Consider the following 144,179-nt stretch of genomic DNA (forward strand, 5'->3'; position numbering starts at 1 on the left):
AATAGCAAGCATATTGAGATTTCAAATGAAACGATTCGATCCAAAATCACAACGGTTGTGTGGCGTTTCTGGGAATGGAGTTAATAAATACTTTCAACAAGAACCCCGGCATACGAAGCACTTCGTACCGAGTGCCTCCCATTCGGAACCGGTATCTTACTAGCGTACTTTGCGCCAACGAACAACAAAACCCAACGCTTAGCTGGCGCTGGCTGCTATTGGGGAAAATGGGGCGCCATCCATTTGCTTTCCCAAACCCGGTAAAACGTGAGAACCTTCCTTGCTCCAATCACTCAGCAGTCGGGATATGGGATGGGGGGAGGTTTTTTGGTCTCTCGGTACCAGCTTGACCCGAACGGTCTTCCATCCTGACCCCCGGGGTGAGTTGGTGGGTGTTTGTGACATTTGCCGATCATGTGCTACCATCACCAAGCGGGGCAACGGTGGTGGTGGGCCGTTCTCTCCGGCCGTCTTAAGATCGACGCGGTTCCACCTTTTGCGACATCGAGTTGAGCACTCTTTGGTTATCGATCGTCCGGAAGCAGCGGATGTAGTTGCGGATTTCGTTCTCATTTTTCGGCGATGGTGGATCGAGCACTGCAAAAGCGAGACGGGAAAGGGGGGTAGGTCAAACTTGTGCGGGGTTGTGTGGGTGTGCCCAACACGGGCACACAACGGGCCCATGCTTACCAAGGTGGCGTGATCGGCAGAAGCGTACCGCACGCATCGTTTGGGCCATCATGTGCATCTTCTCGAAGTTCACCAACCCGTCCAGGCTGGTTTTGTTGCCCTCGTGGGCGAACGTCATGTCCTTGAGCAGCAGCGGCATAAAGGGAATGACTGGGGGTTGTAGCTTTCCCACCGACATGCTAAAAATAGATAAATAAATTAATATTAGTACCTAGAACCGAAGCCTTGCGAAGTGTAGTGTATCCGCAATGGAAAAAAAACCTTCAAACGATTTCATTTTAGTGTTCGTAACACGTTCTTCCTCTTTTTTTATAACGAATACTAAGAACTCATCCGACGGAACACAGCACCTTCGGTAAACCTATTTAACAATTCTCTCGCTGGTCCCCTTTTTCGGTGCGGTTTTGTTTTTCGTTTTCCCACCTAACAGTCTAACTGACGAGCGAGCCCTGCAGGGAAGTGTTTGATCCCCTTGAAGGGTGCAAAGAAATTGACTGGTCCAATCTAAGTCTGAAAAGTCAAACGGCGTGTCGGTGCGTCGGAGAAAATAACAAAAAAACACACACAAACTTTTGCCTAACGAACTTTTTCCAATTTTCAACCTCCAATATCGCGTTGGCGTATCGGTTCCAAACGCACCGATTGTAGCAAGGTGGGTTAGCCATATTGCTTTTATGCGATACCACCCCCCCCCCCCCCCCCCCCCTTCGGGGTTTTGTGTACGTTATCATAACCACCGGAAGTCAATCCATCGACAGTTTTTTTGTTTTGTTTTATTTTTCATCGCCATCGGAAGTTTCCTAACCTTACGTGATGGAGAGCTTTTGCTTTTGCTTGCTTGGAGAGAGAGAGAGAGGTGATGGAGAGCTTTTGCTGCCAAAAGTTCCACTCCTTCACAAGGCGGGGGGAGGTTTTGGTGATGGAGTGTGATGATTGTGATCAATTTTCTACCATTGGCGCAAAGGGTAGTAAGTTCCATCGGGTCTGCAGAAGGTTCCCGCTCGGTCACGTGCTGATGCTTCCGCACCACCGCGTGACGATGCTGTCACACGCCGGTCGTCGAGCTGCAAATCCCACCGGCGGAAGTGTTATTTAAACTTCTGATGAGACACCTTTTACGAGGTTTTCGTACGGGCAAGATTAAGCTATTATCACATGATCTGTGCCCGTGTTTGCATCCCGGTGTGGTCGTGTGCCGAGCACATTTCTCAGGTGGTGCTGTGGTTTGGTGATGTATGTGGGTACACACCGCAAGGAACGGACCGCTTCCCAGGGCAGGACAGACACGGAGCGGTGGATTTAATTTGATTTTCAATCTTTGCCTTTTAACTGGATTTGGGAAACGGACGACCGAAGCCTTACGATACGGAGAAGATGGTGCGGAAAGAGATTGGCGTGAAGTTCCAACGTCAAAAGGTGTGGGAAATCACTCCACATCCGCGAATCCTTGCTCTCAAAATGGATGCTTACCGAGCACGAGAAGATTCAAATATGTCTTCGCTGCTCGCCCTAATCCACACCCCAAGCTTGTGTGTGTGTGTGGAAAATGCTGCTCGATTTTCCAATCACCCCTTTAAGAATGGAGAAATGGCAGCACATACCCAGCGCCTCCTGTTGCCGGGGACACCGGAGACCGGTTCAATTCATCAACCTGACACCCAGCAGAATTCGTTTCGGTCACGGCAATAGAAAGGACGTTTGGAGGAGATTGATAGCGCGTGGGATGGCAGCCAAAAAAAGAAAGTCACGTAAACAACGAACGAATTGATTTTCACACGACACGAACACGCCCGTCTGTTCGGAAGTCATCCGGCTTGCTGTGCGCACACCGATGGTTGTGGAGCATCGTAGAAACCCACACCAGATTAGATCCATCAGCGAGTGTTGGATGGTTGCGGTATTCTCTTTGTGATGTCCATCTCGTACAGGGTGGCATCTTTATTGGAATTGAATTATTTGAAACCAAGACATTTTCAGAACACCGCACCCAACACTGCGCGGGACTTGAAAGCATCGCCGAATATCCGATCAGCAGTGTGTGGGCGGATTTCGGCAGTAGTTACCTGACGACGGCCATAAATCTTCCAACGACTCGGGTCACTTACCGATACGCACGATGGTTACGGCTCGGATCAATCAGTGCCTCGTACTCGGTGAACAGCTTCCGGAACTTGGACGGTAGTTTGTCCCACGTCATCGATAGCCGCGAGACGGCCGTGTTCGAGAGACCCATCACGATGGCAAAGAATGCGTTCAGGTTCTGGTACTCCTTGCAGCTGAAACGGAACGGAACCAGGCGGAAGGGGAGTGAGTACGGTTGGGGGAGCGGTTTGGAACTCTAACCGGCGCTACTTACAATGCCGCTAGTTTGATGAACTTTTTCACCAGTGACATCCGTTTGGTGAGATTCGTCGTTGATACAATCTCCGTCACTACCCAGTACTGGATCTCGTTGAATCGTCTGATAAAAACGTCCAAATTTGAGGTGATCTAGAAGAAAAGTGAAAAAAAAAAAAATTAGAAATGGGAAATTTCATTCCTTTCAAGGATTTGAATCCGAGTCAAAGAGTTAGAATGAAGATTTAACTCTTTAACTCAATCTTAAAGATTTCAGCCATTTTAAGTAAACGGCTAAGTAGAGAAGAGGAGGAAGATGAGGAGGAGGAGGAGGAGGAGGAGACGAAGGGGGGAGGGGGGTGGAGTGTTACCTTTGGAACCTAGGATTTAACCAGGATTTAAATCTTCACGACGAACTTCAACTCACTGTTGATATTGTAAGTTAACTCTTGTGTGAGTTAACTCGGGATTTAACTCTACACGACGACCTTCAACTCATTTGAATCGGTGCTAGTGGGTTATTCTGTTAAATCACTAGTTAACACATGAATGAAATCGTGAATTGAGGTACACTGTGAAGAGTTGAATCTTGATTCAACTCACACTAGAGTTAACTCATGATTCCAACCGTGAGTTGAAGGTCACCGTGAGGAGTTAAATTTCGAGTTAACTCACACAAGAGTTATCTTATGATTTCAACCCTGAGTTGAAAGTCGACTTGAAGAGTTATATCCTGAGTTAACTGACACCAGAGTCATCATATGATTTCAAACCTGAGTTGAAGGTAGCCGTGAAGAGTTAAATCTCGAGTTAACTCACACAAGAGTTAGCTTGTGATTTCAATCATAAGATGAAGGTCGCGGTTAAGATTTAAATCCCGAGACAAGAGTTGATTCACGATTTAAATCGTGAGTTGAAGGTCACCGTTAAAAGTCAAATCCCGAGTCAACTCAAACAAGAGTTAGCTTATGATTTCTATCATGAGATGAAGGTCCTGGTGAAGATTTAAATCCCGAGACAAGAGTTGATTCACGATTTAAATCGTGAGTTGAAGGTCACCGTTAAAAGTCAAATCCCGAGTCAACTCAAACAAGAGTTAGCTTATGATTTCTATCATGAGATGAAGGTCCTGGTGAAGAGTTAAATCCCGAGTTAACTCACAGAAGAGTTATCTTATGATTTCAGCCATGAGTTGAAAGTCGGCTTGAAGAATCGAATCTCGAGTTAACTCACACAAGAGTCATAATATGATTTCAAACATAAGTTGAAGGTCACCGTTAAAAGTTGAATTCCGAGTTAACTCACACTTGAGTTAATTCTCGATTTAAATCGTGAGATGAAGACCGCGGTGAAAAGTTAAATCTTAATTGTTTTGCAAGACTTAACTTTGTGAATGAATTAAATCGCAAAGGTTTATAAACATTCTACTTGAAAATTTTAGTAAACTCACTCCTTAGAAAGATTTAAATAATTAATTCCTTCTGAATCATTGTGAACATCACTAAATAAATTAATAAAGAAAAGTTGTTGCGACGGATGAAAGCTCCCTCAAGTTTAAGGTGACCACCTTAAAACCAATTTCCGCACGCCCTACGCCCGTCCAATTAGAGTAAGCAGAGAGAAATTGATGTGGGAGTCTCCTAAAACCCTAACCAGCGAATGTCACACTCTTCCGCCGTATCATCGCAAGCTCACCCACAGAACAAAGCGACGGTGGTCTTTGTCGAAGAACGGACGACCTACGAAAATATTTTCAATTTCAGCTTTCGGTGGCTTCCGCCTCCACACCAAAGAATTCGTGGAAGTTCTCCCTTTTTGTTCCCGAAGGGAAACATTCTTCCCTCGTGGTCCTTCCCCTGCAACGAGGTCAATAGGCGAGCCCAATTAAATACGGAACCCAACGCGGGAAAGCGAACGACGCTAGCGAAAAAGGAAAGCGCTTCAAATGCAGTACTTATTTCGATCCGATCCAATTTCTATTACGACGCCCAGCATAGCAGCTTTTGAGGGGCGAACGAAAAACGGGGGCAAAACACATTAGCGGGAAGAAAAGCTAAAAAGGTGCATGCCGGGCCGTTTTTCGCCACACGCGAATCGAAAAGCACAATAATGATTGTAATGAAGCTTTTATTGGCTTCGTTTGCTGAAAATGGGCGGCGAGGTATTTGATTTGATTTGTGGGTCGATTGGTTCATTGAACGGCCAGGTGAAGGTAAACAATGTCTGTGTTTGAGGCTTTGGGTGAGATTTTTTTTGTGCTCCTGCTGGAGATGGTCCGATTGGTCATTGAACTGTTTCTTGTCTAAATCGAAAAGGAAGATGCGATTCAATCCAAGACTTTCGGTGTGTTAAACCACATTCTTTAATAGAACACCCCACCATCGTCAACACAATTGGAAGTAGTTAAGCGATTAATGGTAATTATGCTTACTTTACAAACATCAACCGCATCAGTCAAATTCTTCACCAGCATTTTTCTTTACAGCTGCTTTAACCACAACCACGTCAAGGTTGTGGAGCCCCTGCAAATTTTTGGCACTACTTTAATGCGCGTTCTTAGACATTCGCTCTATAAACGTTCTTGGCAAACGTTAAATACAACCAGAAACATAAAAATAAATATTAAAAAAAAAAACCATTAAGCCACACTCTTGCACACTCTGGCACATTCTAACCCCGAGGCGGTTTGAGTTTTATCCACAATGAAGACTTCGCTGGAAGTCTTCCTGGAGATCTGTTTCTCTTCACGTGCCACGAGTGTGCAGCCTTCCACACCTGGTAAGCTTATCGCCCACTTCTCGTGGGGGGTTTTTTGTACCCCCCCCTTCCTTTCGTTGAGTGGAATTTCGAGAGTTAATATTAATGGTAAAGTTTTGTCGGTAAAGCGGCTTACTTTCACGCCTAGGCGCTGGTTTTTGTTGCTCCGAAGGATGGGGGGAAAATGAAGGAACGAAGGAATTTCCACACCTTTTCCACGTGTCGGGAAATTCGGTAAAAGCGTATGGGTTTGTCTTTGGTATCAGCGTTGTCTTTCCCGGTCGACGGTTGCGATGAAAAGATAAACAAATTTGCACCGAAGAGCAAACAATCAACTTGACAAAAAAAAAGGATTCCAAACATGGGCTCAAAGTCGTGAAGTTGCTGGTTCGTAGTTATTTTGTTTCGCTTTTCTCATTCTATATTAGCAAAAGAAAGTACAAATAGGATTTTTTAACTAATAAAGAAGTAGAAACTAGAGTTGTTTAATGGATCTTTTATTTAAAGAGAAGTTATTCAAATCAGTAGTCGGCTCGTAGAAGATTCATGAATCCTCGAACATTAATGAATCCCCAACATTGATAGCTCTTAAAAGATTCATGACTCTTCGAGATTCATAAATCACTCTTGAATCCTGATTTTATAATTTTTATTGTTTGTGCTTCTGAAATAGGTATTTTTGTACAGATGTACAGTTGTACAACTTTTATCGTGCAGAAAGGTTTGAACAAATATAATTTTAGAATTTGTTTGGTGAATATTAATTCTGGATAATTTAGTTCAACATTTTTAACAGTGCTTATATTTGTTTTATCTCTATAAAAAAACCTGTTTCAGTTTTGCTTCTGAAATAGGATTTTTTTAATAAAAATAGATAAAAATAAATCTTAAATTAATAAATTAACAGAACAAAAATAATCTTAAAATCGTGCTTCCGGAGAGATTCATGAATCTTTGAACCTTTCAGGAATCATGAATGAAGGATTAGAGGATTTATAAATCTTTAGAACAGAGATTTAGATTCAAATTCATTAATTCAATTCCAAGATAAATTCAGGTTCATGAATTTGAATCTGATTTTCCCAACACTAGGAGGGACATAATATTTCCGAGGGTGCGCCTGGTTGTTGAAGGAAGAGTAGTGTTTTCTTATTATAAAATTCATTAAATAGTGTCAATAAAATGTAAAATAAAAACTTTTTATGTAAAAAATCATGAAATCTTACTGAGGAACCTAGCTGAAGAAATCAATCCACAGATATATACAGACGTGGAGAAAACTCCCTTAGCGAGATAATGGAGTCGCTTGTCCGTGTACGATTTCATTCCTGTTGTGACTATGTATTTTGGGGCAGCCTTGTGGATTATTGGTTGCGGCGTTGGTCGTCACACGACAGGAGCGTTCCAAAATCCCATTCGGACCTATCCCCTCGTACGCCAGACTGACTATCCAGCTAGGAATAAATTAAGTCAAAGAAAGCCATAACTGGCAGGCCTAGATCTTTTGATGTTGTTATGCCCAAGGAGAAGAATAGAAGCAGTGTATAGAATGCTGATCCCTATGCTCACACCTGCGTTTCGATAAGGAAACTTTAAATTGTTTACAGAAGTTAAAGCTAATTTACTAACAAAAGCTCAACAATCCCGTCGAGTACGAGCGATCGCGATAACGCGCACGACATTCACGCCCGCAACCAGCAAGCTTTACACCAAAACCAACGGCGCGCACCAAATGCTCAAGGCGTGCGGCCGAGCTTTTTCTAAAATGGCGATCTGCCACCGTTCTCGGTCACGTTGCGCGATGAAACAAAACAACAAAAAAAAACGATGCACCACGTAGCGGGTTGCAGTGCCACACACACACACACACACACACACACACACACACACACACACGCGCTGCGCCTGTGACTCAGCGCAACTTTGCAGCCGAATATGGAAAGCGAAAATACGCGGGGGGGATGAGTTGGTGCGGTGGGGTCGGAGGTTGGAAATGCATCACACAGAACACGTTTCTGTGCTGCTCGGCACTTCCAGCATCGCATCTGCAGGCATCTCCAACTGCTCGCACTGCAATGGTGCGCAAACACGCACACAACGATGCAGAGTTGCACTGGTGCACTTTGTCAAGGTCAGCTTCATCCGCCCCCTCTACCCCTTCCTTCAGTGGGGGGTGGGGTGGGGGGTGAGTTTGTTGCAGTGTCACGGCACCGATGAGATGTTTAGTTGCACACACTGCCATCCCCCCCTTTCGCCGTTTGCCTCCCCCCCCCCCCCCCCTCCCCCTGCACAGTGTAGCAGGAAGGGGCAAGTTGTGGAGCTTTCACCCCTCCTTCACTGCACCCGGTTCTGCCTGCCCGATTGTATGGCCGACCAAGCACGTGTGTTGCTGGTGTTCGTGGTGCGTGGTGCGGCCGATTCTAATGCGTTGCGATGCAGCAAAGAGCACCGCGTATTAGACGCCCGTCAGTCGTCACGGTGGTGGTGGTGTTGGTAGTACACGGTGTAGTACACTGCGCTGGAGAAGCTATCACGCTGCTCCCGTCGGTTTTTAGAACGCGCACATTCTCGCTGTACACTCTCGCGTGTGCGACAACGGCCCTCCCCCCCCCACCCCCCTTCAGGGGGATGCATCATTAGCCCTCTCGCACACTCGCGCTCGGTCTCTCGCGGCCGTTCGCTAAACGATTAGGGAGATGCGATGATCGATGCGAATGTGGCTGAGTTAGTGTTTAGCGTTGGCTGTCGCGAATCACTTGCAGCATTGTGCACGGGCCCAGTTTGCGAGGAAGCAAACAGATCTTACGCTCCCGTGTGTACGGTGCGTGTGTTTTTGCGGCGGCCATACCCGGCCCCGGTGTACCTCGCGCAGTGTGGCGTTTTCCTTTCAGCTGGATGGAGCTGCCGGCATGTGTGAGTGAGCGCCGCTTTCGGGGAAGGCAGTTTGGCGTCGAAATTTTCGGTTAATCATAAGTGCACCGCGAAGGCGCCCGCCCCGTTAGTGGTGCAGGACCAAGGTCAAAGAAGCGCTCGCACGACGGGCTGCCCGTGTGCGCGTGTGTGTGTTAGTGAATGTGAATGCATTCTTGGCCCAACGGGGGGTTTGCGTTATCAGTTGGTACCAGGAAGCGCGGTGCAGCGGTTGAAGCGGACAACCAGCACAAACGCAGCCCATTGTGATCAATCGCGGCGGATACAAGGTTGGCCGACATATGGCCGACGGCACCCGAAGGGTGTCTTCTTCAACGGGCGCCATTTGCCGTTCGTCGTCGTCGTGGTCGAACGATAGGGCTACCACCCTACGCAAACTAGCACACTAGCTCCCAGTGTCTCATCTCGTTGCCAATTCAATTCTATTCTAACACACCATCGGGCGGCTGCAGGGCAAGAGAATCTTGTAGGAATAATTAGCCCCGTCTCACTGCATACCTCCCCCCCACCTCCCCATCCCCCTCCCAACCATTGGAAAAGGCACCAAGAAGGCATGCGAAGGTAAAAATGGCACGTGTCCCTACCTCCTCCCCGCCGGCACCCCGGCCGCCCACCCCCCCCCCACCGCCCCGGTGGCGCCCATTGTTGTGGGAAGCGCTTGAGGTTTAGAACCTTCCCACCCCTTCCCACCTTTTGTTTCCATCGATATGTGTGTGTGTGCACCCATTCGCCATCACAGCCGATCCGACCATGTGACTTTTCCCAAGATATCGGTTACTGGAGCTAAGGAACGGTTGGCGAAAATGAATCTGTTTGCGTTTGGCGGTAAACGGAGGGTTGGCCGGGCTGGCCTGTACCAAGTACAGCTCCATCGCTCGCATCACCCGATCGTGCGTGCTTCAAACGGGCACGGGGGGTGGCCGTTCTTGAGATGCACTATCAGATAAGAGGGGTTTTGTTTTTTGGGGGGGAGGGTGGGTCAGTGGTACAGTGTGCATCCCCCGGTCCCCCCCTGAGGGTGTACCCGATTGCATAAGTGCGCACGACGGTGCGCCTCACGGTCAAGACGCGTGGAGCCGTGTGTGGTTTAGAGTTTTGTTCTTGTTCTCGACATGATTCCCTTCGACCCATCATCCCACAACTCCCCGTGCTCTCAAGCACTCTCTGCCCGCGCGTGTGTGTGTGGTGCTCTTTCTGGTTTACCGATGATGGCGACTGCAACCAGCGACGACGCTGGCGATGACAGAACAGGCGAGCCCCGCGTGTGTGTTGTGCCGCAGCTTTTGCAAAGAACTATGTCAAGGCATTCTTTGGCCGCAAATGGTGAAGCCAAACGTGCGCGTACGTGCGAGTGAGTGAGCGGGAGCGTTCTTTGGTGTGCACACTCGATCGCAGCCGATCATTAGCGAGATAGTGCAGTGCAGTGCTGAAGAATACTAATGCACGATCGGGCTCCGGGCTAGCCGGATCTATCTTGTGCTGACCGTTCGGGGCGTAGAAGGAAAGCAAGCATTGGACGTTCTAAAAGAAGAAAGTGGCACATCCTTTACGCACGTGCCAAAACGGAAAACTAGATCGCATCGTTTCGAGTTGCAAGTAGCTCAGTGCGTTTAGGTGTTCGGCGAGTGTAGCGTTTTTTTCCTTTTCCTCTCCGCTCTAGCACATACAAGCATCGTGTGACATTTGCGCTTGGCCGACTACCAAACATGGATGTTGCACCGTCCATGGTGCAGCGGTCCGGCGATAAGCTGATAGTGCGGCGGGTGGTGAGCGGTGAGCAGGTCCACCTTAGCGAGCAGCAGCCCACCGTCGTCCAGCCGGACGACGGTGAGTCCACCGACCGGCAGCAGCTGCTCGACGGTTGGCGCCGGTTTTCCACCGATGCGTCCACCGCCCTCACCAGCTACGACGACCAGCTGACCGACGGCGAAGGCACCCAACCGGGCCCATCGATCAAGGCGGACGACGAGCGCGAACCGCCGCTGCCGCAGTGCAAGATCAAGCGCAACTACTCGTGCAGCCGGTGCACCTACTTCACGCAGAACCCGCGCAAATATCTAACCCACCTGCGCGACACGCACGGCGAGAAGATCGTGATCAATGAGTGCAAGCGGTGCCTGTACGCGTCCCGCCACTACCAGAAGCTGGTGCGGCACATGAAGATGGTGCACGGGTCCGTGGACGGCATTCGGAAGTCGGCGTTCGGGTCGAGCCGGCGGCGCGTGCAGAAAAGCTACGGCCAGGTACACCACGGCCAGGTGCTACCGGGCGGGCCATCGAAACTGTCGCGCGCGGAAGCGACCCAGCTGACCAACGCGTACGTGCAACAGCTGGTGGCGTCCGGGTTACCGAAGCTGCTGGAGGAGATCGAAAAATCTGCCGCCGGTGCATCGCTTGCAGGTGAGTGGCCACGGGAAAAGACTCTTACCGTAGGAGATCTCGGAGCGAGTATCTCGGTGTACATGGATATGCTTTCGTTACAGCAGCGACCTACTCTCGAGACAATCAAATGATCAAGGTGGAGATGGATCAGTTAAAGCAATCAATGCCATATTCCGCTGATGAGGTAAGATCCCGTCTGTCCTGCCATCGCTTAAGTGGCTATCTTCGCTGATGAGTGTCTTCTACCTCCCATTCCAGACCGTCCAAGAGGCTAGCGAACGCGACGGGATAGAGAGCAACCCGTCGGAAGATGCCATTCCAGTGTCCAAGAAACGATCCCGCCCAATTCCCAAACTGATCCCACTGAACATGTCCATATCCGGCACATCTTCCTCTGCGCCGCAAAAGTTTGTGAAACCGATACCGCTGTCCGCGCTGAGGGCGGAAACAAGCGACAGTGAACGGGCCGCGGACGAGTATCCGCTTAGCCTGACGAAGCACCAACCGCAGCAATCCATGACGGGCGCACACGACGACCTGGTGACCAAATGCATGTACTGCGAGCTGTCGTTTAAGCCGGTGGAAGCGCTCGCCAACCACATGAAGCTGGCGCACAGGGACGACCTGATAGCGTCCCTGCTGGCGAATACGTTCGAAGAGGCATCCGCGGACACGAAGCATGTCCCGCGCCTAACGGACGCCGAGCGTACGGCCAATGAGCTGTGGAAGCGACTGCTGGAGTGTAGTGCCGAAACCGTCCAGTCCAGCAAGTGCGCGGATAAGGAAGCGCGGCCCGGTTCCGTCTCCAACGACGAAACGGACGATGACAACCGGGAGGAACATCAGTCGCAGACGTACTGCGGTGTGGAGACGGCACCGGGCTATGGTGAGGTAACGAACCGACTACCAACCATCGAACCCGGCGGCGTCGGTGGTGGCGTCGGCGGTGCCGGACTGATGAAGAAAGTCTTCAAATGTCCGCACTGTTCGTTCTGGGCATCGACGGCGTCCCGGTTCCACGTGCACATTGTGGGCCACCTGAACAAAAAACCGTTCGAGTGTTCGCTGTGTGCGTATCGGTCGAACTGGCGCTGGGACATCACGAAGCACATACGCCTGAAGACGATACGGGATCCGAACCACAAAAATGCGGGCGTCCTGATGAACGACGAGACGGGCCGAAGGAACTACACCAAGTACAACAAATACATCGCACTCATGCAGATCACGGACAAGTAGCGAAGGGGTGGGGTTGCCGGGGGGGGGGGGGGAGGGGAATTGGAGCAGGACAGCTAAAGCGATTGATGGATGTTAATATAGGATCTCTTGCGTTTGAAGCCATATACGACGCTCTGGTGTAATCCTTTTATCTCCGTCCGCTTCCGGTGCGGGTCTTTGAAATAGTGTCCCTGGCACCGGTGATACGCGAGGCTAGAGAAATGGGGATGGAAGTCGTAACCAGCTTATTGCCTGGAAAGGATGGCAAAGACATACAACACCACTGCAGGCCGGCGTCCTGCAGCAGGATCGCTTTACGGACTTCTGGCAGCCAGAATATGGCTCGCGATACTTGGTCTGCGGGCAGGACTTGAACTGGAGGTTTGGCTGAATGTTTGTTTCTGGTAATATTATTCCAAATTTACATTATTGGAAGTAAGGGCTCCTTCCTGTTCTTAAGCACAAGAGGCAATATATTGCATTCCCACCAGTGTCAAGTCCAACCACGTCCAACATCGAAAAAGTCTAAAGCACTATGAAGGCGCTAGTCGATGAGCCGGTTCCCAGACATCATGCAATCAATTCTGCGAAACATTCTCAACGCGCTCGGATGAACATGAACCTTTACTTCGGACGGAACGGCTGTCCGTACTTTCCGGCGACCTCCCGCACTTGGTTTTGCTTGAACCGTGAAATTTGAATGTGATGTTTGAGTGACTTTTACAGTGGACCTGTCCGTGTTCCATCTGTTTTCTTCCGTATTTCCCACCTTCCTCCCTCTCCTACCCACCGATATCAAATCCGTCCCTTACAGAGCACATTCCGGTTGGGGACAGCCAGACGGATAGGTTGTTGGTTTTTTTTTGTTGTTGTTGCTCTTCTTCTGTTTAGTATGATTATTTTGGACATCGTACCCATCGTTTCGCATTACACCAATCGTTACCAGTAAAATGCGCTTTATTAGAGTAATCATTTTGAAGGTGCGCTGTCATCAGATACAGGCACCGGGGCATACGGTATTTAGATGGATAGCGACACGGACGAGCATGCAGACGTACACGTACACAACCACGTTTAATACTACCCTCTAATATGCACCGTTCGGCAATATGGTTGCGTACCCAACAGATCAGAACAGGTTGAGTAGGAGTACAATTATAAGACAGCTGGAGGCATTACCACAACTAAATAATAATTGTTCTAGGAAGGTTGGGAAGAATCTCATGCTTAATTTATACACGATTCGCTATGATAGTTTTAATCATGCTCTTTTTTTTAACATTATGGGTACAACACTAAAAATATAGACATAATTGAGGAGTTTAAACATTCGCCCGCCGTTTGTTCTTCAGAGAACATCCGAAAACAAGCTACAGCGCAGTAAACTAGATTTGTGTAGGAACATTGCATACATTTGGGCGGTGAGTGATCGACATTATTACTACGGAAACTACGGCAACTACCTGAGGTTACTATCAGCCACAACTCGGAGGTTAAGTCGGAGTTAACCTGAACAAAAGCTCGATGAGCAAAAGAATGTAGTTCTTAACACTCAACAAAGCCACGAAGAAAAAGGGATTGTATACATTCAGGCGCTGCGCACCACACCATGTAACCCAGCAGATTTACGGTGGGAAAAACACCCCAATGCCCAAAGAGCAAATAATAAATGAAATGGAAAAGGGTACCCCCGTGCTGTAAGTTATCGTCGTGTCGTGTCGCAACCATCAAGCAAAGTCCTTTAAAAGCACTAACTCCTGCGATAGCATCATCTTCACCTTCAATGGGCAGAATATAATTAGCAGTACAGCATTTGCTCTCCCAACCTAACCGCACAACAGGCAGCTTGAAACATTTCGTACGGCCATTTTCATTAGCGTAATAGGTTCGAAGACCATCCGTATTGCGCGGGGAGAGCTTTTCTTCACTCACCGTACCCGTGCCAAAGGTTATTACGGTTGGTGCACTTAAGCTGTGCAGTGTTGACTCACTAGTGCAGTTGGAAGAAAGAAAGAAAGAGCCGTTCTGAGTCGGTTTTTTTTTTCTCTCCAAACCATTTTCATTCAAAGGTGCTTCGGTGGCTCAAATTTCTCACTGCAAGCTGGTGGAAACTTTTCGAAGGGGGAGACTCTTTACATCAACTTTTACCGTAAGCAGTTTTTGCGTGTTGAGACTTTCCGAACTTCAATCGACAGTTCGCATATCGCATTCTTTGATTACCCCTTAATCCATCAGCGTCAGCTAGAGTGAATGCAATAAATCCAAAAGGTGTTGGAAGCGTCCGTGCGCTCCCCGTCCCACAAACAAAACCATGCAAATACTCGAACGTTCTGCTGTGGCACAGCAGAAAGCAAAGCAATAACTCACTTCCAAGTGCAATTCACGCCCGTCTGTCAGTGGCAGTGCGCTTACCGGTTGCACACGATGCAACCGGACCAAGAACCGTGCTTGTTCGGGTGCTTTTTTGCTGTTGTTGTTGTATGGTCTTCAGAAAAAAAGAAGACTCCTTCCTTACCGACAACTGTTTCCGGAAGGAGTAAAACGTATGTCTGTACATTTATTTGCAGCTTAACGCAAGCACAAACCAGCGCACGGAATGATTTCTTATCCGGATATCATTTTTCAAACCCCACTCTTTACAGCTGGGAAACTGGGTTAAGACGTCTCGTGTGCTCGGATGCATTTCAGCAAATGGAAAACAGCACCATTGAGGTGTGGAGATAAGATATTGGATGACGGGGAGTAAGAGAACTCCAGGGTGGAAGAACGTAGGAGTAGTCCACCAGGTAAGGTAGAAGGAATCAACTTACCTTATTGAAATGATGTCGTCCAAAGGTATGGTACAGCAGTTCGTACTCGTGCACAGCCCAGAAGAGATCCCAGTCGAACAGTGTCATATGATAGGCGACGTCCTTGGTTGATAATGCTTCAAAGTCTACGTCCGGTGCTTCGGTCGGTACCTCCTGCTCCGGTAGTGGGGTCTACCGACAGGGACAGCGAAACAAAAGGAACGATACCAGTTAGAAGTTTCTTAGGCATCAGAACCTTAGCAAAAAACACACTTACCAGCGCATCCAGATGGTCCTTGGGTGAGACGAAAATTCGTCCATTCAAGCTGAGTGCCGTCGGTACGCTGACATCGTTGTCCTTAAACACGACACGCTCGCCGCTCGATTTCACCTCGACCAGCAGCAAATCCTCCGGCAGTCGGGCGATCTGCAGCTTGTCGGCGGCACAGGCCTTAATTACCTCGGCCGTGGTGGCCATCGGGAAGCGCAGGGTACAGTACGTATGATCGGCGCAGTACACACGGAATATTACTGCAATGGGGAATGGGAATGTAGATGTTCGTGAAGAATCGGGGTTTTTTTTTTCGTTTCTCGGGTGGTGATTGATCATTTCCCCAACCAGCAAGGGAAAGTTACTCGCAAAAGGACGGGAAATGGGCAATCGAAGGGAAATAATTGCATACATATAGGCGCTAGCGGTAGGGAATGTCGGAATGAAGGTAAGAAAATTAATTACTATCGTCATCCGGGCGTATAACAGTCTTTGAGTGTGTGTTGCCACTGAACAGACAGATTGGCTGTCCGTTGGGTGGGAGCTTCCACTTCTGGGTCGCGTTCATCTGACGGTCCTCCTGGTATGGGCCAAGTGTTGCAGCAATCGATTTATCCATTTTAGCCAGCGCAAAAAAAAAAGGAGAAAAACGAGATCCAAACAACCAGAACGAGAGAGCAAACGGAGACGGTAAGGATGAAGATTTATTTTAAAGCGGCTGGCAACGTCGGTGACGGTACGGCGACACACTCACCTGATATCGGGATAATTGCGTTAGCACGTGATGTATGATACTCGCTTCCTCCTGCAGTGCCGGTTCCGCCTCCACGTCCGTAGCGAGCTCCTGCAAGTATCAAACGCAAAAACCGGCGAAGGTAAATCAGTGCCCCATCGTAATGATGAGAAAATAATGCAATTTCAGCCACCAGCCAGGACCGGGCGGGAGTTGATGGGGTCGGAAATTAGAAGAAAAACGGTACACCATGGGAGGTGCAAGCCGTCGTCAGCCGGACACGACCGGTGCCTCCGAGATGACAGCACTTCCGGACAATCCATCAGCGACTAACCGTCGGGCGTCGGGCAGAAGATGAGAATTGTTCGGAGCGCCTCGTGCAATGCTGATGTTTCATCCTTCGAGGAAGTTCTTTGCTTCCGGCACATTATTGGAGAGTGTGACATTTGTTGTTCCTCTGGTGTGCCCACAAAGTGAGCCGTGAAGAAGATGGCGGTAAGTGATTTGGAGCGTGTCATGTGTGGGTTTTGTTTTTTTTTTTTTTGGTTACGCCGACCACACAGCGTCTCGATGGGATAAGGTGTCAATCAATCAGGAAAATTATACTCTTCGTTAGCCGTGATTGCATCAATCGGTGAGGAATATATCATAAAATTGACCCAATAAATTTTCTTCGTGAAAATATCATCACATCATTGCGGTTATAAGCCTTTAAGCCAGGTGTGTCAAGCAGACAACGAAACGCCTGAAGTTATGCACTTCACGTCATTAAGTCTTTTTGCGCTTTTGGTAGTTGTATTTGCACATTTTTTTTTCTATTGCATTTAAGTGTTTTGAGATCAAATAGTTACAAAACAAAGAATTTTCACTTACCTCTATGAATTCCACTGCTAACGGGTCATCGAACACGGCATGCCGAACAGCTAGCACCCACCGTTGAATGAACTGCACCACGCGCCGTTTGCTGGTGAGGAAATATTCTTGATCCTCTTCACTAGCCTGCCGCAGGTCAATGTCCGCATCGGCATGGTAGTTGGCGGCCAGCTCGTCAATCAGCAACGGTGTCGGCATGAAGACGATGTGCGTCAACAAGAAATCATCCAGGAACGGATCATTCGGTCCCGCTTGACCACCGAGCCGGGTCTCGAGCAGGTGTTCGAGCATTTTCTGTGGCGTACCAGACATGACAGTGTATCTGGGGATGCCATGCGGAGGGGAAGAAGAGACAGTATAAAGAAAGGGCACATGAACATGGCGGAAATGACCGTTGTCTAAACTGTATTCGATTTGTTTCCATCTCCAGTCAAAATCCCACCAGTGACGCAATGGGATGCGTTACGAAGTAGTGGTAGTAAACAAATTTTCCTAATTAAACTTGTTCCAACCCAAAAAAAAAACGGAATGGGAAGTTTAAAATGAAACACCATACAAAAAAGCAAAAGGGCAGGCAAAAAAATAAAAGCAAGATAGCCAACAAGCTTCATCGCAAGGGTAGAAGCATTTCTTTTCGGCAGCAACCGGCAGACTTTAGTCGGGTTCTGTTTGGGCAGATATTCGACAAGAAGCTGAAGCTGCAAGATAAACCAGATTGTTGCCAAACGAGCTGTAGTTAAATGCGAGCGATGGAAGAAGCGACAGAGGTCGGTAAACCACTCCCCTGCTCTAAAAAAGCTTAATTAGCTAAATGTTTGCTTCATGCTATCTACCAGCTACGGTCAAGATGGAGGACTACTTGGTGAAAAGGATAATTAGTTCCCCAAGGATTGTGGGCATTTGTAGAACGTGGGACTTATCTTGAGCGGCTTTTTTTTCTTGTAGCTGCTGTTTTACATTAAAGGTTGGGGTTTATGTACATTTGTTTCGTTGCAGGATATTTTTTTCTCGCCAATGCAGTAAAGAAAAAGCAGATGGCTGGTCATAGGTAAGGTGTAAAGGAGTTCATTTGGAGGGTTGTAAATATTTGCTTAACAGTCACCGGATATGAGATTATTAGAAAAAAAAAAATTCCATTCTATTTAGATTTACAATGTTGCCCACTAATTGTATCGCTCGTTTAGTGTTTAAAAATATTAATTTCAGCTGTCAAAGTAGAATTATTATTAACGAATAATATAAAACACAACCGATACTATCTCGTAACAGACCGTTTTTGTGTTTTTGTGAGAATTTATAAACCTTTTTAGACTCAAATCTTAACCCAAGTCATGAAAACTTTTTAATAGCCTCATAGCAACGTTATTTTGTTATGCATATTGCATACTTCGTGGCGCTTTTTCACGTACTTTACCACCGAACGCCAGAAGCTATGCAATTAGCAATGCAAATCAACGGTGTTTTGATTTTATCAACAATTGGTTATCTTCTACTTAAGCTACAAGCTGATTACTAATTAATATCCCAAAAAAAAAAACATGTTAATCTACAATCGATGCCGGTACGAAATTAACCAATAAATATAAGCCATACTTGAATGCCGAGTATCCGCGCTGTTTGGCAACCCGTTCCAGTATTAGTACGTCCTTGCCATGTTCCTGTAGCCGTAGCGTGTTCGCTTCCACATCGCGTAGGATACGGTTGAAGTGTTCCTTGTCCACGCGCAGCAAAAGACAGTTGTTCTCCTTCAGCACGATCGTGGCCGCCCTGAGACGCGTGTATCATTATGCGGTAGTTTTGTGTGTGTGTGTGCACGCGCGTGTATTGGTTACCCCATAGAGAACAACAATAATTAAACCCAGTTAGGCGTGTGGTGCCGATTGTTAGGATCGCCAAAACGGGGGCGTCACAGTGGGATGAGTGTGTGCGAAATCCAATCCGAAAGGAAAAGCGGTAGAAAGATAAGAGATAAAGGTATTGCGTTAACATCATTAGCTCGGCACCGTTAGTGGCTATGCACGGGGTTAGGAGGAGCTATTTCTAGGGTGGAGCAGGGTGGAAAAACACGACACAAAGAAATAGACTTAGATGCTAATTTACGGCAATCAAGTTCCTCTCACCTGGGTGCGTCGTTGATGAGTGCCAGCTTTCCAAAGTCGTCTCCTTCCTTGAGCGTTGCAACCGTTCCCTTACCGTGGATAACTACGTCGACCGAACCTTTCAACAGGATGTACCACGATCGTCCTTCGTCACCTTGGTTGAACACTAAAGCACGGAACGGAGTAACGAAACGATAAGTCATACCAAAAGGCATCAAATTATCTTAGCCGAACGCTTTCCGAAACGAGCTGAGGAAATTGATCTCTATTATGAGAAGGATATTGTGGGATCCTGTTACCGTGCCGGTGGTCTCGAATTCTCCTCGGTAATTAAGTTAAGCCTCAATCCGAAGGACAATGTGGGGCTGCTAATGACACCATGTTTGCAAATGCTAAATGCCTCGCTAATGATGCGAACAGTCACGAATGAACCCCTAGGGTACAACTATCACTAATTTCACAGCTACAGAAAAACTTTCGCATATGAAGAAGATCCACCACATGTATGAAGCACTTTGACGGGAATTTGACGTGCTGTGTGTGAAGGCAGCAAGAATATCTCACTCGTCATCAGTACATTTCAACACCGAAGAAAGAAACCGTACCATTTCTAGCCGTGTGAGTGCGATCCTTGCGACGGTTGTGGTTGAATTTCAACGAAGCATGAAGGGAAATTTATGACATTCCGTGGTGTGGAATAATTTATAGTTTCATAAGTCCCGCAACAGTACCAAGAGCGGCAGATTGGTACATCCAAACCGTACGGCTTGAGCTCAAACGGAAAGGAAATGCCAACTGCCCGTGCAAAAGACACGGGAGGTGCGTAATAAATGCGACCCGAGGTTCTGGCGGGCTAGTCGGACTGCCGACGTACCGATCGGGGCACTGGTACGAATGCGTACACGTCGGGGGGTTTTAATTAATGGGGAATGTTTTCATGTGAACTATTAAATTTATTTACTTCCGCCGGACGTGCCGAGTAGTGCGATGTGTGACCGTTGCTGATGCACAATTTGATGCTTCTTTGAAAAGCTGCAACGATGTTTATTTCGACTAGTTAAGAATGTTCCAGTAGGTAATGTTTTTATGGTATTTCATTTGTAATCTTCAAAATAACATTTCCTTACACCAGACCAAATTATTAGCTGTCTACAGTTTAGCCTATTTACAAAAGTATTTGGTTCAATATATAGAAAACGCCTTAAAGTATGCAATCTGTAACCATAACGACGCTTTATTAGTAGGGATGGGAACAGTTTCGGAAAAAAGGAGCGGAACCGCTCCAACAGGTTCGAACCGTCGTTCCAATGAACGATAGTTGTTCCAAAGAGCGTTATTTGGAACGGAATCAGTAAGTACTTGAAGATCTGAAGACATTTTTTTAACCGTATGTCGTTCACTCCGGGTAAGGAGCGGAACCGTTCCTCCAGGTTCGTTCAGGTATTTCCCATCAGTATTTATTAAACCTTGCCTAGACAATTATGAAACAGCTCATAGCTTACGGATTTATTCCACGATATGGAAAGCATATGTACCAAAAATCCAACTTAAACGTGAAACTTCCAAGGCTACTGGACAGAACTCAACGTTTACCTCAAAAGATCTAAAAAAAACAGGTAGAATCAATAGAAGGGAAACTGCACAGTGTTGTGCACACGAGATGGCAACTTTGCTTAAAATATATGCGGATTCTACGTGACATAGTTGGCAATATATTTAAATAACCTCCAGAATTGTGAGACCTCCTCTATTTTCATAATTGGAATGTAAATTTCGCTTCTGATGCTATTATTCTTAAAGAAACCCAAAAACATTTTTAAAACGATACGCCTGAAATATCCTTTTTAACCCTTTTCTGAATGTAAAGTGTCTGTTAGTTTTACGATAAAGTCGATGATGATGGTTTTAGAATTCTAAGCCGAAGGGATATGGATCCTCCCTTTTTGATGCAAACATGGGCGCGCGAAGAGGAGTGGGACACACACACTCTCGCTCCCTTTCTCTTTACGGCCATTGCAAAAGTTTTAACAAGGTCGAACGCTAGAAAAAACAGCCAATGAATAATGATGAATGTCTCTCCTGTACATTCCTCTTAACCTTTCGATCCGATCTCCTGAACTGCGCTGCGACTGTTGCAAGAAGTCTCACAACTCGTCCCATCGGGATCGGGGGAGGGTTTTTTTTTTGCTACAAAACATTGCAACCGATTCTTGGTCTACCGGGGGCGGTTGGGCTTCTACCAAAGCCAAGTCAGTCTCCCGAGGGATGGAGCACTTCGGATGCGAGGCGCGTAGACATAATGATTGATGGATGTTCGTAGCCGAGAACCACCGTCACCGTGCAGAAGTAATATGTTGAAAAAGTGCCGTTTTACAGAACGGTGATATGGTGGTGGCAAAAGGCACCAGATGGTTTGGAGCACCTTTTGTCGTTGTGTTAAGTTGTACAGCACAAACAGTATGTTAATCATGATTGGCAATTATCTACGATGCTAGGATACCTTCCTCGCGTTTACGTTAACTAAACTCTTGAAAAATACAACCCCCGTTTGTCAATAGTATCGTCTCTATGAGTCACAGAGAGTCTAGCAAATTGCCATACAAACGAATACGCCACTCAATGAGGTGGAAAATTAAAATATCAATTCCAACCCCCGGTGTGTGGATGTGTCGCACCAAAGTCGTAAGGATCTGTACCGTGTTTGGGTTGTGGAACAAATGAACATGCGACAGTCGGTCCTGAGACAGTTGGGCGACTCGGGAACAATGTCATTAGTCGAGCACAAATACTATTTCAGCCGGAAAAGGTTTTGCTCCCCTTCGTGCTGTGGGTAAAGTTCTCCGAAAGGAGAGCGGCTTACGGAAGCATGCTAGTACTTACATACGGTGCCGGCATGTGCGTGTGCTTCGAAGACGATAATGGAGGCCAGCTCCCGCTTGATGGAGGTTGACAGGTGCGACAGGGCGGCGATATGTAGCAGCTCCTCGTAAACTAGCTCCAGCTCCTCCTGCGTTCGTTCGTGCGATCTGCGAAAAACGGGAAGACAGTCGGAAATAGTTTTGCAGCGCCGGAAGGTTGTGATTATGTGCAGTGAAACGTTTGAAAGAATGTGCAAACGGTTGGTTCATTTGCAAGTATAATACGCTTGTGCGGGATGAAGATCGCTCAGGTACTGCCAAAACATACTCTGTTTAATTCTCTAATGAAGGACGGTTACAATTAACAATTCAAAAGCAGCCCAGCTAACCTTCATCGTTCGCATCGTGTAACCCTTGGCTCGACCCACATCCCGGCACTTCCAACAAACTCATCTAAACGAATTCTCGGGGAAGGACGTTCTTGCCCAACATGCACTGTTTTAATCGTTCCGAGAACTTGACGCACTGTATAACCACCCCAAACATCAAGACCATCGCTTGATCCCGCATTTTAAGTCACCTCAAAGTGGGAGTTTTAATTTGCGTAAAATATTTGCACTATCGAAACGCTGTACACTACGCAAATGTTTATGCTGCTGGGCATTCGTCTGGTCACACGATCAAAGTGAGTGAGGAAGCTTTTTAGCAGGAGCGAATGCTGGCGGCCGTCACAAAGTTTGCAGCACAACTTCAACTTCTGCCAATTAGCGATTTGTGTAGAAAAGTTCGCAATCATACGAAGAGCAATTCATTAAATTTAATTGAGCATTTTGGTGTACGCGGATATGGCCAAGCATTCGGCAGTGAAAGTATGTTCCATGACAAGAGTGAGGGCAGCTCGAGAGTGATGAAATTTAATTGGCTTGATTGGTAATATTTACTTCACTTTCGAAGTACAAATCATGTAATGGATGTTTCTCATCAGAATTTTTAGAATAATAAAGTATAAAATAAAAAAAAAATATATTGATGACATTGAATCAAGAAAAGCGGATCCTGGTGTAATGATAAATATGCCTTCACATGACTTATTTGGAAAATATGCATTTACACCAAGAAATTTGAAATTGCATAATGTTAGGCGCAATGAAGTCAATTTACAAAAACCCATTTCCGAACAACATAAAGCGAATTTTATTACAAATTGCCTACCTTTAGGCGCTGTATAAATACAGTTTTGCCTTTTATATACTCCGTGTGCAATTAACATGACGAAACTATCTTTTCAAAAGAAGTCTTCTCTCGTTTAACTACATTCGTTTCTTCGAGGTAAACTCAAAATTATATCGACGAAATATTAAAGAAGATTATTTGCAAAAGATTTATCTTCCCAGGCAGGAATTCCGGCGCAGACGTAGTGTCTGACTCACGATCATAATTTACAGTCAGCAGAAAATGTATAATCGACAAGATGGTATAACTTTCGCAAAACGCAATGATGGAACATATTTTCAATGATGCATAAAACCGATACACCAGCTCACTGTCATGCCAGTCGCCCACCCTTTACGATGCTTTTATCCCGGGGAAGATAGTTTTTACAGCGCACCCTTCACTGGAGTAACATAATATAACATTCGATAAAGCTATCGGAGAGCAGTGCTGTTAAAAATACCACCAGCCTTCGTTGGCCATCCATCCCGCTGCTGTTCCGTTTCTCAAACGATAACCAACCAGCGCAAAAATTCAGTCTACAACATTTGCCATTTTACGCGCGTTTTTCCCACGCCTTCGTCATCGTTGGACGACAGGGCGAACGGGAAAATGTATTCTTCGGGAAGGGTTTACGGGTTCGAAACTAGTGGTCGAAAATTGAGTTATAAAAGAACGATGAAACGAACGGAAGTAGTTGCACCAGTGGTCGCAAAGTACGTGCTGTAATAAAATTGCCATCAACGGTACGATAAAGTAACACCGTGAAATTGTGACCGGGTAGCTTTACAGGCCAGAACCCATGCCTGTCTGATTGGGGAAAGCAAAGGGAGCTTCTTTATTTCGGCAAGAATAAGACACGGTTGAGTAGATAAATGTATAAATAATTGCAACCCGAAATATACCGTCTCGAACATCAAGTGCCCGAACGGTGCATTATAATTTCAGATGCAACAGTAAACATTCGACCACTGTTCGTTATGTGCACGCGACTGCACCCTCGGCGTAACGTGCCACCGACGGAATGTTAAAGCGTCCGAAAAATATGGTAAACATGGTTCGGGGTTATGGTGATGCAGGGAAACACATACAGCACGGTACTTACGGTTTTCTCAAAATCATACGGAGCGTTGCATCCGGGCCGCGATGCAGTAGCGCCGGAAGTGCCTCCCGGATGTGATCGTTCGCGTGGTTAACGTCGTCGGACGTTGGCGCACCGCCAGCCGTACCGTCCTCGTCCGACTTGAAGCGATACAGAAAGCACTTGTCTTTGAACGGTTGCTCTTTTGCCACTGTCGAAATGGAGAACGGAGTGTAAAGAAGAGAACGGAATGGTTAAAATAGACCGGACGTTCTTTGGGATCGCTACGGAGAACGGAAGGGTGCAACGACAAAAAAAAGAACGCCCCCATCCGCGTGGGTAAACGTGCAGCTTAACTCAACGGTGGAAGGAGAATGATAAAAATGCTGAAGTCACAGAATCCCGTCGAGGAATGCTTGAGCACGGCGCTTGCTGACATTGGCAGTTTGCACCAGCCCAGCAAGTGGATGTTGAGCAAAATCTTGCAATGGATACCGGGTATCGCTATCCTTTCCCGAGCGAGAATACCGGAAGATGCACAGTAATGACGATTTCATGAGCACTGTACATTTTTTCTGTTAGTCGTTTCGTTAAGCAGCACGGGGACAGTTTAACATAACCGCAAGGAAGCTTACCGTGGCACAGGACACCCTCCTCCAGTAGCGCCTGCCACATACCGGCTGCCTGCGTTCGCGTGTGCACGATCGGTGAGAGATTCAGCAACCATTCGACCAGCTCCGTGCCGGGCGCACATTTCCTTATGAATTTTCCACCCACCTGCAGGAGAGGTTCGCGCAAAAGAAAACAAAGGTGTAATAAGTAACGGGGATAACGAATTCGCGGTATGTTGTGCTGTTGCAAACATTACTATCACCGCATACGAGCGGTCTTTTGCGAGGTGTTTGTAGCATCAACGCGTGTTTGCGTGTTTGGATCATATCATGTACACACACAGCCCATGGCACTATAATAGATTGGACCCGTGGGATATGTTCGGGAATCATCCTATACGAGGGTGGTTCACGTATTATTTACCTTTCGGTCCTTTAAACAGCTTGTATTGTCTGACACTAGAAGAGTCCGGAGGGCCCAACCCATGCGGGACATTGCGGGGCTTGGTATCTGTAACGGAAAGGAAAATAAATGAGTGATGATTAATTAGCAAAATTAAGGACCGTGAAACATTGCAGGTTTAGAGGCGGAGAGAATTAAATACAACAATTTTCAGCTTGATTGCGCATCATATTCACTAGTTAACTCCTGAATGTATGCTATCCACAGCGCTTATTGCGTACTTTCGTAGCTTATTGTGGACTTTAAAGTGGAGTTTGACAACAAAACCACATAAAACATAGTAATAAACAATCTCTTTGCTAAAATTTCAGCCTTTTATTCTGTGTTCGGTAGTCCTAACTGTTAGAAACTAACACATTTTCAAAGAAGATTGCATACTTTTAGGCGTGAGAAGGTAAAAACGAGACAAAGCGATGTTATACTAAACGGTTTAGTTTATCATATTCAAACTATTTTCAAACGATTTTGCTACAAAAAACGATGAATAATTGTAATCATCCACGCATATCTTGCCTATGAATGTGATAACATGGAATATATTGCCAAAAAATCTAAATATGGTCTAGCGTGTAGAAATAACTGATACTATAGACTTTGAACCGTTGATATTCAATTCTATCGCCTTTTATTAACATTCTATCGCTTCCTAAGCAGACTCAGTGGAACAATTCAAACATTTTGCCAGATCAAAACGGTTAACACGCTTCTATAGCAAAAAGGAGACGCTATTCGGTAGCTGGAAAAAAAACATAGACAGAAAAGACACAACCACAACAATCAGTAAAACAATAACGTTTACACTTTGCTCCACCATACGATATGGGTTATCTGCCATTCTGTCGAAGCCATGAGGGAAAAAAATTTGCATATTTTAAAGGGCATGGACGGAAGCGGTGCGGTAAATGTATGTTTAAACAAGCGTAGAAACAAATGCACGAACGATAGAGATGAAAGGTAAGCAATCAAACCAGTGAAAATGAAGTGATCCAACGAAAGCAGAAACTTGGACACACATACACACACACACTCACGGACACGGACACACAGTTCAACCCCTCGGTCCTTCCTGTGACCACACTAGACGCGCTAAAAGGGGTTTTTCCTGCTTCCTGCTGGCATATCCGGACGATCGTTTCGCTTTTACGAGGCGGCCGTAAAAGGAACCGAAATGAACGTTAATTGTGTTTAATGTGGTGTGCAAAAGTTTTACCACCAAGTTTTTGTTTTATGGGACTGCCTTTGCCTTTTGTGGGTTTCATCGAGGGACACAGAGGGAGTGAGCGACAGAAAGGGTAGCCGTGTTTTGGGGCACCCGCTTTTTTTTTTTGATGAGTGAGTTTTCATTGGAACGAAGCCCATGATTTACTGTGTGATTTTGAAAACAATTTGTGGGTCCGGTATGGTATGTGGGATTTGGTTGGATTTGTTGGTCAAAACAGTGGTCAGATGAATACTTTCTGACAGTGTGGATGAATAAGGCGTACACGGGTTCGCCTTTAAAGTGAATCGGAATTTTAAAGCTTTAATTAACCTAAAACGTTAAAAGCTACGAAATTTAGCGCCTAAATGTATGCAATACGTAAAGGTACTACAGATTTCTTCTACCACGCAAACAATTTTGTTCCTTTTTTCCGATTTTGGCCGTCTTATCGTTGCTTCACACCATTTACATATCAGAATTGAATTATACTATCGCTAATGAGACGATAGCGTCAGTTTAGTTCACGCTTAAAGCTGACGTGTTGGTTTTAAACTTTTGCCTTTTGCCTAGGCAAAACGCGTCCACGCCACGGATAGTGACGTGAACGGGGAAGGATAATCTACGATCAAACCATGATTTGGTCTTTGTTACGGGGTTACGAGCCGCTTGTCGAAAAGGCGAAAGTTTGACCAAGCCCCAAGCGGTGCTGAGCGTGGTTGGTGGAACTTTTAGGCAACAAGTCAATGTTCCACCCTCACATGCACGCAACGCCATCAACCACCAAACCCCACGGATGCCGTGGTAGGTACGGATTGATAAAGGGGAAAACTTTCCCATCGATAAGTTCGGCAAAGTGCCGTTCGCGGAACAGGTTCGTTGACGGTGCTTTTGCGGTATTTAATGGAAAGCTTGAGCTGGGAAGAATTAATACACGCCGAATGCAAGTCTTCCGACAAAAGGGAGGAGCCGGCAGTGAAGTGGATTAATTGAAAATTCAATCACGCAGCTCGCGCGAAATGGAGTAAAAGTTGGTGCGAGCACGAAAGGTTATATTTTATCAATTCCTATTCACGTTATGATGCGAATATTTTCACCACGTTCAACCACGAGAGGGTTTTGTGGAGCGTTTTTCTTGGAACCCGTGCGCAGTGATTGTGTTTGCTGGGAGAAGACAAACTTTTGATCCGTTCACCCCTATTTCCGGTTGCATCCTTCGTTAGCTGCTTGACGGGACGCCATTCGGTATGGATTCTTTCCCCACATCTGATGTCCTACCGGTCTGGGGTAGTGGAAATGCAAATCTGAACGATTAAATATTGATCGACATCCATTAGGGGTCAGTTGCCAGTGAAGCAAACAGAAAAGCTCCCGTAGGCGAGCACAGCAGGAATGTGCAAAACGAGATTCCGGTTCATAATCACTGAGGAAGAAGGTTTATAAGGACCGCTCGTCGTCGTCGGCCATCAACCACTAGCCGTCGTGAGATGTGTGCTACCGATCTAACTAACTCAAACGACCTCCTCCAATTGGATCCGATCGGTTGTAAGGACGTTTTTTACCTTCCACTGCTCCAATCAGTTCATTCGATCGGAATCCTCCGGGAACGGGGAACTTGTGGTTGAAGTTTGAAACGCTTTCTCCGGAATGCTAGACGCAACATGTCACCGCAGGGAATAGAGAGCAAATAATAATACCGCACCGCACCGAGATGCTTGCAATAACATCGTCAGCAGTGCGTTTTTCATCCTTCATCGAGTACGTCAAAGGCGAACGATTAGACGAAACCATCCCATCAGTAGCACCTCGTAAAAAAGCTTCCACCCGATAGCAAAACTCGATCCTCCTCATGTTGGACTGCGGTCCATGTGATTTTATCATTTTAATTGGTTTTCGATTGCACCCAATTGATAACTGCATTCGGCAGAAGAATTCATCGATGTAGCGATGGCAAGAATGGACGGGGCCAGGAGCAAACCTGCATCGTTTATTTATACCACAGCGTACCGAACCCGATGTCGGGTGCAGAACATTATTTAGACGGCACGAACGAATGGACTAATTGGTTTGTACGGGTTTTATCTTACCGTACCAGTACACATGTATTTGGTTTTTTTGCGATAAAAGCATCATATGGGTTGTGGTTATTTTAAGATGCAACGATTACTCTTTTTCTGAGTAATATCGCCTAAAAGTATGCAATTCATGCACAAAAGAGATAAATAATGATTTTAGCTTAGTATATTCAAAGGTATCAGCCTGAAGTTATGCAATTCGTATAACATAACAATCTCTTTAGTATTTTCCTGTGTAAATCAAGAGCTGGAGGAGGTTTTTGGTACTTTGTCGGTTAGAATCTTTTTTGTCTGGTATGAATTTAATAATAAAACATGTAAACGTTCCTACTGAAACTAGGAATCATTTGAATGAATCTTTATCGATTTATGGACATTTTAGTTAGCTATAGGATCGATATCTGCAAAGCCAATTCCAACGAATCCCCCGCTTGGTAAAACACTCATTTCATAAACAATTAATACAGAGTGAGATTGAAATGAATCGACACGGTACAGTTTTATCGACCATTATACTGCTCTTTTAGTGCCATCTGTTGACGTTTACCATCGATCAAATGTACGTAAACGTAAAACCACAAACATAAACAACACTGTGCGGTTGCATTATACGTAGTGGCGTCGATGTTGGTGCTTAAGTACAGCAGCGTTTCTATTTAAACAACCGCAACAATACAAACTCCAAGCTAAAACAAATTTGTAAAAAAAATAATTAGAACCCTGCCAGTGGTTTCGCTTAATCACAAAGTGATAATTACGTGACACATTTCGTTCACCTCAATGATCAGTACGTGACCCTTCGCCAGCATAAATATACGCCCTCTGGTTCCCTTTATTGCCGAACGGTTTCTATTGTTACTCCCTAAAGCTCCACCTCCCCTATTCGCGACGAGGGAATTTCATTTCGTTGTAATATAGCGTCAAATTGCAAAATCAAACACGCACACACAGACGGGCAAAAAAAGTGGAACGTGAAATGGAGTGAGCCAAAACCACAAACCAACGGCAGGGACCGTGGTGGGATGGTTGCAAAATTGCAACCGTGGCTTAAATGGTATCCCGCCGGCGAATGGCCGCACGACGACGGGAGGTTTTCATCGTGACCGAAATGCTCCACCGCAGCGGAGAATGATGATCATGAGGACGATAATGGCGGTGGTGGAGATCGCTTTGCACACTACGACGAATACCGGCGACGACGACGTTGGCCGTCGGGCAAGGCAACCAATAAAACAATCCTGGCGATAACGGACGATGGAGCAATAATTAGCATTCGTATTATCCGCGTGCAATGGTTTCCTGGTTTTATTGCGTTAAGAGTCGTTACTGCGTGGTGTCTTCCGATGCTGGAGCTGCTGGTTGAAGTTTTGGTCAATGCCTAAGGCCTTCCTCGGAAAGCGTCGTCCGTTGGGGAATGTAAGATAAGGACAAAACACTCAACGAATACAAGGGGAATGGGAACAGAAGCAAATTTCAGAAGCTTTGTTAACATCCACTCACAGATACGCACCCCAGCAAGCCAAAATGATGAAGAATGATCCCAACCGGCCGGCTCGTGCTCTTTCGCTCTTTAAGCTTCGATCGGCTGAAGGATAACGGTCGAGACCGATTTGGGAAACTTTCAAAATCTGCAGTTGACAATGATTGCGGTTCGTCTGGTGGGGAGGCTTATCTACCGAGAGGTGTTTCCCCGTGAAGTAACGGGAATGATTTGATTTCCATCGATAAATGTAAAAAAAACTCCCAAGTATAAACCGAAATCTGAAGCCATGAGCTAGTGGTTGAATGTTATGCTTTTGCCTTCCCTGCAATGGTTGCTTCAATCTTTCCGGCAAAGGTGGATTCCTTAAACCGCGCACAATATCAGCGTAATCCGTGTAACCGAAATTTATGGCACCATTTGTGAAAGGGCAATGGATAATGTTCGTAACGCCTAAAACAGCCAACCAGCACGCACTTGGCCAGGTGTTACGGTAAATGTCGTTATCCGCGTGCCGACCTTCTTCACGCCGCGCCGGACAACATGGCAATCGATGGAGTTTATGTGAGTTTTGTGTGCCCATTTGCTGGATCGTTTAAATTCCCAGGCGAGCCATTGCGAGCATCGAAAAGATTAGGTTGCGTCTTAGTGGCCCCGGTTTTAGCAAGTGGCACGCTAATGCAAATGATGCGAACTTTTTCCGCGTGCTTCGCTGATAGTGGGTTATGTTTGTATGGATTGGATTACGGTAAGCTCCTTTAATGTTTGACAAGCTTAAAGGGCGGAAATGAGAATTAAATTTTGACTTTAAAAGAATTCTGGAAAACCTTGGAACCTTTCATTAGCTAGCGGAACGATCATAATGAATCTTTACGATAGCAGAAAAAATGGTATCATAAACATACATAACAATTACATGACTTACTACCCAAAATTGGATGTGTTGCTAGGCAAATTGCATACATCGAGGCTGATTAAAGAGTGAATACGCAAATCGCACGGCAGAGCGCCTAAAGCTATGCAATTATCATATAATTGTTATGAAATTATTTAGAAAAAAGTGGGGAAAATTTTATTTTAACTAAAATGCTTGTTTTATAAAGTTATACATTCTTAGATCCGCTTTATCTAACTTCCTGTAATTATATCGCACGAGCTGCTAAATAGCAAATCAGATGGTTCTACGCGTATGCTCACGGAAGCTTTATCCCCGTGGCATCGTGAATTCCATCGTTGACTAAAGACCCCATTAGTACCCAATCCGGACTCGCACACTGCAGTACCACATTGAGGTGCACTTCCGGAATCGAATGCAAGCTTTTATTTTGCATTCGCTGGTTGTTTGTTCTGTGCATTGCATTACTTTTTTTCCCACACGGTCTCAATCTAACCGTTGGACGGATGGTGAAAGAAAATCCCTAAATCCTGCCCGCGGCTAACAACTGTTGCGCTGTAGCGCAACGTGTTTTTTAATGGCCGTAAATCGGCACTTGGCTCACCGGGCGACCGGGACAGTATGGCACAGGGCAATGGATGGACATGGCCATCCATGGACGAACCCACGTACGAGCTTACCTCCGTAATTGGTGCGGCAGGATTTGGATGATCCGGGCTGAGCTGCTTTTTCGTTGGCGACGGTTGCTGCTGCACGCTCGTCTGGACCGTGCTGGTCGTCTGCATGCTCTGACCAAATCCTGTTTGTGGTGGTAAAATGGTAAAGAGAAGGAGAGAAAAGTTCCCAACGGATTAATAAACGTGTGCTCAACGCAACAGATCTTGCTTCAGGCGTAGCGATGTGATGGGTCAGGTTACGTCGTAGCAAACAGTAATTAAATGCAATCGAAAGTACACTGTCTTGATGAGCGTTTGAGAAATAATTTAGAATTATACAACTTTACAGAAATAAACAAATAGCATAATGTATTAAATTAACTAAACCAAATGTCACTTTTTTGTCACCGAAAAGTTTACATTACTGATTTGCTTTAACATCCGATTGGCACAAATAATCGTTCACTCCACACTCAACCAAAGCGCCCAATCATTATTATTCAATTCCCCGCCGGGGTCGAATCTCATCCACTTCGCATTCAATCTAACCACAAACATTGGTTTCAAATAGTTTGGGAAATGAGTTTTCTCTCGCCCAACGCCCTCGCTTAAAACAACGACTAATCCACCTTCATCCGACACAGTACACAGTGTTGGCGGCAGTGAATCTGCTGATAATCATTCCGTTCGCCGACAGCCGCTCCTAATGCAGCAGCAGCCGAAATTAGCTTCTGGTAAAACGTCATTAGTGTTCGGAAATGCAAACGCGGCTCACGGAAATCGAACGTACATAATTGCACAGATCGATCGGTTGTGAGTTGAGTCGATAATTAATTCTCCATTAGAGCGTGGTGACATTTTCAAAAGGTAACGTTCTTTTTTTTTCAACGGGGAAACACATTCTCATCGTTTAGTGTTAGCAAATAGAGAAAATTCATACTTAGCGCCTAAAGTTATGCATTCCACTTAACAAACTGTGTACTTACCATTTTTTAGCCTACAGTTCGTGATTATGTCGTTCATTAATTCTTTATTTTTCTGCAACGAATCAAAAGAAGAGCAAGAAAGTAGTAAATCAATACGGTTGTTTGAAAAAATTAATCCCATGTCGTGCGTGCATCAGCCGATAATAAAGAAACATGCTTCAACAGATTACGCCCACCGTGTACAAAGTGCAAATAATTATAAGGTATTTATATGTTGACCCATCGGCATCGGAACTTGTTTGCTGCGTAATTCGGTGTAGCCGGTCGCCCGTCACGATGCTGTGCACAGTAATGAAATATAACAACCCCCGCAATGCACATATGTATAATGATGAGCTTCAGGATCGTGTTCGTTATCGAACAAACACGGCCAGATATGCGCACCGTTTCCTTCCTGCCGTTACTGTCAATATGTATCGTGTAAGTTTTATTTTTAATAAATAAACCCATCCTGAGTGTAAATTGAATCCATCGCTCCAATTGCTTGCCGTTGCGCTGTTTCAATGAAGTGATAAATTGATGAGCTGGAGAAAAAAAGCAACGCAGGGAAATCCCCTGTCATCCGTTCGTCGAAATGGTTGTGGTGGCCCCGAAATAAACTCGCTCCCGAGCTGCATCTCGGTCCCACCGGTACAATGAGCTGATATGTCACATAATTCAATCACACTGCTGTTCCGAATCGAAAGCCCAACCGACACAGCTGTATCCCTTCTGGGGACGAGATTGATTGGAAGAAATTGTGAAAAATTGATACCGGTTCCTCCACATGTCAGCCTGGTAACCCTTTTCCATGTCGGGGGTTGAGGGTTCACCAGTAAGCAGATCGACATGCACATGATGATGTTGTACGGGCAGAGCGAACATGAGCTGTTACATGTGTAAACAAATCGGTCGGGACGGAAAGACATCCAATTGGCCGAACGATAAGCCGTGCCGGAACTGCCCCCGACGGGGGTTAGGAGAGCAAAACAGTACACTGAACTGCAATTACACCGTTCAAGTAAACTCATTCCGTACGGTCATAAATCCACTTCTAATTCGATCACCGATGTCAGTCGGCAGTGTCAGCCGGTTGGGAAAGCGATATAGGATGAGCGACAAACGGGGAGACTCTCATCATCAGCGGCAGCCCCACTGTTACAGACCACCGGCACAGCCACCCCAACAAATGTCAGCATCCCGGATCGGGCATGGCCATGAATAAATCAGCAAAAGTGCCATTCGATCCACCATAGCGCTGTGCAAATATTCCGCAAAAATAGAACACTTGACACGATGCGAAGCAGCGCTGGCTGGAGTGGAAAAACGAATGGAACACATCGCACCGGTTGCCACCGCCCGTATGTGCGGGGTCCGGTTGATCACACAGAAGAAAGTATGGAATCAATCTGATGAAAATATCATGCAGCACGAGCGTTGCGTTCCGCCCTTTTGTGTACGGCTTTCGCATGAAAAGATAAGTGATTTTATAGAAAAGACAGGACAAAGAAACTGATGAAACTACCAGCGTAGCACGTATAAATGATTGTGCGCTGTATTTTATATCACATTTCCACTGCTCAAAGCATTTACCTTTCAATGGTTCTAAGTGAAGGAGCGGCCAAACAGCATGCCGCTTTCCACTGCCAGCAGGAAAAGCAGATGCACAAACACCATTGCCATGTGAGAGCGTTCTTGCATCCAATCTAAGTGGAAAACCGGTCTCCACACCGGTGCAAGGGGATACGGCTCACCCGGTTGGATTACTTCCACACATGGAAAAGGCAGCGCTAACGGCAAGTGTCTTCGTGCCGCGCTGCCAGGAAGACTGTGCACGGATGGAGATAAATGCAAAACAAACCAAACCCGAAACCGAGTGCATGCTAAAGCGCCCGCGGGAAGAATAATCCATCATCAACTGTTTTTTGCCGGAGCTGTAATGAGAACCGAAGCAGTCGTGCTGAATACGTTAGGGAAGTTACTGCGTGTGTGTGTGTGTGTTTGCTGAAGTCTGTGCAAACATGAAATCAAGATCTGTTCGAGGATGTTACTTTGAAAACAATCGACAGTCGGCCGGTGGAGGGAGCGCTTTTTACCATTTGCTTTCCCAGCGGCTGAATGGGAGCTTTTCAGATGGAAAGCGCAAGAATGACACTTGGATTAGAATGAGGTAAAGCTAGCACGAAGCAGCGCCTTGCTGTACGGTTTGAATTCAAAGGAACTGTTTAGCATGTGGAAGCTGGAGCGTGCCGTTGGTATGCAATGCACCTGAAGTATTTCAATGGAGGTTTTGAGTGTATTATGGAAACTTTGGAAAAACAATTTCAACTGATGGCCATGGCTATACTTTGCCAATTGAATTTGTTTGTATTGTATTGCGTTTTCATGATTCTTTTTTCTATGTGTAAAATGTACAAACCTCAAATCAAAGACAATATTTACGTCTCTACGTATCACACACCCAGCACAGTACAGCGTCAGCAGCCTTCCGTTAATCGGCAACCCCAAAAACGATCGCTCACCCGCCGAGCACTAATATCCTGCTGTGCTAATCTCTGAACGTCACTGTTTCCATCGGTACCAGCGGTAGTGTGAAGCTATAAATAGCTATCCACTTGTCCATCCAACGTTTCCGAGCAGAATACGCCTTCAGTCATAGGGCTGCCAACGAAAGCCCACTGTTTCTAACCCAATACTGACCGCTGACTGTTCCTCGCATCCCCTGCATCGCCATGGTTGCTACTCCACCGTCGGACAGCGTACACACGGTAGAGTTTGCCTAGCCACAAAACTGCCTGCCACCAAACCGACGGTCAAAAGACCAGTACCATTTTGTGGGTTTTCTTTGCCGGTGACGTCAATTTGCGCCTGTTCCACCTGCATATGGTTCATCCGCAGACGAAACCACAAACAACGTGCGTCGTACCAAGCGAATGGGACTGGAGATGAAATGTAACGATGAACTCAGCGTCAAATTTAACCCCATGTTTGGCGGTCGGAAAATGGTGGAGATTTTTCATTCGGACAGAATTTGCACCAAACACCAGGCGTCTCCATTGTCTGGAAGGATTTGTCGGTGGGGTGGTTGAATAAAGGAAGGTACAAGGAAGGAAAAAAAAACCCGGCCACAGTGGAAAGTACCGAGCCAAATACTAAATATCATTTTTCAACTGAAATTAAAATCTATTACGTCATGAGCATTATTGTTGTGCTTTTCCCTTAATGTGGTGTTTTCATTGGGGCGTGTCTTGGAGCAAAGATTATTTCCCATTGCAGCTGCAATTTCCATTCCAGGAATGAGAGTATTTTAATTTTCGAAACATAAAACAGGAACCAGCGGAATCATCGGAATGTTTTGGGTTTTATGAACGTTTGTTGATGATTTGAAAACTGTTGAAAACATTTATTGCGAATTTAATATTAAATGGAAAGGAAATCGCTACCAGAGGCAATTCATAATGGTCGCGAGAATAGTAATAACAATTAAACACATACAACGGTAAACACACCAGCTTTGTAGACTGAACCTTCCAGGAAGAATGTTTCACTTGTGATCTCGTGAGGAAATTGTCTCGAGACAATCGCACCAAAACATCGCGCACATTCATTGATAACAATTCGAAAAGCAACTCGTAACTATGTTGTAACTATTAATAGCGACCTAACGATGGAATCGTACGTGAGTTCAGCTTCAATCAGCAGCTATTAATTGGCATTTATTTGCGCTTACTCTATACTATGGCAACGGCAACAAGATGGCAGCGCAATGACGTAGTGGCCAAACGTAAGCGATAGTACCATCAAAACCATGCTGCAGAACTCACCGGGCAACTACGCAATGCTAGACGGTTATTTTTAGCTGTTTCCTTTTATAACACTACACAGATGAATAAGGTTTCCGGGTGGTATTTTCGTTCGCAATGGTTTAATTTTAATATTTAAAATAAATTTTAACATCACAAAGACTATTTCGAGATGTGTAGCGAATGGTTCCGATCGCCTCTACAAGCGCAGCCATGTTTGGCATTAGGTAATTGCTTTCCCCGAAGATAAAACCCCTCGTGGGATGGCAGCCGCTCTTTAATGAAGATTTCACTCAGGTGAAAGTAAAACATAATTACTAGCACACGAAATCTGACACCAACGGTCTGTTATTAATAGCTCCAGAATGAAACAAACAAGAACCCCAACAAATAAACCTCCCCCCCCCCCACAGTAAGCTGGGGTGCTTTGTTTTTGGGGATGTTTCCCATCATTCGAAATGACCAACTAATTCCATTGCTGGACCATGATCCCCAGCATCCCAAAGGACGACCCTTCCCCCGTTGTAGTTCCTCACAACGCACTAATGATGGCGCACCGGAGCAACAAACGAAGCTGATAATACAATCGGTAAGCCCCCGTGCGGCCCCTTACAGACCTCCCCTCCCCACCACGAACTCACTTACCTCAAAAATCAGTCTGAAATCTTGCTGCTCCACTCGCAGCAGCTCGCAGGTTGTTTTCGTCACTACCGTACTGTCCCGGGGCAGATCGTGCAGGATGGACTCGCCGAAGGTGGCCCCAACGCCCAAATTACATAGTGTTACTGACAGCTGCAAATGAAACGGGAGAAAATAAGAGCGAACGAGAAATGAATTAGGTATCGATGTCGGCGCAAAGTATTTTCGGGTGGACGGACGCGTTCGACTACGGGGCGGAGGGACGATTAGCCCCATGGATGAAGGCATCATACGGAAAACATAGCGTTGAAACCAATTATTTCTGGAATCCCTGCCGTGTACAGATTTATGAGCCGTGTCTACATGGGAACAGAACAGACCTTCGAGAAGGTGCAACGATATCGTTTAGTGCTAGTGATTAAAGTATCATCTGCTTCGCTGAGCGAAACGGATGGGACGTTTGGTGCTGCTGTTGCCTTCTTGCAGTAAACTGTCGAAAACATTACATCAACACAATGTCTCAGGTTGCATGTATGCAATTATAGGACTCATCCTGGTTAGAAACAACAATCCGAACCGTTCACCAGGACAACAAAATCGTTGTTTAATATTGCCCTATTCGATATAAGGTATTTTGCAGTACCGATAGCATACTTTTAGGCGTGTTTGAAGAAGAAAAAAATTACGAGCAAAGTTATGCAATTTGCACTGCTAAGTGACCGTGTTTTATGCATTCATTAAACATTATTGCTTGCTCTTTAAGCGTAGGCATTTCTCCGGGGGTATGAAAAGTGTCTGAAATGCCGTTGTTGCACCGTCACGTCGTGGAAAGGATTATGGACGTGGCTGCATGTGACGCTTTTCCCAGTGTTTCATACTGATTCATTTTAACTTTGTCTTGCTGTTGAACGCCAGTGTAAGGCAAAATTATGGTTCACCCGGCAGCAAAAACCTGGTGCCTGTTTCAGAACCACCATACACACACACACACACACACACACAAACGCGGGTCGCTCATTTACTCGTTTGGAAAACCGGTCGGTGACATTCAACCCTAGTTTACTTTTCCCTTTTTATGGCGCTGTCGTCTCACGCCGGTCGGTCGGTTCTTCGGGTTGTGCGGCAAGACCAGAAGAACTGTAAATGTTTTGCATTCATTTTATGGAAAAGTTAGCTGCATCATTTAAGTGGATCGTTGTGGAGCGTGGCGCGAGTGCGGCTCTCGAAACCCTTTTTGGGCGGAAGTCCTATTAGGGTGCAAGTTTCGTTCTCCGTTCTCATTTTCACAACGGGTTGCACATACTTTTGGGTGCAGCAGGAGCGATGGCAATAATGAAGTGGGATGCATTTCCGCAGCAGGTAATAAAGTGTGGATAAACATTTTTTTGTGGCGTTAAACGGGAAGCAAAATGGGAGAACTAAAACATCTTTTATTCTTCTCTATCGTACTAAATATACGAAGCACTTAGCGAGCTACCTTATCAAGTTAGACATAATTCTTACTAGTTTTTTTTAAGCGCTGTCGAACATTCCTCAAGTTGATAACTGACTATTTTACAATAGTTTCATGAATTGTACCATGAAACCCTGTAAAATAACTATAAATATCTCTTTTGGATGTCAATTAAAAGCTAGCTCCTAATGATCTAGAATAGATCCCACCAGGTATTATTTTAACAATAATCAATTTCAGCTCACCAATCGCTTAATTAAACCCCTCAAGGTTCAATCAACTATAGAAAACAAACAAAGCAACGAAACTAATCCTATTTCAAACCAATTTTGTCCGTTGCATGTCCCGGTTGCTCCAACAAGAGATCAACAGTTTTACAACTCGCCAAAATTGTTTGTGATGTGCTTTTATACGGAGAAAACACAATTTATCTATCTCGTCCTTTCGGCTTCCATCACCAAATTCCCATCAAACGACTCAATCGAAAAACAACTAAATCGGTAACCATTGCCCCCTAAAAAAAAACAAACAGCACGAAGAGAGTGAAATTCACAAAGTAATTGTGCAACACAACCAAATCGACCGACGATCAATTGGATTCGGTTTACAGTTGCAGCTGTTTGTTTTTTGTCTTTCCCGGGTCTCCGTGTAAACGTCTGTCCGTTTGATCCTGGGCAAACTGGCAAAGAAAATGCAAAAACCACCCCTCCCCCTCCCCCCAGATGGGGAGCGAATAAAACAAAAACCCTGTTTCGAAATCGGATTGAAAATTTCCACAGGCAGAATGCACTTTTCACCACCGACCGGATCTACCGGCGGGTGGGTTCTTTATAAGGGGCAGGTCGGTAGGGACGAATGGCCGCAAATCAATTCGACTGAACTTGAACAAATCTATCGTTTCGCATTCGGCTTTAGCTCCGGTTCGCGCCGGTTCAACGATTCCCGGCCAAATCCCCGGATAAAATTGAATCCCAACCTACCCTGTTTGTGGCCGTTTCTTCGTCACGCTGGGCATTCCGTTTTTCGCTTTGACAGGCTCTTCAAACCTCGAATCAACTCGAAGTGCTTCCCGGTTCCCATTTCCCACCGCACTGCTCAGTGCCACCCTTTCACTCGCACCGCACCACCGCTTCGGTGCGGTTTTCCGGCACAATTTGTTTCACTCATCTGTAAAACAATTTCCATTTTCCCTCCCGGCAGACACTCTGCGGAAGGCATTTCCAACGTTCGGTGGCAGGTTGGATTTGCCGTGCCCTTTATGCCGTGGCGGATGGAGAAGTTTTACGTACGCAGGGTGGTGTAAACGACGAGAGGATGAGTGACGGCACCAAAATCAATCACATTTTGCCCTTGAAGCGTACCCGCACTGACTGAATTTGGGAAGTTACAATGGAGTAGATAGGGAGAAGCTAAACAAAAAATAGCGGGACGAGTTGTCGCTCGAAGCTCTTACGCTTCCCTTCTTTCTTGACGCTGCTAGTGAAGAGGAATTTACCTTATTACGGCGTCGCCGGTTCGATGTGACGCTGTACCGTCGGTGGCGCTTGAGCCACATCCTTAAGCCAAGGCTGCGTAATGTTGCGAGGCAGGATAAGAATTGATATTGTTTTCGATGCGTCTTCACTCGCAGGACACCTTTGGTACGTAGGTATTTTCAGATGTTTTCAACTCGCCTTTATCACGACCGTTTCAAACCCGTTGTTATTAAACTGTTTTTTGTCCTTTTTTGATAGGTTTGATGTCGTTTTAACGTCCACTTGTAAGGATTTATTCGTATTCATCTGGAAACGTTCGTATAATTGCTGGCGTAAATATGTGCCGTATTGTTCACGAAGGGTTCACTGTTGGCTGGTTTTGTATATGCACGCCTAAAGGTATGCAATTAATTTCAAAATACCCGTTAATAATAAGAGGTCTAAAGAGAACGACTAGGAGTCTCTAGATTCCTTGTAGAATGCCAAGCAACAAGTAACAATTGACTGTTTTAGATGAACAGTCGTAAATAAAATAATATTTGAATTAATTATTCAAAGAATTCATAAATATTCTTTTCGCAAATTATCACATTGCTCGAAGCTGTGAATTGGGTTGTCCCTAATGCATTTAAATCATTTTTTATAATAACTTTAAGTACATTTCCATGCATAATGGTATACTTGGGTGATTTTTCCAACGTGGCTCCCGGTGGGTTTTGTTATGTTAGCCACTTAAAAGCGAAAAAAGGTGCATCATGTTGTACCAATAAAAGAGCCAATAACTCTCGCCTCCCCCCCGAAATTGTGTCAACTTTGCTCCGGACAAACTACAACACCCTCATTATTACCTCGCGCCCAAAGAAATACCATATCGCCATTGTGGCTCTACTGTCAAGTATTCCCGTCGTTAGCCCCACACCGGCTGTTTGATAAACTTCACCAAAGCAGGCAGTCAGGCCGAGTCCCAGCTGGGCCCCGGGTAGTCGCAACACAGCAACACAAAAGGCCTTCACCGTATCAGATGGCGAGACAGAAAATCGATGCCGGGAGACTTCATCTCCCTGCGGTCGGTGCGCACACCACTGACAGCCGTATTCAGTGCACAACACATGCGAACACTCGTAAAAATATCGCACCATTGTCACGTACTTTTCGTGTTTTTTTCCCCCATCGTTTCCATCGCGTGTAACCACATTCGAGCTGAGAAAAAAAAAATGGGAAAAGAAAAGCCGAAAAAGAAAACACCCGGCAGCCTGTACGGAAGGAAACGATACGTTGAAGGCGATCAAAAATATCATCTTATCTGACAAAACGTGTGCACATATCGTATCGTGCAGGAATGCTTACAATAAGGACATTCCTGTTTCCCGCCTGCCGTGCTACCGGCGCGACTGTCGACCGATTGTTCGCCCGATCTCACTTGGCGGTTATTTTCGCGAAAGCATGTCGGTGAGAAGGTGTTCTGAGCTTATTTTTTATTCTAGAAAAAAAAACAACATTTCTACAATAGGTTGAATGTCAGTGGGAAAGGAACACTACATCACTTGTGATGTGTTCTCATCATTTTGAACACTCACGGAGAATATATCGCAAAAAAGGTCAATTCTTAAATTCTTTTAGTGGAATTTGTCAGCTGGGACTTTATTTGTGGAGGTATTGCTAGTTGTAACATAAATTATAATGTATTACTTAAAGATATCTTGCCGTTTTTTTATAATAAAAGAACGAGTGAATATTGTGAGTGTAAGCGCCTAAAAGTATGCAATATTTTGAAATTGCCACCCAAATCACTACTAAAACAAGTAAAAAATTAAACTCTTAATAGAAACTACGCAACCTGAACAACAATCAAGCTTCAGTATAATTGTACTGCTGGCAATTCGCCCCTGAATGTTCAGAAAGAACTATTTACCATTCCGCTATCAAGGAGAAGCAAATAAATAGATTAGTTCAATATCAACCAGAAAATGATCCGATACTAGACGTGCAGTACGGTAAATGATATAAACGACCGATAAACTCGATTGCGACTGCCGATGCGATGTGTTTGACAGGTTGGACAAGTTGTACGCAGTCGTGAAACGAAAGCAGCTCACTCCATGCTGAACGGCAAAAAAGTAACCGAACCCCTGTTCCGAAACCTTCCCTGCAGCCATTGAACTTGACAATTTTGACTCTCCCGACGTAGTTGTGTGCGGGGCAGTTTTCTCACAACTGCTCCCAGGAGCCCGACGGGATCATCAGGTACACGGATACGCCATCCTGTCCATCAACCTTGTCCGCTCGTTCGGGGCAGTTATCGTGAAAGGTGAAATTATCGTTAATGCAAAAGTTTCCGGTGCTTGCCGGGACGGGTCGGGAAGAAAAAACTGACAGCAGCACCGTAATGGAAAGCAACACAAAGCCAAGAAAACAATTCCCACGAACCCTCGGCCATACGATTGTCGATCGGTTCCAAAAACTTCCCGGCGAAGGCTAAGTTTCCGAGATCGGTTTCGATAACGATTTGGTACGTTGGGGTTTTTTTTTTTTTGGGGGCGCCTGCAAATATGCTCCCGCTTTTAGAAGATGCTTACTGCCGAACGATGAAACACAGCACTTCCAGCAAAGACGCAGAAGCGCTCATTTATGTACACCTCGCTTCAAAACGAGACGCAACGCTCAGCCACCGCTGGGATAATTTTCCACTCCATCGTTTCCGGAAGCAGTGTGTTTTCCGGGCTTTCTTTTCATGTGGATCGGCAAGGTGCAGGAAACAAAAATTTGCTCCAAAGTCGAGTTTTTCTGCTTCGGGGCTTTACTGTTCTCTGTACCGAGTCCTGTTCGGTGTGTGTGTTTTTTATTATTGTTCCTGCTACTGTTGCGTCCCGTCAGCATGCTTATCTTGTTCTATGTATCTCCTTTATTTTCTTATCATTCAACACACCGGGCCGCTCGTTAATCTTGCTGAAAGCCAACGACGCAACCTTCCGCTCCCCATCCGCCCATTGCCACAGGGGAGGTAAAGTTGTCAAAAGTTTAAATATTGTTTCCACTTTTTTTTTTCACTGCAATTTTGCCTCCACCGAAACAAGCAGCCAAGGTACGCTTTCTTTCTGTGCGTTTCTTTTCCTTCAACCGATAAAACGAAATTGGCAAATGGTTCAGCCTGCATTCGCGCAAACATCCTACCGTGGAGAAGCCATTTCTTGAAACTGTTCATGGGCACTTTATTTCGAAAGATACGGTCAGTGTACAAAGGCCAAGGTGAGGTTGTACCAGGTTTTGAGGTGAGTTATTTCGCGGCACTTGTTGATAGAATATGCATGGAAAGTCGTCGGTAAAAGGCGACAAGCGCTGGTGAGCGGTTGGCTGATGAAATAATGATTGAATGCTGCAAACACGTCTCATTAAGAGCATTTGAGCTGATCGCTGAATCGGTTCAATCGCGTTATAACTTTTCGAAAATTTATCAACTCACAGATAACAATCCGATAGAACGAGCAGACCAAGCAACTCCAAGCCAAATAATAAGAAATCCTAGAGCGTATCCCGTTGAGGTTATGTCCTATACTAATACTCCTTTTTAATACTTACTGTCTATTTCCTGGGAAATAATTTTAAATTCCCAGAATTCCCCGTATTACAGTAAAATGAAGTAGGAAGTGAACAAACCAAACAAACTAATAGAAATCCGTGTTCGAAAAAGGCTAGCCGTGCTGGCTGTGTTAATTTTTTGCCCTAAAACCAAAACGCCAGAAGGTATGCAATCATCATTACAAAACACCTGCATTACCTTTCATTGGAAAGATGTCCTAATGAGGACTTTTAAAAGAACGTTTATTTCTAATTTATATCATAAAATATTAACACCTGACAGAGACTGGCACCTGCGGATACATTCCAGCATTTTGCAACGCTCGTATACTCTAAAAAGTTCTTGCTAAACCCTTCCCATTGAAATATAAATCTCTTTACACTGATCAATGGAAACGGTCGTCTCGAATGTGCTTATCGCCCAGATATTCCCAATCTAACACGGTCAACCCACACGCAAGCGGAACAGCAATAGCGCTGCCAGTCGCAATTTTATGTCATTTTAATCTCGTCCTTACCGAGCAAGCAACACCATGCAAAAGCACCTACCGCACTGGAACTGGATCCTCCCTGGAGAGATACTCCAGGGAAGCTTACTCGGGACGTTCCACCGTTGCCGAAAGGGAAGAGAAGATCAAACACCTACCATGCCGATAGTATTACCGCATTGCAAAACAAACTCGAATGGATCGCCCGGCGCACGACCCACGACGAAGATGAAATGGATTAATTCCACCACCCCTCCCGCCGGGCACTTGGAAGGGACCGCTCGGGAGGGAATGGGGAGCAGAAAGCTGAAACGCACACGTTGTGGAAAGCTGGTGCTGGTGGAACCTTCTGATTAATTCACACTCGTTTCGTTCGGTTATGAAAGCGAGCAACGGGCGAAAGATGTACCAGCCCGGGATGAAGCAACAAGCGTGGCAAGAATTCTCCCGAGGTCAGTCCGGTTAGGACGGACGGACGGTGGGACACGGTCGCACAGCAGCTAGACGCAGCAAGGCATCAAGATTTTATCGCAAAATACGATGCCATCCATCCATTCAGATGGTGTTCAGCTTAAGGTGTACACTACTGGCACACACACACACCCCGGCACGGTAGCCCCAATAGCTGCCCGCCCAATACCGCCAGAAAAAAAGGGAGGCTGAAGTGGTGCGTCCACGCTGGCAGGGTGTCACTTAGTGCCAAATGGAACCATAAAACCTGCAGATCTACATAAAACGGCATTATGTCACCGTCATGCCGTCAAGAGGCGCGTCACGAGCTGGCATTATATTGATGGGCTTCACCGTACATCGGAAGGCATCCGTGGGACGGTCATTCGGGCGACTTTGAAGGATACTTTCACCGGGACTCCTAGATTACTGCCCTGCCCCATGGTCGTTGTGATTATTCAGTGAATTCAGTGTTTCGGCACTTCGGTTTGCTCTAGCTAAACGGGACGGAGTGTAAGGCGGACGGATAACAGTACGCAGTGCAACCAGGATTAAGGACCTCGCCGGTCGCTTTTAAAGATTCAATCAGCTGCAGTAATGCCACCCGACCGTGGTGAACTAGAAAGTTGATACTTCCTTCTACTGCTCATCAGCGGCAACCGGCATGAAAATGCTTCCACTGTGCAAGTCGATGGACTTCTGGTGCAAGGCAGTGCACACGTGCGAAGCCACAGAAGCTCCAGTGCGGATGTAAGGCTAGCGATGCACTTAGACGGTAACTTCAATCAGAATCAATCAAGCGCACAAGTGTAACGCTACCTAATAAGCATACACGGAAGCTAGCTATTGCTAGCGTTCGGGATGATCTTTTCTAGCTGGTTGAGAAAATACCTTCCAAGCCACCAATCGAGACGCTTCGCCGTCTGCCCGGTGTGAGCTGATTAACGGCATTTGCATTCCGGAACCTCTTTCTCGTGCTACGTGCTAAAAGCATCACATCGCAGCAGCACCAGTGAAGCGTTCAGCTTCAAATTATTATCTGCTGGTGTGGAGATAATTTTTCCTTTCAGTGTTGCTTTCTAATAAGCTCAATCAAACTTCACTCCACTGAGGATTTCTGCTGTGCTGTGAAAAAGTATTGAAGCTCCCTATCTCGAGCAACCGCATCAAATAATATCCTTGAACATCCTCGCCGTGTTCGTTTGAGAATTTATGTTGACTTCTTTCGCCCGCTTTTTTTTTCTATACCAAATCGAAAGACAAAATTGATGGTGCTTGTAATGTTCGCCCATCCATTACCTTTATGGGGGGAACTGTTTTTTTTTACGTTGCAGCTTTGTCTGCTCTCTTGTCCATTCGCCGAATAGACGGCGGCATGCAGGAAAACATTGAAGGAAAATTGAAACCCAAGAAACAAGGCAGCACTGCCCCCGGGGGGGAAGCTCACCTAGCTAGAAAAGTTAGTTCTCGCTCCCGAATAAACGGAGACACCCATCTGCAGACGATGGTGGATGGTGAGTCTGTGCTACGGTTTGTCCTCGGGACGAGGCTACTCCCACAGAGAATAAAGCCGCCTACAGCGTACAGATACCCGCTCTGTACCGACCGGAATGATAATGAAAATTGTGCACAAGTGTACCACGGGTCAACCTGTTGTGCGTACTGTACACACTGGGTTAGAGCTTGACAGTTTTACAGCATCCTTCCGACTGGTCTGGTTGGAAGGAATGGAGCTTGTGGTGGGACCCGTTCAGGGCATCCGGTGCGAATGGGGAAAGTTTTTACCCCATTTTCGTGAGTTATTAGTGGCTTAAAAGTTGCACACAACCAAAGCTCCCAGGACGTGGAGTTGGTATGAATTTCACATCCAGGTATGCTGCTAGACTAGTGTGTCTGGTTCAGAGAAACTCCTCGCCATGGAATTTTAATGTGAAATTTATCCATCTCTTGTAACTGAGAGGCACGAAGATAACTATCATGGCAATGAATGTTTTGGTGGCGCTAGATATTTTGCTCGTTTATTGCTTGTTTGTTTCATGTTCAACCATTTAAATACAGGTAGTTTAGTTTTTCGAAATATTTTCTTCAATTGTTTGTAATTGGAATATTTTTTTATGAATCGAAAACTTTCCGTGTAGAGATAAGCTCATAACTAAACATATAAGTTGCTAAAGGGCGAATACTAAACACATCTTCCATAATTTACTCAAAAACACCATAAAAAATGCCATAACAACAACATCAAACACAAAAAACACACGGCGTTTTTGCCTGTTGATCTGATGAAGAGACATTCGCGCACACGCACTCACGTTGTTGTCGAACACAGAATCTCACTTACGGCCAAATAAAACTCCCAGTGGAGTTAAAAACACACTCCGGGTGAAAAAATAGCCTCACAGCCTAGTTACAACACGCCGCTGGAACCTCAAATAATTAGCACCTTTCGTTATGTTGTGCCCAACACTTTTTCACCGCTACTCACACAAACACACACTCCGGATGGTAGACACCGGTACACACACGTGCGCCACAGATAAACGCCTCGCAAGATCAACCCCCCTCCCTTCATTGAAAGAGGGGATGACAACCCGTGCAAACAACGCAACGCTTCGTCGCAGTAACTTATGAGGCGCTGATTCAAGTGCGCGCTCGAGCTGAAGATGCCAGTGAATCGGACAGTGAAGGTAAAAAACAAAGTATGTGAACAATTACAACGCGCCTAGTACAGCCCGGGCTCAGAACAACCTCCCCCCACCCCTCCACCTCCTACCCCCCAAACAGTAGACCACTCGATGTCACCCGTGTGACAGGGGTGGCGTTGGGGCGCCTGACAGCTACGATTGCAATGAAAACAGGGGTTGATGGTGTTTGTTTGTTCGCCGTTGCTGGACAATTGGCCTTCACCTTCACCATCCATCTGCTGGGTGGTGCACGCACGCAGGGAACGCAACAAAACACAGAATCACAATCACACTTTGCACTGCAAACGAGAAATGATCGTGTCGTGCTGGAAACTTTCATTTTTCATTCGGTTTTTTTCTTCTTCTTTTTTTTCAGCGAACACGTACGGGGTGTGAAAATTCTGGCTCCATAACATGGGGTTTTTATTGGAAATCTAGTAGGCGACGTGACACTTTGTTAGGCACATCCACCTGTCAAACAGCCCGTAGTTGGCCCGTTTTCGGTGTTCTAATATCTGTCGCGGCGAGCAAAAAAAAAACAAAAGGTGTTCTATAAACGTTCGTTAAACGGACAGCCACTATTAGCGCGGTACCGATTTCCAACAACACCTGCACAAAAACGTTCCTTCTCCGGCGGACGATGCTGTTGCACCGTACAGATCGCATTTGACACTGACTAATAGGCGTGACGTGACAGCATTGCGTCGCGTTATCATTGCCACCTAAAGCGTGTCTACATCTCGTTTTTCTATCCATCCCTAACCCCCCCCCCCCACCCCCTTCACAAACACCTACAAACTCCGGCCGAGTACCGAGGACGGGCGCGTTATCACATACGCGCGATACGCTTTTTACTCGCGACCATAGCGAGAAGCTGAACGAAACTGTCGCCCAATTGGTTGCTCACGTTGGATCTCGTCCGAACGGATACGTTACGCGCCAGCGTGTGTTACGCCACGATAGTTTGGCACGTGATTTAAGCGTGTGATTTAATTAAACTACATGCTGGAACATCGTAGGTTTTAAAATTTATTTACAGCGAGAGAGAGCGAGAGAAGGAGAGAGCAAAACAATTTAATGTTACAAAGGCGAATTTAATCAGTTGCTCTGTTGTAACACACACGCTCTTGTAAATTATAGCAATATGTTTACACAATGCATTAATTACATCCAAACTAATTGGTACAATTTTGCTTAAAGTACAGTTTAATTATGTTTACCGAAAACATGTCACACCCGATGCCGTGGGTATGAATTATTAATTACATTACAGCAATGCAACAACATTAAACAGTTCTCCTTTGCAAATATTTGGACCACCATTGTACCCAAACAATGGCAACAAAAAAAACTGCAACAAAAAAGAAAACCGTCCATCGCACGTCAACGCCGTGTGTTTGCACGTATGCAAATCTCGATTGCGCGCCTTTAGCGGCCGGCGCACAGCGCTAAGCCGGGCCGAATGTGCGCACCGCTCCGAACCCGATTCGCGAAGGTTTTGGGGTGACAATTTGGGCGAGAATGGAATCGATTGTTATGCAAATATGCGGTGCATAAAGCGAACGGGTACGTTCGTGTGCGTATGCCCGCGAACGAGCAAGTAATTATAAATTATTCATTGCATTCGAGAGCGGAAATTACCGGCGCGTTACCAAGGCCAGGGCATTTCGCATCCGTGTTGGTGGTTGTGCGAAAAGGGCCGTACCCGTGGCACTGGTGGCCGTGGTGTGTATGGGAAATAGTTGAATAGTTTAATACACACAAGAGGAAAAAAAAATACTTTCAGAAGGTGTAAAGAAATTATTGTTGGAACCATTTTTTCCTCCTTTCAAACCGTCGTGACAATTGCACACTCAGATGAATAAAAAAGAACCCCGAATGACACATGATTTAGATGTCTCGTGCCGATTGTGGGATGAATTGTTTGCTAACGGACAATGTTACGAGATAAAATGACATCATTTACGCAAAGTATTCCGGCTTAATCGCTGTATGTGTCACGGGGCATCGCAAATGTACGGTGTGGATAAGTTTCATATATTCGGGAAAAATCCACAGCATCCCATAAAAGCAATCGTTCGGGCCTCGCATTAATCCCCATCATAATACCTTCATTATGCTGCCTATGAACAATGAATGTTTGTATTTTATATTTATATTTTTTTTTCTGGTCGTCTCTATTGACTGAAAACTTTTTGACACGAGCCGATAGAAGAAGCGGCTCTGTGAGCGTGACGCAAATGATACGAGCCCAACGGTGGGACAAAAATGGGAAGCGAAGAAGAGAAAACAAAGATACATCGTGAAACCCTACCCGCACAGCAGGCGAGAAAGGAAGCCTTAACATGTCTGGTGACTAAGCCACAGGTATGTAAGCAGATTATACGCCTGTACGCGAGCCAGCGTGGGAGAAATAATAACAATGCCCAAAACATGATCACAGGAAGGCGCTGTGGATTGCAAAAAAATCGAAGAGTCAACAGCTTTTTAAGCACCGATTGTGATTCAATTGATAGCTATAATTTTTTATATATTATTTCAATAAATACTGCCAGATGACTTAGAGACATCATAGTGTAAGAATTTAGTACTTAGTGCTATACCTTTACAGTACAGTAGACTTATGTCTTTAAATGTTGAGTCTTAATATTCATATGCAGAATATTAAGCACACTATTTTACGGATTTAGATTATCCTGCATAGCTCAAGGCAGTGGAGGGATCAATTTAAAATTTAATTTAAAAATTATTTACTATGAGCTGCTCACACCCGAAACTAGATCGAAACAATTAAAAAGGGTTCTAAACGAAGAATCACAGCAGAGCCTTACTTACTTACTCATAAGGCGCTACAACCGCTTCGCGTTCTTCACCTGCTGGAGGAGTCCTCCAAACCGCCTACGGTCGAGCACCTTCGTCTGTCAATCCATTATCCTGGCCTTTCTGGCATCTCAATTTGGGCCATTCCACGCCTCCTCTGTCCATGTGAACGACCTAAAAGGACTTTACCGGCTGGGTCGTCCGGTGTCATTCCCATGACATGACCAACCCACCGAAGCCTGGCGAATCAAATCTTGCTGTACGACAGTGAGTTCGTCGTGCAGTTCGTATAGCTCGTGATTGTAGCGGCTCCTCCATTGTCCTTCCGGACACAAAACGGTGCCAAAAATTCTTCATGAGCATCTTCCTCTCGTCAGTTTTGGACAAAGTCCCTGTCTCACAGGCGTATGTACTGGAACTCTATAAGTTCTATATAGTCCCAACTTCGTTCGTCGTGGCAGGTGTTTTGAAAATGAAAATAATGAAAATAATTTCCATTAAAACCGCTAGGTATCCATATCCAAGGGCATTCTGTTAAAATGAAAGACGACAGCAGAACTCTGTGCATAATTAGCTGCAAATCAGAGTAAAACTATCAGTTGTAAGAAAACGCCCGTACTCCTTTGAAATAGAGCTCAAACGGATAACTTTACATATGCCCCGATATGACGGAGATGAAGCGCTTCACATACTCTAGGGAGTAATTTAAAATTTGTCATCTGTCTAACACTGAGATTGACAAACCATTCGAAACGTTTCATCAGAATTTCAACTATCTCTAGAATCTACCCTGTGTCCAGTCTGTGCTATTCCAAACGCAACTCTGCATTCAGAAAATTCAACCAACTGCACCATTCGTACAACCAACATCCTACACTCGGAAAGCCACGGGACAGTGCGGATGATTCGGAGCAACTCCCAAAATATCATTACTACCTTCAAGTGCATTCATTATGAGTTTGCGTAGCTCTTCACGAACTTGACTTCTGCCGCAAATAAACGAACTCGCTGTGGATCGTCCGAACCAATGGCTGCGGGCATTACTACGGAAGGGCAACTCCACCGGCAGTTCGTTTCCTTTTTTTTTTCGTCCTGCTACGTCAGTAACATTCAGATGGAAACGTTTCACCAACCTTATCACACGAGCAAAGGCTTCCCAAATGCCAATTTCTCCTGCCTGGTAAGATTAGTTCCATTTGTGCATTTCTCTCTGTTCCTGCATGCGATAGTGCTGGGGGAACGAGTTCTAAAACTCATTCGCTAGCACTTTTGACTGCCCGTCAGCAAAAAGTCCTTTATTCACACAAAGCGCACATCCTCGATGCGCCAGCTCACACTGCCATAATGAGGTGTCGACGATGAGCCTTTTCTGTGTTTGAACGGCTTCGAACACCAAAGCCCCTGCAATTTGGCCTAGATTTGCTTGCTCGAGACTCCCGGTTCGAGATACAAATCGATTAACTTTTATTTGCTTCCATTTGCAGTGCCAGTCCGAGCGGGAAAGTTCATACCTATGGATGGACGGTGAAGGTGCAACTAGTAGCACACATGTTTGGCTCACCTAACCTTCGTTTGCGTGCTGGCAAAGCTTCGCTTGGCAAATATACGAGCCAACAGGTCATCAGCAGGATGTGTACATCGATGGGTTCATAAATACCGATGTCTATGCAGGACTAGCTTCTATGCTTGAATGGCTTTCAATAGAATCACCTTTCCTGTTCCTGTGATTAAGCATTCTGTCCCTCTGTCTTACTCTCTCTCTCTTTCGTACATACGTATTATTTGTCCGTTCCATTTGAAGCACTACCACAAAACGCATACACCATTTGTTGAATTGATAATAGAATGTCCGTGCGGCCCTGAAATGATGTGGCCGTCGTGCTCGTTCGCCCAACTATGCACCACGGTACACATCCTCACGGGGCTTACGGTAGGAAGAAGAATTTGCATTCGCCAGTTGGTTCGACTGGAACTTTATGCAAAGCGTTGCGTATACCTTTATATGGCGCCAGCACTCAAATGTCAACCAGGGCATGGCAATGCAGAATGTCCTTCTCGTGTTCGGACGTACGGTGGTAGTGGTAGGATCTAGAAATTCTACCCACTATGAGCGGGCTATCCTTGCTCTGACAAAGTGTGTGAAGCTATGATACCGTTCATGCACTGAAATGCTTTGTTCTGGATTCTGAGAAAATTTGGGGAAAACATGCTTGTTATTCTATTGCTTTTATTCTACATCTCTAGTCCAAGTTGTCTAAATAGGAATTCTCATTGTTTAAACTCAATATTACTAAAAAGGCTTATACAAAGAATGGATCGGTGAGATGAAACTTATGTCAAACTGATTGCTAATGGTCATATATCGATCATATTTGGCCATCTCAACAGTAGCGGAAACAATAAATTACTTTCCAATAAAAACCCCAACGAGCGGCGTAATACGTTGCATACCCTCAGGCGTTTGAAAATAGTAATGGGTCGGAATATTTCAACACTTCAACCTCTGTCTAAGCGGCAAAGGTTATACAACCGCTTATGACAGGACGTAAGACAGATTTCGGATACAGGTATCTGCCACACTAATCGCAATAAAAAAGGTTTCCAATAAAACAGCAAATCAATATGCCGGGTCAATAATCATAGAAGCGTAAAATTAATGCATAACACCAGTTCCCTTATTAACGTCCCATACACACATCTACTGCAGGTTAACGAAAGATGCTATCTGGTGCCTCAGTTTCCTCCCATTTCACGCACAAATCAACAAGTGTTTGCCTCTGTTTACCGTAACAGTAATTGCCTGCTGTCAACGGGACCGGCATGCCAATCACATCATGTGCAGTGTGCCGATATTCTTGGAGACGAACGCTTCCGTTTCGCTTCCACTTCAGCACTCGAGAACGGTCTCTAGTGGCTCACGCTAGTACGATAAAGCTAATCTTCTGCCGTTGCTGTTTTCCTGTCAGCGAAAGCGGCACGGCACCGGAAATGGTTGGAAATTGAGCAAAACGCAACGGGAAACGTGCAAGGCTTTGCCGGGCCATAGACCGTTGATAAATAATTAACGAACACTCACAATGGCGATCGGGAACTGTGCCTTTTCTGTGCTGACCGGGGTGCCCTTTTCTTTTGGCACAGTAGCAGCACGACTAGACGGGCCACCGGTTTCACATTCACTCCGGTGGAAATAAAATGGCAAAGACTCCAGAAGGCAAAGACTGACCACGGGATTATCTTCCCCAAAACAAGCCCCCCCAAACAGGGGGGGGGGGGGGGAGTGGGGGGGAAAACCGCCAATATCTAACGACCTGCCCGACGCGTTTACGTTCACTAATTAGCAGAAGATTAGGCAGGAAAGTGAAGACCTGTCTGTGGCGTTCGTTTCGAATTCAGCGAAAGTTCGCCATCGCACCTGACCGGTGATCAATAATTTGGCCGCTGGCAAACGGTTCGTGACATCAGCGTTTCGCCCGAGGTGAAACGGGAACCCAGTGTACCGGGGTTGGAACCCGGAAAGGCAGATAAGCGGACCGAGCTAATCAAGATCTTACCAATGTTGATCACCTGATAGCACAAAGCCTCTTCGAGGCGGAGTAAATCAAACTGACAGCAGCGGATTTGCTTCATTGTTTCGGCGTATGAGATTGGATAGTGCTGATGAGAGGAATAGATTGGAAAATTAAGATTACGGATGGAAAAGTTTGACAAACAAACCAAACAACTTTACTTGTGATTTAGTACTTTTCACCGTAGGCTACTTAGCACACATCCAATCTTCAAATATTTTCAATTTTTTTTTCAAATATAATTTTTAAATTAAAACTTTGACAAATAAAATAAGTTTAAACTTTTACTAAATCTCGACTAAATAAATAAATTTTAAAAGGCCTCTCAAGGGTCAAGGGTTTTCAAGGGGAACAAACAGACAGTCTAATGGCGTAAATAAGATACATTTTTCATTTACTTACTATGGCCAAAATATTCTTTTGATGCAAATTACCTGCAAGTAAAAGAAAAATTGCACATTAATTACATCGATAAACTGTTCGTTTAACAACTACGCTTTAAAGAGTTTGTTTTGAAATCAAAACCTCAACATTTAATAGGTGTTATTGCTATCCCCGTCCAAAGAGTAACCTAAATAATGCATAATCGATTTCAACTCCTCCATAATCATCATGAAGTAACGAACCCATCATCTGTACGCAACATTTAATGAACCGGAATGCACTTTACCCGCCTAGCGCCAGGGTTGATAAACTCGTGGGAGCACCCTCAGCCCCGCTTACACCAAACCACGAGTCAAACGCTTAAAAAAAACCACTTTCCTATCCCACGATCTACCTCCGATCGTGCTAAACATTCATCGCTCTTAAACATCGGTAGCACCAAACAATTGAACAAAACAAATTGCAAACCAAAGTGTACGGTGCGTAACACAAAAAAACATAATAAACAATCGCACAATTTCTGCACTGTTTTTCCGGCCCATCGAACAAAAGCCGGAGAGCGAGTTTTCCTCCCCGCATTTTCTTGTTTTCCACTCCGTTTGCAACCGGGGAATGTCCGTGAACTTTGGGGTCCGGGTTCGGTCGGTGAGTTTTTTTCTCCACTGTGCTGTCAATAATAACTATAAAAAATGTACACACTCAAACGGCGCCATCAAAGCAATTTCCGCTAATTAGCCAACTGTTTGCACACGGCGAAGTAATGGATGAGCAAGCGGTTGAGACAGGAAAATCAACGCCTACCGTGATGTTTCTTCTTCGCCTTCCATCGCCACGGCGAAGATTTCTGCTGCTGTTGTTGGTTGGTGTTTTGGTTTTTTTTTTGGGAGGAAATGCGTCGGTTGGCCGAGTTATATTGGCGATACCGAATAAAAGAATACATTAAAACATCAATAAACCATCGCCGTCGAGTGGTTTATGTTGCGCCACGTAAGGTCATTGCCCATCGGTAGAGGCGCGTCATTCGCCCACGCATCAGCCGGGGATGATGGCTAATTGCTTGCGACGTCAAGATTGGCGCACTCGTACGAGGGCAAATCATTTCCTCCACCCACAGCGCTCACAGCACAATTATCGCATCGATGACACTCATCTGTAGCGGCACGAAATCACGCCATGCCAGGTACGAGCGGTGGGAAATTCATAAAACAATCATTATAACCACCCACAGCCAAACGCAGACCTAAGACGGCCACTGCGAGTGGGTGTGGGTGGGTGGTTGACTGGGAGTGATGGCACGGTAGATCCATCCTCCAAGAAACGGGCGAATCCGAATGCAAAAGCACCGACAAAACAACGGATTTATCTTCAACTCCAACCGGGTGCTGAAGCTGTCCGGGTGATCTCACGCCTTACACTCGCTACAAAGTACTAACAACAAGGCCCACCACGGGTAAAGACTGAAGCAACTGTCAACAGGCAGCGTACGGGGGTAATCACCTGGATGCACCCAGGAGAAACCAACAGCTGGTGGAAATGGAACTCGCAGTAATGCTGCCATTTTTTGCAACAATCTTCAGCGACGAATCGCGTGCAGACGAGTGGAAAATTTGTTGCAATTTTTCTGCAAACTCGGGGGGGTGTTTGGGTGCCAAATGGGATGGGAATGGGAAGTTGTTGGGAGGTATTCTTTCGCTAAATGGTGCATTGAAAAATTATGCTGGCTTCTTTTTCACTTAAGCGACCCATTCACGTTGAGTTCGTGCAACGTTTCGACGCAGTGTGACGATAAAGGAACCAGTTGGAGGCGTATTGGTGTAGCCCCGTTTTTTTTTTCTTTTGTAATAGAAGGAGTGATGGGCATTCAACAACTAATATTAGCACAGAATGTATAAGCAAACATGCTAGGAAAAAGGTTAAAATAAGAGAAATAAATATGAACAATATCAAAGTCTATTGTTCTAGATGGCGGTAGCACTTCTCTATCCAATATTTTTATATCTTTGTCACGTTTGTATACACGATGAACCTTTCTACTAAAACGCTACATTCGACAAAGCCTTTTGATTGTGAAATTACATCCAGATACCAGCTTTCATTCCATTTCCTTCCCGTGCAGACGGACTAATCGGTGCTGCCGTTGTTTATCCGTAAACTGTCTCAACTGTCATTACGAACCTGGCACCACCGACAGTTTAACCGGTGAACGGAACCAACTCCGGCTAAACTGCTGCATCTATTGTTTTGCTGTGCCTCTGCATGGTTGCTGCTGCACTCGGTGGAGGGAACGGAAAATTGTAATCGGCCATGAATGCAATGCACTGCATTGTGTTAGGCACTTATGATTTTGGCGTACAATTTTGTGGAAAGCGAACAAGATGCTCCACAAAACGAGATTCGCGATGGACGAAGATGGCTTTGGGTGGTACGGTGTGTTCTAACCTTCTTTTATTTTCAAAATTGTCCGAACAAATGCGATGAAATTTCTCAGACCCATGTCAACAACACCATTGTTGTGAAGCTTAGCAATTGTTGGTTTCGCACAACAATAAAAGGCAATTTGGGCAGTCGTTGGGGTTCGAACCAGCGGCAGAGTATGTTACATGTTTTGCAGATGTAAATACCCGGAATAGGTTGCTGCAAACCCTGCCGCAGCATGTTTCAAACATTGCTTAGCTCTAGTTAAAATTCTCCTACAAGTATGCAATTTGCAGTACAAAGCGATACAATTGGTTGGCCTTGTACGGAATCAATTTACGTAACACAAGTAATTCAAGTGAATTATTCATCCTTACCATTCTTCCAGGCACTTTAGCAAAATAATTAATTAAACATAAGTTTCTGCTCTGCTGCAATGCTGCCATAAATTTAAATTCAAACAACATCATTACCGACTAAAGTGATGTTGTGATTTGCGTTATTGTCTATCTAAATCTTTACGAGCATTAAACCGATAGCAAGCCATCGAATTGCTGTCCTTTCGTGGGCATTTACTCATGTAGCACACGCCAACAACAAATGCCCTGAAGCACGCCAAAGTAAACCGAATCCGATCCACTTGCACTTCATTATTTAGCCCTGCACTGGCCGTTTGTCAGCAGAGCATTAGTAGCTTGCTTAGCTGAAATGCATAAATCGATTCCGTGTGTGCTGTGCTGGCCTTTGGAGTAAGCAATGTCCCACCATAATGACGATGGTTCAAGGCTGGTATTGGTGTTGGCCCACGGCAGGACTCCTGTTTCCTCATTTCGCGGTTGCATCGCTCGGTGGTCGTTGCACGTCTGTCAACAGAGCGCCGGTCATGCATGTAAATGGCGATGCAATTTCCCGTGGACACAAGCGGTTCATTTACACACACCCGTACTGTCGTCGCCTGCCGACCGGGAAACTACCACATGGGAGGGACGGTTGATAAAAGCCAACAATACCATTACATGGAAGTGTAAATATGGCAAGGAATAATGTTGTTCCATCGTGGTTTTACTGTGGATGGTATACAAATCCTTAAGCTGTGGGCTGTGCTGTTGCCATGTTAATATTAATCGACCAACAGGCTGTTGGGTAAAACAATAAACGTTTTTGTCTGGCAGAGAATCTTTGAAAAGATTAATAATAATTAATGAAAGAATTTATTTCGTAAAGTATAGTAACATTCATGAGACTATCGACAATTTTCAATAAAAAAAACTTCTCACTGCCACAAAGACCATCATTCTAAAGGTGTCACTTTTACATCTAGTGCTCTGTTCTATATACACATCTAGAAACTGTATTGCATCCCCTCATCCCATCTGGTATTCGATACGTCTACCATTCGCAAACATGTGCCATCATCGTACCGTCGGGGGTACATCTCACAACAAATAGCTGTGACCAGCGGTTTATGTACTCGGAAAGCATAAATTTACACCTCATCATGCACTCCTCATCGATGGCCCCACTGTTCATTATGCACGAGTGACTCGAGTGAGATGATTAAAGGATTCCCGGTAAATACAGACTCCACACAACGATTGACCATCGATGATAATTTAAACGGCAAACAAACCTTCGAGCTGAGCAAATATTGGCGAGTGCTGTGGATTCATCACGAACAAGGGATGTGATTTAATTAGCTCATTTTGGTTACCGGTTTGGGGTATAAACTATTTTTTTTATTTAACGCTTTTGATTGCTTTGATATACTCTATTTGATTTATTGCGTTAAATTCGCTTGAAATAAACAGCAGCGTAAACGCCTGCAGCATATGCAAACCGCATTACAAAACGCCTTAAGTAATGCAACCATACAACAAAATAGCATTTCAGGGCGTTATTTATACCATTTCCAGTACATTTCAACCAAAAATGATCTACAGCTTACAGGTACACCCCAAAACATACATAAAAAAAATATTTATTTATTTTTATGTGTCAACCAAGAACAGATGTTGCTTAATTTTATTGTCCTCACTTACAACACTCACTGCCATTACCGTCAACATTGTGCTTGTGGGAAAAAAGCCGACAAAGCATACACATTAGGACGGGTTTTGCATTCCGCACCGGCCATTCCGTTCGCTTTAATATCAAATTGAATAAACATTCCGCACGAACGAAACATTATACCTTCATGAACCCCAGAAGCCAATTTGTAGCCGAATTGTGCTTCCTGCTTCTAATGAATGGTGAGAACCATTCTGTCCGAAAGCGGTTTTTGTTTGGAAAGTTTGTGCCATTCGTCCGCCTTCTGGATGGTGGCATCGCAAAAATAAAAGAAGCGATTCCGATGGAACGAGAGCAGCGGCAGCGTTTGTCATTTAGCCGTTTGACGCTTGCTGCTCGGCGAAATTAGACCAGCCGTAAATGGTACTTGCGTGTTTCTAATGCTAGATAAGACAAGATTGAACAAAGCAAGTGGCAGAAAATTATGAATTATGTGCTAAGTTTGCGAGAAGCCGTCGTACACTCCATTTCTTTTTCCCCCTTCGATGCAGCACTCCGCTGAAACCATTCCCGATAGAAGTTAGGAAGCTCCAGAAATCGGCCACCGGGAGGAGTAGTTCGAAATTAGCAATGGCGTTAAATAATTCATCACCAAACCGGGCAACCAGCTTTATTCATGGCGAATTTCAACCTCTCCATCAAACAAAAAAAACTCAAAACCCACTCCACCTTGACCGGCTACGCCGTATGACCTTCCCGGTGGGCAGCACTAGACAAGTGTCAAGAAGCGCCCGTGGTCACGGAGAAGGGAAACACAAAAAAGTAGCATAAAGTGCACACATAAAAAACTTCACCTGGGTGCAACGGCACGGAAGCGTTCTTCCACGAGATACCGCTATGTTTATGAACGTCGCACAGACCGCGAAGCTGCTTTTCGCACGTACATCAGCGACAGCGAGGAAAGAAATCTCCCGTAAGATACCTCCAAAGGCCGCTTCATTCTACGATTGGCCAAGAATCCACAGCTCACAGCCGACTAGAGGGTTGTTATCTTCGTGACTCGACCGGGAACGTGGCGTTAAAGTGGAACTGGAAAGGAAGAAGGTTGTGCCATCGGCTAGCTTGCTGAAGCTAACGCACAGTTATCGGTTTGCATATTGCTACAGCAGTTCGAGGCAGTACCGGAAGCAGCTAACCAACAAAAAGCATACCCCATGGCAGGGCGAACAGGCGACGCGATTAATTAGATATAACTTAGACGTCACCACCCAACCACTAGCGAGCCATTTGTCACTTACCCCCTTTTTTTTTTTGCTTGACCAACCCTGTGAACTAAGGTAAGAATTGTGCTTGGTGTACCGCAACATTCGCCTAATGGATCTTTGTTGTTAGACATAAAAAGCCTACCAGCCGGACATTGCCGCTGCGGCAAGTATACGCACTTGTCCGCGAGTACGGTCGAGCAAAAAACCGAAACAAAACAAAAAAAAAACCCCGAGCAAAATAATCTTTCACCGATGGCTCTTATGCTGCTCTTAAACGCTCATCATCATCATCATGATCATCTTTCGTCTTGATCTTTCTAGCGGTTCTTGGCGGAAGACTCGTGCCATCTTCCGCTCTGCCATCTCCCATTTCCGTCCCTTCCCGACTGCGGGCGTGTATCTTGATTGATGGGACTTTAACACTCAACGACAGCCATCGTTAAGATATGCGGCCTAGATATGCTAAAAGTAAACATTGCTTCCGCTGGCAACGTGTGTATGTGTTTTGGGAACCAAACATTGGACGATTTCGGGGGCAATTCATAAATCCTATTTAGCAAAAAGAAACGGAAGGTTTTTTTTTTCTTTGAAGGTCTCAATTTGATAAACGAGATGGCAGACATTTACCTTTATCAAGAGTATTGCTCACATGCATAATAATGAAACAAACGCTCTACATACATTCAAATAAACAGTATATTGAAGGCAGACGAGGCAGATGCCACTGTAGTCACATTTATAATAAAGGCATCTTGAGTGAGAAAATCACTCTCTTATGTCACACTTTATTACAAACTGCAATTGAGCTTTGTCGGTGTAAACATTAGCTAAAGTTTCGATAACTTGGCCTGCTAAGTCGAAGATGTAAATGCAGAATCTTCTCGACAGCAATAACCTATCAATTATACCAAACAATAGCTCATTAAGCTTCAATTTAATCTTATTGACTTACAGCCACGAAAGGTGTCCTGCAGTTAATGAAGGTTCTCGCTGCGTAGTCCATTGCAAGCACGGTGCAAGTCATGATACACCGACATTTTGAGTAACTCCTACAAACCACCTTCAGAATTCAGTTCATAGGATCAGGTCGAGCAGAATGGATTGATCGATCATGACGGGAAATTATTGGAGTTTCGCTTCCATTGCAGCACGGCGTTGTCGCACGTAACGTCGTAAGGTAATTACGTCGAATTAAGGTATTGACATTTATGAACTACCGCGACCTTGTTACGACCCATTGGGCTAATGATGTAACCATTACCAATGAATATGATCATTGCGAACGTGCTATTAATATCTCGATGATATGGCGCTTAATTTGCAAAAGCAAAAACCCTACTTCAAACGTTGTTTCTGGGCTGTGTGATACCCAACAGCTCCTATTTCCTTCACAACATACGATGCTAATGCAAATTTACTGTTTTAGATATCAAATAAGGAGTATAAACCGAATAAAAATAACTCGTTCGATCGGGAAATATCATTCACCAACAAAAAACAAGGTCAACTATCAACTGCGTTGCTTTCGGCGCCACCGGTCCCTCAAGATACGGTGATCCGAAGCACACAAAAAGCGTTTCACCAGCAAAGTTGGTTTCACTTTCATACATCACTGTCCAAAAAACCAACCTCCCCACCTTCCCCCTTCCAAAACGATATGTGACACTTGCCCCGATAAATGTCACCGTTTGTTTGCGGCTTAGAGAACGGCTGACCACGGCTGGCCGGGGCGGATTATCCAAAACAGACGCCAACTCAACCCGGCCACTGGGAGTCGTAACGAGGGTGTAGGTGTTTTGGACCCCGTTCGTAGGTTTCGGTTGCCAAATTAGGTACAACCCCTGGCTGGTTGTTGTTCGTGGCGCGTAGTTGCGTGGTACGGCTCAGGTTGAACGTTTCTGGCGGGGTGATTTTTCGTTTTGGCAAAGAAATGAACCACGTACGAAGAACGTACTGTGCGAACAATGAGTTTGGAGTGTGGAGATAGTGTGTTCCCCAGCCAAGTTGGTTTCACAAACGGCCCACACGATCGCAGGGAGCGATCGAGAACGGAATGGAACGCTTACTGGAGCAGGTTCGAGGACACCCACAGAGCACGGAGCAGCACATTATAGGATCGTTAAATGCAGATTTTAGCCACATTTTAATGATCCTCAACGATGAGCTTGACTATTCCGAAAATGTAGGCTTCGTTTGCTTGCAAAACGAATCAATGATCGAACAGTGTTTTGTGCTTGAAATGGGGCACCAAATTCGAATGACATTGATGGAGGTAATGGAATTTCTGTATGACATTGATAAAAAATCGTCCGCTAATCAATATCTAATGACTATCTATCTAATGGTTCGTAACCATCAATCAATACAATGGCGATACCATACACGGCCCGATGAGCCATGCGGAGGTGTCTCAATCATCAAACAAATCCAACTCGATGATGAGCGTTTGCACAAGTTGCTCATTTGCAACTGTTTTTTTTTTTTGTTGTTGTCTTTCGTTTCGTTCAAGCAGCAAGCCACCAATGTGTGCGCATGTGTGTCATTTACTGGCAAGTATTGCAAAAGCACAATTTGATCACCCGTCGATTGAAACACTGACTGTTGGCGATGCTAATTGGCTGCCCTGCACTGTGCGACCGTTCAATCAACAATGGCCGCTTACACTGTCCGCTACTACGCCCCCGGAACGGCAGTCCCTCTGCCGGGAAAGTAGTGAAACTTGACACGCTTTTTTCGCTTCGATTCAATGTCACATTTGTTTTTGTCGCCACCAATATGTCGGTGTAATTGTCAGCGGTGCCCCGGACCGCGCACACGCCTTTCTACCGTATCTATTTTCCGCCATTTTATTGTCACTGTGGCGATGGCGCCCGGTTTTAGTGTGCCAACGTTCCAACCCTTCCCCGGCACGGTGCCCTTTACGGGTGGCGAGTTGTTAAAAGCGCTTAAAAACCTTCACCGTATCCGCCACCGTTTGGCCGTACCGTGCACATTTTAATCACTCGCAAAACCATTTTAGGGTTTACCACAGTCGGGAGGATGAAGGTTTCAATCGCATGCTGGATTGCGGCAATGATCGTTTTCCGCTCGGACCGATTGGTGGTGATCGATGCGAGGTGGTGCGTTTTCGTTTTGGGCGAAGCAGATTGTTCAACCGTTGACCGTTTGCTACCGAAATGGAGCTACTGGGTGTTGGTGTTACTAGCCTGTTGCAAGGTTGCGGAATGTCGAAAAGTGTAAACAATTGTCCGGGAGCGAAATTGATCCGAACGCGAACTAATGCGTTACTGATGTTTGTTTGACAGCATCAAGGTTGTCTTAAGCAAACAGTGATGTGTTGGACACGAATGAGGGTACAACTACGACAAAGAGTTGATTACTTACTGTAAAGTTCGCTATCCGTCCAGGAATACTCCAATATCTTTACCACTCACTTTTGGACTTCACAACTTCAAGAACTGCCAAAACTTCAAGTTGTTACGCAGCTTACGCAATTTGGTGAGCAAAGGTTCCCAACCTAATGCATATAGTTTTATCACAACATCCAAGCTGTTTATTCCGCCCCGGAATCACCTTATCTTATCACACACACGATTTATTAGAAGGACCGGCGCAGGTAAACAACCTCCTGACTCTTATCAGCTTAGCGCGTGGGTTGAACGCTCATACGCCCAGCCGTTTTGGATGATTTGATGTTTGCCAATGCAAACACTATTACCCCCGGCCCCGGCGGCTTCCGGCACCAACACCGTTCGGTAACACTATTTGCACCCGTGCGAAATTGCACCAACGCTCGCATGGAACGAAAGGCAAACGTCAAACAGCGCGCGGGACGAAGTTGACATCGAACTTGGCGCGGTACACAACCGGTGGAATTTTGTTCGCGCAATTACTTCCCTACCATATGGGTCGAGCGGAGCGCGTACGTAATGGTTTTGACATTCCGGTTCGAATAGACACTAAAAGCGCGCAGGTCACCAATAAACTGCAAATAACCTTCTGGTGTTTTTCTTATTCAGGGGATCCACTCACTCGCCGCTTCACGTTGGTCCAGCCCACGACATAAAACCAGCACTAATCGATGCAACAGATATTGGTGTAATCGTACAGCACGAGGAGGGACAAACAAATTCCCAATCATATAACCTATTGAACCGACTCGCTTAACCACCGCTGGACAACGGATACACCCACACACTCAGCCACACAAAAACGGATCGGTTGTGCAAATGCAAACACTGCACCGAAACGCATTTGCACTAAATCAATACACGCACGCTAGCGGAAAAGGCACACAAAACTCGCAACCACAGCGGCTTTGGGAGTGCGCGAACCACCGACGCCCGAGCCACGTTTCAAGAGAAATGGCGTACGCACTGTCGACGGCATCCACAGCTGAACTGACACTGCGTGTGTGCAACCTTCCCGCGAGCCGAAAAAACAAGCCCCCAAACCTTCGTTGCTTGCTGCGAGCGCCGAGTGGGACCGAGAGCGGGACCACAACCCCGAAGCGAAGCGGACACACTCTCACAACATCCCACCACAGTGCTGCAATGGTAAAGATCTGCTAGACATAGGGGAAAAGGGAGAGGGATGCACTTTCCTGCACACAACGCGATCTTCTCAAACGTGAACGCGAGCTAGCGATCGTTGCGTCAAATTTCTTTCGTCTCTCGCACTCTTCAGCTCTCTCTCTCTCTCTCTGAGGGTGATCGTGGCTCGAGCTTGGCGGCTGATATCGAGCGGTGAAAGATGAAATGAATCAACACGCAGGAAACGACATGACGCTTAGCTGATCGTAATCGATTACAGCAGCGTATCACGGCGAAGTGAGTGTGCAAGTGGAACGGTGACCATAACAGATGGACGGAACAAAACAAACAAAAGCATATCAACGTAACCGTTAGGTGATTTGGAGGTGGCGGAGGAGGAAAGAGAGTTATGTTTTGTGTTTTAAATTTAATTTAATTAAACAATTTTGTGATTTCGGGGCCAAACTTGATGTAGGGCTTTAATGTTAATCAATCATTGCAATTATATATTCCGGTCTGTCCATCATTATTTTAATAATACATAACTTTTTAATCTTTAATTATGCGTAGAAAGGATCATAAATATTTTTAAATTTTACATTAATTATAAAGAAATATTTAAGAATTTAAAGAAAGTTGATATCACTAGCCAGTTCCTTTCTGCTAACGAGATGCAAAGTGATTGTTCAACTCAACTGATCGTCACTCATGGAATAAGCAATAGAGCAAAGGGCTTTAAGAAAGACATCTTCATTTGGGAAATGTCTTCCATTTCTTCTTCGTGCTACTGGCACATACAATCCCTTCAAAGCCCTGCAAGTTGACCTGCGACAACAGCGCTGAACGAGAACGATCGGGCAACACACTTACGTGGGAACTGGGAACGAAACAGTGAAGATCGATGGAATGTGTTTGAAAGCGGACAAAGTACCAAGAGAGTGGTGGGGGAAATTGTTTGCCATGGCACGGAGACGCACCGAAGAGTACGTAAGCAAACAAACTGGTGGAACAGTTTAAGGCGAGAAACAGGCAAGATTTGTCCCGGAGCACTCGAGACGACAGACCGGTGAGCTAAATACGGTAATTAGAGGAAAGCACCCGGTGCGTGGCGGATGTGAAGCTTGATGATGGAATGCTTGGTGGTGTGTGACACTGCTAGTCATTTTTGTTTCACAATTTTTACTAACATTTTTATATGCTTTTACTATAGCTTAAAACAATTCAATTACATTTTTTTGTATAATTTATTTATGACATAAAATTTAAAATTTAAAGAAAGATATTCACGTTTACAGGCACCTTAATGCATGTATACCGAGCAGTGCGGTGCAAAGCGAATTCCGAACCAGAAAAGCATACGCTGCCGTCCCGTGTCATTCTGCAACAGTATAGCCACTGTAAATGCAAACGACCGCAACACATCAACAAAGCGGGCCCACAAATAAACACCGTGCAAACAAACCAATGCGTCAACGCAACCGAAAGCTGCTGTCGCCTTCCGTTTGGGTGTCAGCAACTTCAACTTCGGTCGGCGTCGGTACGGCAAATGCGTTTGCTGCTGTTCCATGTGTGCCACATTCCAGCCGATCCGATCGCAGCAGGGGCCGGTACCGTTTTTGGGGTGGGATTAATCTTGCCTATCGATTTCGTAGTGCAGGACCACATTGCACGGCCGATTTTCGATCGGTCCTCGAGCGAACGGTTTCGGGGAGGAAGTGATTGCATAAATCGACCGGAGCGTGTAGTTTTCGCGAAAGGTATGGAACTCGCCATCGTTCCACTGCAGGTGTGATGTAAGAGTCTGCAGGTGGTGCAGGTTCGTTTCGTTTTTTTTGGAAAACATTAAATCCTTTCATTTTTGTGAGCGGCTCATGAGTGATCTAATCGCGTGATGTATAATAATTACCGATTGATTATTATATTTCAACTTAAAAAAACAGTCCAATGAATAGGATTTACATGATAGCTCCTGCAAGAAGTCTAGCTAAACGCCTAAAGGTATGCAATTCGCTTTGCAAAAAGTTCCTTTTGTTACCGTGTCCGCAACTTCAAAGGCACTTTTGGCATACATCGCATACCGTTCGACATCGCGCTACGGGATTAAACGCAAATAATTACTAATTATTTGCGATTATTCTTCATCTAGCTGTGAAATTATTCTTCACCGTATAAAAACACCGGTCATCCTAAGGCAAAAAGCACACACGCCGCTTGCGTTCAATATTTTCGCACACACACACACGCGCACACAAAAAAACATTCCACCGCTCATTAGCATTTCGACATGATCTGCGCTAAAATCTCCCACCGTCAAACATCGCTTAAACCGTTGCTCGCTGGCTTTTCGATATTTAATCGAATAAATTATCGTAACGTTTGGCTGCTTAAAGTCAACACCATCGCCATCATCGTCCTCATCATCATTATCGTCTCTGGCATCGAAAAGCAACCACATCATAAATGGTATTAGATATGCTTTTGCAGCAAACATAAAAGACTTTCACGGTGCGATGATAGTTAGCTGATGGTAATGTGTTCACTCGGAGATGGAAAATCACCAGAAAACCACGGAGAATGGTAACAATTTTCCATTATTCATGCTGTTGTCGGTTGTCGGTCGGTGTAGATGACGGCACACCCTTACAATCTAGCTCTCCCGTAGCAAAATCGTTGACAAAACATGGGTGCAAAACCACCAGAAACAGAGCGACACAATCAAATCAGCATAATTCAGAGACAATTGTGAGTCCTGCCCGTACATAAGGCTTCTGGTTTTGGCTTCTTCGGACGGTTGTTCGGACTGTGGCAAACATCGCACCGAAACGCAAACACTCTCCGTGCAAGCGGTCGGGAAATATTGGCCAAGTGAAGGAAAATAATGTACAGTTGATTACTTAATAGGAACGAATTAATTTCATAATTGAATTTATATCAGCACAAACATCAACGTTCACACCGTCCATTGTGGAACACTCTCGTATGCGGTTCGTAACGATGGGGTGAAAGCGTTGCCTACATGCAGGCGTATTCAGCCATTACTGAACCACACTCAGCTGTTTTGCAACTTGTTGATAGAACTGCCCGACCCAAAAACGCTCACAAACCCTCTGTACCGTAATGACCATGCCGATGGGAAGGACTTCCAACGGCTCGCACGAAGGTGGTACTGCAACCAATTTCATCATGTCGATTATTGGTTCGGTTCAACGCGGTGGAAGAAATTGCACAATACCGTCAACAACACGCTCATCCTTCCATTTTGCTACCGGGGAGTAATGTTCTCCGAACGAATTATGGTGCGAGGTGTTGAAAACGGAAAGCCACAATCGATTCTACCACAAGACATCAATAGCGTGAAAATAGAACGCTTAGGCGAACTCCACCGGTAATATGGTAGGTAGCTCCGGCTAGCTCAAGCCAGGATTTGTACAACATTTCACACATTGTGCACCGTGGGGAGCTGTGGAAGCATTGCAATGTTTCGTTACAGTACTTCTCGCTTCCGGCTCCCCACGGAACATGGGTTAGCTGTGGCGAACGTTGAAATTGAAATTTACTAACCGAGAGCATCCAATTTCAGTGCAGTCGGACAACGGGAGCTGCGTTTGGTTCTCGCGCTCGCTTCGATTCCTTTGTGTGCGGTGCAGTGCAGCTGCAAAGTTTACATTAAATTTCCACCCGTTCATCCTCTTGTCGTGTGCGCCTGGATTTACGTTCCGGGTTGTGCAAACATTGGCGTGCAGTGAAATCATAGAAAAAAGGAATACTTCCACTCGCTGCTGGTCCGCAACAGTGCAGCACAGTGCAGTAGGGAATTTCCATTCCAATGCACATAGATTTCATCATAACGAGAAGCGAAGGCAGAATTGGAGAATGAGACGAGACAAATAAATCACGAATCCCCAACTAACTTAGGGGTTTTTTTTTTTTGAAAAAGAGACCAAACTACTCACCAACTAGTTACAGGAGTTATTGATCGTTTCTCAAGGAATTTTGTTGCTTTATGATTTTTCGCAAACAACCACGCGCAATTGTTTAAGCAAGTGAAGTGAAAGTATAAAACGAATGGGGTGGTTTGTTTGATGACTAAATCAGTTTCAGCCGCGGTTACGAACCAGACAAAATAAACACATTTTCAAACGTTCCTCAACCGACGGTGTATGTTCCTCTTCTAACCAACAATCTTTTGCTTGCCCCGAATATAGACACCCTTATCCGTGCAACCGACGACAGCGACGACGGCCCATGGTTTGTAAAGTGATACATTTGCGTAAACAACAAAATATTAAACGCTCAAATCTCGGACCCTCCTCGGGGGATTTTCCTGTGATAGTTACACGCTCCAGCTTCGTACCGTCCAAGTCCGGGAATGGCAAGAAAGGACAAAATTTCTACCAAAAAAAAGAAGGAATATTCATTCTCCCCGAACCCCAACCGTGTCACCTTCCGCGTCCAAAGCCACCAGACAAACCCGAACGAAATTGGTAGAAAAGGAAATTACGGAAGTGAAAAAGGAAATTACACCTCGTGAAGCAGCGGCAACAGCACGGGTGAACGTGCAGCGCCCGGGCACGGTGAATGTTGTTTGACAAATAAATAAACAACACCAGTAATAACCTAAGCCCGGGCAGTCCCGGGTTTCGGAACTCCCGGCCAAAGCAAGAAGCCAACTAGCTATAGACGTTGTGGGATGTTTCGGGGTTTTGTTTCACTGCGCTGTGCGGACAATGTTGCGAACGGTGCAGTGCAGGATTCGGGCCAACAGAACAGGCCACAATCGTGCAGGCAGAACGTACTTTGAGGTTGTTTAACTCTGATTTAATTCCCAGCACCAAAAAGCAAAAAAGGAACAATATTCTTAAAAGCATGATTTTGTTACGGGAAATTGCATACATTTAGGCGCGTTACAATATCGCACTTTGTGTAGCCTTTAAATTAGCCGTAAAGCATTTAATTTAGGCAAAAAAGCCAAATAACATTTAAGATATTTAGAACTGCGGTTGGATTTCGCAGCTCCTCTAAGTAAAGAATGCCAAAAGAAGTTCTTTTTGTGTGTTTTTTTTTATGTTGGTGCCTGTGTTTTATGTAGTAGAGAGAACGCCGTTGCAAGTTGCAACAAGCATCTTTTAAAATGTGTTATTCATATTCAACAACCAGCATATTCACATTGCTACAAAGTCGAAAGTAGAAATATCTAAACTGATGCTACCATCAACAAGCTCCATCGATGTGCTGTACCCTGCCATCCAAAGAAAGACAATCAGATCAGACTGCGAGGTGGATCGGTTCGCGTATCAAATTGCGGACGACACCACTCCAAACACTTTCACGCATCTTCATCCAACACGTGCCATTCACTTTCGCCGGTGATCAAAGCACCAGCCAGCGGGAGAGTAATTCATCCCGATTCATCGGAAGTGCTCCGATTACGTGAGGTCACGTCCGCCCGAATGTAATCTCTTGCCGGCAGTGCTACCCGAGCCCGAGATGTTGTTTCGACCCCGCTGGATGTTTGCGCACCGGCAAAGAAAGTTGTAACTGTTTGGTGGGTTTTGGTTGGTTTTGTATCTGTGGGCTGTATTGGGACTGCTGAATTCAGCAGATAGTTTCCGTCGGCAATTAGTCTCACAGCTGGGACGGTTCTGGCTTTCATGCAGTGGTGTGACCGTGAGCTGACCATGTGCTCCATTGCGCGAAGTTTTATTGATTGAGCTTGATTAGCGTGCGTTGTGTGTAGAAGGATTTTTGCGTCGTATCTTTGGTCGATTCAATTCAAGCTGGGGTCTGGTTGACCCCGACACTACTCCCCAAACCGTGGTGGACAATTGGACCGAGACCACAACTAATTAACTTCAATCGAATCCCAAAAAAACAACACTGAGGTTCTTGAATTCCTTGCGGTATTTGGATGAAATGTAGGGCCACTTCTCGCTTAAGTGTTTTAAAGATCTTAATTAATTAAGCCTTCAAGTAGCATTCTGCACGGCGAAAGGGGCACCGAATCGTACACTAAATGGGAGGTCTTTCTTCCAATACGTTGTGTCATCGTTCCGCCATGACATCATGGCAGTATCGGTGAGGTGAAATTTGATCCACAAACGAAGTAACCACGTTACACACATACGGCACGCCCAGTGGTAGTGTGTGGCGAACGGAGTCTGTGCAAACTTCCAGCGCAGCATGGCAGCACGGTAAGATGACACCTTTGTTGTGATGTCGTTTGTTTTACATCAACCCAAAGACGGGACTGCTTGCAACAACCACAATCAGCTCGGTTCATGCGTACCATAGCGCTCGCACAGCGTAAACAAACAAGCCGTATTGATTGACGGGAGTCGATGGTGTGTTGTGTGTGACGCTGAAATTAAAGTCGTGAAACAAATACAACCATTTGGTAACACTGCTCTGGCAAGCGTTCCCTGTCATCGAACATAATAGTGCTTGCGATCAGATGACTTTCCAAGAATGGTTTAAGGAAGATTTAGCACACAACCATACGATTTCTTTTGCGAATAACCAACACAGACCGAATCAGGGGAAATGCTCTTCCGGTTCATTCACATCCATAATGGACCTTAGCTTACGGCTTATTCTCACACACACGCACGCAATCCGGAACCAATCTGACGAAGCTCATGAATTTCAAATTAAGCCGTTACTACGCTAGAAGTCCACAACATAGATGTGCTGAATGTGAGTTCCTATCGATAATCCTATCAGGACTTTCTTTATGGGTTTTTATCATAATCTCCAGCGGGTTTGCAAATAAATTCTTGTCTCAATATACAAGCATAAAGGATCGGAACCAACCCATAATCTCGTATATTTCGAGAGGATATCAAACATAGGGGACAAAATCACCTCGCTGGCGGTATCGTGTAATTCCAATGTTATAGTGTTCTAACAAAATATTTAGCTCGAAAGCTTTAATACATATATTTTAATCAGCAAAATGATCATATAACCTACCTTTCCATCTTTCGTGTCAGCCGCATGGTATCGCACCTCGAGCTGTCCTCCCAGCACTGCATACCAGTAGCGTCCCTGCTCACCGGCACGGAATACTATAACAAGAACGAAACAAAGTTCAATCAGCTCATCGTTCCATTGTTTTATAGTTAATTGCACCACACAGAAGAATACGTACACGTTACACCCTTTTCGAGATCCTCGTAGAAACCACACATAGCCAACTGCTGCAGAGCTGACCCTGGTAATCGGCATAGCGGCTCGACTCGTCGCAAACGGCACGATATGAGCTCACAGTCACGAAGATTCCGGTCACAAGGCCTAAGCAAGGAGAAAAAAAACATTTAAAAGGTTAGTAATGCTTTTTGTTTTTATGTTAATCGTCAATTAGAATACATTTTTTACTTAAAACAATAAAAGCACGAGAAAACGCCTAAATTTATGCAATGCGTAACACTATTTGGGTGCAAGAGATTTTGTTTTCTAGACAAATTAACACTTTAGACTAGAATTTGACCAAGTTAGGGGTGAACAATTTAATCTCATGTGTAAACAGTTTTCATCGACCCACTGATTATATACATCGAATCTTGCATTTATTATCTGTGACGAACGCCATAACCTATCCTCCTGCGAGTGAGTTAAAATTGAACTTCACAAGCCAAAATTTTGACTTCTTCGCTTTGAAGCGTCGTCAAAAAAAAATAAAAACCGAAAGCTTGACGGTTCGTTACCTTGTTTCCCTTTGATCCGCCTGTACGAGGGCGAATAATCTACCGCATGTTTCGCACAATATTAAAAAAGACAAGATAATATGTTCATTTTTGTGCTCCGACCGGTGAAGGGTGCTGCAGAAATCAAGCAAAAACGCGAACCTCCACTCTAAAGCCCTCCAGGACATGGCGGTGGAACGATTCACTCTTGTAAGGATAACGCTTGACGTGGTCGCCAATCAACTTTGCAGCCAATCCACGATGTATGTTCGGCTTGGTAATGTGAGCTGCTCCACCCCGGACCCCGTGTGTTGAGGGTTTTGGGGGGCCACGCGTTCTTGGAACGACACACCAACCTTTGGGGGATTTATTTTTACGAGCAGAACCGAACATCCGACCGAGACGGATGAAATTATGGTCGGGTAGCTTAGCCGTGTGCAGTTGAACCGGAAAACCTGGGGAGGGGATTTTCCGATGTGTGGGACGGATGTGTACCAAAATGACATTGGGGACAATATTAAAATTGAATTTCAAGCTGTCCAATGAATGGGGTGAGCTCTATAAATGTACCCTTTGGGATATACCTTGTTAAAAGTTACCGATAACAAGGTAATTCGGTAAGTCTTACGCAAGATATGGAACTTCATTTGCCGAGCTTATGATAGCCGTAATAGCTTTTTGGTCGAATTCGCCCCAAAGTATGCTATTCGCAAAACAGCAAGTCTTTATTTTGGCTTCGGTATGAAAAAATATTACTTATTAGGAGTGTTTCATCAATTCAATGACAAAGTTGCACGTTTATTCTAAAATTAAAACAATATGCTATAAGAACATTTTTCCTCCCCACAGTCCAAGTAGTGTTTGCCATCTCTCTATACAAATAAATCATGATTTATGAATGCCATAATTCAGATTTACACATGCTTGCTCTTCAAAAAAAAGAAGTCGACAGTGCTTTCTCACTCCCGTTTGGTCTGCGTTTTACCATTTGATACTCCAATCAGCTAGTCGATATTTCTTCCTTCTATCGCTCACCATGCGCGGTAGCACGTGAAATCAATCAACCGCCACAGCCCGGGCTGAAAAGCGGAATAGGAAGCAACATAAATTTTCCCAACCGACGTACCCAACGTCACGATTATAAACGATATTTCCCTACCGTACACTGTACCGTGGACGCTATCGCTAGGGTGATTTGTTTTTATTTCCACTAAACAAGTGCTCCACAGGGAGGCGGCGAAACAATAAATACATGATCGGGCAGGAAAGGCAGCAGTGAAATATGGGTCTGCCCCATATCCCCGGCAGGATATCGGAATCGGTTAAATATATCATCCCCGTACACGGATAACGATCCCTAAGTACACCCAAACTAATTGCCGCACTTTCAACAGCACCCTCGGCAGTGCTTTTGTGCGTCGTAATGTATCGTAACGCAAGCCCAGGCATGTCGTTTATCAATATTGTGAAATGTGGGGATTACACGTTTCAATTCCATCACAAAGTTCCATTACACTGGAAGCTATAATTTATCTCATTCTTTGTAAAATTCCCACAAAACCACCCCGAACGTCTGGTTCGAGATGTGCCTAAAAGTTTGAAGAAAATCGAAACCCTACACACCGCGGCAGGATCCATTCCGTATGCTAATCGAACATGTGTACACATCAAACTCGGTGCCGTACACATTAATCGATTGTGAAGTCGTCCTCGAGCTGGAAAGCTGTATCGGTTGGTACTTCAGCTCCAACGATCCCACTACCGTAAGCGGTATTATGTGCGACCCACACGGCGGAAAGCTGCCGAAAAAGCCTTGGCAAGCGCATAACTGATCCGTTAAATTCACCGGCACTTCTCCACGGTTGACTTTCAAAGCAATCCACCCTTGGCATTGGGTAGGAACGGTCGGAAGTGCCGGGTGAAGCGGTCCGGATTTTATGGAAGAAATGTATCCTCGCATTATCATAAATGAATATTTCACAGCACGCGTGTTTCGCGCTACGGTTCGGTGGCTTCCTTTCCGTCGCGTGTGTGCAACTGTCTCAAAATCTCGGGACGGTCGAGATCAATCGCGCACGGATAGCGCTTTACCCCATCCGCTTAGCAGGACCGTTTTTTTTCTTAGCAGACAAGTCATGTGTGTGTGTGTGTGGTGATACAAAATGGTGGACAAATTTCAGGACGACAGGTGAGCCGATAAAAATCAGTTTTATTTACGTGAATCGTATTGATACGTTTGGTGGAATGGGATCTGGTTCGTTAGCGGGACGGCATTGAACGGCTGGTGCATGATTAATGGTGTGAAATATGTTCCATTTTGATTGCGAACGTATTCATTGTAACCGTAAAAGTTGCAGTTTAAAATGGTTTTTAAAGTGTTTCGCCTAAATGTAGGCAATTTGGACACAAATGGGAAAGGAATTGGAATTAATGTGAAATAAAAATGCACTTATGTACAATAGTTGCATACCTTTGGGCATTTTTTTAATTGTATTATTAGTTTTCAACCCATATTAAAACGCATGAATACAATAGCTAACAGTAAAAAATCATCCTTATTTAAGGCAAAAAATGGACCCATTGCTCCAAGCACAGTCACAAGTGCATTGGAATATGAAAGAAAAAAGCATTATCCCATTGTTCGACACCATTATGAGCATTATTTCAATTTCACAGCAACTTATGACGCTTTTCTTTCCCACGCCCGGAAATAGATCCCGTGCGATGCCGGCGGCGATGAGGTGAAAGAATAAAAATTATGCTTGACCTGAGCCACTGAAAGGATGTGCACCACACAAAAAAAAAACGAAACGAAAAGCAAACCATTCCAAAGCCGGAGTGAATTCACACTGGTACGAAAATCCACTACCGGCGCCACACTGAGCTGTGGCTGTGAAGCGGATTGTGCTCCGATGCAAAATGGTTGTGGGAAGAAAAAACAGGCGGAAGCTGTGGAAAAACTTTCTTCTTTCTGCTTCACGACCACCCCCAACACATGGGCAGGCTTCTAGCAGCGGTCCAGGAAACCCATTCAGGATATTTTTATGCGGAAACTGGAAACGGAAATGAATGCAATGCATAGGATGGGACCGGAACGGCCCGATAGCATGCAGATCGTGCTGATAGGAAGAGAAAAGTACCATAAAACCACCAGTTGAAGCTGAGACTATGAAGGGAGTTAGTTTTGTGCTTTTTGACGCTTTTACATGCGCCTGATTCTTTCCTTTCAATCTGTGCCTTTTTTGGGAATTTTATGGTGAGACGATGGTTTTTTTCTTCTGCAGCTAAAGCACATAATAGTGCTTTATTGCAAGATTTCCATTTATGCGTCACGCCAATCCTGTTTCTCATCAAATTTAATAGAAACACCTAAACGTCACGCACCTTAACTCAATCTAATGAATTAAATACCAGGTGAAGTTAATTTTAAATCTATTCAATAGAGTACCCCACACTCCGCTTGGGGTGGAAAAAATTGCCGTGCAAAAGCTACCAAACAGCTGTGCGCTCTAATGTTGTCACACTCAAAAAGTCGTAAAATGTTGTCACTCGTACAGCAACATTTTTAATGACGTCCATTCACGCCACCCGCACGGGTTGGTGCGGTCGGTAAACGATAGACGACGGTGAGCGTGCTTCATCGCTTCTATCCTAAAACGACCACACACACACAGCCCATTTACGGTGTGGCGAGCTAAAGCGAACGTTCCGAACGCGAACAGTAAATTGCTTCCCATCCTTTCGGCGTGCTAGGCTGGAAAAACCTGTGAAAATTGCACCAGGGAAAAAGAAACTCGGTCCCCCGCCCCCTCCCCCCCCCCCCTAGTGAGGTTTGGGTTATGCGCCTATGCCGCCGGTGGACTGTTTGATCAGCTTAACTGATGAAGTCGATGGCTTTTTTACGAGTTTAACCACATTATTAAATTCTTAATCGGTCTGTGTGCGGGAAAGGACAAAGAAAAGTCGGAAGTAAGCTCGTTAGTATCCACTCGAAAGTATATTACAGCTCATCTTCAAAAGGAAAGTTCATTGCTTAGGTGGAATGAAATTGTCAATTAATGCATAATTGGATTTTTCAATAAAGAGAAAATAATTTTATCGACTTAATACCGGTAAAACTCTAACAATTCATAATAATTGTATTACTCCACGCAGAGCGAACGAATGTGATTTTGTAAAACGTGTTGCATTAATTGCGGCGCATTCAATTCAATTGCATTACATACCGCCTGAATGTATGCAATTGTCAAACATGTTTGATCGTATTTGATCAAAGTAATCATCCAGCGATAAATTAAATTCACAGACTTATTGTGTGAGTGCATTAAAGTCCACCAGTCCTTGTGCTATGTCGAACAATCACACACCAAACCGATCTTTGAGAAATAATGCTCCTAAAGCAAGTCATCTTGTAATAAACACAATCACACAAGCTGTTTTCGAAACAATGCCTCCACAAGAACATTAAAAATAAAGAAAACCACACTTTTCAAATTGACAAGACAAAGATTTCTAAACAAACTTCTCAATTCAAACAACTTCCATCAACTGGTGGCAGAAAGCCAACCCACACATCAGAGCAACTAATAGAACCGGATGAGAATGTGAGCGGTTTTGTTTTTTGTGCTACTCATTTGTCGTTTCTCAAAAGTCTGCCTGCGTGGGTGTCATTTTGCTTTAGTGCAGAAAGCAATGTTATAAAATCTCGAAGAGAAAACAATACGGCGCCTCCATGTTTGGTTGGAATGAAAAAAAAAAGCTTGGAAAAAGATCCACGCCTTGTTGAAACGGGTACGCTAAACGACACCAGCATTAATTTTATTCTACTGCTCTAGTTTAAAAAGGAATATTTCCTAGATCTTTGCTTTAGACATCATCCTACCGACCGCTCTGTGCCGGTGGTATGTTTATTGAATTAATATCCACCCAAGAGCCAATCTTCTTTATTGTTCGCTTTGATATAAAATAATCCTTCGGGGATCGTTTTTCCCAGTTCGTAAATGAACCGAAATGAAGCTTTGAATTCCAAAGCAACCGTTCCAGGAATGTACGAAACGAAGAAACATAATCATTTGCGAGACTGAGGACAACACCGTTTGTGGACCGGGTAAAATGAGCTATGTAGCGTTTGTGTAGGAAATTTTGTTTAAGAAACCATGAACAATACGCGCCTGCTGGAGGAATTTCTTCAACGCCGGTCTGTACAATAGCCACTTCAAAAACTGCCACTGCTGAAAGCCGTTCCAACGTTCACTCGCCAAGTAAGGCAATCATGTGAAAGGATAATCACTTTTCGGTCGGTTGAACTAACACATTTCACTCGATCGATCCACATACACGTGCAAAAGGAAGAAAACAGCGACCGCTCCGAAACCGAATTTTGTGTTTCGTCGTACAGATTTTCGTTGTCTGTACTCGGTGAAGCAACGGTCTGTTCAAGGCCACCATAAGAAAAAGCGGCACATGTGAATGTAATCTAATAAACTTCATTTTGTGTCAAAAAATTGACATGCGGGGGTTTTGATGCGATTGTATTTCCTTTTCTTTTCGATCATTCAGTACACGTGACCAGGAAGAAATTTTAACAATGATTTAAATCGAACAAATTCATGTTGCACAATGTAAATCCACACGAGCTGTATGCTTTTTGAGTTGTGTAATGGTTTACTTGATAAAAGAAATTATTCCTTGATAAACGATATTAGTAACGTGGATTGCATACCTTTAGGGGTATTGCATAATTCACCAAAACCTGCAAACCAAAACCCTTTTTCCGGTGATTTATTTTCTCCTTCTGAAGAATATTTATTTTGGTCATTCATATTTTTTAACTCCCCTATCACAAGCTCAAAAACGTGCCTAGCGATTCAAAAAAAGGACCAACACCTCTTTATTACTAAGAAAAGCCAAAAAGATACCCACTCCAAAAAGTCCATAGCAACGGACGCCTGCTTGAAACAATTGTATTTCTTCAAACACTTTCTACAAATGATAAACCAGCGGCACGGCTGCTGTTTCCTCGTCCAGAAATCCTTCCAACTGGTTCGTAGCTATTTTCGACTATTTATAGTAACCTTTTTCAAAAACTGTCTGCCGCGCGCTGATGCTCGTGCGGCTTTACGCTGTCAATAGTGATCGGATAATGTTCCGCATAGGCTAGCCACACTAAAAATAGGAACCAATTTGCGCAAACAATCATTTCTTACTTTGTTTTTGGGGAAGCTGCCCGAGAAGACGGCTGGCGAAGATACCCACCAAACGCCAACGTCACTTTGGTTCGTAATACAGTAGACGTAGCTTCCATAACGGGTAAGTCTTCCGTGGAAGGAACTAACAATTTGGATGCTAGCATTACGAGGAAGTAGCTGAGAAAACAACGCAGAGGACGATAATTAATGAGACAAAATTGGTGAAGCTCAAGGAACAGGTGGGATTAGGATTTTTTTGTTCGAAGGTTATGTCCTTTCCTGCTATTTACAACAACTGTGTATCCTGGACTGTTAACACAGATAATGTATCTAAAACAGATATTCTTGAAGCTAACGAACATGTATAATGTCTGCTGTCGACATTACTAAGATATTCAATTGTTTAATCAGTTTTGTACTGCGAATTGCATACATTTAGGCTCATTGGCTAACTGCGACATATTGGAAGCAATGGCTTTTGGCTATATGGTTGAATTAAATCTTAGTAAACCAGATATGTTAGGCATAGCTCGGTAGGTCGCTGAGCTAAACGTAAACGGAGAAATCCGTTAAGGTGCGGTTTTAGTTTAGCCACCCCCCTCTAAGGACACAATATTTATTACCAGAAACAATTTTCCTGCATCTAACAGGCACTGTAGATTCGCGAAACGTTAATATCGCCCAAACAACAAATCACAATCATGTACTAAATTGACAATTACTTCCAGATTACTTCCCCGAGTGAAAATGAAAGTGTCCTTATGCTCATGTCGGAATAGCCGAGCCCATGCAAGTGCCGAAAAAGTGCTGTTCACTATCGCCTTGACCACCATAATCGGTTCGTGGCGGTTTGCGTGTGTGTGTGTGTGGTTTGGGATAGGTTAGGGAGCCTAAATTATCACACGGCTGGGCCAATGGAAACCGAAAACTGCTAAACGAACCATTTCCTCTCCCAATTCCAGCAACAGAAAATCATAGTTCACAATCCTAACATTCCGCTGACTCACAACGGAAACTGGAGGAAATTGTAATGTTGCGCCATGGGTAGTCCTCCACAAGTGAAAAGGCAAAATGTTTCAAAAGAAAACACCCATCTTGCTATCGCCCAGCAGGAGGTTTTCCGTAAAAAAAAAACCCTTTCCCCCGGTTACATTTGGGTGTGCCGGGTGGGAAGAACATAACAATAAATCTCAATTTCCCACCAACTGCTGCCACCAGCGTTGCGACCTGCTGCGTCAAGTGTTGCTTACCCGAGTGACAAAACACCGAAACAACGGTTCGGAATGTCGGGAAAGTTTTCCTGCCCCTTTTTTTCCCGTATGCGAAAGAAATAGATTTTCCAACCCCTCTTGATCGGGATTGAGGGGTGTACCGATCGGGCAAAAGGGTGGCCATGCGGGTGGCCATACCAAAAGAGTTACACGGTGGTGGTTACATTGGGGTTGGGATGGTTGTTTCAGGTGGATTATTGTGAACGCATTGGAAATTATTGGTGGCCATAAGAAACGATGAGCCTCCTGTTTTCCGCTCTTCTGGTCGAGTGCTTCCGGAGGGGATAAGGTCATACCGTTTTTCCCCCGCGTAAATGCAATCAATGCTTCATTTCACTTTCAAGCAGCACACCCATTCGAACGAACCACCCCGAAAAGCTTCCTCGCGGGAAAAGTCACTTGAAGGAAAGGGTCGACAAAAAATTGTCATGCTATTGAACCCGTCTCAGGTTTTTTTTCCGCCATGCAGAGACTATGCCGGCTCGTACGCAACCTGAGATGAAGCATCGTTTCAAATGGAAGGTGGAGAGATCACTGCCGGTCCTGGGATCATCGTTGATGGTGATCACCATGATTGAGAATAATATCATCGAACGGATGAAGGTATCGTAGTGCCAAGGCTTAGGGAAGGCGGTAGAAAGAAGAGAGAGAGAGGGTCAAAATGATGATCATGCTTTTGATGCGAACCGTGCGGAAAATTGCCCATTTCCCATCGTGAGCGTTGGTAAAGGACTGGAAAACGCGTCCTCCAGATTTCGCCCCAACGAAGCCCCATTTGCTGTGATGTGCGCACTTTATCGGAAGTAGTTAAGTAGAGTGATTTTTATGTAAACGTACGACATCGGAAACGGATGCCTGTTCGCACGCTTTTGATATTGATGAGAAAAATACTGGAAAATGGAAATTAATTGTGCTTTGCTATGGATTTTTCTGGTGCAAAAGAGAAGCCTTTTTTAAGAACGACAATAATAATTCGAATTTTGTTTTATTTAAGTGCAGGTGCGCAGTCCTTTGTCGAGTGTATTGCATATATTTGGGCGTAATATATTTCTACGTAAAGGTGTATTGAATTTTAAGAAAATGCTTCATCTCCCGCTTACATTATTCATTGCAAATATTCTTAAAAACCGCCTAAACACTTAACAAAAATATGCAAAATATTTCAAGCTAACTATTTAAGCCTTTTCTATCAACGTCAGCTACCTTCCCGGTACCCTAAAGCAGTGATGAAACTTTCCGGGACTATGTCAACGGTGGTTGAGAAAATATTATGTTTCGTTTTCAGGGCCAAGTAGGATCCTTCCCACAACTGCGTCACCTTATTTTTTCCTATCCAGCGATGGAAACCGTAACGCCAGCACGGACGAACCGAGAGTGAGAAGGTGAGCAATCTGTCAATCAAACCGATGCCGAAACGAGGAACGAAGCTACCTTCACCGGGTGGAAGGAACAGAGCGGGTTGTGTTGTGAAACGAACCGGCATCATTACACCGAATGCAACAAATTATCGATTATTCAGTCAACGGTGGAAAAGGTTCGGTGTTTTTTCGGTTTCGCTGAAGGGTCCGTGATAAGCGGAACTAATGGATAGCACTACCCGCAAATGCTAGCGTTAATGGACTGCCGGTTTAGACCTTGGTAATGTTGGTTGGTGAGCTGCTCATTAGGACGACTCGTTTCTGTCCCGAAGCCAATGGCATATTTGCTCCACTGACAGCTTTCAGCACCGATCTCGGACCCTTGTTATATGCTTATTGCTTTTATATTTGCATTTCTTACCAAAAACGAAATCGCTACTTCATCAAAAATTTGACTGGCAACCAGATGAATATTGGTGACAATTCATCATTTTCAATTTCTTATCGAGATTTCTCGGGCGATCAGTTTACTTTAGAAACAGAGCGGGCACACCCTCAGAATTCAAAGTATCTGATACATGATGAATTGGTTGTCCTCCGTGAAGTAAGCATTAGATATTTGTCTGTTATATATCTGATGATTTATTCATTTTTGATTTTGCCGTTATGCTTTCTTACGCTTCCTCTAGAGCGGATCGTAAATGAAATATTATTAAATAACAACGGACATTTTTTAGCAATATCATTACATTGATCAGCAAAATCCTCATAGCAATTACTCATAACTCCAACTGAAAATTGGACATCGATCTCCCTTAGTAGAAGAATGTAATATATGTAAACTCCTAAAGGTATGCAATTCAAGACTAAATATACTATATAAGAATCGAAATAGACGCTTAAAAACAAATAAAAAAATGCAATTATTGTCTAACGAAACTTTAATCCAATGAAGAACGAACAAATACTGACGACAAATTTTATTATCAGGCCATTGTTAAAGATATTTACTGTATAACTCGTTATTAAAGAAACATAAACCATCAAAAACAAGAAGCAATTTTCGTTTCCCCGAAAATGAAAAATCACTTTTTCCACTCAACTGCAACTTGAGTAGCATCAAACAAGTCTGCAGTGAAGAAAAGTGTTTGGAATTTCAAAAGCTTGACATTACGCATCCAAACCGAGCAGTCTTTAAATGTTCCTACACTATTTTAATTATAAAAAAACAACAATCAATTGATGTTTCAAGTTATTTTTACAGTAGAGAGCGTGAAAGTCTTTTAACCCTCGATTTAAGTGCGTCTTCCGATCATAATATGCTGTATAACATAGAATCTCGAAAGGGCTTCCCTCAGTAATCGGCCATCTGCCACATGACGAGGGTAGTTCAATGCTGCTTCCAAAAGACACTAGCTCTCAGTGGTCTACAAACATTTGCTATACATGTCGTAAATGATACCGAGCAGCTTAAGTTCCAGAACGGTCGGATATACAGCTCGTTGCCCCTTCTCACGAGTAAAACTAAGCTTTTTCCTTCTGGCACTTCCAGAATCTCGTCGGGATAAGTTATGGCTTGAGCTGGCTGGCACACCGGTACCAACTGAAAAGAATCGTTCTTCTCTATCAGAGTATCTTTTTGGGCACAGTTGACTTCGGTTCCGACTTTGGGCAAATGGAAGCGGGAGAAAATATTACGGTTTTGGTACAAAAATTAATAATCGAACAGCTATTACGAGCAAAGGGTGAACGAGACGGCGCTGGTGTCCAATGTCGTCCTGTTCTGCTGGAGAGATAAACCAACACCCTTGAAGCAGGTCCCCAGATGTTGTCCGGAATCGTGCAACGGAACGAGGCACGAACTTGTATGCCCGCAAGGACTTTGGAGACCTTTCGGAAGGAGTATCGCCTTGGCGAAACGGTTTCTGGTGTGGAGTTCTTAAAATACAGACAACGAGATAGATTTCGGGCTGAACGGTAGGGACACGGGCTGCTGTCTGTGTGAAGGGACCGACCTACCACAAGCACCTACACCAAAACCCGCCATTTGGAACAAAAAGGGGAATCCGACTGGGTGCAGCTTTATGGCCAACACCAACACTAACAACGTTTCGGTCCGTTGGAGTTTACACACCTCGGCGAACCACACTGTGGAGTAGAGGTTAGGTCCTTCTGTGGCTTCCAAAGTTCGGTCATCCAACTGTAGTGTTTCTATATTTGTATTTATGAGTGTGTGTGTGTGTGTAAGCACCTTAGGCACATCTCTACAAGAAAAGCTCGCACTCAAACACATACATATACAGACAAAGCTCAATTATGATTCTAGTGGTGAATGAGCACCAAACTCCTCATACTGGTAACCTTGACTACCTGGCTTTAGCCTGCTTACGGAAAATCATCGAACGGATGGTGGCTTCACGGATGTGCTCCCTAATGGAAACTATAATATGATCCACCCTGACGTTTGTGTGCGATGTGAACGTAAGTGCTAACGCGGATCAAAGATGGTCTGTCGCTAGTCAAAGGTTAACTTTCAGCTATGACGTACGAGGCCCACTCGCGAACCAAAAACCACTACGTTCTTCTTCTACCTCTTGATCAATACTATCATTGGTGAATTATGTAAAGCCAATACAAAAACATTTTTATTCAAAAATTAAAGATTAAATAATACACGCAAGAATTTCCAAATTTCCGTCGCTAAGAAAACTAAGTTTCTAACAATAGCGTACAAATGTGCACAATGATTCAGAATGAATGAATTGTTTGAATCTTTCTAGGGAGTGAGTTAATTTTAATCTCGAAGAAGGGTATTTATAACTCTTTGCGATTAAACTCATTCGCAAAGAATTAAATCATTTATAATATAATGAAAAATTAATACTTCACGGTGACCTTCAACTCACGATTCAAATAACTCTTGTGGGAGTTAACTCGCGATTTAACTCTTCACGGCGACCTTGAACTCCCGATTTAAATCATGAGATGAAGGCCGCAGCAAACCCCTTCCCTCCTCCCTCCTTTGCTTATTTGAAATTATTGAAATCTTGTTAAGAGTAAGTAAAAGGTTTAAATAATCATTTTAACTCATTAACTCGGAATTCAATTCTTAAAAAGCACTAAATTTTCCATCTCTTTGCTCAAAACATTCAAAGCATACCTCAGCAACGAGTACAACAAAAACCTTACCACACGAAAGGAAAAAGAAATACATTTATTAACAAGCTACTGATGTTGACGATACGTGCCAGCCTAGCACCGTGGGAAATAAATATGATGCGACACATAACTATTTATGAACCTGTGACTCCATCGATCAGTCTCAGCATTTCATTCGCCCTGCCGTCTGCGCTTCGGAATGGGATTATGCCGAAACGGAAGTTTCCTCCTTTTTGCAAAAAAAAGGAGGAAAAGAAAAACACACCCTTATTCGCCCTCATAATCGTCACCATCGTCGACATTCGGGCGATGACGAATGGCGGTACACGTTTCCCGTTGTCCGCCTGTCGGTAGAAAGTGCTCTTTTGCTCTCTGCCAGCCCACCGCACACATACAGAGCTGAGCAAGTCAGTGTATTTGCAAGCTACATGTTGCTTCACTTCGGTACTTGGGGTTCGGGTCATTTTTCCAATGCTTTTGCCACGCCACGCTTCCAACTTCGTCAGCCCAGCTTTTGCCAGTGTTTTTATTACCCTGCCGGTTCTCATCCACGGTACGCCGGCCCGCTGGCAGACATTTCGAACGAAGGGCAGAACCGTTCCGTTGGCTTGGTACGCGTGTATGTCCTGCCCTTTCCGCGGTACCACCACCCACAAACAAACCCCCCCCTTGCGTATCATAAATGGCGATGATGATGGTGACGATAATGCTGACGCTAGGGCTTTGGTCTTCGATGGCGCTAGCCTCGTCTTGTTTTGTAACGAAACGACCCTGTTGCGCTATTTTGTGATTCTTTTCCCTTTTTGTCCACTCGCTCTCTCTCTCACTCTCTTTCTCTGTTTATTTTTCCTATCGTTTGTTGTTTGGGAGACACTTTTTGCGTACCCGGCGCGGTTGGGCAAAACCACTATCACAAGGGTAAAGTTTTCCTTCACTTATGCTTCGGTGTTTGGTCGGTGCTTCAGCATCATTGTCAGGGAATTTGCTGTTAATTTTGTGGGTGAATATTTGCATTTTTATGCATGTGTGCCTTGTTGCTGTTCAGCCTTTGATCTGCTGCTGTACTTCAGTTTCCATTTGGATAATCGTGTGTGGCTGTGTGTAGGTACGTCTGCATTGTCTGTTTGGTAGGAACGAATGAATAAAAAGCCCATGCACTGGACTAGGGTGGATGTTATCTTTTTGTGGTCTGTGAGCAAATTAAGATGAGAGAAACATTCCGGATGAATGATAAAGTCAGGTTCGTTTTCGATGTTTTTTTTTGTGAGCGGAGCTACCACTTTGTAAGCCTTTTTGTCTGTCTGTTTCGTCCGGTAAGAAATGTACTAACGATGTAAACCATTACTCTTTTGTTCCTGCTGGCAAAGCAGTATTTGTTGTAACAGGTGCTTTAAAAATAAACGTACACCGTTCTGATAGTACCATAAAAAAGACTGCAGGGAGAACATAATTAAATAATAGCAATAACAATAGCACCCAACGAGAGTCCCAAAATACATCACCTTTGATGCCACCCAACAAACAACAAACCCCTTGCTAGGCTGCTTTGGTAGGATGTAAGCCTGCAGCACGCGTCGATCCACCGTTCATTTGAACCATTTCCGGAATCCAGCTCGAGCGTATCGATCGTCCTTCGATCGACGTGGAACACCATGCGTCTCCATCACGAGGTGACGGCAGTACACAACGAAAAAAAAAATGCACATTGACAGCTGTGTTTACTCCGGAACTGGTAGTATGGATTGCCGTTTCGCTGTCACCGTCAGGTGGCGCTGCTCCTACGTCCTACGGGCACCCACCAACCTGAACCAGCAGAACATTTGGTATTTTTTCACACACTCTCTTTCCCTCTCGCTCTCTCTTTCCCCCGAGACACAAATCGACACGTTGGCTTGTTGGCAAAGCAACTATGTGTTGCCACCACCTGCCACGGCGCGTAGGCGCGGATGCGTGCGGGAGTGTTTTGACAAGTGCGGCACACGGTTGCTATCTGTCGCAGTGCCCGGAACGCCACGGTACGGTGCAAATTGGAAAACGATGTTGTGTGAATTCCGACTGAATTCCCTTGGTTGTCGCGTGTGTGAAGCAGCCTGTTGGGCCGACGACGACGACGACAACGATGGCGAAAAAAACCGAGAGCAGCGAACGAAACCGTTTGTGCCGCCAGCATCCGGAGTTAAATTGAACTAGCGAGTATGAATGATATGGTTTTTTTTTCTGGGATGTTGAATGTTGCTTCTTCTTCAGGGCACTTAAATCGACACGATTTTCAGGCATGCTTCAGTTTCGGGAATGCTGCTTTAACATTCAACAACATTTCTTGAGGTTAAAAAGAGGAAGTCAAGTTGATTCAACCACCATTTCAAGCTACAATCAACTTCTCAACAAGTTAAGGCGTATGTTGTTGTGAGGATTGCATAAATTTAGGCTTGCTATGGCATGCTTTCAGGCTAATTCATTTCCTGCTCGTTCGAAGTGTGTTAATAATGACATTAAAATGTATCAAGCTGCCAGCTATGTATTGTCCGCATCAAATCATCAAATGACACACAAAAAATCGCACCGCGATGTATCAACAAAGTCCTCATAGCAAATTCATCTAATTGCAAATTCAATTACTGTCCACCCTGTCCGCGGATGCCGCGTAGAAACCGCTAAGTATTCGCAATCGTAACCAGGCGAAAAATTTCCATGGCCACCGGTTTCAAGTGCTGGGTGCCCTTGCACGGTCGAACCTGGATCGCGATCCGTTACCGTCCCACCGGTGCCATCGAAATTATATTGAAATTTTTCAACAGGATGAATAAGCAATAAGCTGTCGTTTGAAATCTTATTATTTTCCAAGAATACGGCTGCCACCTTCCGTGCAGCCGAAAGTTTGTCTTTCCCTGGCGCTGAAAGGTGTCCCCCGAGCGTACGGCGCGTATCCTTCCATTCTGGTTTTGTATTGTTTAAGTGGTATTACAAGCTGGATGGCAACAGCTCTTTGCGATGGGTTTGAAAGTATGGACGAATCTGATTGGTTGAGTTGTGTAGCAAGTTGAAGAGCTGAGATTCTCTTCGGTTCCAATATTGCTTGCAATCACTTCTGCTCAAGTGTCCCTGGCCAGTAGAAACAATCAAGATAAGGGTGATTTTTTATTAAAACTTAAAATATATATTCGTCATTCTCTAGAGTTGAGCCTTCAATATATCATCTTTAAACGGCGAATACAAACAAAAAAATCACAGTCCAAGGGAAGCTTTTTGCCACACAGAATCATCACCCTCCATGCTCGCTGTAATAAGCGGATTGGACGAGGAAATTAGCAAACAGTCAATATTATCCGTTTGCTCCGATGGCCGTGAATGTTTCATTACTTTCCCCATTTTCTCTCCCTGTTTCCCCATTTCCCAAACACGTCAATCGCTTCGGCAAACAGGACGGCAAATCTTTCAGCAAATACGCGCGACACGCTCATTGCTGCTGCCGATAATGGTGGTGCTGCTGCTGCTGCTTATGTTGGTGATGATGATGTTGCTCGTGCGATTCAGAAGATTATGCTGTCACAGACGGCTAAAAGTATATTTAAAAGAATACCCTGCCTTGCTTTGTACCAATCGAACAAAAGACACACACCGGTTGAGGATTGAGCTGGGATTTAAAATCGATTTTCGCTTGTATTTGCACTCACACACGCTTGCAGACATTTCCGTGCTCTCTGTCAGCGCAGAGCGCCCAACCGCAGGGGGAAAAAAATCCAATGGGAAAGCATGGTTTTTCCTCCGCTTTGTGCTGGCTTTTTTTTCCCCCTACACACAGCGAATGAACGGCAACAGTGTGCGCCTCGAAAAGAATTTCACAATCAAATTCGACGCCCATCGTGTGCTTAAATCTTTTCGCTGGAATCAACGCGGATCTCCGGACTGTAGCCACAAATTTCGATTAACTTTGCCACAGTCAATATTGATTCAGCTGACAATTGAGACGTTTGCTTCATTTTGCACACTTTTCGTCAGTGGTTTGTTATCTCTCGCTTACACTTTCTGCCGTGTCGGAAAGGCAGTAATTGTGGCGTTTTTTTTTTGTTTTGGCGATGGTTTGATTGGAATTACCAATAATTGTTTCAACATTTGGCACGAATGGTTTGTAGTCTGAAATTGTTTTAAACATTCTCAAATTTAGTAGCATAAAAACATTATCAATACCTCCAATATTTTTTCAAGCAAATAAATTCAGTGCTTTAAAAATCACGATAAAAACCATTGAAAGGGGAAACCCATTCCAGTGTATCGGGTAAGTACCATCAACAAGCGAACATTTGAAACCCAAAAGCTCTTCGAAAATAAACACAGTGAATCAAATTATATCCCATTCGATGTATCCTTTACTGCGATGGTTTGCTGCAAACGCGTTCACATCTCACTTACAGCCGGTCGGAAATAAAGAATAAAAATCATTTTTGCTGGTTGTACCCTTTACCCGTTCTGTTTTAAACCTTCATAAGCTTAACGGCCGTTGCACGTTTACTTCGGTAGCGCAAACAAACACAAAGCACCAAAAAACAGCTCAATTTTGGCGCAAACCAGCAAATATCCAACATATTTTGCGTTAATTTACGGTCGATACAGGGAAATCCCAGAAGCATGCACATGTTATGAATGGAACGAATAGTTCAAGCGTGGTAGCGAGATAAACAAGGGAATACGCATTAAAACTATTCCATGGAATGAAATCATAAAGCGAAAGGAATTAACTGTTCAAACGTGTTTTTGTACTGTGCTATGGCACCAATAGCGCCGTAGAAAATAACCACCGTTGAATTGCTTACGATTTATTTTTCATAACCAAACGACAATTAATCTAATATTTTGGCGTTGGTTACCTCTGTTACAAGAAATAACAATTAAAGTTTTGAATGATTATACGTAAATATTTTTTAATATTTTAGATTTTATATAGAAAATCGAAGATGTGCTGGAGAATTTCAAAAGGATATTCAATTGGTTCCTATTTTAACGCCTGTTTTCGTGTATTGTATTGCGAAAAGCATAATTTTAGGCGTACTGTCTTCCTCACTTACGCCTCAAAGTTTGCAAAAGATTGTATTTCATCTGTTTCAAGCTATATCCAGTGCAAAAAATATGTATTGCAATTTTATGATACAAATCAATAATTATCTCAAGTCAACATCAAGTAATTTAAATAATAACACCGGAAATTCAATCTACATGTACATACCAACGACTTTCCTACCCCAAACACTGTAAATTAGGTGCTTCAAATATTCACAACAATCAAGGTGATCAAATTGTCATTTTCTTTGATTTGTTTGATCCTTTAAGATTGTCAGCAACATATCCTGTCGGAAAACAAAAGCTAATCAATCAAACCGTGACTTACCGTTTATCTATTGCCGTAATCCATTCCATCGCCATGATGAAGGACGTTGTTGACGGTGAGCCGTTCGCTTCGGGGTCCTGTTTTAAACCGGCTTAACTGCCTTCATTAACCGGCATGTAGCACAATTCAGTTGCTCCGCTAACCGCATTTACATCCGCGACCGACACACACAACTACTATTTTTCATATTTTTGCAAACACTTTCCACTAAAAAAAGCAAAAAAGGTGTCACAAATCCATAGGCCCTGTGCACTCCTTGTTTGCCCGTTACGAAATCCCTTCCCAATACCTATCACACCTTGTTGAGCAACCAAAACCACACTGAAAACAGAAGTCCAAACACTTGCTCCGGCAGCTATTACATCTCAAACAATCAAGACATCGGATATCTTCTCAAACATTCACTGCAAAAAGAAGGCAAAAGCAGACGTGTTAGCAAGCAGAGTCAAAAAAACATTGACGCGAAGTAGCACACTTAACACAACCAAACTGACTCAATATGCTTGTTTTACTTCAAACGCAATGCTGGGCACACAAAAATCAGCACCGTGTAACCAGCGATGCCGTGATAACGTAACTGGGGCTTTTCTGAATGTTGACTGATGCCACACGCTACCAGCGGCGGTTTGTGTACACACGTCTACGCTCATCGGCTTTAAATCCACCTCACCTTTATGCTTGAGTTTAAGAGAATCGAAACCATGTTTTTTTTTTCCTTTCAGTTCAGCATGCAAAATGTAATTGTTAACGTGGGCTTAACCTGTTGTGACAAAAGGCCGTCTAAAGTGTACATTTACAGTAGGCAACCAGTCATGTGCCATGGTTTACCTTTGCAGCTCAACGCACACTTGTTGGATAATTGAATTTAGGAGAAATGTCTTATGCTAATAATTCACCTAACGAAGAAACATTGAAAAAAAATAGCAAAAAGAAAGCAAACAAACTGGAAAACGTTTTTGTCGCGTACTGTTTATCACCGCGCCAAGCATGACTCTCGTAAACATTTCTCCGAAGAGTTTCGACTGTTTTTTTCCCCCTTCCGGCTAATGTCAAATCACAATCCGGCCCAGGGTTCTACACCTAACGCTTCTTCCCTTCGATGGCTTTAATGTGATTGCACACGTGTTTGCATACTTCCGGCTGGAGGACGCTAGTAGACCATTTCCTTCTCACATCTGCTTTGGTATAGAGGCACCATTTGCTCTTCACGTACCACATACGGCGCATACGGATGTGGTGTGTGGCGGGTTTTCAACATTATTAAATTTCTTTTAATGTTTGTTCCCCCCACCGACCGACCGTGGACCCATGGCCATCGTTGTGCGCCCGGTATCGAACCGAAAAGCACGGGTAACCCAGGCAGTAATTGCAACCCCGTCGTCCTTTTGGAAAGCTCCATCAATCTGTAATGATGAAACGGAAAAAGAGAAAGAGAGAGAGAGTAGATAGCAAAAGTTTGATTAGTAAATTTCGTTTCAATTCCGGTTACGCTTGTGTGGTTTATTCTTTTATTTATTTCCACGCAGACAACTTTTCCAACTCACAAGCGATATAGGGTGAACAAACTCTGGGGCTGGTTGTTTTTTTTTTTCTATTCGTACACGAAAATAGCTTTCGGCACAGGGTGGGTTCCACCACCCGGAGACAGCTGGTACTAAATTAAAATCAAAATATGCATGAACGCTGTGCGCTGGAGTGATGATTATTGCAAGCGCTTTTCTTTTCCTCCGCAAAAAAAACACGATCGGAACCAGAGGCTAGGAGTTTTATCTCCAGCCAACAGCAAAACAGCCAGTTCGACACGTAACACACCCGAACGAGGTTGTCCTTTCGTGGCCTTCTGCCAAACTGTTCAGGTCTTCATTTGCATTCAGAGCCGGCATTATTTTTGACTGTCCGGAAAGAAGTTGGTGAATTAATTAAACAACTTTTACACATGCCGATCGTTTTCCGTTCGTGCTTGGAGTGTTACAGAATTTCTCTCGTGCAGTGCAACATGTACCAGCGAGAGCCTGGAACATCGCAATAAATCGTACAAATGTGTGTTTTTAAATTCATGAATAAAACTCAATATTTAACTTGTGTGCCTGCTCGGAAAGAAAAAGAAATATTCATTTCAGGGGGTCTTTAATTCAATATTGCCTTCTTCAAACCATAATTGATTTTTAAGCAATGCAATTACATTTTAACTAGCTCATTAATTGCAGAAGCAAGTTCTGTGCATATTTACATATATTACATATTCTGCTTCTGCTTTTGAGATGCTTGAATGAACTCAGTGCTACACTGTTTTTGAAATTAATGTTAAAGACACGTACGCCTAAAAGTATGCAAAAGATTATGTTGACACTAGTTACAACCAATGCAAAGGTTATGTATTGCAATTTTATGATTAAAAATGAATAATTATCAGATACACATCATGATAATGTGGTAATTTTATATAATATAAGATAGAATAAACGAAAAAGATAGACATTAAAAAATCACTATCGTCTGCCTTATACTGTAGTTTTCTAGAATTTGTCATGCGGATAGTATAATTTTGGGCGACTTTAAAAATGTATGATACAGTGGTTGCCATAGGAGCGAAATTTTACATTGTGAGGAACTTAGCAGAATTTTAACACATAATTCTAGTTCCTGCACTCATATACTACTCTTAGACATGCAACCAGTTCAAATTTATATAGAGTCGCTCAATAATAACTCATCGAGAAAAAAAATTATCGCTGGAACGCCATTAAACAAAATCCTTATATCCATGTTCATAATGATGCAATAATCCCATCCACATATTGGCTTTATGCAAATTGAATGTTCAAATGCCATCGCATTGATTCAACAAATCAAGCACACACACACACGTACAAACACCTGTTTGAACATGATTTATTTCCATTAATGGCACTGCGCCCCAAATAAACAAACAAAGCAATGCAGGATGCGGTTTTGGATGGGGAAGCGCAAAAAATAAGTAATTTCCTTTAATGACCGCAATGGAAATGATTAATTTGCAACATCAATTAATTAGCTTCCGTGTGGTTAAAGTTGATTTCATGCCGCGATAGCAAGTGATAGCACTGCGAGTGGAGACTTGCATTGGGAAGAATTAAATTTAATCGAGTAATAAATTGTGTTTCATTTTAAACATTCCTGTGAGGCTAACTTGCGGAATTTTGAAGCATGAAATGTTTTGCTGTTATTGTACAGTGCTTGAAAACAACAACTTTTGACAAATTTCTAGACCACACCGTGTTTAATTCACAAATTCCTCACAATTAAATACACAATTAAATTGTTGGAATTGAAGGCATGTATTATGATTGCAAACATTTTACAAGGCACATAGTTCTCCTAATTTTCCCCTACATATGAAGCAAATACATTTTATCAATAACTCAACAGCTCAACAGTAGCGCTTACTCCCTTACTGCTGGAATAATCGAAGGGCAATTTTCCTAAGCCTCCGTACCGCGCTCTTGCTTCGCACTCCAAATAGGAAGGCAACCGTTTAATGTGTTTCATGTAGCTCGTTTACTAACCCACCGTACGACAAATGCTAACTGACACGAGGAGTAGCGTGAGGATGGAAATGTCTTTGTGGTTTGATTTATTCGCCCGTTCGGTTGTGAACGCCCCGATGACCATCATCAATTTGTCCGACATAACGCAAACCTTCCGGCCGTCGGGATGATTGATTTGTTTTAAGGCACACGCAGCACTAAAATCCCACGCCACACAAACCTTCCATTGCGTAATGGCGTGGTGGTATGATATTTGCTTGCGTTGAAATGCTTGTTGCTATTTGTCGCATTTGGCGGTGACCTGACCATGTCTGACACGAGGCTATGTGCGTTCAATGAATGTTTCAAATATCGTTTCTATAAGCAAGCGTTCCAATGAGAGGCAAACGTTTTATGCTACGCCGAACGATATTCGTGTGGACATTAATCATAACATGGGCTAATCGAGCGACAAAGATTGACCGATTGTTTCCTTCTAAAGTGTGCTTAACTTTATCCCATTTCGTGTCAACAGAAAGAACAGTCAAAGAATTACTACTTGACAAATGAGTGCTGACGCAAATAGTTATTATTTAAAACAACCCATCGTAATGTGCAATCCAACTGCCTGACAAGACTTTCTTAACACTTGAGGCTTAACCTTCGTTTATGAAATAATTAAAGCGTATTCTTTACTGTAAATTGGCAGGTGTCAGCCACCAATTAACCGATTACCACGCTGCTGACCTTATCCCAAAACTCGTTTGCTTCACGGCCCATATTGCTGATACTGTCAATCGACAAGCCTTCCTCGTTGCCGAAAGAAACGTTTCTTTCATGTCTCCAAGCATTAGGCGCCCGATTTGATGGGTAAAATATTAATTATCCTTTATGACATGGGCAAGGCTAGCGTAAGCGAAAGCTAACTCCATCCATGCCGCACCGGGATATCGTCGGATGCGGAACTGTCACGATGCTTCCAGCGAGTCATTTTGAAGCGCAGAAAGGATCTTCATCATCGTCTCGTACCGCTGACACTGACTGGGCGCCGTTACGCTCCGTTGCTGGTGCATTAGAGCATCGCGTGATGGTGCTTAATGATTTATGGTTTCCAGATAAGTTGCCAGAAACTTCTGTGATGGCGATAGTGATAAACGGGGGAACATGGGGAAAATAAGAGACAATGGTACCGTAATGATGGGGTAAGGATCAAAATTGACACACCGCGCAGAAGTTGGCTCATCGCAGATAAAGGATTGATGCTCGTAGTTTGTGGTCATGGTTCAATCAGAACATTCAGATATGCCCGGTTGGATTTGCTCATCAAAAGTGAGCCGTGCTGTGTCAGCATGGATGAAGTGTTTCGGTACTTTATTAGATTGTTCAATTTGCTGGAAGAGGGGCGATATGCTTTCAAACCTCCTGAGAAACATACCTCTATAAATGAAGATTCTACAGAGCGGAGGCGAATGAAATTTTATGCTAATATTTGTCGGTGCCTCGGGGGTTGCATACCTGGAAGGCAGCTCATCTTGTAATATTTAAAAATTCTTTGAGTAATGGTTGAGATTGACGTGTTACTGCTAATTAAACTCACTTTAAAAAATTCATAAACTGCATAAACTTACCATCTGCTTATCCCAAACCTGTTCTTCCAACATCAACACAGAAGGTTCCTCGCATCCAGTAGAAATGAAATTATACATTCCAAGAGGGCAACGATACTTTATCGCCAAAACATACACACGTAAAGCAAGTCTGCCAGACGGACACGTTAAGAAGTTTATATTCCACTGGCTGGTCAACCGTAACGATTGGTGTGTGCTTGATCCCGGGCAAGCACACGCAACATGGAGTGCCTCACATGCATACTTCATCGCACAAAACGTGTCGCTCCTTAACCGTGGCCAGGGACCAGGACAGGAACCGAAAGCATGTGGAGCCCTTCCCGAGAGGACGCTAAGCAGATAAAGTAGCATGTGAAAAATGCTGCCCTCCCATCAGCTGGCCGGTCAGCACGGGCAAAAATACTTAATGCTCTTAAAGTCCGACAAAGTTCGTATGGATGTCGCCGGTGGCAGGACCCAGCGCTGGTGTCTACCTGGTCCTCAAAAGGAAGAAAAAAAAACGAGGTGCTATTTGATGTTCACGTGAGGAATGCCAACGATCCTCAACGAAAAAAAAAAATCGTTACTCCCATTCGTAGCGAAGCGTAACAGAGGGCTTAGCTCTCCGGGTCCCGGGGTCAGTTCAAAAATTGAGTGGAGTGAAATTTATGCAAACAGAAAATTAGTATTCCAGCGTCCCGGGTGTCCGGGGGCCCGGCGCCTGAACACCGCACCGATGTGAAAATATCGTTCGAGATTTGAAACTCTCTGCTGCGCTATGCATCACTGACACGGGGTGAGAAAGTGAAGCGTACGGATGGAGTGCCTTTGTGCTGTAATCTTCGCCGCCATCGTAACGTATGATGGGAGGATATTCTAACACACGATTCCTAGTAACCTCGGGCATTTGTCGCTGGAAGAGATGTGGGATCCGTCAGGGAGATAAAAAAAAACCACCCAAACCGAACCAAAATACATAACGACCTCGGACAAACTGTGAGTCAATTTTACTTAATGCCTTCAGCTCATGGGCGCATTAGCCCTCCGGTGATCCATTGCCTAATTGAAATTGAATAAGTAATGGAAAAACTCCCACCACCGCTCGTGGTGGAAGATTTGCCGCCAGTTTATGAAACAGGAAGGGGTCTGCCGCGAGGCTCCATTATGATTTCCATTTTAAACTTGATCCCCCTGATTTCCGCGGAATATCTACGAGGAACCGGTTGTCTCCTTCTCTTGCCCTCCTTATCTCTATCTCCATAAAGGTCTGCCTTGCTCTCCATCACTGGGAAAATACTATTTTCCCCAAACCGAAACACACCGAAGTTATATCCGGTGGATGTCCGGAGAGGAAGCTTTTGGAAGGTCCCGGTGATCAGGTCCCCCTTGTGGTCGCTGGAAGATTTCCGCGAATTTCCACCCCGTGCCCGTTTATCTGCCGATCGGAAGAGGATGTGCTTCTGCACAATGGTTTCGAAAGCGGAAGTGTGAAAATCGTCTCCTTCCAACTGAGTTCCAAGTCCCCCTAGTTGGTCCCAGGCGTACATCCCCAACCAATTTCATGCGTCGCGTACAAGTCCGCGAGTGGGGAAGAGTTTGCGAAAACTTGCCTGATCTTTGGGGAAACAGAACGAAAAGTTAAACAAGTGAACACGGTTTTACGGTTAATTCTGTAACATCACCTGACGGGTAGGTAAAAGACGTCGGGACACAGTGCAACCAACTGGCGGTATTCGAACAGTCGCGTGGATGACGTGGTGGTTCGAGTGGAGCTAACGCGTGGTGCAGTGGTACGTTCCCCACCATCGGATGCTTCATTCTCACCAGAGAACAACGCAAAACGGAAAGCCATAAATAATAAAGAAAATTTAATAAACTACGTGAATATCTACCCTTCGCTCAAGATTCCGTTCCGAGTGCAAAACGGAGGTAGCTGTGCCGGCAGGACGAGACGGTGGGGCTTTGGATCTTTTGCTCGGGAAGTTGCAAAAACTTTCTCCCCGCAAAACGCACCTTGTCCGTGGAGAACGTGCTTCAAAACCTGTCGTCTGTGTACCGTCAGCCCGTACATAGCCACCGAGCTGGGTGGGTAAAAAGCTCCGTTTCTGGCGGGCTGTTGTAGCGGCACCATCACTCGGCACACGATCGATACACGTTTAGTAAGGCGCGAGTATGCTGTAAGCAAACGTAAACCACGTGCGCGACCTTTGCCAACCAAGCCACCGGATGGAAGCGTGTGTTACGCCGCTGTTGGTTGGATGTAGCAGAACAGCACACCCCGAAACGATGCATACACACCGCACAGCGTCCGTTGCTGATGGACTTTGTTTTGCAGCGGGGATGTTGTTGCCGGGGATGGAAAGCTTTTAAGCTAAGCGTAAAACCATATACGATGTACGGTGCTGTCAGCTGTTGAGCTGCCGGGGGCTACAATATTTATTGACGATGCGTTTCATCGTTTGGCATAAAAGTTTCGCCCGTGTTGGCGAACATTTTTACCCCTACCTGCAGTGCTTTAGCGATGTTACAAAATATATACATCTCGCACACACACACACCGAATCATTACGATTCGAAAACATCGAAAACTTTCCCACTTTGAGCTCTACACAACACTCCAGAAAAATGGTAAACAACATTCGTTCAAAACGGTGCCTAGCGGTTGCAAGCGGAAAATGGTTGCAATTCCAGTCCCATTCGGGCAACACGCTTGTTTGCAGCCGCATCCCCTACCCGGTCCCGATCGTATTCGGGATCGCCAGCATTGATACTGACGCTGATTAATCAACTGTTGCCCTCGAGGGGGCCCAAATTAAAAGGAAACAGTAAGTAGCGTAAAAACAATTCCACGCCGCACGCTTCGCTGGTTCCATTTTCTCCGAAGCATTTTCACGTTCTCCACCGCAGCTGCCTGAAGATGGGTTGGTCTTCGCTGGCACAAATGTATTTGCTAGCTCCGGCAAAGGCGAGCGATGTGCTGCTTCCCATTTTCGCGAAGCAACCAAGGGCGAGCCATCGCAAAAACACAAATGGACATTTCGCTGAGCAGGGCAATGTTGTGCCGGCAGTGAATTCGCCTTTCGTTGTGGCGTTCATTCTTTACGATATTTCTTCGACAGCGAACAACTAATTCAATTAGGTGCGCAGGAGAACAATCAAACCGAAATGATCATTACGCGCGCAAATCGAGTGTTTAATTTTCCACATCAACGTAATGAATGAATCAGGTTTATCGACATATCGCTGTTCATTGATAAATGGATGGTATTGTATTAAGAATAATATTGTTTATTAAAAAAATACACTATGTTTATATGTCGCAGAAGACGTTTTTAAAATGAACTCTTTTGAAATCTCGAAATCGAAAAAACGCCTAAATGTATGCTTTCTGTTCAACAAAGTAGCATTCTAACGTAGTAGCACAGACTTAAAAATAAAAACGGAAATAAATATCGACACCCACTCAACGTTGTCAATGAAGTGAAAGAAACTTACGGGTGACAGTGTAAAAAAATGGAGCATCTATTTTTGTAAGCCCCCAAAACAACGACCGATTGATTTATGCGCCCTGGGCACCAACTGGTGTACCGTACCGACTGCATCACCAATCGAATCGAACAAGAAACCATGCAGGTGCCATTTTTTATTCGCCATTTAAAGCCTTATCCAGCGCCGTTTCCAGTCGAAGTTCGGCAACGTCAAGAGACTGCATGGACCGAAAGCAAAAAAGTTGACCTCCTGAGGCTAACGGGCCATAAATCTCTCATCAAAAATAGCTTTACACAATCGTACCCGAAAGTTGCTGCTTTGTGTTTTGCAAGCAGAGACCTCCGCTGGTGGGCGATGACGAGTTGCACGGGTTGGAATGGACACGCAGCACACAGCATTTCCGAACAAAACGCAATTTACTCATAACGAATTCAATATGCTTTTTCTCTGTTGTTGTTTGTTTGCATAAATTAACCTTCGCTAAAAGAAAAGTTTTGCATGTTTAATGATGGCGCCTATTCCAATATAAAAAAAAAAAACACCCCACAAAAACACACTTGTTAATCGTCTGAGAATGATCGGTTTGAAGACGGCCGGTAGTATATGCTAAATATTTGACCGTGTTATATTCGACAAACACGCACAAACTTCTTCTTTCTTGACGCGCCTTCACTTCACTACGCTCTTGGAGGTGTAATGCTGCTTTAATAAAAAATACAAACAGTTTACTAAAAAAACCCATACCGGCAACGTAAAAACGGCATGGGGTAGGACGCGTCGACTGTCGGGTTGAATATTTCATTCGCGTAGGCTGAAGACGCAAGTCTCGCTGTACACTGACACGTCTGGCACAGAGCCGGTCTACAGAAAAAAAGCCTTTTTTCGGGTGTGTTTTGCGCGGAGTTAACGCATTTAAAAAATAAATACAAAAAATTTGGAGAAACTTTGCGCAAAGAATACGAAAAAAAACCTCGGAGTAAGGTTAAGTATTGCTACAAAGGATGTGGTTTAGCAAAAGTCACAAGAGAGGAGATTGCATTCAGGTTTTTAACAATACGCTGATCATGTGCACCACAAGAAAGCTAAAAAGCAAGGTCTCACGACACAACCATCAAACTGTCACTCCCAACCTAAGGTTGAATGGCTGGCGATGATGCAACCTCATTATACAATGGCAACCGGTGACGATGACCAACGATTTAACGAAACAGGCAGCACGTCACATTGATCGCTTGCTTAATTAAACATCCCCCTACCGTCAATGTTCGTTCTGTCCATCGCAAAGAAAACGTCTTGCATACTCATGAAAAGGGAACTCACTTCGAATCCCTTCGCTTCGGTTTGATGCGTTTCATACCATCCGGCGACGGGCGAAGGTCTTTCAGGATTTTATTAGACCATAACGGACGTAGACCGTACGATGGAAATGGCATGATGTTGCGGTTCGCCTCGAGTCCTTCCACTGAGTAACCCGCGACTCATCAATCCGATAAATGTTACATTTCCTGTAACAGCCAGTGGCATCCACTCCCAGCGCTCCCAGCACACCGCGAGCTGCACATCAAGAGCTGTAGATTAAATGATTCCCCTTTGGGGAACGGGTTTTAGGAGATTTAGTTCGAATGTTCGCATCGTCGCTTGCAGGGATAAATTAATGTAGCTCTGATTACGCGTCGACCGTGTGGGTACTGGATCGGCAAACATGGCCATACCCCGCGTGCGCTAATGTCAAATAATCATTTCCGCTTATCGAAGATGATGCGCCCCATATGTGGCGTAGCCCGGATAAGGGAATATGAAATTACTAATTAGTACACGGTACCAATTAATTGTGTGATAAAATTAAGGATATTAAACCACGGCCCTGAACAAGCATCTTAATAGCTGTTGACGGAAGTTTGATTTGGAAGATGACATCTGAGACCCTATCTTATTCGGCATTATCTAGCGATATAGGATAATGTCATCGTAAACCACCATATCCCTTATCTTTCTATTTGCTTCTACGTATGCTTGAAACGATATGAAAGATTACTTTTATGGAATTAACAACCTTGCTTTAGAATTACTGATTTAAATTCACCGTTCAAATAATAAAAGTCTGATCCAGTTTTGAACTGTATATTGCATAAATTTTGGCGTATTGCGTGAACTCCTAAATATTGCATACCGTTCGGCAAACCCCTACCAAATGCTCCGGAAAGTATGCAATTTACAAGACAAAACGCTGACAATCACGCAATTTTCATGATGAAATCACCTCCATGAACCTTTACGAGCCTGTTTTAGCAAGTGTATCAATAAAGCAAAACATGCTTTTGTCATGCAAGTACGAGCAGTCCTTTCTAGGCAGGAAGCAGTACGTCTTTTAAAAATATGCATGTCGGTCAAAATCGCGACAAAAGGGGGAAAGCCCCTCTCCACCTTTCTAGGCAAATAACGATCGTCATATGTATAATGCAACAGCGGGTTTAAAAAAATATGCTTCCCTAACGTGCCGTTCTACGGTGGTAGATGCTTATGCTACCATACGTTTTGAACGTTCGGTTTCGCCAGCGAACAGTGCCGTGTTAGTGTCACCTGCAATCGTTTGCGACCTACATACGCTGCACATTGCACCGTCACCCGTTTAAGGATTTTCATGCTTGTACACGATTCCAACCCACGGTGTAACGATCGTTATGGTTGGCATCGTACCGAGCGAGGTTATTTCAACCTTGTTCCACGGTATAGGCTATTGCTAATGAAGCCTATGAGGCATAACTTCCGGATGAAATGTACGGTCGTTGCTACCAGCTGAAGCTGTTCTACGACGCGAAGGAACGAAAGCACTTGAGGATGGAAGCGTAATAGTTCTAGAAGTATGCCATGGTGGGGAATTTTTCATAGTGGTCAAAATTCATTCGAAAGTGACTAAAATTGTCGGCAAACAATGCAGGTTGATTACAAAATTCAATATCCTCTTTCATCTTCGAAACTGAATGTTGTGCTGGGTAACGGGCAGAGGGTTTTAAGCCTAAATATATGCAATCTTCGCGATACAACGCAACGACCTCAAGAGGTCTAGAAGCCTACCATTTCTGGCATTTTTTGACTCTATTTACCCATAGCTGATCTAGATGGGATTTTGGACCACCACTCCATGCCTCTCCGCAGTCATTATTTGGATGTGAGATTATAAATTCTCATCATCTACCTAAGAGTTTAGGCTTTTTGTTTATTTGTTGAGTCAGGTCGGTTTGTTGACCTCAGAAGTCTTCAAGTGCTCTTCAGGTGCATAAAATATGTTGAATTGCATACACCTAGGCGCACACAATTAAGGGACTATCTGTAAGTGGAAGTTTGAGGTTTTCCCTTAATTTGGCTAACAAATTTTTGACCACCAAATAGCCTTAGTGCTTGCTTAAACCCACACACTGTTCGCAGTTTCGGGAACCGCTTCGACAGAATTCACTGACACACGGTGGACCTGAAAAACGCGAATGCTGTAAGTAACTAATAAACCTTTCCAGCTGCTACGCTTACGCCAAAAACCTTGATGAACTTTTCCATCCCATCCTTAGGCACTGTGATCCAGAGTCTGTTGGCGACAAACCTATGCCCGCGAAGAACTAGCAGCGTACCGTTCGTCTCACACTACGGCAACGTAATGAATCGCTTCCCGGAACCATATCCTGCCGGGAGCAACCGATGGTTATTTTCGGGCGCGATTCACCATATGGTTTAGTTCGCTTTTCCCATCCATTTTGCGCCCGCAGGGTTAATGTTCGACAATGTCCGCTTCGTGGTGCTGTTACTTTCCTTTTCCATCTAAAAATGTCCACCAGCTAGCGCTGGACAAGGCTTGCGGCTTCGGTTCTCCCGGCTGGATGGGGAACCAACTTGTTTGTCTTCCATCGGGAAAGTTGAAATTAGGTTAGCCGTCCATAAATAAAGTCCATCACAAGTCTCTACGGGTTGGTTCGACGGATGTGACGGTTGGCCGAAAATGGTCAAAGTCTTTTTTATTTCGTAAAAAAATAGCTTCTTGAAACAACTTGAAGACATAGTGACCACTATTGGATATCATATCCTATTAGGAACCGAAGTGGATTCTATTCAATCGATACGTTAAAGGTCAACTTGCAGATGGCCGTTCCTGAACTATTTTGTAAAATGTTGATACGTCATAATCGTTTGTATATTCACATCACAAGTCATAAGCTATTGTTTGGCAGAGAAAAGCAAGGTTTGTCGCACGGATTGCATACTTTACGGCTACTATGCGGAATAAAGCCTATCGTGCACCCATTCGTGAACTAAATTCGGCATTAGTTTAAACACTTTGCATTACAATGGTATTATAGTATTACAATTATATTATCAAAGTTTTAAACGTAAACCAACATAACATACCATGGAATATCAATGATATTAAATGATAACAATAAAACAAAACTATTGAAAAATGAAATAAAAACATCTCCTTATTTTTCTGCTTATCATAATATCCATCAACTTGTACCCGCCCACCAGATTAGTATCCGTTTTTTTGTTGTTCGTAATCAACCGCCTGCGGTTACTTCATTTCTACAAACCACCAGGTGCCTCCATGGGTTGACTGGGTTCCAAATTTATATCGTGCCGGGCCAAGGTACGCGCCTGTATCATTGAGATGCATGTTAGACTGTCAAAAAACCGAACCCAAACAAACGATAGCCCCTCCCCATCCACCCCTCCGGACTCCGACTTGGGACCGTATTAAGCGTATGCTCACATGCACCGTTTTCCCTATTCACCCGGTCGAGCACGCCCATTTCGGGGCACCCTCGAATGGTGGTGGCGTGGAAAGAAATTTAAAATTTATAGTCCCGTCCCTGGATCAACGTTTTCCGGCCATAGGAGAAACCTTGAGATCCCGGATGCTTCCGTAAATTGAAGCGGGGCTGCGGCAATGCGGATAATAAAACGGAACTTTTTTCATCAACTGCGCTGCATGTGACAAGGGGAATTGTTTTTTTTTTTAGTAAGGAAATGGGCAGAACGATTCGAGGTGGTTTAGCTCGGGATATTTTAGATATGGATACAAGCGAAATTGGAACCGCCATTTTGTGTACCGATAGTGTGCAAGATTTTGTAAGCAAGAACTAGCCAACAATTTGAAGATTATTTTTTGTAAATTTCGTAATGCTCTACAATGAAACCTTCTTATTGTTCCAGTTCGTTACCTAATCCTATTATAATTACGTGCGACAGTTACCCCTCTCCGATAATAATAAAAAAAAAAAAACATTCCATTCCTAATGCGCTTTTTGTCCCGATAGCTAGATTGGGATCGTTTCAGTTTTCCAAATCCTAATTGTCACCGATAGCATCAGATGGTTTCCACTAACAATCAGCAAAGGTCTCAATTACCTGCTACGATCAAAACATCGACACACACAAAAAAAAACCAAGTAGCACCAGAGAAAACAGAACCCTTTTCCCGGTCCAACCCATCCCCTGGCCAGGGTGCGGACACACGTGTGCGGACGACAGAATAGAGGTTTGCTGATGTTGTGTACACAAAGGCTCCCTGATCCGGTGTAACCTTTTCCTGTGTTTTCCTCCCCCTCACCATCGCGTTTTGCACGAAATGGATCCCTTTGCGAAGCTCATTTTCAGCCTTGGCAATAAAAATGGACTACTGTACACACACTCGCACATACGTGTGCCCAACCGGTCGCCATCATTACATCCAATGCTGTACCCGACGACCTGGGATGATTTTTTATATTTTCGGGACGACCCTTCGATTCACTCGCCAAGAGTTCTAATGAACCTGAGTTACATCCTGGTTCGAAACAGAGAGAACAAAAAAAAATATCCAAACGAATCGAACGGGGAATTCGAGCAGTCGCACCGAATGAATGGAAGCGAAGGTAAAGCCATTTACATTTGTTCATTTTCAATTTCGTCGTAATCCTGAATAAATTTGACTTCGTTTTTACTTTGATTCGCTCGCCCTCCCCCCAACAGTTTGTCCCGCAATGCAATATTACGCTCGGGAAATGCCTGGGCTGTAGCAACGAGATGAAAAGCTTCGACTCGTGATGATTCGATTCAATATAGCAAGAAAGTAGTACACTCCATTCCGGGTGAGTTTCTTACCTCGCTTCAAGTGTTTGCGTTCTTCTGCTGTTGTTATTTTTTCGCCTAGCGTCAATTCTTATGTCTCGCACGGGACTGGGCTGCCATTTTGGTCTCATTATCCTTTTTTTTTTGCCCCCAAAAATGAGCATATCATTGGAGTCCTTTTTTTTTTTTTGGTTGCCTCAGACAAACCTTCAAAATGGATTGTTGTTTCAGGTCCGGGTACGCATTATGGATATCATTTCCTGCTAACGACTCTTGAGAAGTTGGTTGTCTAAAGATTTATTGTACACCGATTAATCTCACTACAGCGGAGAAGATCTTTTTTTTTGTGAGAGCCAAAAACGAAGATAAACCGTGTTGCATCAAACTACGGACAGCTTGAAATTCTGGACATTCGTCACATTTTAGCTGCATATTTTCATACCCAAACTATAACCACACTGCTTGTTAATTTTACATGATTGCCAAGATATACTGGAGTCTATTTTTACTAATTTTGGTATAAATAAATATTTTCAATCTATCGCCTCAACCCCTCCAGTTCATCTCTGAAAGCTTTCTTAGCAGTTTTGATTCAAAACGACTCCGGTGTAAAATCATCATAAATATACTTTACTCTGGTCTAGCTGTATCAGAGTACATCAGAATCGATTTTTTAAATAATTCAGTGAGTAAAATATGGTGGTATATCATTTCACTCTCTGAATTTCAATGTTATCCGAGATTTGAATCAAAACATCCGTAATATGAAATATAGCGTGAAAAGTGTCCATACTTCGAACCAAAGTAACATTGCCATTTCGTATTTTTTAACGTTTCGAATTATTTTATTGAAAATTCTCGATTGTTTCTTAAATAAGAAGGTTTTGCTCGATTAAATCGGAACGTGCTGAGGTGTAGCCAATTAAAATTATATTTACTACATAACAATATGTGTAAAAAATGCCTTAATTGTCCGTAATTCGATGTCAAAACGGTGATATATTCTATGACAGGTTAAAATTAAAATTAGGATGACAGGTTAAAATCAAAAAGGATTATGCTCTAAAATTAACTCAAATTAAAAATCAATTAAATTTAACTAAAAAAAAACAGTTAAACATCCAACAAACATTACCACAGTTTTAGAGCTTGAGACGCAAAAGCGCCCTAAAGTATGCAATGTTTCAAGCAAAAGCTTACTAATGACACCTGATCTAATAAATTCTGTTCAAACGCATGAGTAATTCATCCATTTCATTATCAAAACCTATTAGAGAAGTTTTTTATCTCCTCTACATTAGCTCAGTGTTTTGTGATTTAAATTTCAATAAACTCACTATAATTCGCCCAGCCTCACACACTCATTGCGTACATATCTTTATCATACTAGCAATAAGATCTTCATCATCCATACATCTCCCTGAAGCACCTTAAAACGACCGCCGTTGAACGTTGAAAGTCCTAATGCTAGCGACACACAACAATTTCAAGAATGTCTCCAGTCGATATGTCTTCCGTTCCGAACCAGTCCCGGTCCCGTCCAATCCAAACGATACCGGGGGTTCCATTTTATGCTCAACTCAATTTACCCTCAAAATGCCATAATTTCGCCACAACCAAACCCCAGCAGCGCACGGTGCACGGGAAAGGCTTGCGAAATGCTTCGCGCCTCAGCTGGTAGCTTCCGGCCAAAAATTCGACTGTCATCATGATGCCGTCGGAATTTCCCTTCAAACACTCCACAACATCAGTTCCCGGGCTGGAATGTACGTTCTCAGTCGCACGGGACTAGAGAATCCGTGTCGGTTTTGGGTGCTGGCGCGGTATGGAGAAGAGCAAAGATTGTGTTCTGGGAAGGACTTTCCTCGCTTTTTTTGCTGTACGCTTTATATGGGACCAAACACTGATGGCCAAAAGAATGCAGCCCTAATAACGGTGCCAAGTCAGAAAAAAAAGCATCATCAAAGCTGATGCCAAACGGTGTTGATGAAGCTGAGGCAAAGCTTTGGGGCAATCTTGGGTAACCCTAATTCAATTTTCCTTCGGGACCGGGTCCTAAAAGAGGATTTTACTTCAACGTAGCGAACCTTAGCGATCCAAAACCATGCTGCCATGGTATTGTTGAAGGTGCAACTAAATTATACAAATCTGTTTAGACGATGGAGATATTTGTTTGAGAATACGATTTTAATAATAGGTCAAATATTTTCTTAACAATAGCATTTGTTACTTAAATCGATCTACGATCCCGCAATACATTACTTTCTTCGCATCTCTCCTCAACACTGAGCTGGGAGTTGGCTCGATGGTTGGCACAGTTCACTTCATTACCAGCTGTCAGCTATCATCGATATTCATCGATCGATCACCGACAAGCCCGAGATTCGTTGATTGAATTTTCCCGCATTAAGCGCATCATGTCGACTCGGGCTCGCTCACGAATTTGACAGTTCGCGCCAATGGGCAATGACAGTTTTTGTACAATTGTGCCACTCGGGTGTGGAATCAATTGCCCGATGCATCAATGCGCTATCGGCTGCAAAAAGGGGTATCGGTGTGGAATTTCAGTGCGAGAACCCAGAAAAAAAAACCAGGGAGTCTCATTGAAAGAAAAATTCCAAATGGTACTACTACTGCGCGTTCCATTTAATTCCTCTGACGCGGTACATTAATTGTACGGTGGAAAAAATCATCGCTGGAAGTAAGTCGCGGTACCATCGGCATACTCACATTTGCGCACCTTTTATAGCCATCGAACGGTACGGTTGAGTGGGCAAATAGTAGATAGCAGTTGAATAAAAAACATCATTTGCATACATTCCGGGGAGAGAGAAAAGTGTAACGTCAATTTAGTGTCTGACGGTAGGACAGTGCGTTATCTCCATGGTCCTTTTGAAAGGTAAGTAGTGAAATTGGAAAAAAAACCCTCGGTGACCATTGATGTTTTTTTATGGGGTATAAAATCCGCCTAGAAGTTACTGGAAAGTTCATTTACTACCTCGTGGTAACGAGACAATGGAAAATGTTTAACTGATAAAGTCATTTAAATTGAAAGCTTTTCAGTAATAATCGTTTGAATTATGCAATGAAGTATTAAAATGGCACTATTATTTCCAATTAATTAACAAAACATTAAGGGACATTAAAGATTCCAGATAAACTCATGAATGACCATCATTCTAATTTGTTCTTTTTATAACACAGCTAACGTTGGGGATAATTTGCCTAAAAGTATGCAATCCTCACAGCACATTTAACTTATATCTCTAGATAGAACGCTTATTTTAAAACAAATTAAGGAACTCATTCCAACCACAGCTTTTTAAACACAATGAACATAAAATGTGCCCCTTTTAAAGGCTTCTTCAAGCCATTTTTCAAACTCCCAAATCCTCTCAATTCTGTTTTCATGACAGTGAGTTGTTTGTAGTTTTTTTTTTTTTTGTTTATTTATCGCACTGTGTTTACGATCATATTTCATTAGGTCCAGCGAGAGGGAGGAAAATGAATTATCCCTAACATCATTTTCGCCGCATCGTCCTTCCGTTAGCATCTATCAAAAGGGCATTTAGCGTGGATAAGCACCGAGTCGATAGTCCAGCGCGGGTAACGGACGGCGAGAAAAAAAAAAAGTAGCGACACACTTCATAACAAAGGCAGACTCCTCGCAGCCATTAAGGCAGAATTTCCCGGAATGGGTTGATGCTTTCCTCCCAACAACAAAAAACACACACACACAACACCACCCCTGCCCATGCCCATCTCAATCGATGCTGCCAGCGCGTACCATCGGCGTTGGACGAAGAATTTAATTAAAGCGAAAGCAATTAAAGCTAAACGAGTTAATGAAACGGGTGATGGTCGCCATTGAACTTCGCGTACCGTAGCCAGCGTACACTATGCAAACTTCAGACGGTTTGCGTAGATAGCGGCGCCCAAATCGTACTGCGCTACCCCAAAAATAAAACGCGTCACCGTAAGGAAGTGGATAAAGCGCACAAACTGCGAGAATCACTTCAAAATCAATCTCCTCTGGTCAAATATTGTACGCTAGCGCTGCGAAATGGATTTTTCCTCCGAAACGAGCTGGATTGGGTCGTTTTTTATTACCTTTTCGATGAGTTCCACCAGACAGTAACTACACTTGCAGTGGTGTTCCGGGTCGAAAAAGGGTTTTTTCGTAACAGTTGGCAGCATAGCGCTCCGCCACATGCCGGACGTCCGCGAGACGGTGTAAAACCGCAAAACCCACGGCCACGGTGACCCTATCGAGACGGGAAGTTGGTTGCCTCTTGAAAGCAGCGACGACTGCGCGATCTTTGCCACCACAGACAGCGACACAGGGCTACCCTCGTAGCTGGAACGGAGGTGGCGGGTTTGTTGTTTGCAAAGCAGGTTTTTTTTTGCGAAGGCGGTCGCGAGTTAAACTCGTTCGACCGCTTACACCCCCACGCACGCCCTGTTGGAAGGGGGGGGTGCCAGGGGGCCGTGGAACTTGGGCATGGGTAATCGAAGTTTGCATGCTTCTCCCTAAAATCTCATAAAATCTCGTGGGTTGGCTCCGTTCGGCTTCGTCCGTGGTGGTTTGCGTATTGGTTCGCGCTCCACATGAGCGCGTGCCGTGCGTGGCGCGTTAATCCAGCGATGACCTTAATGACATCATAATACATCGTAGCACCACCGGCTGTCAACAAACCTGGGCAGCTTCTTCGTCGCCTGCATCCACGCGGTGCGATGGCCAAAATAAACTACAATCACGAATGGAGCCGTCTGATTGGTATCTTTACGATAATTGTGTTGCGTTACTTGACTCGCAAAGTGAAGATTTGAAGTTTGACCCCGTGGAAAGGGTGGAGCGCTTTGCTGGAATTAATCGCTAACCAAATATTTTAACTTCTTTAACGCTATATTGTAGTGGTGTTCGAGAATTGTTTGCTTTGCTTTGTTCTACTCTTCTCAAGATGATGCCATTTATTTGTTTGTTTTTCTTATAACATCTATTTTCAATTGTTTTATTGATATTTAGCGCTGTTGGCAGTCTTGTTTGCTTATTTAAAATCTATGTTTAATTATTCGGTGCAGTTTTTTTTATCTTTCATTATTATATTAGGTTTGCTAACTATTATTTAGCCTTTTTTTTCGTTACCTAAACTGTCATATTCTGTAGATGGTGCTACGTCAAAACTGATTATATAAAAAAAACCCTTTCAACTGATAGCAATTGAATCGTTTACTGCATAAAACAATCAGCAAGCGACATCATTTGGTATCGAAACAATTAATAACATTCCACATTCATTTGATGCAATTGTTACGCATTTCTTGTCTCAGATTAATGAGACTAAATTATTCATAGCGAATGGAAGGCACTGCCACCAACTCCCGAAGAAAACTCTTTCCCACTCCGTGAACCATCACAAGGGAGAGGAGAAAGAAAATCTTCCAGCCACCGAAGAAAGGTGGAAAAGGCAGAAAAAATGGACACGACATAGGAACTGTGAGCTAAAATGGTGATGAAAAGGCGAAACCTAGGTGTAATGATTAGATATTCAGCTGGGAACAGTTGTGATCTTAAAGCAAAGGAACCGTGGAGGATGCTGAATAAATTATGACCGGCCAAACACGGTGCGAACGGACGAGAAGCGAAAGTCTTTCTTTATGAAATGTGGTCGCACCATTGCCTTTCTTTATGGGTATACATTTAGGCGCTAGAATGTAACATTTCGTATCAGTTTCTTGCTACTTTTGCAACACCATGTTGCAATCAACCAGCAAGTGTACTTTTCCTTATCGGATTTATTAACTGAAGACATTATCAAATGTTTCACAACGTTTCTAAACCCCGCACAGTGTGCTCATTTATCATCATAAAGCGTATTGGCAGAAACCGTCCGTACCGGTCCAAAAACGCCCGAAACCAAAACCTTTTGCACCTTTTGTCGTCTTGCCTTCCTGCAGCACCACTATCAGCTTTAAATAATCTCTGCCAAATACGCCAAATCTCATCAATATTAAACGTCACCAGAAAGGAGCGAAGCTTTAGCTTTGTGTCTTTCTTCGAAGAAGCATCTTTCTCTAACATTCAGCTCATCTGCTTGCAAGAAGCATAACGAATCTAAAGGTTTACCTAAGGTCTGCCGAAAAGCAAGATGCTGCTGCTTATCGTTTAAAGCTCCCGCAACGGAGCATGTAATCTGCGACATCAGTGGGATGAGCATTCTCAACCAGTTCTCTCGCGAAACCTTATTCACCATTTGCACTGCTGCACATGCACAAACCCCCCCTGGGCAAGTGCGTCTTACGTACGGCGCATTAAGCGTGGCCGGGAAGGAAAGAAAAAACAGGTTCACCTACTCACTGGCTGGTTGTGTGCCTTGGTCGGTGTCGGAGTGACTCGCACCGATAGGTTCATGCGGCTCGTACGTCGTACGGCCACAGTACAGAACGAACCCAAGAACCTTGGCATTAACTTCCGATCCGCGGCCCGGGGTAAATGAATCGATTCGATCACAAAACTGACACCAGCCGCTTATTTGCCCGTCCGCTTAAAAGATGCTATATTTTACATAAACTTCTCGCGTGGCACCACCCTTTATGCTTGACGAGATAGGGAACCCGTTAACAGTCGCTGACACTGGTGCAGGGTGGGACGGTGAGGTATTAAATTCGAACGATATTATCTACAAACAGCGATACCGCAGAGACAAATAACAGAACCTACGAGACGCCATACTACATTATTCACCTGCGTCTCCTGCGGTAATTGATATGGATGAGAACCAGAGCGGGCGGTACGCTGGATGTTGGACACAGTAACGGCACACATTAAACACAAACCACAAATGGACGTTACGGCAGACAAGGTGAACCCTAACCGTGACTTTTCCGAGCGAGCTAAACCGAACTTACCCGTTACATGTTGCGAAGCTAAAACGCTAACGAGCGATCCGTGTGGATGATCCTGCAGGGTTGGTTGGTAGCTCTCGCGCACAGACAGCAAACACGGGACGCAAAAAAAAAAAACACAACAGGCCACAGTGTTAATTATGAATCGCACTGTCAACGGAAAACTGTGCCGAGCGAGGATGGAGCCTTATGGATTCGCCTAACTCCAGCGGAGTGTGTCACTTGGAATGTTTGCCTTAATTTGTGATGTTGTGAGGTCTACGTCTACCTTTAGCCGTTTTGTTTCGCTTGATATTTTCACCGTGAATGAAGATGTAAAGTGGTTGATTACAGCAATGATGCTTCTGTTTTTCCTGTAACATATTTCACCACCAGTGCACACCACTTTAAAGCTTTAAACGAACACTAGCACAAAAGGACTTTTTTTGCACTCCTCGGCAACTACTTCCAGTAGAATTTATAACCTCCAGATAACGATGCTGCTGTCCCGTATGCTTCGGACGCAAACCAACGTTTAATAACTTTGATTTACTGCAGCAATTAGATGCTGAATGCTGTACGCAGCAGGACGAGTGCCTGATCTGAACGGAGCGGTGAACCGTAGCTATCGTTTAACCTTAACCAGCAACGCAAGGTGACCAATACGGGGCATATCGTGTCGGTTTGCACTCCGGTCGGGCTTAACCATAAAACTGACCTTTCCTGTTCCTGAGATTCTTGCGCGGACGGTTGAGGAGAGGCCACACTTTCAAACACAAACGACTCCACGCACATGGGCACACACGCAACGGAAGAGGTACTACCACAACCCCAGCACCCGGAAGTGAATTAAAATTTCATCAATTTACCAAAAACACGCTCGCAAACCCACACGCATTCGTACACAGCCGAATCAAAACGGGCCCCCCTGGCCCCCCACCCACCCCAAGCCCGCTCGTTTTGCTACACTGTTTTGTCGTTAAACCGAACCGAAGCACTAAACAGCACTGCAGTGCACGCACCAGCACCAGTTGCTGAGCCCGTTGTAACGCACGGTAACGCACAGTAACGGCAACCACGGACACGGACAGCAGCAGCGTTCAGGCAGCCCGCGTGTCGGTCTACACCGGGCGCGCGTTCAGATTCAACTGAGAGCAAACCTGGCGATGATTTTGCCTGGCAGCTTGCGAGCGTCAACAACAGCAACAACAACAAAACCGGACGGGCGCTACTACTAACCAGACCACCCGGTTGTGGCCCGGATCGCAGTAGGCGCGAAACCGTACCACTCGGAAGCGAACCGCGAAACACAGTAAAAAAAAAAATAATAAAACCCGAACGGATATTGCTCGTGAGCTTGCAAAAGCTCCCGAAAGGCCCGAAGCTGCCCGTCATCGTGTGTTGATAAGGTTTATCCTGGCATTCTTATTGCTCACGACCGTTGACGCTGGAACGTGATGCTGAGTCGATTCCTGGGACGAACTGTTGAGGGCTCAAACATTCAACAGGGTTGAAAACAAAGCGTGTCCGGTAGGGTAAGTATGCTCGGGCAGGCGAACAGTACCTTGGAAGAGAGCGTGAGTGATGCGTGAGAGCTTGTAAAGGACGACGCTAGCTCACAGTAAGGATGACGGAGAGGTGAAGCTAACCGTTTCTTCAGATTGATAACGAATTTAGCTAGAATGCTAGATAAAATATTTTCCACAGATGCTCCGATATGTACACAATTTATGCTTAAAGGTTTCTTTTCAAGAAGTATTTCGACAATAATGTTCTGATACTTGATCTATTGTTTGCATAACTTCAGGCGAGTAAAGTCAACGCAGGAGGGTTTTGAACCCAATCTTCGTTAAGCAACTATTACAGTAATTAATGATTCTTTAACCATTTTAATATCCACTTCATCTACTCCACTACTCTATACTGCGCTGCAAAAAATAGTGTTGACATAATGACTCTCGTAGGAACCACTGTGCCAACGTGATTCGTCTGAGTCCATTTCCGGAAAGCACGCTGTATCGCTACATACAGTCACTCACTCTCACGTTGGGACTTGGTAATGGTTAGCAGAAAGCTCTCCCGAAGAATTCTAGGTCGTGAGCACAGCTACAGGTCGGGCTCCAGCTACAGGTTGAAATACATCACGAAGAGCTCATTCAACCCGTTTATGGTCGGTGTGGCGTTCGGATGATTCCGTGCATGGAAAGTAAAAGATTCTTGTTTTGTCAGTAAATTAAAAATATGAGTTTTAGGTTTAAATTTCAAAGATTTTTTAAAAATAATTCATATTTTTGGGAACATTATAGCATATGCCATCATTGCGGATAAATAAAATACATTTTATTAAAAGATTTAGCCTGTTTGCTGGAGCTTTTTCTGCTTTGACTAATGAGAGTGAAACATTGAATTGACTCACAACCGTAGGTGAAGCTTAAGAAATTACTTGCAACACGGTGCGTCGAATTCCCACCCATCATTCCTGGAACTCTCTTAAGGAATTCAATGTAGAACACAAGACGCACGTGCCTATTTCCCAACCGGAAAATCTGAAGTTAATCTGCAGGGGTTCTCTTGTTCCTTGCTACACGTTTCGTCAGCTGTAGACAAGGACAAAACAAGCGTCATCGTTTGACATTCCCTTTGCTGGCGACACGACACCTAGCCGTGTGTTCTTTGGCCATAGATTGACAAGGTGGTGGATCCATTTGCCGAGCAACACGGCTTCTGTAATAGGACGTTCTCACCATCGTCAAACTCAACCACAAACAAACCGAACCAGATGTGTTGGGAAGGAAAAAAGTGCTGCAGCCCATTGCGAGGGATTAATTCTTCATAACAAAAGCTACCTTCATCATCTCCCTGTTGCTACCACTGCCCGTTGCAAGCGCTGCTACGGGATGCAACGTGCCGTAGCAAATCATTATGCTCTAAATAAATAATCAACCACAATCGAGAGACGTTGAGTGAGGTGTTTTTTTTTTGTTTCAATGTTCGTGGTGGTGGTGCTGATTTCACGCCTCACGGTAGTGCGAGAATAATGCGCTGCTAAACGGTTGGAAGTCGTTAAAGAAACCATGGACGCCCAGAGGTGTTGTCTAGGGAAAACTAACAGCACAATATCAACGGCCTGATAGAATCTCGAACGAGGATATTGCTACCCAAGAAATAGGACAAACGCAGAAACTGTTCACGGAAACACGTATCAAGTGTTTCCAATCCACATCTATGGATTAAACATTCATACACCTTCACCATAAAAAGCACACCACGCTACAGTAACCTTGAGTCGTTGGTACTACTCATTTATATGCAGTGAGAAAAAAAGCCCCTCCGCTTTACAACAAAGTAAAACCTTCCTCGAACACGACTACATCCGCGATAACAATGCTTTTACAAAAAAAAAAGGAGGGCTCGTCAAAAAGGAAGATGACGTAGCTGGACGAGCAGCAACGGGACGGTCGCTTTCCGTGGGAATGCTACACTGGCCCATACTACACGAAGTTTGCAGGGTTTTAAAAAGTGCTTTGCTGTCTTTATTGATTTTACCAACACCACAACCAGCTCACGGTTGCTGGCGGTGGAATTTATCACCTGGCTGCTAGTTGAAGTGGCCCATTGTTAATCTGTTGCCTCATTTTCACATTTTGTACTGGAGAAAAAATGTTGCAGTAGCAGGAAAAGTTTTCTTTTTCTGTTTAAGTTAGAGCAAAAAAAAACAGATATGAATGGATGACTAATATGCGAAGTGATATGCGAAGTGATGGAAGTAAACATTGCAAGCAACACGTAGGTGACCTAGTTTGCGTCGTATATAATGCGAACGGAAATTCAGGTTTTTTGTGATCAGAAAAATATCTTTAAAAAGTTAATAAAGCTTTTTAAAAAGGTGTTTAGTAAGGCAAATCAAATTATGTCGTTTGAACATCTGAAAAACCGTTGTCTATTGGATTGCATACATTTAGGCAAAATTCATAAAGTAACAGTGGTTCGCCTGAAGCTATGCAATTTGCATGGAGATACCATTGCATTGATTAGTAAGTTAGTAGTAATTAGTAAGTTCTAAGTTTACTAACTAAAAACTCCTTCTAACTCTTACTTAACCCATCCCCTTTTAATGAATCACCACAGAAAAACCTCAAATTCCTATGGTTAATGCTTCAAATACTTTATGGGAGCCTTTCAACTTTTCCAAATACCGGAACATCTATTTTGCAAAACTTTTTTAAAAAAGTTAATGCACAGGTTACCTTCCTCTGCTAAGGCAAAGTGGTGAGAGCGTTCTGTCAAAAATGTGACCACTTTATTAGTAATGCAGGGCAACCAGCAACAACATCAATCATCTGACGACCAAAAACAATAAAAAAGGTAAAAAGGGATACTTTTATCACTTGTCCTTAATCGGTGCTTTGTTCGCAAACTGTTTTTCGTTGTCTTTTGTTACTTAAACTTTGTCCCTTACCACAGTAAAGATGAGGTAGCACAAACCAAAATAGATTTTATTGTTAACAGCTTCACTGACAAAAAAAAACCCCACTTCAACAAAGTTGGCAACAACGTTTGCAACACGAAGGACTGAAATTGACTTTATAAGGACAGTGATACGAGTCGGTTGGCTGCTAGCAGTAAGATTCTCGCAGGGTTTTCTCCCTGCAAGGAAGAACCACTTTAATTGACCATTGAAACCAACTAGACAAGATGTTCCCAAACTATCCGCCCTTCCACTGGTACTACTCCAATGCTCTCTGGCGAGCCAAAAAACTTATCTTCATCCTTACAGATAGTCAAACTTTTGAGTTTCCACTCGTTCTTCCCACTCCCAGCGTGCACCCAGTCCTCCCAGTGCATCGTCATCGTCCGAACAAAGGACGCTGTTTCGCACTGCCAAAACCCTACCGCCAATATCTCATCAGCAAAACGAAATGAAACGGTTTGCTTTCGAGTTTGATCGCATTAATAATAGTTGTCGCCCGCGGGTAAGTGCCAAACGACGTGAAGCACACCGTCTGGAATGTACGGCCGTCTTGTCACGCGCTCCAGTCAGCAGTTTCGATGCACCGAATTCTTCGGAGTGAAGTCGAGCATGATGTCTGATGCGACTGACAAGCCATAAAACAACCACTCGCCTCCCACTCTACTACCAGCTTGGCAACCCGGACTGGGGAATGCTACCAACGGAACAGTATGCACCGACAATGATCGTTCTTGTGATTGCCGGTGAAGGATCCTTTCTCAGCAGCATATTTTTAAGACGCGCATGCTTTCTCCGCTCACCATTCCAAGAACCGTGGCCAAGGAATCGCTTTAATTCTTCTGGCAAATCATGATCCTCCGCTGGCCAGACCAGCTCCTTCCACCACCGCCCAATCAAAACTATCTCGTGCATCCCCGGGAAATGATGACTCCCTTCACGGTAGCAAAACTTTCCGCACTAACATTGCTGTAAACTTTCATATTTCATCGTTTCTGATGGTAACTTTGCCGTGGCCGGGCCTGGGAACTTCCTACCGGGAAACCGGGCCGCATGGAGGTGCATTGTTGTTTATGAAACTTGTGGAATTTTGATCTCATTGCTTGAGATTTGGTGTGCTTCTCGGGTGCAGAAGAACTATCTCTGCTGGATGCTTCCAGCTGCAAGGGGAAAAAAGGCGGCAGAAAGAGAAAGCAGCTGGATCTCATTATTTATGGCCACAAATTATCTATTATGAAGATAAACAACATGTTATGCTACAGAAGAAGCGTCCATTTTGACCTTTCAGGCTTCACATTGTATTAGACGGAAGGATTGCTTTCTGTGTTCGAAAAGCATCACAAAGCATTTCAATCAAGCAACATTTCTCCACAGGTGCGCTTTCGCCCCATTTCCTGCACGATTCCATCAAAGCCGGTTGACACCATCGTTGTGACGAGATTTCAGGTAAATTTCATTAAAGAATCCATTTCCCTTTTAGCACCAACGGGTAAACCACCACCATTAGAACCGGGTAGCCCGAATGGAAAATGTTATTTTTAACCACATTTTTCCAAACCAGCTTTTCCGTCGCAAAACGAAATGGAAGTGAAAAGGGCAACCCATCTGTTCCAGTAATTGCACAATCCGGGAAAGGCAAAACTTCTAGACGCATCCTAGTAATGGATTATGAAATTATGCATTTAATTCCTGAAACCGAAAGCGCTGCCTAAAGCTCATCCCGTTTGGGCGAAATCCTCGTCTGCTGCAGAAGAATCGCTGGGTTGCGTTTGTTTGTTTTGTAATGCAATTTCTCTTCGTCAGCCCAGTCTGTGGCCACTGTCGGATGAGAAACTGTCAGCTGCGATTGTGCTAAAACAGGGTGGAGATTCCAGAGCATTGCTTTTCATCCCAGCTGCCATAGTAACGTTGGGAAACCGTAATGATACCACAAAACGTTCCTACTGCCCAGCAGAAGGTGGTTTTTAAGACTTGGTGTAAGAATATGGATAGATGGTGCTTAGAACTCTATCGCTTAGAGAAGCTCAGAGAGACAAAATCAGAGGCGAATGAACATGAATGATTTAGAAAATTTCAACACACGAATCTTCAAATTAGAGGTAGAGTAGACAAAGAGTATATTAATTTCATAATCATTATTAATTGCATTAAATTAGTTATAAAAATCCATAATTATAAGTCAACCCAGTGGCGGATCTAACGGTGGGCGGAGTAGGAGCCTCGCCGTGTGGGGGCCCCGAAAAAGCTGTTTATTGGGAAAACTGTATGAATTGATCTAGAAATAGGCCAGAAAAGGATCGCTTTAAACCTCTACCTATGCTCAACAGTTATAAAATATGTCCAGGGCAGCCCGATAAGGATGTTATCGGGTAATAAATGATAACTAATTTTAACACATTACACTTAGAAAAACGGTTTTAGAATATCGCCAGGTTTAGTTGTTACTGAAAAGTTAATTAATACTACAATTTGCATAGTTTCAGGCGTGTTAATGTGAAAGCATGCAGTTTGTCATAAAAAATTGCATAACTTTAGGCTTCTACTATCAACAATTACTTGAATCGTCAAAGTTATTGGGAAAACAGTACAGTTTAGAACGTCCTTAACTTATACCAAAATTAGCAAGAACCTTTGTAAAGACTAAAGGTACATTGCGAATAATTAACGGATAGTGTACGCTTATTGATTTATCCGCCATTTTCCATCGTTTGTGCATTCATTTCAATTATACCACCTTCGACCAAACACACCGACCGGACACCCAATACCGATGGGGGAAATCTTTCTCTTTGAATTCTTTCCACAGCAGCTGTTTTCTTTTAGCTCCTTCTGCGTCTAAATTACACTTATTATCTGATGACACCATTGAGCGGAAAGGATTGACTCCCGAGCTCACCCCGTTCCCGAGTGGCTGGCGCAAAGCAGTCGCCACACTCCCCACATCGCCAGCTGCTACCGGTGGAGCAACAAACAGCTAGAACTTTTGCTTCAGCGTACCACGCAGCCGTTTGCGTTTTCCCCCGGTGAAAATCTTGAAGCTCACACCGGACACGCTCTCGCCCGACCAGACCCGCGCCTGAGCGAAAGTTTATCGAACAAGTAATTGAACCAAGAAGAATCTCGTCACCCTCGCACACCGATGGAACCCCCAGCGGTGTGGGCTACCCGGTAGCGCGCACCGGCAACGTTTCGACTTTGCTTCGACGTTGCTTGATGTTCGACAATTCGACATTCTTCGATAGCGTGGTGCATGTGCCGGTGCCGGTGATTCCTGCAGCCGGGACGAAGCACAAACAACGTCGAATAAAGTAATTACATTCTCATTTGGAATGGTAGATAAACTTTTCCGAGCACGTACCGAATACCCCCTTCAGCTCGCTAGCCGCAGCACCGAAGGGGTTGAATGTGGCTGGGGGGGTGGGGACGGGGGACGGAGCTGTTGGGATGATGTTGTGAACAAATTGTCTGAGGATCTATCAGCGACAGACGTGCTGCAGCTGTATCATCCCTCTTCGCAGCGCGGTGGCAATCCGGGGTTTTACGACGAACCAGAGGATGAGCTGTTCGCGTCCAGCCACCCGGGGAAAACGCATTAAAGAGTCGGGTCGGAAAACGTTCACCAAACACTTCAACAGCAGAGCAGGATAAGCACCAGTTGACCGCACATCTTACACCTGACGTCCTCCAAGCCTGCAGGTATCAATAGATGTCCGAATCGTGACGTCTTCATGCGACGTCTCATTGGCCGTTATAATCGATTGCTGACGCAACGAAAGAATTCCAGGCCATGCTAAAGTGCCAACCAATTGTGGCAAAATAAATGTCGAATCATTGTTCAGACTCTAGGGTTTCTGCTCAGATATACCTTTATTTATCGTACAGTTAAGAAACATACTCTCCTGCATTATTCCATTCGTAAATAACATCCAGGTAGCGATGGAAGCATGTTTGCCATCTTGACAGTCCATTCCGCAAAACTTTAAATGGTTTCTCCACCGCCATGCCGTGCTGACACCGCAGCTTAAAAATGTAGCAAATTGTTGCTTGGTTCACCGTTCATCCAACAGGACCGTTCCACTTTTCCTTATCGCAACCAACATACCGCACAGCTGCAGTTTGCGCTGTAGTGCAGTAAGGGAGCGGATAAAAAATTCTCCACCGCTCCATGTCTGTTTGTAACAAATATGAGTGCAGTTTCCCCATGCACCGAAAGTTGCTGCCTGGCACTGAAATAAACTAAGCGCGCGAACGAAACCGGGACGGGACGTGAGTGCTGAACCGCTTCCAAATGATGCACCGGAGAGTTTCCGGGTTCCATCCCAGTAATGGCGTTCGCGTTTCTTTCCCCCATTTCGGAAGGGTGGTTTCCTTTGTGGCATTTGCTGGTGCTGCGGAGGGCCATCCTTACTGCCCCTCTGCGGTCAGGGGGAGGTGCTGGCGAAGGATCCGACACACGAAAGATCCAAACAGCAGGTGTAATGGACCGCGCGGTGTGTGTGCTTCAAGAAAATGGCACAGATTAGTTCCCGAAAGCTGTTTGCTTGCGATTCATGGCGATGGTTCGGTGTGGGAGCCGTTTTTTGAAAAGATGTAAAAGCAATGCTTTACACTCTGGAGGATCAGTTTTAGCGCTTGGGTAGAAAAGCGCAGTGGCAGTAGAGAGTCAACTGGCTTTAAAAGTGAAAAGTCGCAGAAAAGGTAGCAGAGTTTTCAAACTGATTTCACAAGATTGAGCATGAGCTTATAAATATTACGTTTAAACACATCTCGCTGTAGAGTAAGACCAACAGAGAGTATATTTCTAAAATGCAGCAGGACTTATTTGGAAGTTGTCTACTACAATGAGAAGTTTCAATTATAGACGCTTCTACTACACGCTCTTATACATTGTTCTGAAACATTGTGCCCAACGTCGAATTTTAAACATTACAAATTCCCCAACCAGGCTGTAATTTTCACACCATTTTCCCACGCGAGAAAAGCAACTGCAACGACTCTGATGGAAATAGTTGTTCAGCTTACAATAGCACACAGTCACCGCTGTCGGTATGACAAGAGAAGTTCATTACGATCTATAAACCGCGCGAGTTCCCATCACGCAACACACTCTCAGGTGTGCCAGCTTTGATGCATTCGAGATTGAAGACACGTAGGGAAGCAGTTCCCACTGGCGAGATCATAACAAAGTTGCCGGTCCGCTTGCAAATACGGACCATCGAACATGGACACCGTTCATTGCATATCGGTTGCGCTTGTGGACATTACCGCCATGATTACAGCTTCCGGCGGGAGGAACCGTACATGGATCCGGAAGGGAACAGAATTGTGATAGCAGATGCAAATCTATTCTTCGCTACAAATTATGCTTCCACTGTTGGGTGTGTGGGAAATTTTGGCACGAAAAACGGAAATATTCGTTTGAAAATGTTACATAAATACAGCTTCGTTGCGGAAACAGGATAATAGTGTAGTATTGTGACAAGAATTGCATACATCTAGGCGCTTCGTTAACAACAAGCAAGGGAACACAGCTTAATACTCGTGTTTTTTGTATAATTTTGTTGTTTTAACTCGGAATAATCCTGATTGAAATTAATCTCATCATCACTTCATGTTTTTTTTGTAGAACTTTTACGGAATTCGATTTACGGAATAAATTTTCCTTCCATGCTTCCTTTAAAAGCACATCATATCTTTTAATGGGATTAAATAACATTTCCCTCTCTCTCTCTCTCTGTGGCATATATAGCAAGAACAGCTTTCTCCACATACTATCGTTTTTGCTTGCCCTTGCAATATTAGCACCACATTCAACGAAATTATTTTCGCACACATACACGCCCACCCGAAAGCGACTTTCCGCGTACACCAAAGTGCTAGTGTACGTCCGGATCGACTAATTCATGCGGCCATAATTTGCTTTAATCTAAATGCTAATCAGCACCGACCAGTTGCACCGGAAAGCAACCGGAAGTGGGCAAATGGGTAAGAATTAAACACCGGACTATGTTCACATTCCCCAGGCTGGCCGGATTATTGCAGTCAACAGGTTAGACGACATTAGATGGCTCGCGTGTCAATTTATGAAGAGAAGGCAAAAAAAACAGGAAAGGAAAGTGCAATTAGAAATGCTATTTGTGTGGTTGGGAAAGTACGTTGGGTGGGAAATTCTAATGCACAGGGTGTTCAAGCCAAATTTGACAGTTACGGTTCTGTTTATAATTCGTTATTGACCGGACATATCAAAGCAAGCGATACGTCATTCGAAAGCTAACAGTACCGTAATCGTTCTGAGGGAGATAGAAAACTGCAATGAGGATTTCAAGGAAATTTCAAAAAGAAAGACGCACAGGAGACAATCAGATTGCATTCGTATACACCGATTATTGTTGAATCTTCAGGAAAAAAATTCTGCAAAAGCCAGGAATCGGCTAGACTCAATGCAGATGGCTACATTAAGCTTCAGATAAGTGTTTTAAAACCTTGGGTTGCAAGAGTGACCAAGAGTAGACCATTTGTGAGGCAGCAAGTTTCGACAAGACCTTGCCATACGGCTGTCAAATGCCAAAAATGGTTGTCTGACGTTTGAATAATGACTTCACCGCGCCGTATGTGTGATCACCTAGCTCCCCGGACCTGAACCTCCTGGACTTTATTATTTTCGGCGCAGTTTGAAGCGATACCAACAGGTACTCCAGCAACGTAAAGGCGGAACTAACGGAGAAAATTGAATCCGTTTTAGCGGCTCTTCCCAAGGACACGGTTGCCAGGGCTTGCTCCAAGTTTTGGAGCCGAATCGAGGCAGTCATCCATGCCGAGGGTGGCTATTTCGAATGCATCGAATAAATAACAAGATAAGCAACTCTCCCTATAACAAAGAAATTATATTTTTCACAAATTCCTTTTTCTTGAACTGCAAAAATTGACAGGAACACCCTGTACTTAATATTACAAATGCACAGTCGAATCATTTTATTTAAATGCTAAGATATCAGCTTTAATTCCGCGTTGCAGAGGATGAAAAAACACTTTACTCCAACGTGTTGAAAATGTAAAAAGCCTTCATCCACAATCTAAAAACCATTTTTTATCTACAAAACCACAAACCCACCAAAGGGAATTAATACAACAACAAAAAAAACTCCCACACAGCTATACATTTCCGTCTACTTCGGAATAATATAGTGCAAATACATTACAGCTCGCTTCAACCCATTTTGCTTAATGTAATCCTGCCATGCACCGTGTCACAGTAGCGCTAGCTTGTGGCTTACGGCACAAAGACATGCACCTGGCACCAGTCAAGCGTGTAGGTGGAATTGTTGAAAAAATCTAATTAAACGCTTCCACGTTTCAAAGAACAAAAAAAACAACTCCAGGTTAGAGATTCTATCTGCTTTGTCGCTACCGTACATTGAACGTCGAGCCACCTGACACGAGGGTGCGAAAACTATAACAGCGCACAAAACTCGAACGAATTGCATTCGATTGAAAGGGCATATGGTTTCTATTTTTTATCGGCTGCATCTATGTTGGCGATATTGCAATGCAAATGGTGTTGAATAATATTAAAAAATTGTTACAGCTATGTGTTATGATATCCAGTGAATACCAGATGCTCTCTAAACACGCCAGGAACTTCACCGGCAATCGTTATAGATCAGGGATGCGTAAGCAGAGCCGGTGATGTGCAATTGATTGGAATATTGAAACTTGACTCATCGATTTTGCAGGATACAGGTGGAGTGTTTCGGATGTCTGCACGGGAATGATGATGTTTTAACTACGGGATAATAAAATAAAAAGCTACCCGTAACAGAAGCATATGTTGGAGCACGGGAAGGTAGCATTTTATGCAACTCAATAAACACGCACGTTAAAGTTGGGGCAGATGGAAACGGATAATGCTGCTAGTGTATGGCAAATAAAAGACTGGTAGCAACGTATGAGACCAGCGCCTACTGTAACTGTTAAAAAGTTATATGGTTTGGTTTAAAGATAGCATACTTTTAGGAGCATACAGCCAATGCGCCCAAAGGTATGCAAAGCAATTGTGGAAAATGATTATTTATATTGCTACCGTTATCTTCACTGCAGTTCGAACAGCTCAAGCACTTCCTCTTTCAGCACCGCTTTTCTAGAGCAAGCCTTTCGAAACCTATAAACCATTGTTCCGTTTGATTAACGCTCCAGCTCATCCTGTAACATCTGACGCACGTGGTACCCTTCAATGGCGCCATAAAATTGCTCACGCTTGTCTACGCAAACGAACCGTCAAATAACACAGATATCAGTCGCGCGCACACTGTTACTCGATACACTGGGCTGAAACGAGTATTCTACCAGGAAAAAAAAGAGCAATCAGTGAACCGTGCAAGCCGTACATCATAAACCACCTGTAAGCAGATCAACCACACGTTCACGTGCTATAAATTCCGAGCCCTGTTGCGAGCTAACGAACTTCAACTAATCCACTTTTTTAAGCGCGGTGTAACAATTCAACCGGGCATCGCTCTATCTTCGTACCGGCTGCAATCTTCACAAATCAAGGCATAATTCGTCTTTAAATCATGTTATCGCTGCCTAACGCGTCCTAATTCGTTTAGCATCTGCTTGAATCATCTGCCAAACATCGAGCAGAACCTGCAAAACCCTCTTATCCACCCGGTGTACGTAAAACCCACGCAAACTTAAACCTAGCGCCCGGATGTTTGCTATTTTCTTGCGCCAAACACAGCCCCCAACTCGTTCCTCCCATGCTGGATGCTTACGTAAACAGTAGTTTCGATACAACACCGTATAATCCCAACCCGGTTAATCCTTTTATGCCACTTTAAAGTCCCCGGACGCCCTGTTGCCATTCATCGTGTTCCGGTTCCCCCTATTCCTGCCAGACTGAACTAAAGTTCAACGATATCTCTCACCACCTCTCGGGCGACGGTTCTTGACGGATGCGCACGGTTAAGCAAATTAAGATAATCGTTTATTTGCTTTGGATCTGGCCATCAGACGATAAGCAGGTTTTTGGCAATCGAACCACCACCTTTGAAGAGCATCCTAAAATAACAAAAGTCCTTCCTTCGCCGCACGAAACGCTTCCATCGGTCGGCCGGATATCTTGACTGCCGGATGACCTTAGATGCGTGCTTAATGTTTCAATCGTCTTGCGTGTCTTGCAATGTTTGCCGTTCATTAGTGCCAATGTTTGTACATCGATAGCCTATAATTGCTGCAGCATCGACGAAGGAAACTTTTTTTTTCATTGCATACATTTAGGGGGAAAGTTGTCATGTAGCAGTTATTAACTGAAGATGCAATTTAGGTAAAGTTAGCTACCGTTACGAGCAGCTTAAAATAGAGATCTCGCTTTACTGATGAAATGTTACGGTTGTGAAATTCTCGACCACATGCTCGTAGTTTAAAAGTTACAGTTGTTTCCAGAAGCAAACCCGTGTGCTTTATGATGTAGTTGAATTTTACCCACTGACAAGGTTTACCTGGGAAATTTGTCAAATAAATTACAACACTTTAAGGGCAATATGTGATAAATAGCATACTTTCAGGAGTGTTTATCATCAAACCGAAGTGTACACACCACATTACAGAATTGCCCTTTATAAGCTCTTATTAACAGAATAATGCTCGTATCTTATACGTTTGTCGACGGGAGCAGAAACTGCAGCTTGGAACTGCAGTATTTTCCTGGGCTGCTCTATCTCTCTCTTATTACATCAAGCTACACAAGCTCCTTCACAGGGACATGGTACAACATGGTTCATTCGCGAAGGTACGTTGTCGAATCTGTTTTCCAACAGGGAGGTTTTCCGCCTCCTCACCGAGAGCTTACCCAGATGTACCGATGGTTGTTCTGCTCATGTACAGCGAAATCTAACGTCGAAGGACGGTCTCGCAAACCTTCGGGGTGACGAAATGGAACGTAATTACGAGACACCGAGAAGCGTCAGCTAATGGAGAACTAGAAATCCATAGAAAGCAACCCAAAACCGTAATGTGTGCTGGTAGTGGTGGGGAGGAGAAGACAAAAAAAACGGGAAAGGAAACTTCTAACCGTATCGAAAAGCCGGCTTCTAATATGTTTTCCTTCTTTATGCGTTCCATTGTGCGTTCCCTTCGCAGGGTGCTGATGACAAAATGAATCCCTAATGGAAAATTATCGAACATCAACTTGTTCCTCCTTTCAACGGCTAACGGACGAGATGAGCTTTTTTTTTTGCTTGCTGCTACTGTTGTGCCATTGTATGTGGGAAAAAAAACGAAGAAAAGGGAGTCAACAATTAGGACACTAATCCTGGGATGATACTGAGCGGCACAGTAAAGACAGTAAGGACTGTAGAAACTTTTCACCGTGAAACCGAGGAAAAGGTCTCATGATTCAGTTTTAAAAAGTTCCTGTGCAAATGTTCATCCAGGGGAAGGATCTGTATCGAAGGATGCCCACCGATAGTATGAAGGCTGCCCGGCTGAAAATGGCTAGCTGCATCCGATGTATCCAAATTTTTTTCGCACCACTAAGCCGTACAACCGACTAAAACTTCGGCACGATTATTCGACACCGATCGGAAACGAAACCGGAAAGTTGAAATTACTTTCCCATTACTTTGAAGAGTGTCTCTATCCTGGGAGATACTTTGAGGGATGATGGTTCTTCGGTGAGGTTGTTTCAATAGAGGGAAGTTTGCGATAAAAGTAAAAATTTCCAAAGAAACTAATTTGCTTAATGTTTTATGTATGACGATCTTACAGCTTTGTTTTAATCACACAACACCAGTATATGAATGAAATCGCTTAAAGTGACATATTTTATCTTCTGAAAGGCTTCATTATAAAGCTTTTATCACTAACTGGGGTGAAAAAAGTAAGGATAGAATGTAGAAATAGAGCAGAGAAATGGAAAAGCATAAATCATGCTTCCACCTCGTTCTCTGATCTAAACTTTGCCCATTAATTAATCCAATTCAGAGAGTATTCATCAGTATCAGACCGGCCACTGTGAGATCTGCAATCAGACACTTCTAATTGGAGGTGATTCATTCGCGTAAGACCACCAGGTGGGATGACCGGGTGAAAGGTCCAAGCTCGCTTTAGTTTTTGCTATGGAAAGCTTTAAACAATTCAATAGCTAAACTGGTGAACAGTGATATTTTAAGTACAAAACCTAGCACACATAACTGACATTTACCTCAAAATAGAGCGAATGTTGAGGATCATCTACTTATCCTACCGTATGATGAAGGACATTTAACTTCCCTACAAATGAGCAAGCAAACCAATCAATTCCCAGTCTCCCTGTATTCTTCGATCCTTCTCATTGGCTCTTATTGGTATTAAAAAATATGTTGTTCAAAGGCTTTTACGATTGTTTACGTACTCTCGAATACGATACCGATGATACCTGGCAACGCCTGGCTAGCTTTTCATTTCCCTCCTCATTGATCCGTAACTAATGAGTGCTGCTTGACCCCGGGTTTCCCGCAGGTGACCATGGCAAACGCTCAGCGAAGTGCGAACATTTAGATCCACAGGATCCACACGCCCCATCCATGCAAAAACATTTGCTAGGAAGATGTTTGCTTTTGGGTAACCTCAAAACCCTGAACCGTAAAATCAGCTTTGAAAGGACTTTTGCGCTATTGCTTTTCCATTTCCGAAAAAGAATCGAGCTCGTGTCGAGAGTAAAAGGTTTTGTACTATGTTTAGATGGTTGTTTTTAGAACACTTCTACAGAACAAGGATTGGATCTATATGAATTCGTATGAGGAATTTGATATACCATGTATAGAAACGACTAGGAAAATATGTTCAATGCAAAAAACTACTATAAAAGTTCCAAAATGAGTCTAGTTTATGTACAATTTTGTTGATTAAATATTCTTTTCTGAACCCCTATTCCCGCCACAACACAATTTGGCTTCGCACTCACACACTCTAATATACGAAAAGCTCTTTTCAAACGCTTGGCAAAACGCTTCATTTTGCAACCAGCATTTGTGTGATTTCTGGTCGTAAAATACAGGTCAATAAAATATCAATATACAAGTTGAATTATTTTTGAATAAAATTACAAAGTTTTCAACCCTAGTCAACGTCAAATAAGTAAAACCAACCCCAAAATAAAAAATATACATATCCAAACAACGAACAGACATTAACGTACAGAAGTGAACCGTTGCTACTAAACATACCGCGAAACCCGCTGCCACTTTGACAGTTCCAACTATCCCTCAACCAACAATAACAATAAGAACAAGAGAAAGAAGAGAATTTTCAATCATGAAGATGGCTGACGGTTCCACAATTTTGCGACGAAACAGACCCGGAACAAAGGCAAAGGTATGTACAATTATTGATTCGGGTGCACAAGCAACTACACGGGAATCGATTCTCAGCCGGGCAGTTGTTGGATATTCCACCTGCTGCCCAGAAACACCCTTAATCCAACGGTCTGCTTTCGCTACACTTCCGTTGTTGTGATGAGAAAGTGAACTACCCCTTCCCACATATAGGATCGATCGGTGGGCTGTGCTTTCGGCAAGAAATAGTTAAACGCTTTCGTTATGCTTCTGGTTGTAGGACTTTTCTAACTGGGCCGATGAAGTGTTCGAGGAAATGGATAGCACGCTTGCCGTGCAGCAGTACATCCAGCAGATGATCAAGAAGGACCCTTCGAATGTGGACCAAATTCTTACCATGCCGGACGGGCAGGATGAGGGTGTGTGGAAGTATGAACACCTCAGGTAAGAGAGTGGTGGAAACACAGTCCATGTTTCGCAATACTCCGTTACGTTAACACTATCCCCCCCTCGGTTGGGTGGTTGTTTTGTGTTGCAGACAATTTTGCATGGAATTGAACGGGCTGGCGGTGAGGCTACAGACGCAGTGCTTTCCGGCCACTTGCACCCAGATGACCGCGACCGAGCAGTGGATTTTCTTGTGTGCTGCACACAAAACACCCAAAGAGTGTCCGGCAATTGATTACACCCGACACACGCTCGATGGTGCTGCGTGCTTGTTGAATAGTAATAAGTATTTCCCCAGCAGGTAAGCTTCCACCACGCAACCGGGCCCAAATGGTTTCCAGTCCAGTTGCTTACAACTGTTTTTATTTTCCCTGCAGGGTGTCCATCAAAGATTCGTCGGTAGCAAAGCTAGGCTCGGTGTGTCGCCGGGTGTATCGAATTTTCTCGCACGCCTACTTCCACCATCGGCGAATATTTAACGAGTTCGAGGAGGAGACATCGCTCTGTCTCCGGTTTACCAACTTCGTCACGAAGTACACGCTCATGTCGAAGGAAAATCTGATCGTTCCCATTCCGGAATGTGAGCTTACTCCCGGCGAAAGTGAAGCCTAAAACAAACGACCGTGTTTAGGGGACGTCAGTAGTGTCATTATTCGTCATTTTCGTGCGACTATTCGATGTGGTAAAACAGAATGTAGCTATCACTACTCTCCCAAGCACGTGTTTATCGTCCGGATCGTCGCATACTTCGTCGCATTTCCTGCATAAGTGCGCCCACAATATGCAGTTCCAGCAGGTGGAAAACGAAACGGTATAGAGTTGCGAGTGGGCCGAACTACGGTGTATAGTAGAACGCTGTGTGGCGATCGAATGCTGCCTATCAGATAAACTAATGCAACCGAGATCGCACATCGTTTATATTAGTTGCAAAATTTTACTTTTCCCATCTTGCTAGCTTAAACGTAAATTATTTATAGTTCTCTCTGTTAGTCCTACATGTTTTTTTTTAACGATTATGAGTACCGTGTTTCTATATAGGAAATAGGTGTTTATTTTTCTGATTGCGAATTATGTTGTCCCTAACTGTGCAACTGAGCCCCAGGGAGCCTCGATGCGATTTCCTTAACCAAAACCACTAGCCAACAGCGAAACCCCTATCGAGTAAAACGGACATAGTATTTGTTGAATATAGCAAAACTATGTAGGCCCAAGAGGGATTGCAACAATCTTTTTTTATGGTATTCAGTGTTTTTGTGTGTGTGTGTACTACGGGGGAAAAAGGACAGTGAAAGCTAGGCAGTGCGATGTAAACGGTGGTAGTTGATAATGCGTGCGAATATATAATGAACAAAATCCAGCAACTTTATAGCTAAAGATATTGAAACAAAAGCAAAACATTTACATAAAGGAACACTCATAATGTAATGAACATACCTATATATATATGTACGTGTATAAATAGTGAAGCTATTATTTAATTGAACAAATTCACACAAAAACACACACAATACAAGAAGAAGCCAGGGTGGTTCAGTATGAGGAAAGGAATGCGGTATCTTTGAAAGCGTTGCCTGTACGGCCAACGTGAACCAAAAGTATCATATGAATAGGAACAAGTCTAGATGCATAACCGTCAAAACCACGGTTTTATTTCCACACGATTGAAGTTAAGCATATAACACACACCGATCCTCATGTTCAAAGCAATAATGGAAACCACACTCTCGAGTGGAAAAGGACGAGTTTGCAAAGTGTTTCAACAAAAACAAACAAAAATATATACTAAATGAAGAAGGGAAAACGAGATATAACTCAATGTACGGAAAGCGTGTATTTCCGGGCTAGGATTTGAAAGTCCTGTTTTGGTTTTGTTCGACAATCGAATTTAATCAGTTTGTTTTTTTTTTCATACCACTGTAACAAAGATTTACTTCATTTGCGTCATTTCGTATGAAACCCTACTTTCTGTCCATCTTTGCATATATTCCCGATATTGTAAGAGTTCGATACAACTCGGAACAAAAAGTCATGTATGCATGCCACTAGAAGCAACACTACCCATCAATCACCAGAAGGGGCAAATCGACCCGAGAAACGATCACGAAAATGCAACATAAAGGCAAACAAAACTCGTTAAATCATTACACAAAACTACTGCGGTAAAGCGAAACATTAAGAAAAAAAAAACAAAGTTTAAATAAAGCTCTACACAATTACACGAAGGAACAATACGTGAATAGAAGATAATAAAAAATCATTTATCTAACACTTTCACGAAGCAGGGTGTGTTTGTTGTTGACTCGTGTAGAAGAAAGTCATCTTATGAATAGCAAGAAAAATTATAAACGTTATGTAATTTTACTCATTTATACAGAATGGGATAGCTCTCATGATGATGGGATCCTTATTAAGAATTTCCGCCAGCATTATCTTTCCCATGATGGTGCCCTTTCTCGTTGGTTGGGTTTTCCTGACGTGACGCAGTATCGGCACTCGTGTCCATCTTAACGTCATTCGCTTGATTTCCTTCCTTTTCCGATTTCTTTCTATCCCTCCGTCCTCCTCCTACACCCTCTGAACCCTTTTTCATTGTCCCATCACCACTTTCACCCACCTCGGTAGCGTTTGGGTTTCTCCGTTTGTCCCGATCCCTAGGTTTACCTTTGCTCCGCGAGCTTCCAGCACCGTCCCCTGCAGCATCGTTGGGTCTTTGGGTGCCCTTCCCTTTATGGGAATTATTCTGCTGCCGATTTCCCCCATTACTGGGCCCGGAGATATCATCACCATTGGAATAGTGTCGATTCACCTTCTTCTTGAGCTGAGGTCCGGTGAAGTAGTTACCCTTCTTATCACCTGTCTCTTTGGGTCGCTGTCCTTGCGGACGTTTGCGAGGACTCTCGGCCGAGCTGAGACCCGAACCCGTCCAGAAGCCACCGTGTGTTTTGGAATGCTGGTAACCTGGTACCGTCGGGTCGATCTCATCCAACGACGTTAGTATGTGCACACAGGGAATGTTCCGCTTGGCAACGATCTGTTCCAAACCATCCTCCTGTGGGTCCCAGTATTCCTCAACTCTAAAAAGAAAATGAAACCTTTTAAGAAAACGCACCCTTCGCAGCACGAACATACATACTTTCTGTAGCATATCCGTGTCACCTGGTGTAGCTCGAAGTGTCGCTTTAAGATTTCCGCACAGCTTATCGTCTTCCCAACTCCACCATCCGAACCGCTCCACACAACGGAACGATGCGAACCCTCCTCGAGCGTTTTCTTCGCATACTCGACCAGATTCGTTACCGCCGAACCACCCTTGACGTGCATCCAGAGAAATTGCTCCGGTAACACCTCGATCGGAATCTGCTCCTGCGATAGTTCTTCCTCCACGTTCTTGCCCTTCTTGTAGTGCATCATTTTTCCTGCTGCGAAGGCTCGCCTTTACCGCAAGCGACTACACTGGAATGAAGAAAATAAAAACAAAAACCGTCCATTAAAATCTAAAGTCCCAACGTCCACGGCGGATGGTTGCAATGGTTTGATGAACTCGATCGATTGAAAGCCGCTAGACAACAGGTCCACACTAATACCCACCGTTGTCATTAGTGTAGTGGACTGTCGGAATGTTTACGAGGAATGTTTTCTACATCTCAACAACGGTCATGCTGCTGAACCCTTTCACTACGAAATGATGATGATGATGCCGTTCGACGAACGTGGTCGAAATATCGAACGGGTGTCCTCATCCTTCTGGAGATGTTGTTTGGTTTAAATTAATTTTAGCAAAACCGTTTAAGTATCGCCTTTAAGCCAACATATGACGTACGACAATTGTCATTTTGCGTCATCGGGTGTAAATTGATCGTTTGAAGCGATAGAAGCAGCGACAGATGGGAAGACCTAATTTCACATCAACTGATGATTAAATTTGGACGCTATTTGAGCTCGATTAGATTATTCAATTCAAACTCCTCCTCACAAGGGGAAGCACTTATTGGGCAGAATGGCCCGAAGATACCAGCGTCATTGTAATGTTTATCGCATTTAAATTGAGCCTATTGCATTCGGATCAGTTTTAGGTCACAAAGCAAGCAAAACGTTGAAAGAAAAAAGATAGAACGAACTTATATAAATTACTACTAAAAGTGTTTGTCTGGTGGCTAAGTATAATATATGGAACTTAATTCGTGGCGTTTTGTAATACGTGTTCTGATATAGTCGCATATTTATCGCAGACCTTTCTGAATACTTGAAATATATTTTATATATAAATATTAAATATGGAATACTTCTCCCACGTGACCTACTACTTGGGAGCTGGGTTTGATGGAGGCAAAACCACAACAGACCTAATATTTACTCTTCGACAGATCCTTTAGAAGTGTCGAGAGCGCCAAATCCCTACGTACCACTTGTCCAATAACTTCAAGTCGGCCTACGATACCATAGATCGAAAGGAGCTATGGAACATCATGCACTTTCCTGGGAAATTCTAGGCCACCATGAACAGAGTGCAGGGGCGACCCGGTGGCATGATGGTAGCGAAGCCGGTCTTCACACGAACGGACCGGACCAAAATCCCATTAGGGCCAATCCCCCGTAGCAAGGACTGACTATCCGGCTACGTGGTAAAATAAGTCGATACGGCCAGGCCGTTCTAACGAAAAAATAATGAACAGAGTGCAGTGCGAGGTGAGAGTATCTTATATATTGTCGAAATGCTTCGAATGTTACAGGGTTCTGAGGAAAGGTGACCGACTCTCCGGTCTACTCTTCAATATCGCCTCGGAAGTTATCAAGTGCGGGGTTAGACAATGACATCCGTGACACGTTCTTCTACCGGCATCTCTAATTTCTTGGCTTTGTGGATATTGACATGATTGCCATGACGACACTAAAGGTGTGTGATGCGTATACCAGACTCAAGCTCTGCCGGAAGCTCAGCTCGTGGAAGCGCCCCATTGGAAGGCAGCGTATAAGTCAGCGGCGACAACCTTGAGGTGGTTCGAGAGGAGTTCTGCTATCTTGGGACGGTCGTAACTTCGGACAACGACATCAGCAACCTAATCCGGAGACGCATTGTGCAGGGAAATTGTGCATACTACGGACTTCACCGGCTACTGAGATTCAAAAGACATCGATACCACAAGAAATGTCAATCGCAGATTGACTCGCTCGGAGGCCCTCTCACAGGATACGAGCTTTAGACCATCTGCTGTTTGAGCGACGCATCTTCCGGATCATAGTGGCGGTGTTTTCGAGTATGGAGTGTGGAGGGGAATGATGAACCTAGAGCTTACTGAACTGTACGGCGAACCGGACATCTTGACGGTGGAGAACGCCGTCCGGATATGATGGTTGGGACATGTTTTGAGGATGACGGACTCATGCCACCAAGAAGGCGTTGGACAACGACCCCCTTCAGCTGGATAAGCTGAAGCAAAACCTGTCGGAGATCGATGGGCCTACTTGGATGGGAAGCTGCAGCTAGGAACCGAGCATCCTGGTGATGTGGAGACCGGCCCCCTTACCAATATTCCACCAGCCAGTCCTTTATGTAGATAAAATTAAAATCCTCAATATTGTGGGATTGACGCAGAGATTATTTATTATCAGCTCAAGATGATGTAAATGAAGATGATTTTTGTATGTTAACATGTTGACGATCCTAAATGAAAACATTAACTTTCCGATCACTTTTATCACAAACTTTTATAATTATGCTTGAATAAAATGAGCAAATAATCTTCCCAGACAAGAATTATTTCTCCCAACACATGCTCGACTACCAGCTGAACATACACCAAGAAATATGTTTTTTTTGCATCCAACAATTAAACCTTTTCTCCCCCTTGGCATGAACCCTTGGCAGTGGGAAAAAGTCATTATAGTAATCTTACTGACCATTAAACTTCCATCTACATTTTCTTGCCCAAGGTTTGCTTCACCCTCGAAGGACACTCCACGCGAATCGACACCCTTACGCTTGCCACAAGTGTTCTTGCAGTTGATGTGTAATTTAATTGATCCACAGCCGCACGATACCGGTCCGAAGCCGACAGCTTCATCGTCTCCTTCTCGGGATGTGAAGAAAGTGAAGATAAAAATTAACAACCAAACGCTATCATTTTCTCCATTTCTTAACCAATTGACGCAAACATCTTCAACCGTTGACGGGTGTCTTGGCTGTGGCTGACAACACCACCGTCACGAGTGTGGGGAGTTTTCCCACGACCAGCACACCACATAGTTTTCGCCTGTGCTCCAATAAAGGATAAATAAATTACCCTGCTTCGAGCGTGGCCTGGCAGAGGATCGGAAAACTGGGTATGTGTGACGAATGTATCCCCTTAACACCCAATATTCCGCGCAGCATCACAGTTGGGTAAAATAAAATCGCGACCCTGCTGGATGCCCTCACTATACTCGTGCTTCCATTTTACTCGCATTGCGGTCACCAGGATTTCGTATTCAATCGATTCGAACGCTGTTCGGGGAAACAGACCTATCCGGTGGAAGTGGTGTGCCGCGGCACTTGGAGTGGATGAATTAATTTTCCCATCGACAACTTTCATCATATTCGCTTCGAGGCGCAACGACAGCATCTCGATTCGAGTTCGTGTTTTGTTCACCCTACGCAGGGGGGGGAGCCCGGGATGGATAACGCCACTGTAATGTGGATGGCAGCCAGCAGTAGCATTGTTGTGTGCGGTTCGTGTTTTATTTTCGATCAATTTTCCCCCATCCCGTGTGCCGAACTCGCTTTATATTCACACAGATGACGGGCGGGTGGATCTGTCGGGTTCGGTTATCCCGTTGAAATGCGTGTGGGTTTTGTTCGAACTTCGGTGCGGTTTCTTTACTTGCACACTTCCCTGCGTCAAAGTTATGCCACGGGCGTGAAAGAATTTCATTCAGAAATATCTCGCCCCATTCTGCAGGGTTTTGCTGTTCTGTGAGTGTTGGCTGCGGCTAATGGCGAGACGGCGCAGCCAAGAAACAGCACGAAGAGACGCTTTCTTTTGAAATCGGTCTGTAAAGAACTAGATGTGGACAAAAAAAAACCTTACCGCTCATAATTATCTTACCAAGTGTGTGGTACCGGTAAGACATTACCTACAATCTTCTCAAACTTGAACCTTTTTATGGCAACTACTAACAACGCATTAGTGCATATCGTCCTAACGTGACTGAAGGAAATCTTCAGTGTGACGTCAATTATTGTTTTTCTTGTACTGTTTCACTCTAAACTGACTGAAAATACTGTTGCAATATCTGGAAGGAAGGGAGTAACTTAAATGAAACATAGACGAAGAACGTATTCTTTTAAAATTCTATACAAATTTCTTAAAAATAATGTGTCACTTAATATGAAAAATTGCACATTGTGTGCAGCAATACAAGTGCAACACACCATGCCGAATTGATGGGTGTAATTAACTGTCGATAATAAATAAGTGTTACTTCCTCTGCACAGTAATTATCACGACAATAAAAAGTATAATTTTAATTACAGAACTTCATCGTTTGTTCCCACGTTTTAAAAGTCCAGCTCGATGATAATCTGTCAATATCGAGCAAACAGAAAGCGAAAATCACTTCGCATCAAAGCCCACCGACCGCTTCGAAGCATCATCACCGTGTTTTTTGTGTGTGTTTTAATGAGTGTTCACGTCCATTTAAAAAGAACTCAAACCGTGGGGTGCAACATTTTTTTTCACCAATAAACGTTCCCTGCATGTGTTGCTCCAACGATTTCCCTCCCGATGATTTACGAGCGGTGTGCCGTGTTGGGACACCCTTCCTCTCTGCGGAGGGGTAGTGAATGTTAGCCGATGATTGAAAGTTAATTGATTCGATGTAAATCTCGTGGAACGTGTCTGGCGGGATGGTTCGGGTTTGAACCGCAATCATGTCGCGCTTTTTTTTTGCCAATTTTCCATCCCAACAACGGTGCCACGTGTGGAGCTGGACGTACAAAAACGGTCGCCTGAATGCCTGTTGCTGTTGCATAGCGGCAAACGGGAACAATGTGCATCAGAGGCCCAAAAAATGTTGGTCCAATAGTTGGCGGACAATGCTTCAGACCGGAGAGCATGGTTTTAATTAGGCAGGATAACTTTCTCTATGCTGCCAACAGTATAAGCCAGAAACACGCTAATATAAGGAGTCTCGTACTCTAAAAAAAGATGCTTAAAAGAAAAGAATGGAAATGATTATTGTTTTCGAACTCCCGTTCATTAAGCCATTAAATGAATATTGTAAACGCCTAAAAGTATGCAACACATAAGAAAAATCGGTTCATTGGAGCTTACCAGAGTTTAAAACGAACTCGCTGTATATGATCTACTAGCTATACCTTTTTAATTTATTCACCCAAGAAGCAACAATCAACAGGTTGCATGGCACACTACGGTTACGCAAAACCACTTCACTGAACTACGGTGTGCAGCACCAAACCACATTCCATTCGTTCGACAAAGCGAGATAGAGAAGGATGTACGGGCAGGACTTCTAAAATTCTAACCCCAAAGTGTCTAACGCGTCTGCGTACAGATAGTGTCCTCCCGGTGGCTAAGCATCCTTTCCTTCCGCCGAAGGGGGTTGTAATGACGTCAGCGGGATAGCGAAATCAAAGGATCAAAGCACTCACACCACAATGCAGCGGGGTTTCGATCTGATGAGAAGGCTATTTTTCATTGATCGTCGTAGGTGTGTTTCGGGAGTTGGCGCCCCCCAAAAAAAAAGCGATGCTGAATGAACTTTATCCCTTTTATATCCAGATGAGCAAGGCATAAATAGCTTATAAAGAAACGGGTCGATTGGAAAAATCATCTTTTTCCACAGCACACATCACTTTCTTCTCTAAGTAACCTCTCCAAGTGGTCATGTGGTTGAATGGGGAAAGAACAGGTCGATAACGCTTCTGTCCAATGGTAAAAAGGCTGTAATTTCTTCACTCATCATCTCGATTCTCCCAACGATCTCCCATCCTCACCCGAAAACCTAACTGTTGCGCGCGCGTCGTCGGTGTGCCCGTGTGCTTCAACGCCAGAATGTGCTACGCACTGGAATGTGGCGCCGTTTGCGAACCGTGCTCAACGGCACGCCGGCAGCACCGATGGAGCGAACGAGATGGCTCCAGTTCGGTATTTTTTCTCCCCCGAAGTGGTTCACAATTAGAATGCGTTTCGCATTATCCTTACATCCTTATTCAACCTTGCCGCTAGAATCCTTTCGACGTCCCAAAGCCAATCTTGCATTTCCGCGAGAGCCCACGATAATGACGACGACGATGATGGCGATGATGATGGCAGAGGGGAGAAAAAGCCTTGCGGGATGAACGATTCTGCCCAAAGAGCAAAAAGGATCTATCCTGACCGACAGAACGGCTAACGGCTCAGTTACCAGCGGGAAGTCGTAGCGTTCGGTTCAACAAGGCCGGTAAAAAGCATCCCCACCGCGGTGGGTGTTCTGGGTGCCTCTGATTAAAAAAAAACCACTAATTGAAAGCTCCAGCCGAATCAGGCGATTAGTGCTATTAGTGTCGAATCTTCAAATCTGTGCTTTTCGTTCCGTGGAGTGAAGGTGAAGCGTTTGCCAGTGCAGTGTTTAGCAAAGGCTCTGTGTGTGGTATGTGAAATTTTGCACGTTACTCCTGACAGAAAGTGAATTACGAAATTCGGTAGAACAACGGCAAATTGTGTTGAATGGAATAGAGGATAAAACATGGGTTAAAGCTATGGATTTTTCAATTTTTAAATAATGTGCAATATTCAGCAAATAGCAATTTTTTAAATAAATAGTTAATGCTACGAATAATCTAAAGCATAGGGATTTTTTTTCTCAACTCCGCAGACGATTTAACACTAAAACTATCAAGCGTTTTAAACGTTCTTAACAGATTGTCACTTTACTAACAATTTCGAAGACCCGCATTATGTTTTAATACGTTTTTTTCAATTCATACTACAGAAAAGATATGCAAAAGTCATGCTTCAGCGATGGCAGAATTGTTTTACTACAAAAAAATAATGTTATGAAAATGAAGCGTTTCAGTCAAAATCCGGTAGTTCTAGTGTTAAGCAAAAAGAACATTTTGTTTTCCAATAAAATTAAAAAAAAAATGGATTAAAATATAATTTAAATAAAAAATAAAATTCGAGATAAAAAATGCTACGAAATATAATAAATATTACACTATCAAATCATATCTTTGTATCCTGACATTACCAAGCGTTATGTGCAGTGTTGCAGATAAAGTGATAGGACTGCTTTTTCCCCCCAAATTATTTCATCACAAGCATGTCCACTGATGAGCCGTAACGATTTGACGGCAATTTTACGTGCAAACAGAGTAATAAACGCAGTGACTAACGCTTCACTAACGGTAGTGTATCTCCATCTGGTAGTAAAAGTTATAATTAAACAATTGAATTCCTTGACCTGTTGGGATGTTTCCACCATGACGCACTCAGTTACGGAGGCAGAATAGAATCCGTCAAATTTGGCAGTTAAGTTACTGTGGTTGGCTAATAAAATGTACCGCCGAATCGGTTCGTAGAATTGCCGTGTCAGTGACTACCATTCCCGATGTGTAAATTGTGACCCGTTGCGAAACCCGTCGATATTTTATAGGATCTTTAGCATCGTTTGGCAACAAACCGGAGCACGATTAATTGCTAACACGCTGCCTGGTCAGCTTGGTGATTTACAGCGCTCAGAATAATCTCCGGCAGTGTAATACGATACCTGGGCGATCCATTGGGAGCAGGGCAACGACACGTCGCCCCCAACGACCAGAAACCGACGAAAATGCTTGCCCCTTTTGACGCTTGATTACTTTCGCAGATTCCAACACCGGCGAAACCAACGCGACTGTGTTTAGCACGCGCCACGATGGACAGTAAAGAGTTCCGACGCCGCGGTACCGAGATGGTCGAGTACATCTGCAACTATCTGGAAACGCTTGAGCAGCGGCGGGTGACGCCGTGCGTGGAACCGGGCTACCTGCGGCATCAGCTGCCGGATGAGGCACCGGAGGAACCGGAACCGTGGGAAAAGATCATGCAGGACGTGGAGGATAAGATTATGCCCGGTGTTACGCACTGGCAGCATCCGCGCTTCCACGCGTACTTTCCGTCCGGGAACTCGTTCCCCTCGATACTGGGTGACATGCTGAGCGATGGGATCGGCTGTATTGGGTTTTCCTGGGCGGCCAGCCCGGCCTGTACCGAGCTGGAGACGATCGTGCTTGATTGGTTGGGTAAGTTTGTACGTAATCGACACACCAATTAACCTCTTTTGCTTGCACGCAATCGTGACGAGGCGATCGCGAATAAGATCAAGTGCTGCCGATCGTATCGAAGCGTTTACCCTTCAAACTGTGAAGCGTTCCTTGTTTATAATTTGCTCAGCACACGTCACAACAGAAAGTGACGTCCGAAGCCGAATGACGTTTCGGCCAACGCTTAGTAACTCGTCGCTTGATATGACGATCTCCGTAATTTGGGGGAGAGGGTGTGCATATTTACAAAACCCAACAGAGACGAACGCATGCGAATCAAAATAAATCATACACATTTCACCAACACCTCGTTCGCTCGTTGGCAGCCAAAGAAGAAAAAAAAAACACACGGGCAATTTAATCCATTGCCCGAACGAGTGGGAAAACACGATAGCTTCCGGCGATCGGGAGGGTGTGTCGGAGGAGTAAGCGGGCCCGGTAGGGCTTGCCGTAAGGGTTAGGCAAGGTCAGCTGCAAGGAATCGAATATTTTTAGACCCAACTTGACGCCAAAAATAGCTCCCGTGAATCGGAACGGAACGATGCGTTGTTCGGGCCTTCGCATCATTCGCACCAATTATTTAAACAAACGCTCCCTCCCCCACCGTAGTGCGGAGCTTTTTTATTTGGCTGATGATCCAGTCTACGATTGCCCGGTTGCCTTTGGCACCATCTCGTGACGTTTGAAGAAACCTCTCAGTGGCAGTATCGATCCCGTAGCGCTGACGAAGATCAACAAATAAAGCGGAACCCGCGTTTGTATTTAGCGTGTGGCTGCGGGATGAAGATTAACGACCGAATGGAGGGAATCAATTTATGGTCGACGAGACTGTTTGGGGTGTGTTTAAATAATTTGTGGCAAATTTGCACTAATTAATAAGCAACAGATGCGGTTTCATTGAGAGCAGCAGGAGAGTTTATCAGGTTTATGTAAATTAACCACCTAATGGCGCTAGGAAGTTGTGGCAGTTGTGATGAAAGATCTTTTCTTGAGGCTACTCTAGAGGAGTACCTTGGTGAAATTTAGCTCTTTAGAAAGTTGTACTATTCGCAAAGGGCTCTAGCTAGAATATTGGATGTAAAACATCCCCTAATATCTCCCAGAAGGTCACACATTGCTCGACGTACCAGTTGAGATCTTCTAACATTCACGGAACGCCACATAAAATTGTGCATTTGAAAAATAATTGAAATTCTTCGCACATGATTCATAGAACACGCACAGATGCTTGCCTGCCACCCGAAACGCCCACGCCAGCAGAGCGAGAGCTGGCAATCCGTTCACTCGTCAGCATCCGAATCCTGCACCACCGCAAACCCATCGGGCGGTGACGTCTCGGAATGTTCAACCAAAAACCCCATTCCAGGAACTGAGAATCCACAAACCGCTCAAAAGACACCGAGACGCCGCGCCGTTCGGTTGCCATCTTATCTCATTACCATAAATAATCGATGATAGAGTAGCGCCGAATGTAAAGCGACCGTACGGTGTGTGCTAAAAGTTAAAGCGGAGTGTATGTATTACTGTTTTGCTTTTGATGCGACTTCTAGGCGCGGTGCGTTCCACTTGTTGCGCCCCAGTGGTGCAAGATTGTGCCCGGATGGGATTTTTCACGACGGAGGACCGGAAAAATAAAACATCCCAGAAGCGCTGGAACGCCCGGTACAAGAGTGATGAAATTTTAACCACTTGTTACTCCATTAACATCAACGAGCACCGCGTCACCGGAGTCATTGGTGGTCGTTCCGGGGGATGATAAATTACGTTTTAATTAGATCTAAGCGTTGAGAGTTTTTCATCTTTGCTGCGGCTCTCTGTTAAAACCTTGGGGCCGATGTCGCCTTGTAAACCTATTTCGGACGGTCAATTCTTCTTCAAGCGTTTACCAAGCGTAGGAGAAACTAAAATTGAATCAAACTCCACGAAGCTCACCTCAATAACCACTAATCTGCCAAGTAGTTAGCGGGTTAGACGTATAAACGCTTCCACAATTACCGATGCACCTACGGCACTCCCGGAGGTTACTCACACCAAAACATTAACTCTCGAGAATGACCGCTTGATAGTGTCTATCAATCTTTTCTCTTCCACTTTAGGTAAAGCCATTGGGCTACCGGATTCCTTTCTTGCCCTCAAACCAGGCAGCCGAGGTGGTGGCGTTATACAGGTAACTAAGCTGCAAACTAATTCCAGCTGTTTAATCGAACTTCTGTATCAACCCGTTTAATGTTCCACCTCATCCAAATCGACCAGACGTCCGCGTCCGAGTGCGTGCTGGTAACAATGTTGGCCGCCCGGGCCCAGGCCATCAAGTATCTCAAGCAGCAGCACCCGTTCGTCGAGGAGGGCCACCTGTTGTCCAAGCTGATGGCTTACTGCTCGAAGGAGGCGCACAGCTGCGTGGAAAAGGCGGCCATGATCAGCTTCGTGAAGCTGCGCATCCTCGAGCCGGACGAAAAGTGTTGCCTCCGGGCGGACACGCTGATAAAGGTGAGTGTTTGGTAACGGCGCACTACCCATGGCTGGAGTGATTGGTGATGCCGATGTCGAAGAAGCAAACTATTTACACATCTTCGCCGGCGCTTACGTAGCACATCCAAAAGCGTGCCCATGACACCATCCGCCTACGGTAAACAGAAGATAGAGATGTTAAAAACGGCGCGAGTTTTGGATCAGTTTTCACGCATCCACGGAAAATGTTTTTCTCGCCAGCCAGCTAGCAGCGTGTGACTCACAACGCGAACGCAACCCGCTCTTGCCCCTATCGGGTTACACAAAACTTCAAAACATAGCTCCCCTTTCCCTCTGTTATACTTATATTTGTGTGTTTAACGCTCCAAAATCGTTACAATGCTGTAGCGTCTTAATCGATTAAACGTGCCACAAAATCACGACATCAGCTTCCCGGCGCCTTCCGATGCTCGTCCAGAACGCGGCGTGCCTGTTGCTGACCGTGCCCGAACCCGGCAGCGAACCCGTTCCGGTAGCCCTTGTCAAAGTTGCGCTGATAGTGCACTTGCCGCCCGGTGTCGATGCCATCCGCGTAGGCGGCCTTCGCCAGCGGTGCCGCCAGCCGTTTCGCATCCCGTTGCGATATCTCAAACTCCTCCTCCCGTTCCATTCTGTCCCTTTGGAAAAGAAAGGAAAGATCGATGGGAGGGTTGTGATTAAAGCATACTTTCAATCAAACGAACGCAAAACAGGAGAGTGCTTTTGTCCCCCGAAAGCGTGTTTTTCATTCACAGCGCTTCTGGGCTGTCATTATATACGCAAAAATCAAACCTTTGGATGATTAATCGTGGATCAGAATTCGCAAATCGCCTAAGGTCGTAAAGGATAGAGAAACCGGAGCAGCGCACCGAATTGTTTGTTTTGTTGTGGATTTTTTTTTTTTTAATTTAACGACCAGTTGTTTGATAAAAGTTTTAGCACAACTCATTTGCTTTCTATAAGCCCTTTCCACGACACGTAATAAATAAAACCCAATCCATCAAATGTACACGGCAAAGCGTGATGATAAAGAAATACGTGCCGAATGAACCAAAACCACTGGTCGATACGGACCGGCCCAGCATCATCAGGTCAGCTGGAAAGGTTAATAGCGGCAGTAACGTCATATTTGATCATAAATTTACTTCGCATCCCTGTGTGGTACCCAATGTGGCAGAGCCTTTACGAGTCCCGCTGTCCTATTTGGCATCGGTTGGATCAATACTGGTAGAACTGCTTACGACTTCTCACTACGGCACAATAAACAATACTGCACGTCAGTCAGCTCTCATACAGGCGGATATTTTTAAACGACCCGTCCCACTGTTCTGTGCGCTGCTTCGTAACATATAATTTTCCGCAATGCCACAATGGATGGCATTACTTCAACAGAAGTATCATAACCCTCAAGGTTACCACCAGGGAACACCACACACCCGCTGATTCCTCGTGCTCTTTTACATCCTTTCCTTGCAAAACCGCCAATCGCCAGGCGATGGAGGAAGACGAACAGCAAGGTTTGATACCGTTCTTCGTATCGACCACGCTCGGCACAACTGGTTCGTGCGCGTTCGACGATCTGGCCGAGATCGGCGAGGCACTGCAACGGTTCCCAAGCGTTTGGCTGCACGTCGATGCCGCCTACGCCGGCAATGCGTTCATCTGCCCGGAGCTCAAGTACCTGCTGAAGGGCATCCAGTACGCGGATTCGTTCAACACCAACCCGAACAAATGGCTGCTGACGAATTTCGACTGCTCGACGCTCTGGGTGCGCGATCGCATCCGCCTGACGTCGGCGCTGGTCGTCGATCCGCTGTACCTGCAGCACGGCTACACCGATTCCGCGATCGACTACCGGCACTGGGGCGTCCCGTTGAGCCGCCGGTTTCGCTCGCTCAAGCTGTGGTTCGTACTGCGCAGCTACGGCATATCCGGGCTGCAGTCATACATCCGCCACCACATCGAGCTGGCGAAGCGGTTCGAGGCGCTGGTGCTGAGGGATAATCGGTTCGAGGTGTGTAACGACGTCAGGCTCGGGTTGGTGTGCTTCCGGCTGAAGGGAACGGATCGGATCAACGAGAAGCTGCTCAGCAGTATCAATGCGTCGGGCAAGCTGCACATGGTGCCGGCATCCGTCAACGATACGTACGTCATACGGTTCTGTGCCGTTGCGCAGAATGCTAAGCTGGAGGACATTGGTAAGCATGAAGGCTCCTTCCGACCGTTCCAGGTTGGTTGGATTTCTGCTGCTGCTTACATGCTCCTTTCCATCCAGATTACGCGTGGGACGTCATAACGGACTTCGCCTCGGAAATACTGGAAAAGGAACAGGCGGACGAAGTCAGCGAGATCGTCGACCGGCGCAAGACACACACGCTCGCCCAAAAGCGTTCATTCTTCGTACGCATGGTTAGCGATCCGAAGATC

The 144,179-nt window shown here is 44.4% G+C and overlaps 5 protein-coding genes across 5 annotated transcripts in view; 3 read left to right on the forward strand and 2 right to left on the reverse strand.

The window, feature by feature from the left end:
* Positions 1–472: 472 nt before the first annotated feature.
* Positions 473–89,207, reverse strand: LOC128715911 (rap guanine nucleotide exchange factor 4). Its single transcript, XM_053810832.1, has 21 exons — positions 89,173–89,207; positions 71,279–71,421; positions 71,101–71,195; positions 37,023–37,169; positions 32,596–32,647; positions 31,634–31,752; positions 25,267–25,353; positions 24,867–25,008; positions 24,256–24,442; positions 21,961–22,106; positions 19,102–19,246; positions 18,575–18,748; positions 16,982–17,303; positions 16,130–16,219; positions 15,841–15,955; positions 15,382–15,635; positions 15,126–15,296; positions 3,047–3,180; positions 2,796–2,966; positions 691–869; positions 473–597 (listed from the first exon to the last, which is right to left on the reverse strand). Exons 1-21 carry the CDS (start codon positions 89,205–89,207, stop codon positions 473–475), a joined length of 3,033 nt encoding a protein of 1,010 aa, XP_053666807.1.
* LOC128715912 (DNA-binding protein Ikaros) lies at positions 10,383–12,336 on the forward strand. Its single transcript, XM_053810833.1, has 3 exons — positions 10,383–11,115; positions 11,199–11,281; positions 11,356–12,336. The coding sequence occupies exons 1-3, from the start codon at positions 10,422–10,424 to the stop codon at positions 12,334–12,336; spliced, it is 1,758 nt and encodes a 585-aa protein (XP_053666808.1). The 5' UTR covers positions 10,383–10,421.
* Positions 89,208–127,514: 38,307 nt separating the features above from the next.
* Positions 127,515–128,593, forward strand: LOC128711352 (MOB kinase activator-like 4). Its single transcript, XM_053806221.1, has 4 exons — positions 127,515–127,574; positions 127,815–127,978; positions 128,073–128,282; positions 128,359–128,593. The coding sequence occupies exons 1-4, from the start codon at positions 127,515–127,517 to the stop codon at positions 128,591–128,593; spliced, it is 669 nt and encodes a 222-aa protein (XP_053662196.1).
* A 1,795-nt stretch (positions 128,594–130,388) lies between these two features.
* On the reverse strand, positions 130,389–131,392 carry LOC128714005 (ribonuclease P protein subunit p25-like protein). The gene is made up of 2 exons (XM_053808881.1): positions 131,115–131,392; positions 130,389–131,055 (listed from the first exon to the last, which is right to left on the reverse strand). Exons 1-2 carry the CDS (start codon positions 131,390–131,392, stop codon positions 130,389–130,391), a joined length of 945 nt encoding a protein of 314 aa, XP_053664856.1.
* Positions 131,393–138,874: 7,482 nt separating this feature from the next.
* LOC128715599 (aromatic-L-amino-acid decarboxylase) overlaps positions 138,875–144,179 on the forward strand; it is a 5,841-nt gene continuing 536 nt past the window's right edge. The window contains exons 1-5 of the mRNA XM_053810507.1: positions 138,875–139,241; positions 141,359–141,429; positions 141,516–141,752; positions 143,245–143,950; positions 144,028–144,179. The exon at positions 144,028–144,179 is cut by the window's right edge and continues 101 nt beyond it. Of these exons, the coding sequence (XP_053666482.1) occupies positions 138,875–139,241; positions 141,359–141,429; positions 141,516–141,752; positions 143,245–143,950; positions 144,028–144,179 (1,533 nt within the window). The remainder of the gene's footprint in view (positions 139,242–141,358; positions 141,430–141,515; positions 141,753–143,244; positions 143,951–144,027) is intronic.

This window comes from Anopheles marshallii, chromosome 3, assembly GCF_943734725.1.
Source record: "Anopheles marshallii chromosome 3, idAnoMarsDA_429_01, whole genome shotgun sequence".
NCBI classification, from domain to species: domain Eukaryota; kingdom Metazoa; phylum Arthropoda; class Insecta; order Diptera; family Culicidae; genus Anopheles; species Anopheles marshallii.

Excerpts from the sequence above, each read along its gene's own strand:
- LOC128715911 (XM_053810832.1), bottom strand. The coding sequence starts at position 89,207 with ATGGCGATGGAATGGATTACGGCAATAGATAAACG. Across the intron at positions 31,753-32,595 it reads GAACTGTAGGCTAAAAAATG|GATTTGGTCAGAGCATGCAG; the intron begins GTAAGTACACAG and ends CACCACAAACAG. Across the intron at positions 870-2,795 it reads CGTAACCATCGTGCGTATCG|CATGTCGGTGGGAAAGCTAC; the intron begins GTAAGTGACCCG and ends ATCTATTTTTAG.
- LOC128715912 (XM_053810833.1), top strand. The coding sequence starts at position 10,422 with ATGGATGTTGCACCGTCCATGGTGCAGCGGTCCGGCGATAAGCTGATA. Across the intron at positions 11,116-11,198 it reads CGCCGGTGCATCGCTTGCAG|CAGCGACCTACTCTCGAGAC; the intron begins GTGAGTGGCCAC and ends CTTTCGTTACAG. Across the intron at positions 11,282-11,355 it reads TGCCATATTCCGCTGATGAG|ACCGTCCAAGAGGCTAGCGA; the intron begins GTAAGATCCCGT and ends CTCCCATTCCAG.
- LOC128711352 (XM_053806221.1), top strand. The coding sequence starts at position 127,515 with ATGAAGATGGCTGACGGTTCCACAATTTTGCGACGAAACAGACCCGGA. Across the intron at positions 127,979-128,072 it reads TGGAAGTATGAACACCTCAG|ACAATTTTGCATGGAATTGA; the intron begins GTAAGAGAGTGG and ends TTTGTGTTGCAG. Across the intron at positions 128,283-128,358 it reads AATAAGTATTTCCCCAGCAG|GGTGTCCATCAAAGATTCGT; the intron begins GTAAGCTTCCAC and ends TTTTCCCTGCAG.
- LOC128714005 (XM_053808881.1), bottom strand. The coding sequence starts at position 131,392 with ATGATGCACTACAAGAAGGGCAAGAACGTGGAGGAAGAACTATCGCAG. Across the intron at positions 131,056-131,114 it reads ACACGGATATGCTACAGAAA|AGTTGAGGAATACTGGGACC; the intron begins GTATGTATGTTC and ends TTTTCTTTTTAG.